At 49.2% G+C, this 140,837-nt stretch overlaps 1 protein-coding gene and 1 pseudogene across 2 annotated transcripts; both read left to right on the top strand.

Moving 5' to 3' along the window:
• Positions 1-7,631: 7,631 nt before the first annotated feature.
• On the top strand, positions 7,632-61,493 carry LOC135918459 (uncharacterized). 2 transcript variants are annotated; one of them, XM_065452099.2, is made up of 3 exons: positions 7,632-7,818; positions 35,014-35,180; positions 61,094-61,493. In XM_065452099.2, exons 2-3 carry the CDS (start codon positions 35,092-35,094, stop codon positions 61,356-61,358), a joined length of 354 nt encoding a protein of 117 aa, XP_065308171.2. In that variant the 5' UTR covers positions 7,632-7,818; positions 35,014-35,091; the 3' UTR covers positions 61,359-61,493. The 2 variants fall into 2 exon arrangements, with proteins under 2 accessions (XP_065308171.2, XP_070388878.1); XM_070532777.1 differs by lacking the exon at positions 7,632-7,818 and adding an exon at positions 8,024-8,183.
• A 23,160-nt stretch (positions 61,494-84,653) lies between these two features.
• On the top strand, positions 84,654-86,350 carry LOC135918439 (uncharacterized; annotated as a pseudogene).
• The last annotated feature ends 54,487 nt before the right edge of the window (positions 86,351-140,837 follow it).

The raw sequence follows: 140,837 nt of genomic DNA on the forward strand, positions 1-140,837 counted from the left end.
TTCACCTTGTCCTCATCACACATGGTGGAGTCGACGCGGGCGCAAATATCCACGACATCCTCTGTGTAGCTGGTGTAAGTCTCGCCGGGCTGTTGAGCGCGCTGGCGTAGGCGCTGTTCAGCACGGAGTTTTCGCAAGGCTGGGCGACCGAGGACTTCCGCGAATACTGTTTTGAAAGCGAACCAGGCTTGCAGTTCTCGTTCATGATCGTAGAACCAGAAGTTCGCTATGTCAGCAAGATAGAATATGACGGTACGTAGCTTCGTTGGGTCATCCCACTTGTTGTGATCACTGACGCGCTCGTAGGTAGAGAGCCAATCTTCCACGTCAGTCTCACCTGATCCGCTAAAAACAGGAGGGTCCCGCTGCGGCTGGACGGCGCGGCACATGATAGGAGCGGCGGATGCTCCAAGCGGATTGTTGGGAGCCTCGTTCATGGTAGCGGTTGGAGCAGTTGTCAAAGTTCAGGCTGTGAAGTTCCAGGGTGAGGTCGGGGAGTCCAGCACCTCCACCAAATGTAATATGAGGATTTATTACGAGACACTAGGCACAGTCTAGTTGCACCGACAGTACACGAACGCTGATCGCGCGCACAGCCTATACAAGAGCCATCTTCTTCGTCCTCCTCTTCACTACAACTGTAATGAGCCTCCTGCACAGCAGCGCAGAGCGTTACTCAATTTTTCTTACGTCCTCAGAATCAATCATCACCGCAGCACATATGCTACATCATCATCATACGATGCAATACACCCTTACACTATACAAATAAACCGAACATGATTAGACCGCTTATCCTGCAGTAGGAGGAACATTGTCTGGATTATGACATCCCTCGCATAGACCTTCAGGTTGCCAAAAAGCCACAACGTTTGCCCCGACAGTACGATTTCACACCGTTATGTGACTGGACATTAACAATTTTAAAGAAAAAAATATACCCCACAGGAGCACATTATACAAGAATTCCGAGCTCTTCAGGATAGGTATCAAAATTACATGAAATTTTACATTGATGGCTTTAAGACAAAAGCACACGCGGGTGTGGGGGCCGTAACGTAAAATTGAGAAAGAAGTATTCGATTACCAAAACATGCCTCTGTTTTCACTGCTGACGTTACCCGCCATGGTTGCTCAGTGGCTATGGTGTTGGGCTGCTTAGTACAAGGTCACGGGATCGAATCCCGGCCACGGCGGCCGCATTCCGATGGGGGCGAAAACACCCCTGTACTTAGAGTTAGGTGCACGTTAAAGAACCCCAGGTGGTCGAAATTTCCTGTATCTTCCACTACGGCGTGCCTCATAATCATAAAGTGGTTTTAGCAATTGAAACCTCATAATTTAATTTTTTAACTGCTGACGTTTATGCGATATGGGCTGTAGCTAAAAAGATTATCACTGACAAACACGAAAATAGTCACATACACTGATTGCGCCAGTACACTATAGGCTGTATGTCTGAGATCTGAGTGTGCGCCCCTGCTAGGCGATATTTTAAACAAGGTGGCGTTTTACAAATACGGGAGATCAGTTCGTTTCTGCTGGGTCCCAAGACATGTTGGGATACCTGCTAATGAAGTAGCTGATAGATGCGCATCAATGGCAACGCCCAAAGACATGACAAGCACAACACTTCCATATAAAGGTAATATATCTTGCAATTCAGAAGGCCTTGAGGTCAAAATGGCAACACGAATGGGACCATTTTATAAGCAACCAGCTACATCTTACTAAACCCGTAATTGGCATGTGGAAGTCATGCAGTCACCAGCAACGATTCTATGAGGTAATCTTATGTCGTTGTCAGATTGGACACACACACCTTACACACAATTTTCTCCTTCGAAAAGAAAACCTGCGAACTTGCGAGGAGTGCCATGAGCCACTTACAGCGATGCACATTCTTGTGACATGTCCACACTTTGAAACACAGAGACGGAACATTTTACACAGCCTGTATAATTTACATATACCTTTACACCCTGCCCTCTTTCTGGCGGACGACCCGCTAGTGCCATTTACTAACCTGTTCGAATTTTTAGAGACAACAGGTGGTTTACACCAACTCTAATGTAACGCGGGTTTACCTGCTCTAACGTTGCGTTTTCTTTTGTCTTGTGACTGGCACAGCATGGCCTTAGTCGCTTTTGTGCCATTAAGCCCAAACTATCAGACCATCAACTTGTTGCTGTCGCGTGTTTGCGTTGAACCGCGACAACATTTGCAATCGTTTTGTTGAGAAGCTCAGTTTACCCATTGGTCTGCGGGTTATACGCAGTTGCCGTACGGTGCGTTCTTCCACTCAGCTGCAGAATATCGCTGACCAATTGCGCGGCGAAAGCCGTACCATGGTCTGTGATGACGACAGTGTGAGCGTCATGTCGAAGGACGATATTTGTGGCACCGAAGTGGGCTAGATTTAGAGCAGTAGCTCGCTGAACGTCTTGGGTTTCGCAGTATCTAGCGAGGTAATCAGTAGCGACAACGATCTAATGGTTATCAGCTGGAGACTTGGGAAGCGGGCTGAGTAAATCCATCCCGACTTGTTCAAACGGTGAGCAAGGAGGTCGTGCAGGCTGATGCGGATCGCTTTGTTTTATTGGTAGAACTTAGCGACGTTGGCAACCTCGACAACTTCTGACGTACAACTTCTAACGTACTGCATTTGTGAGTTTTCGCTAGTAGTAGTTCTGCTTGATCCTTGCCAGAGTAGGCATGAAATCAAGATGCCTGAACGTTGGTTCGTCGTGGCACGGGCGTAAAATGTCGCGGAGAGAAGCAAGAACAAGGAGTAGAAAAACGGTTTCAGTAGGATGAAAGTTCCGCTTGTAAGGATGTCGCCGCGTAGGCAGAAAGAGAACGAGTGACACGCGAACTGCCGCAGGGGTTCTGGGGGCGTCCTTGAATGTATTCGATCAAGGGTTGCAGCTCGGAATACTGGTGTTGCTGTTGAGCTAAGTTTGAAGAGTACAGAGAAAACCACAGTCCTCGTCAGTATCGAGTGGCGCAGGTTCGACGGCGGCGCGGGAGAGACTCTTGGCGTCGGTGCGTTTCTGACCAGACTTATAGACAATTGTCACATCAAATTCCTGCACCCGAGGGTTCTATCTTGCGAGACAGCCTGAAGGTTCTTTGAGCTTCGTCATCTAGCAGAGTGTGGTAGCTGCTAACTATATGGAAGGGGTGTCTGCACAAATATGGACGGAGTTCTGGATAGCCCACACTACTCAGCAGCTGAAAAACTGTTGATAGTTCTTTTTCGACAGCAGACAACGTGAGGGTGGCATAGGCAATAACGCGTTCAACACCAGCTTGAAATTTACGGGTGGCACTCCGAGACCAACGTTGCTACCATCAGCATGCACTTCTGTGTCGGCCTCTGTGTGAAAGTGACCAAGGATCGGTGGTGTCTGTAGACGTTGAACGTCGTGGAAAGCGTCGAATTCTGCCGGGCTCCAAACAAATGTGAGATCGTTCTGGAAAGGTTCGACAATCTCAGAAAAATTGGGCACAAAACGGCGGTAATACGCAAAGCCCTAGAAATCGGCGCACATTGTGCTTTGTCTTGGTAGAGGCGAATACCGGGGCTGCTGACTATATGACCCAGACGTTTAATCTCCTCGCATCCAAAGTGACATTTTACACTCTTATTTATTTATTATTTTTATTTATTAGTACCTCAAAAGCCCCATTGAAGGGGTATTACATGAGGGGGTGGAATTTCAGCAGTACATTTCTTCTATGGATGATCTGAATGACGATGAGTCGATCTGATCAACGATGGCGTTTGGCAGGTCATTCCAGTCCCTTGCTGTATGGACGAAAAATGATGACAGATGCGCAGAAGTACGAGCAGGGGGCGGGTAGACGGCCTTCCCGTGGTTTGTGCGACTTGAAATGCGATGGGCGGGGCTGATAATGGAGTTTAGAGATGGATGATAAAAGAAGTTATGAAACAAACACAATCTGGAAATTTTCCGGCGGTTAGCTAAAGTTGTGAGATGAGCATTACGTTTTAGTTCAGTTACACTTACATGGTAGGAATAGGCGGAGAAAATGAAACGAGCTGAGCGATTTTGTACAGATTCAAGAGTAATGGAAAGGTTATTTTGATGAGGGTCCGAGATCACGCATGCATACTCTAATTTAGGGCGGATAAGTGTTAAGTAAGCAAGGGATTTCACTGATGGGGGTGCTAGTCGCAGGGTTCGTCGAAAGTTACCAAGGACGCGATTTGCCTCGTTAGTAATCTGTGAAATATGAAAAGACCAATTTAGATCAGATGTCAAATGGATGCCTAAATACTTATAAGTTGATACTGAAGCGATTTCTGCATTCCCAATTAGGTATTTTGAAGATGGTTCTGAGTGACGTCGGTGGAATGATAGCAGATATGTTTTTTTTTTCACACATAAGGACATTAGCCATGAATTACACCAGGTTAGTACGTGCTGAATGTCAGACTGAAGAAACAAAATGTCATCGATGTTAGTAATGGGCCGGTAGATAACGCAGTCATCAGCGAATATGCGGATGTTAGAACATATGTTAGCAGGCAAATCATTAATATATATGAGAAAGAGAAGGGGGCCCAAGACGGTGCCCTGAGGTACCCCAGATATAACAGAGGAATAAGAAGATGAACATTTATTAGCAAAGACAAACTGCTGCCGGTTAGTGAGAAAGCTGCATATCCAATTAAAAACACGTTCGTTAAGATTGAGACGAGAAAGTTTTAGGAATAGTCGTTTGTGAGGAACTTTGTCAAAAGCTTTTTCAAAATCGAGGAAGAGGGCGTCAATAGGAATGTTAAGGTCAATGCTAGAGTTAAGGTCGTTAATAAAGAGGGCTAACTGTGTTTCGCAAGACAAACCTTTTAAAAATCCATGCTGGTTAGGGTGGAAGAAGTTGACGGATACTAGAAATTTTATAATTTGAGAGAAAATTATATGTTCCATTAGTTTAGAAGTGATACATGTGATAGATATCGGTCGATAATTATGGCGAGAAGATGAAGGCTCTTTTTTGGGACTGGGATGACCTTGCCTATTTTCCAGTCATGAGGTATAATGGCTGATGAAAGCGATTGCTGAAATATATGAGACAGTATGGTGCTAGTTTGTATTTTTGTTTGTTTGTTTGTGTATTTTTGTTTGTAGTTTCTTTTGCATTTTTCAACACTTTAGTATTAATTTTGTCGACACCAGCTGAGGCGGTTAATTTCAAAGAGTCGATTATTTTGACAATGCCATCAGGTTCGAAGCTGAAGCCCGCCATAGGTGGAAAGTTAAAGGAAGGGAAATCAGGTAATTCGTTATCCGGTTCGTGGGTGAAAACTGAGCTGAATGATAAATTCAAAACTTCCGCAACGTCATGATCTTCAATTGGATTATTATCATCGTCACACAGTGTTATGTTTCTGATGGGATTAGGATTGATGCATTTCCAGAATTGGCGTGGGTTTTTACGAATCATGTCGGGTAGAGTAGAAGAAAAAAATTAGTGTCTAGTCTTGTATGCTTGTAGGTTTTAGGATTTTTCTGCTTCGTAATAATTTTGCCACGTGGTGGGGTTATTGGTTTTTTTGGCGCTTCGGAAAAGTCTTTTCTTTTTGTTATTCATGCGTTTTAGCACGGAATTGAACCAAGGTGATTCATGGCGCTCAGTTACGGTGATGGTACGTATGAATTTTTCAATTAGAGCGTGCATTTTGTTTTTGAACAGTAGCCAATTAGTTTCAGGAGTGCGATCATGAAAATCGGTTAGAAACCAGGTTCGGAATGCATCAAGTTCACTGTTGATGCTTTCATAGTCTCCTTTATCATAAAGTGTGATAGTTTTAGTTATTTTTTTGGGGTGCGGTAAGTGGTTGAAAAACGTAGCGTGTATTACTGAGTGGTCACTGATTCCCGGCAGATTCAAGAGTGATATCAAGTTTTCTGCATGTGATGTTAGTATTAGATCTAATATGTTCGACGATTGAGCATTTTGCCTTCTTGGGCTGGTGACCAGTTGGGTAAGACCAAAAGTGTGGCACATATTCAAGAAATCGCGCGCACAAGAATTAGTCGTGTCAGTTGGGTTCTGCCAATTAATTTCGGGAAAGTTGAAGTCACCCAGGACAAAGAGACAAGCGTGTGGAAGTTCGGAAGTTATCATATGAAGGGCGTTGTGGAAAGAAGGTATAAACGAAGCATCACTGTCTGGGGCACGATAGCAAGCGCAGATTACTGTCGGTGGAAATGAGGCTTTAGAACAGATGAATAATATTTCGATGGGAGAGTCAATCGGCATAACATGAAATTTCAGGCTGTAGTGTGTTGCTATTAGAACGCCACCGCCTCGTTTACCGATGCGGTCGCAGCGGAAGACATCACAGTTGTGGAATGCGGTCTGTACTTCGTTATCCGTTATGTTCTCGTTTAGCCATGTTTCTGTTAGTACGACTACATTGCCTTCTGTGGTGTTGATTAGGCTAGATAGAGCATCGCGTTTAGGCAGGAGGCTTCTAATGTTAGTGTAAAGGACTGATAGCGAGTTCGGAATGTTTTTTGGGGCATGTTTGGCTGATAGCTATAGCGTTCGAGGTAACACTGATTGCGATGTGTGATCGAACGTGTACGTGGTGGTGCCGATAACCATCCTGTCATGTCAAAGGGTGAACTTTTTTTTATGGCTTTTAGCGTAATCTATGAGGTTTTTACGGGCAATACGAGTGTTACGGGAGTAGTCTTCGGATACGCTGTGAATTGTACCCTTAAAGAGTTTTGCGTTAGAAAGAACCAGTTCCTTGGTTTTGAAGTGTGCGAACTTGACAATGATAGGCCTATTCTTTTCAGCATTAAAATTACCAAGCCGGTGGGCCCGTTCAATGTCCATAGGCTGGATTGTGAGTTTTAGTTCAGATTTGCAAATGTCTATTACGAGATTCTCCGATTCGGCCCAGGTTTCGCGGTCAGCGTCCTTCACACCAAAGAATACAAGATTAGAACGACGGGCCCTGTCCTCGCTGTCGTCTAGCCTATGGACAAGGTCTGACAGGTTGCTTGCGTTTTCGTGGGTGAGGCACTGGACGTCGTTAACTTAGGCTTTAATGGGCTCTAGCGAGGAGCATTCTTCTTCAACTTTTGTTAGTCTTGATTTTATCTCCTTAAATGCTTTCTCTTGTTGAGCCAGTCTTGCGTGAATTGATTTCATCTCATTTAGAAGGGTTGTTTGCCCATCTTTTAACTAGCCCAATGCCTCAAGCAATTCTTTGTGCGAGTCTGTATTGCCTGAGCGGGTGTTAGATCCAGGTCCAGGATTTGGTTCAATGTCCCCACATTGCACTAAAAGGCGGGAAATGGCATGTGCGCAGTCACTTGCAATGGCAATACAACAAAGTGGACTCGGCAGCATTATCAAACCAGCGTAATGTGTACGCTTCGCAAAAAGAGGGTAAGCATTGTTTATCTGCACGAAGTAAAGGCGAGTCATTTTAACATGACTTCCTTTGGAAGTGCTGCCGAGTCCACTGAAGGGGGTGTTGATTCCGGGTGGCTTTATACGTGGTGATGGCGGTGTAGATTGGGATGCTGATAGTCCTGGGAGCACGGTAGGCAAGCGGTATGGTGATTCCGGGTGTGGCGCTGCGGGGCAGGAACGTCGGTAGTTCGGTAGATCCTGTGCCGGTGCAGGGCGGTGCGGCTGGCACGGTGCTTCCGCGATGTAGGCAGGATTCCAGGACTGAGAAGTTCCAGCATTCGTGACAGCAGCGCAGCAGGTGTGGGAACCGGGTGACCATGAACAGGCCAGGAAGAGCAGCTGCACGAAGTAAAGGCGAGTCATTTTAACGTGACTTCCTTTGGAAGTGCTGCCGAGTCCACTGAAGGGGGTGTTGATTCCGGGGGGCTTTATACGTGGTGATGGCGGTGTAGATTGGGATGCTGATAGTCCTGGGAGCACGATAGGCAAGCTGTATGGTGATTCCGGGTGTGGCGCTACGGGGCAGGAACGTCGGTAGTTCGGTAGATCCTGTGCCGGTGCAGGGCGGTGCGGCTCGCACGGTGCGGCTCGCACGGTGCTTCCGCGATGTAGGCAGGATTCCAGGACTGAGAAGTTCCAGCATTCGTGACAGCAGCGCAGCAGGTGTGGGAACCGGGTGACCATGAACAGGCCAGGAAGAGCAGCTGCGCGAAGTAAAGGCGAGTCATTTTAACGTGACTTCCTTTGGAAGTGCTGCCGAGTCCACTCGTTCTCTTCAAGACAGGTCGGCGATGCGGATGGCCTGAAGAACCACTTCAAATCGCTCGATGTGTGGCCCAAACGTGCTGGAAAAAGCAACTACATCGTCTAAGTAGACTAAACACGGGTGCCGCTTGGCGTCCGATAAAACTGTGTCCATCACGCGTCCAAATATAGCCGGAGGGGAGCACAATCCAAAAGGAAGGACCTTAAGTTCATCGAGACCGCCAGGTGTTATAAACGACGTTTTTTCGCCGTCCCGTTCATCAACTTCAACCTGCCAGTACCCGCTACGTAGACCCATTCAAGAGAAGTAACTGTTGATAGAGTCGACAGAGAAGACAATACATAGAGTCGTCAATCCGAGGAAGGGGATCCAAGTCTTTTTTCGTGATTTTGTTCATCTTGGGGTGATCAACACAGAATGGTAGTCAAACGTCTTCTTTACTAGTAAGAGAGAAGTCCAAGGACTTGTCGATAGTCCAATGACGTCATCATCCAGCACTTGTTTAACTTGATGACCAATAGCATCCTGGTCTCTCGGCGACACGCGGTAAGCGTGTTGGCGAACAGGTTGGACGGTCGGGTCAGTGATGATTCTGTGTTTGGTTAAAGGAATCGGCTTGATCTTCGACGTGGTGGCGAAACAGTCGCTAAATGATGATAGTAGATTGAGGATCCTCTCCTTTTCGGGTTGTTCCAGCTGTGGATTGGCGTAGATGTGACTGCTCAAGTCCACATCGCTGCGTTCCTGTATAGAGATTGTCGTTACCGAAGCACAGGCGTTGGACTCGTCCAGTGTTTTAAAGTAGGTCATGGTAGTATGCCTTGCTAAGTGCTTTTATTCGCAATTGAAGTTAGTAACTAGGATCATGGTTTGCCTATCATGGAGCTCTAGGAGACCTCGTGCGACGCCGACTTCTAGATCCAGCAAAATAGGGAGGTCACCTTCGGCGATGCCTACATCTAGTTGGTCTTGTGGGCACTCGACGAGGACGAAGACGCTACTTCGAGGCGGTAACGTTACGCAGTCATCCACCACATTATTAGCCCCGAGAACGAACTACAGGGGCGCTGCGAGCGCCGCTCGCGTGACGTCAGGGCAAGGACTCGTGCCTGTCGTCTGCTACAGTTCGGGCGTTGTCCGGGCGCTTTCTGCGGTGTTTTCGTTTGTTCGCCCTCGTTCTCTCTGCTTGCATACTTATGGTGGTCGTCTCAAATATATTTTTACGAAGTCTTCCTTTGCGAACATTTATTCAAAGAGCTAATTTCTTATACAACAATGCAGCTCTCAAAGGCAACGCTACAGTGCTAGCCGAAGAGGCGCAAAAGAGCCCATTGTGCGCTTTTCATGCGCGCATAGACAATCGCAAAAACATAACAAAGAGGAATCCAGTTATGATACAATAATTGCCGCGTTGCAACAAGTATGTCACAGACGCTGGCTATATATGACTTCTACAACAGTTACGTTGATTTTATTCTGCTAAAACAGGTTTGCTCACGGCGAATAGTTCATAGTATAATATCGAATTTTTGCATTTCTTCACAGAAACGCTCGGCAGTAACACGGGGACTTAAGTAATACTGGAGTTTAGATTCTACAAGCACCACTTGCTTCGTTAACTGCTTGTTAACATTAGGCGGTTCTTCCCGTGTTTACTTTAAGAGGCGGAAATTTGAAGTAAAGTTAATGAAGGCTTACAGCTATTCACAGAATACAAATAGGAATGTACCAATATATATTTCCTTTTCCGGGATACACGTTCAACTCGCTTGAGAAATTTACTCGTGCTTGTTGCTTGAGGAATATACATGACGAATCTGTTTGGCGAACTGACACAGGCTGCTCGGCCCTATTTTTTTTAGTGAAGTATGCCTGTTGGACCGCATGGCTGCAGCCAGAAAGAAGTCGAAGCGTCAATCATCAGTAGTATGGGACATGTTGAAGATATCGAAATTCCCCGGTGGCGGGTCAGAAATCAAGTGAAAGTATATGCAAGGCTTGTGGTACTTTCTTTATGAATGTTTGCGATTCGATTGGAGCAAACTTTATTTAGCCTGCAGTTGGGCAAGGTTTTCTTTTATGTACCGACGAAGCGAATAGTTATCCGTTTGTTTAATTAAAGGACGCTGGATCGAGAGATGGTGAGACAGAAGGTGCTTGAATTTTCCTTTTCTAGTCAATCTAAGCTGCGCTGTAGTAGCTCCAGAATACTTTAGCCATTCCAGTTGGCGCTGTAGAAAATGCTTTATGGTTTCAATTCGAAGTTGTAGTGAACTGATGGGTTTCGCGAACATAGCGTGCCTCGCCATACCGACAGTCGATTGCTACCGTTAGGTGATCAGGGATGTGCCATATTGTCGATAAAGGCTACTGAGGGCAACTATGAAACATTTCATCGCCTTCAATTCATTCGCTCTCGATCTTAACAACGAAACTTTTCTCTCAGGTGATTGTTACTATGGTGTTTGTGAATTAACTATGTAAATACTTTACATAACGCGCTGTCGTGTTTGCAGCCATGAGCAATTCGTTTTTGGAAGGCCTGTTTCAGAGGAGGATGAAAGTAGCAGCAAATTCTTCATAAAAAATGCGCGCCTATTTTTTTACTCATTAATGAATGGCCATATTTGAATAGAACAACACACCAGAGTAATAAGAATCATGATGACAGCTTCGCTGGGCAGTGTCTTTCTAACATCGGATAACATGCTGACGCCAATTACCAAGATTTTTCTTCCATGTAAAATGCAATGTCTCTCATAGCTAAATACTAAGGGAATGTTAAATGTTTAGCGAGGCATCATACACAACCTCGCGGGTTGAATTTGCAGACATTCTTTTTACGCAAAATTTCCGGATAGACACGGCGAATATGTGCATTGCAAAACCAGTAGACCCCTTTAACGCTACATAGCTTGCGATATCCAAGCCGCAAAGTTTCTCGACTCACGCGCTTTTGAAGAAGAAACTGTGGTTTAGCCATGGCAACTGAAAGAAGCCGACGTATTCTTCAATACGTACAGTCGCGATCAATTTGAAGGTGATCGCGCGAGTATCGACCGGCGGGCCTTCCAAGCAGCATAGCGGCCGGTTTTGGAACTGCGAAGATAAAAATTGCGCTGCCTTCTTCCCCTATTATGCTCTTCCGGGCTGCAACCATAACCCCCAAGACCAACTAGCCCTCATTTTTGTGTTTGTTTCCCTTTCATGGCAATGATGTGTGTGCGTCGCTTCCTCATGCATATCTTGGCTAACAATGACGCCACTGTGCAAAAGCTCATAACGCAATCAAAATGAATTCGCAGGTTATGCCGTGAACGGTGACGGGAGTGACAGCTTTTCAGAGAACACCAAAAGAGAGAGAGGGGCGCTATCTCATGTTTCCCTCTCGACCGACGGTGATGACGTAACGTGGCGCTGCTCCTAGTTTTGGTCGCCGCTCGAGCGATCACCTTCAAATTGATCGCGACTGTACGGCTCAGGCCACCCATACCCCAAGCATACACGAAGGGAACGAGCGCGCGCGGCAGCCGAGCGAGCCGGAGCGAGCGGCGTCCTGGCCGTGACGTCACTCGCGAGAGGGCGCCACTCCTAAATTATACTGCCTAGTGTATCGTGCCCCCGCTCTTTTCAATGGAGGAGTGTGGCGCCGCCTGCAATGAATGCCCACGGTGGCCGACAGAGGTCGCTGCCACACGGGTGGGTGCAGACTGCGCGTGTCGTCTGCTTCGCATATCATTTTCGCAGCTGTTGCGTCGGTTTCTATGTTGCCGTTTTCAGTGTTATTACAGCGTTGCGTGTTTGTTCTTGGTGTTGTCAAAGAGTGAGTGCGTCGCTGCTGTGTTCGTGTGCCTGTCATTACAAGAACTATGAGGCGGCGGTGAAAAAATGCCGAAGAGACAGTGCAAGGAGAGGACCTGCTTCGTGCCGTTGTGTCGAAGCGGTTACCGCTCGAACAAAGGGCGTGTATCATTGTTCACTCCACCACTGATAGGAAGCGGCAGCAGAATGGGCAAGAATGATCAGGAGAGCGGACAGAAGGCCGGTACCAACTGCTGTGGTTTGTGAAAAACATTTCGAAAACAGCTTAGTCGAACGCGCGTTCTCTATCACCATGAACGGCGTTGTCCACGAGATTCCCCGCGATAAACCACGCCTGAAACCCTGCGCTGAGTATTTCCTGAGTATCCTAAGCGTGCACCTTACTTTTCGTGAGTACCAGGGAAAAAAACAAAAAAATGGAGCAGTAGTGCTTTGATCTACTATACTGTTATGTTGCACAAAAGATCACTGCCCAAATTTCTTGACCACAGTGTGCAGGCTTCCTTTGTGTAAGTAAATAGTGCCGACGCTGCTTCGCTATTGCACTACGCATTTTGACAATGGAGGCCTTGTCTATCTTAGTCGGACCTTGTCAACTGCTATGAAGGCCGTAGAACATGATTTTAGTGTGTTCTTTATTTAGCAAAAACAAGTTACATGTAGCGAGTCTAGCTGATTTTTCAGGTCAGCTGCAGACACTGGCCTTTCCTCAACTAGGGTGCCCAGAGCATGAAAAACCAGCTTTGACAACACTTGTGAAGTTCTATGTTTTCTTGAGGTTTCGTGTTTTTTTTAAAGGCATCAACAATTAGAGAGGGAAGCGCAAAGGCAACGACAGAAGCTCTTTAGACTGCGACACTGCCACTAGATCTATCTTCTTTATGTATGTGTGCATTATCTCATCTAGGCCTGTCTTATATGCCCGCGTTTGACTGTTGTTACGCGAGAATAAAATATTTGTTACGCTTAAATGAAAGATCTGTTTCCCATTTTCGTTCACTTCTATCAGACATAAAAAGAAATCTGCACGTGTGTACCAGGTATTAAACAATGTATAGTAAACAGAACACCGCGTGCAGTCCATTTTACAGGCAATTTTTTTTTACTTATTATCATATCCTTGTGACCCAATGGGCATTATGAGGAGATGGGTACATGGTTTACAAACAATCAAAAACATTCAAACCTATGAGGACAACAATAAGGTAATAGGCAGAAATAGCAGAAAATAAAATAAAAAGAAAGTACAGCGAAAATAAAGTCATTTCGAAAGATGATTGGTTACAGCGGTTTGAAATGGTTATTCATTAATATAACATCAATAGAACAGCAACGTCACCTTAGAATTCGTTTACTTTATTAGAATGAGAAATGTAACCTAAAACTTACCCTTAAAAAAATTACGCTGCCATCATGGCTAGAATAAAAAACAAGTGTCCTTAGCTATCGCCGAACAGACACGATGGCGAACGCCTTGTGAAGCCTACTGTAATTCAACTTAATGCACCCTAATCCTCCTTAATTAACACACCTTAATCCCCCTTAATCCAATCACTATAATCAATAATTAAATTTGCTAATCATTTAGCATCTCTCATACACGGCTGGACATGCTTTGGTTCGTTTCTGGCCTTCCTTGGATCGTGTGATATGTTCTGTACCTCGCAACACGGCCTTGGAACATGGAGATATAAGGCATTTGCCTTAAAAATTACGTATTCTCTTCGCCAGCATAGAAACACATCAAGTTCCCCGCTCGAAGCCGAGCTGAGATAGCACACGCTTTTCACGCAAGCGACAAGCGCTAGAGAAGCCTGTTGTAATCAAAACAAACCCTGATTTATAAATCAGCTGCCCACATTTGAACTGTGCTGCCGCTACAGCTTAATAAAAACAAAAAGCGCAGCAGCCCGCTTGCCGATGCTGTGGAAACACGGCGGGCTACGAAGACCGGATGGTGCCGCGGCATGGATGGATGGATGTTATGAGCGTCCCCTTTGGAACGGGGCGGTGGTTTGCGCCACCAAGCTCTTGCTACTATGCTGCCTGATATCCTACCTAGGTTAACCAATGAAAAAGGAAAAGAAAAAAAAACACTATGAACTTGTGGCGACGCGCGACCACGTAGACCGGTAAAATCGGGCTCTCGCAGGAGAGGAAGAACCAACACTCGATCGCTTAGCGTAGCATTCTTTTAATAATCCTCGGAATGCTAGCCCGTGCGGGAGCGTGCCAGCCGCTCGTGCCTCGTGTAGACGCGAGCGTCTACGTCATGCCTCGTGCAACGCTGATGCTGCTGCCGCTACAGAGGGCTCCCCCCCTAGAGAGGAGGAAAGTTCGACGAACGATGGAAAGTCCACGTGACGCGGCGTGCCTTGGTGGTGGTGAAAAACTTTTATTGATGAGAAGGCCAAAAGTAAAAACAAATTAAAAAATTAAAAAGCAGCGTTGTGGGCGGCCTTCAGGCTGCCGGTTGTGGCGTCCAGGCCATGCCTAGTCGCGACGTCCTCCGCCCATTTCACCAGCCGGAGTTGGATATACGGCTCGGTGCTGGACAAAGCAGCCTCCCACTGCTGCGGATTGCTTAGGCGCCAAGAGGCAGGGGGCAAGTGTGCCGCGCAGGAGAATAGGACGTCATCGTAATCGGCGCGGGAGCCGTCACATAAGCGGCAAGCCGGCGAGTGCGTCCCGGGGTGGAAGAGGGCAAGACGTGCGAGAGTAAGATAGGTATGGGCCTGAAGGTGGCGCCATAAGTGTTGGTGGGGTTGGGAAAGGGATTGGTGCGGAGGGGGCAAGGTGAGACGAGAGAGGCGATAGTGCTGCGTGATATCGCGGTACGTGAGGAGCGCGTCGCGCGTATCCATTCCCGGCGGGGGCGGGCTTGCTCGGTCAGTCGAATCTCGAGCGATGGAATTGGCCGCCTCGTTACCAGGATGGGCCGCGTGAGCGGGCACCCAGATGATTTGGATGGGGCGAGAGGGAACGGTATCGGAACGCAAGATTCCGATGGCCGGGTGTGCCACCCGTCCAACCGCGTAGTTGTAGACCGCAGGTTTGGAGTCGCTGAAGATGTATTTCGCGGAGGTTTGCGTGATGACAAGGGCAACAGCTGCCTCCTCGGCCTCGACAGAGGTAGAAGTGTAGACTGAGGCAGTAAGAGTGGGTCGGAGAGAATTGTCAGTGACGGCAAGGTCATGTGCTGGGTAGCGGCGGTACGGGGCAGCATCTACGTAAGCCACGGCGGCCTTCTGTTCGTACTGACGCCAGAGCACGGAGGCTCGCGCTGCTCTACGGGAGGGGTGGTGTTCGGGATGCCTATCTTTTAGGAGGGGATTAACGGTTAGGAGGGGGAAGACATGGGAAGGGATGGGCAGTGATGTGGGAAGAAGAATAAGAGGGGAGAGATTAAGGGTGGAGAGAAGTGCGCGACCCGAGCGGGTGCGGGAGAGACGGAGGAGCTGGACCGTGCGATGGGCCTCCGTCAGCTCCGTCAGGGAGTTGTGGACGCCCATCGACAGTAACCGAGCCGTCGACGTAGATGTTGGAAGGGACCGGGCTGACTTATATGCGTGGCGAATGAGGCTGTTGACTTTGTCTTCCTCGGTACGAGAAAGGTAGAGATACGGAAGAGAATAAATGAAGCGGCTGAGAACAAAGGCCTGGACCAGGCGGCGGAGGTCGTGTTCGCGCATGCCGTGGTGGCAGTTTGCAATGCGGCGTATGAGGCGGACAGTGTGGTGTACAGTGTTTGTGAGTCGAGTGATGAGGGTGGTGTGCTTGCCATTGGACTGAAGAAAGAGTCTGAGGATGCGGAGGGTAGATAGGAGAGGAATGGGTGTGCCGTCAAGGTAGACGGTGAGTGGAGAAGGCGATAGGGGGGCCATCCGCCCAGGCCGAAGGAGCACAAGCTCCGATTTGGTCGGGGAGCAGCTCAACCCGATGGCCCGGGCGTGAGCTGCTACCGCGTCCACACCTGCCTGTAGAGTGGTCTCCATGTCGCCAAGATTGCCGGTGGTCACCCAGAGGGTGATGTCATCGGCGTAGAAAGCGTGAGACAGAGCTGGGATAGCTCGTAAACCACGTGCCAGCGGGAAGAGGGTGATGTTGAACAGAAGAGGGGACAAGACAGAGCCTTGGGGGGTACCCTTGTTGCCAAGGGAGAAGGAAGGAGAAGAAAGTGGGCCGTATGAGATTTCGGCTGTGCGGTGGGCGAGGAACGCAGTGACGTAAGACGTAAGCATGGACACGGGGTCCGACATGGAGGGAGGAGAGAGCGTCCAGGATGGCGGTGTGGTGTACATTGTCGAATGCTTTAGTAAGGTCCAGCGCCAGGATAGCTCGAGTGCGTTTGTGGTGGGAGGGGTGTAGGACATCCTCGGAAAGTTGGAGCATGACATCCTGGGTGGACAGCTGGGGACGAAAACCGAACATGGAGTCCGGATAAAAGTCATGATCATTCAGATAGGTCTGAAGGCGGGCCAGGATGACATGCTCGAACAGCTTGCCGAGACAGGAGGTGAGAGAGATGGGGCGGAGGTTTTCGAGGGCAATAAGTTTGCCGGGTTTGGGGATGAATGAGACACGTGCATGGGTCCAGGAGGATGAAAGAGTGCCAGCCTGCCAATGTGTATTGAGATCAGTAAGGGCTTCGAGGGAGGGGGTGTCTAGGTTGCGGAGTACCTTGTTGGTGATGCGGTCTGCCCCCGGAGCCGAGGTGGTGCGGAGTGTGAGTAGCGCCGCACGAACCTCGCCCACGGAGATGTCTGCCTCAAGGTCAGGGTTTGGGGAGCCGGAGTAGGTGGGAAGCGGAGTAGGTAGGTCGGTGCAGAGGTAGTGGTCCCGGAGGGCCGCCAGGAAGTCAGTATCAGTGAGTGGGGAGGAATGAAGGAGATGGGAGATATCCTTGCGCTGGGAAGCTTTAGTGTGTGTAGGGTCTAGCAGCACCCTGAGAAGCAACCACGTATCGCGGAGACCCAGGTTGCCTGCCATGCGGTCGCAGGTCTGGCCCCACTGTTGTCTAACGAGAGAGGCGCAGTGCTCCTCCATGTCCAACGCGAGTCGGGCCAAACGGAGGCGCAGGCGGCGATTGTATTTCTGAGCCTGCCACCGGCGGTGGACAGCGTGATAAGCCTCCCAAAGGTGCAGCAGACGGCTGTCTGTCGTAGTGGAGTGTGGTGCTGTAGGGAGCGTGGATGTGGCAGTGTGGACGTCCGCCAAAAGGGTCTCGGTCCAGGCAAAGAGATCGGTGATAGGAGCAGAAGAGGAAGTAGAGAGACGAGTGGAGCGAAAGTGGTCCCAGTCGACTATCTGGGTGAGACGAGTAGAGGCGCGAGCAAGGGAGGGGAGTGGGAAAGTTGTACAGAGGACGTAGTGATCGCTACCGAGGAAGACCCCTGTATTAGTCCATGTCGGATTGCCGACATTTTTGGCGAGGGTAAGGTCCGGATTGGTGTCTGGTTGAACACTAGATCCGATCCTGGTGGGGCAAGCGAAGTCATTAAGGACCGAAAGGCACTCGTTGTGGATGAAAGTCCAGAGTGAGTGGCCTTTGCGAGTGTTCTGGGGGTAGCCCCAGCTGGTATGTGGGGCATTGAAGTCGCCAAGAACGACCAGGGCATTGCGGCCAGCGCAGGAGAGCGCTCGGCGGAGGACGAGGAGGAGAGGAGCTGAAGGGGCTTTGGAAGGGCTGTACACATTGAGAACAAAGAGGCTTGCCTCAGTGCGACGGCGAGGAAGGATTTCAAGGAGGAGATGGGCACAGTCCGAAACGTCCAACTGGTGCTGCACGGCAGCAAGGTTGCGCTGCACCAGTGTGGCAACGTTCGGGCGGACCTCAGAAGAAGGATGGAAGGAGGTGTAGTCGTGCAGTTTCACGGGGGTTAGGGGTTCCTGGAGTGCTAGGACGGAGGGGAGAGTGTCGGGAGGGATGTTCTGGAGGTGGAGCTGCAGGGTGTTCCGCTTGCTGCGGAACCCCCGACAGTTCCACTGCCAGAAATTAAGCCGCGTGGGGTGTCTGGCCATGATGGATGGCGGAGTCCCCCGACAGAGTTGGGGTAAGTGCCGGGGTGAGTGGGGCAGGTGTGCGACGGTGGCCTCAGTCGCGCTTTGGCGGGTCTCTAAGGCCGCGACCCTGGTGTCTAGGGCGGTAAGGTGGGATTCGATGGCGGCCACACAGGTGTCGATACTGGCGACGCGCTCCTCAAGTCGCGCAAAACGGGCCATGACGCGCTTCTCAAACGCCTCCAAGAAAGAGGTTGTCTGGCGAATCACGTCACGCTCGGGCGCGACGGGGTCGGAGGTAGGTGATCGGCGTTTGAGCGGGGGACTGCGGTTGGGGGAGGCGGCGCGCGATGATGCAGCAGAGGATGCCGTATTCATCGGCTGCTCAGCTAGCGACGGCGGCTGTGGAGTTGCGGAAGCTGGGGAAGTAGGAGGAGGAGCGGGGGAGGACAGACGCACTAGCGCGGCCTGCAGCTGGCGCGACAGCTCCTGAATTTGGAGCTGCTGGGCAGCGATAGTGGCCTCGAGGGCCGCGGTTTGGGGGTCCGACGTGTGAGGCTGCGGTTTCCAGTATACCGGTGATGTGGTGGTGGTGGCGAGGGCGGTGGACGCCTCGGACCTAGGCAGAGGCGGGAAGGAGACGGAATGGTGGCGGCTGGCAGACGTGGCACCACGGGAGACAGAGTGGCGGCGGGGACGGGAAGGCCGGAAAGTGTTGAGGATGGGCGCGGTGGGTGGCGCTGGTGTAGGAGGCTGATGCTTGGAGGTGGCCGGGGGCGATGACGGGCCGTTCCGCTCGAACCGGAGCCCACACGAGCGCGAGCCCGTGACGTGGGCTCCCTTGCACAGGATGCAGCAGGGGACGCAGACCGGGGGCTCGACTGGCTTGTGGGCCTGGCCGCAGCGGTGACAGAGGGCGGACTTGGGCTTGGTGCATACATCCGCTCGGTGGCCAGGAGCCCAGCAGTTCGTGCAGGCTTCGGCTCTCGGGCGGAACGGGTGGCAGCGGTAGACCCCGCAGTTGAAGACGATGGTGGAGGGAAGAGTAGAAGTGCCGACGAAGGTGATGAGGATGGATTGGGAGCGCCCCATCTGGCGTGCGTCAGCGATGGCGTAGGGGGTGTTAACGTTCATTGACTGGAGGTCTTGGACGATCTCGTCCTGGGTTTGGGAGTCCACTGCATTGTGTATGATGCCGCGGAGGGCGTTGTCGGGTGCGGCCATGTAGGCACGCAGGGGGTAAGATATGGCACCCAGGCGGAGTTCCGAGACTCGGAGGTAGAGGCGAGCGCGCGGCTCGGATGGGGTGCTGACAGTAAGGGAGTTGTTGTACGGATTTATCCGTACACGGTCGGCGGTGCGTGCGCTGGCGTAGTCGATGGTCGCACGAGTGCAAAGGATTTAGAGCAGGGCTCCGTTAGTGGCTGTGCGGAGGTCAAGCTCTCCTCCCGGTCTGTAGACAATCTTGAAGTCCTCCACTGGGAGGTGAGGTAGGGGAGCGTGACGACGGAGAGTAATAGCGCAGGCAGTCTTGGATGGTGCCGAGGCAGGCGGTGGCGAGACGACGGGCTGTTGGGCCGCGGCTGCACGGTGTGCTTTCACGGCACGGACCCAGCGTGAGTCAGCTTCAAGCTCGGCAGGGCTGATGGAGGTGTCTGCGACTTGATATTCCATGTCGGCGTGTGAGCTGTATCGACGTAGGCGGCGAAATCGGGCGGCGTCGACAGCAGGCGTTGCGCGGAACGCAGCTCCCGCGTAGGGAGAGTCCGCTTCAAAAAGGTGGTCGGTGGGAAACGGCGAGAAGGCCGCTTCCCATCTGACTCCCGACGATAGCAGCCCGGGCAAGGGCGGTCGGTGAAGGTCGCGTCGTCTCGGTGGTTACGGAGCGCGCTGACGACACGTCCGTTCACCTCGGCTGTCTCGGAAAAACTCTCGCGTGCCTTGGCGTTGGTCTTCGGTGTCACGTGCACTGGCGGCGGCGAAGGATGCAGCAGGGTCGCGTCGCATACTGATGGAGTTAGAAGGCGCGGGTGCTTCGATGTAAGCGGGTTTGAGACGTTCCAGGGCAATTGTGTCTGATCGGCCGTTGACATTCACAACAAACGTCGCCGGACGACGCTCTAGAACACAATATGGCCCGGAGTAGTGTGGTTGCAAAGGCTTCCGCACGGCACAGTTACGCACGAAAACGTGGGTAGCAGAGCTGAGTGCGGGAGAAACGTACGGATACCTTGCTTCTTGTGAACGTGTAGGCACGGGGCACATCTGGCTGAAGAAAGCTTGCAGTTCGGCAACGTAGTCGGCAGGTGATGGCATACGCGTTTGGGGGGTGGCGACAAAGAAATCGCATGGAAGGCGTAGGTGGGTGCCGTAGACTAGCTGAGCACAGGAGCAACCTAGGTCACTCTTGAGCCCTTGACGTGGCGGAACGTTGTTGTAAACTCGGAGATGTAGGAAAGGTGTCGAATCTCGCGGGGCGAGTAACAGGACGCCGAACGATTCGTTGCGTGCACAAGGGGCTTGTCGTCAGTCAAGACAGTGAATGCACGGCCTTCGAGGAAATGGCGAAAATGCTTGATAGCCAGGTAAACAGCGAGTAATTCACGGCCGAACACGCTGTAGCGGGACTGCGCAGGCTTCAGTTTCTTGGAGAAAAAAGCGAGTGGATGCCACTCATTGTCGATGAATTGCTGCAGAACGGCACCAACGGCGGTGTTTGAAGCGTCTGTCAGGATGGCAGGGGGTGCGTCTGGCTTTGGGTGCCTAAGCAGCGTGGCGTCGGCGAGGGCAGACTTGGCTCTTGTGAAAGCGTCGGTGGCCTCTTCAGTCTACTGAAGCACTTGTTAGCGTTTGTTTACCAGGAGAGCGTCTAGCGGAGCCATAAGTCGTGCGCACTCGGGAATGAATCGGCGGTAGAAATTCACAAATCCAAGAAATTGGTGAAGCTTGGTGAGTGTGGTCGGTCGGGGAAGGTTTTCGATGATGCGAATCTTGGACGGCAGTGGTCGAATGCCGTTAGCGTCGACGATATGACCGAGGAACTCGAGTTCGGGTTGACCGAATTCACTCTTGGCGGCGTTGATGACAATTCCTTTACTGGCAAGGCGTGAAAACAACAACCGCAAGTGGTGAAGATGTTCTTCTGCCGTAGAGCTTGCGACGAGAAGGTCGTCAATGTATGCAAAAACGAAAGGCAAACCTCGGGTGACGGAATCGATGAAACGCTGAAAGGATTGGCCCGCGTTCCGTAAACCGAAAGGCATGCGGAGAAATTCGAAAAGACCGAAGGGTGTGGTGATGGCGGTCTTGGAAATGTCTTCCTCAGCGACCGGTAGTTGATGGTAGGCGCGAACGAGATCGATCATAGAAAAGATCGTCGCACCGTGCAACGCTACCGTGAAGTCCTGAATGTTCGGTAGAAGATAGCGATCAGGAACTGTGACGTTGTTTAGTGCCCGGTAATCGCCGCATGGGCGCCAGTCTCCCGTCTTCTTCGGCACCATGTGAAGTGGTGATGCCCAGTTACTGGAGGAAGGGCGGATGATGCCAAGTTGCAGCATGTGTTCGAACTCCGCGCGAGCAATCTTGAGTTTCTCCGGGGACAAACGCCGGGGTCGGAAGTAGACCGGTGGGCCGGAGGTGACGATGTGATGGCACACGTCATGTTGTACCGGTTGCGTCCAGTCCGCCAGGCGCGTCAAAGTGGGAAACTCGCGTAGGAGCGCGGCGAAAGGTTCGTCCAACATGGCAGAAATAGGCGCTATGGGCGATGTGCCTGATGATGGGACGCCGGAAACGGATAGCTGGGTTACGGAGTCGAGACGGCGTCGTTGGATGTCCACAATGAGTCCGAAGTTATGCAAGAAGTCTGCTCCAATGACTGCATGACGGACGTCTGCAACCAGGAAGATCCAGCGGAACGCTCGTCCAAGGCCAAGGTTTAGCATGACGGAGCGTGAAGAGAAAACTGGAATCCTGGTGCCGTTGACGGCTTGCAAAAACGAGACAGGTGTCGCTTTTCGGTCGGAGTGCTGCGCGGGTAGAATGCTGACGTCAGCACCTGTGTCGACTAAGAATCGTTGTCCCGTAACTCTGTCCGTCACGTAGAAAAGGCGACTTGTGTGCTGGGCCGGACCACTCGTCGCCGTTAGGGGTCGGCGGGCCTGTTTCCCTGCCAAGCGCAGGGACGCCGACAGTGACGAGCGTCGTTTCGAAAACGGCGGTGGTAGTAGCAAACGCCAGGCGCTGTAGTTGAGGTTTCATTTTGGGTGCCCGTGCGTCTTGATCTGCTGGAACTACGGCTGCGTGGGCGACGAGACGCGCGGCGATGTTCCGCTCCACAGTTGATGCGTTCCAGGCGCTCACACAAGGAGTCGAGCGGAGATTGCACTGCGGAAGAGCAGGGAAGAGTTTGCAGAGCGGTTATATTGTCACCCGGAGACGGGGACGTGGCTGCGATGGTTGGGGTGGCTACTTCCATGACTTTGTCGGCCAAAGCGGCAAGTCCGGTAAGATCCATGGTAGAGGCTGTCGCCAGGACCATCTGCACGTTAGCCGGGAGTCCTTGCAAAAGCAGTTCGCGCAACAGCGTGTCGTCGACGGATCTCGCGTTGTTTCCGAGCAGCTGGCTCATTCGGCGAAGAAGTTGACTAGGGCATCGGTCGCCGAGTTCGTCAGCGGACAGAAGCTGCTGGATGCGAGAACGCTGTGAAGCTGCTGTGCACTGTAGCAGTGCTGCCTTGAGATCGTCATAGGCGGCGGCAGACAATGGGGAGTTCAACAAATCTGCTACCGCGTCAATGGCGGCGAGCGAGAGCGCTGCGACGGCGTAATGGAACTTCGAGGCTTGAGAGCGGATACCAGCGAGTTGAAATTGCGCTTCTGCCTGAAGAAACCACGCCGAAGGATGCTGGTCCCAGTACTGTGGGAGGCGAACAGCGATGGCGGAACAGGAGGGCTCACCGCGTTCCTCGGAAGGGTTCTGGCCTTGAGCTCTCGTAGCGTTGGTCTGGTCAATGGTCGTCTCTATCACAGGAGCGTATGGCAGTATCACGTCCGGGTCACCAAACTGTGGCGACGCGCGACCACGTAGACCGGTAAAATCGGGCTCTCGCAGGAGAGGAAGAACCAACACTCGATCGCTTAGCGTAGCATTCTTTTAATAATCCTCGGAACGCTAGCCCGTGCCGGAGCGTGCCAGCCGCTCGTGCCTCGTGTAGACGCGAGCGTCTACATCATGCCTCGTGCGACGCTGATGCTGCTGCCGCTACAAACTAACACGTCCAATTTTTCTGATCCCCTATTGCGAACTGTGTTTTTGTACGTCTCCGTCTTCTGCCGTTTCCCTACTTTTCTTCCACCAATCCTCCAATCGCCTCTTACTAATGTCTATTGCGGGCCTGTTTGCTTTACCACTGCTCCGCTGAACCCAAGGGCTTCAAGGAGGCCAGTGGTGCCTAAATCGACCGCTGGGTAGACGTCTTCACATTCTAATAAAATATGCTCCGTCGTTTCCCTAGCTTTACCGCAGCAAGCACATGCTTCTTCTTCCTTCTTATATCTCGCTTTATAGGTGCGTGTTCTAAGGCATCCCGATGTCCCTTCGAAAAGCAATGAGCTTCCCTTTGAGTTATCATAAATTGTTTCTTCCCTGATTTCGTTTTTTTCTCTTAAATGGATACTCATGACAGGTTTCTTTTCCATTGTCGCCACCCATGAGATTAATTCAGCCTCTCTAACTTTCCGCTTGACCTTCTTTGTTGCTGTGTTGCCCACCCCACAGGCCGCATACTTGCTGGTAAGCTTCCTAGTTCTTTTCCTCCACTGTGAATCAATGTTTTGCCTGTACAGATACCTGAACACTCTCCCAGCCCATTTACTTTCGTCCATATTCCTCAGCCGTTCTTCATACTCAATTTTACTGCGAGCTTCCCTCACTTCAAAACTAGTCCAGCCCATATCCCCCTGCACAGCTTCATTTGTAGTCTTCCCGTGAGCGCCCAATGCGAGGAGACCCACTGACCTTTGGTTCCCGTCGAGCCCTGATTTAAAGCAAACAGCCGCATTTCGAAAAGTAAGTCCTGGAGCCATTACCCCTTTCCACATACCTCGTAGGACCTCGTACCTATTGTATCCCCATAGAGCTCTGTGCTTCATTATGGCTGCATTTCTCTTCCCCTTGATTGTTATGGTTTTTTCCTGTGCTTCCTTATATCCGTTGCCTTCGTTTATTCATATACCAAGGTATATATATTCTGTAACCCGAGGTATTTCTTGGCCCTGTATCTCCACTGTCTGTTCACTGTTTTCATTGAATACCATAACACCTGATTTTCTAACACTAGATTTCAAACCTGAATTGTTGCCTTCCTGTCCACAGATATTAGCCAGACGTTGCAAATCACTTTGTTTGTTAGCGAGCAACACAATGTCGTCCGCATAAAATAAACCTAGGAGTTGCTGCTCTATTACTGTACCTGCCTGTTTGTATGAGAGATTAAACCCGATATTACTTCGTTCTAGCTCCCTCTCCATCCTCACCATGTGCATCATAAACAGCAGCAGGGATAAAGGGCACCCCTGCCTCAGTCCCTTGTTGATTTAAACTATCTCCGCGCTTCTCATCCCTTCCCATTCAACGCAAACGGTATTTTCTAGGTAAATCTCTCTCAAAAGCTGTAGACAATCGTTACCTAAGCCTTCCCCTTCCAGGATATCCCACAAAATGTTGCGGTCTACGTTGTCGTATGCTCCTGTAATGTCCAAAAAGGCCACAAACAATGGTCGGCTTTCTGCTTTTGATATTTCGATACACTGAGTAAGAACAAACAAGTTATCATCCAAACGCCTACCTATTCTAAAGCCATTCTGAAGCTCTCCCAAAATGCCATTATTCTCTGCCCATGCTTGAAGCTTTAATCTGATTTCCTGCATTGCTAGCCTGTACATTACCGATGTAATGGTCAACGGTCTATACTAGTGAATTCTGTCTTTCTCCCCCTTACCTTTATAAATTAAATTCATTCTACTTTGTCGCCAACTTTCTGGTATTCGTCTATCTCTTAAAATTTTTTCCACTGCTTTCACCAGAGCTTCCTTACTTCTTGGTCCCAGTTCGTTTATCAGCCTAACGGGAACTTCGTCTAGCCCTGTGGCTGTGCGCTTAGGAATTTTCTCTTCCGCTTTCTTCCAGTTTAAATTTGTCAGCACCAGCTGCTTTTCCACTTGGGTCTCTTTCATGCTGTTTTTTTCCTCAAGTACAACCTCGTCATTGCCTTGGAAAGATTCGGCTGTTGCGTTTCGGATGTAATTTATTGCCGCTTCTCCTTCCAGTCTGTTTTCATCTTCGTCTAAGATATGTTGTTGTATTGTTGCTGACTTCCTGCCTAATAATTTTATGTGATTCCAAAATATTCTAGGTGCGGCCTTCTTTTTCTCACATATTTCTGACAACCAACGCTCACTTTCACCTTTTAATTTTGCTTGCACCAGTATTTGAACCATAGACTTTTTCTCCCGGTATATTTCCCATTTACTGGTTACTTCATCCTGTGGCAACTGCGCCGTCTTTGCCTGCCTGTGCGCTCGAGATGCTTTCTGTCGTTCGGCGATCGCTTCTCGTATCTCCTTGTTCCACCAGCTTTTCGGTTTCTTTTTTCCTTTCCAACGAACATGTTGTTTCTCTTTCCGTATTTCTGTCGTTATTACACTTAGAAGCTCACCATATTCCCACTCCTTACTTGGCCACTTGCCAAGTTCTTCTTCAACTCTAGTGACTATATTTGCTATTTGTTCAGCGTTCAAATTTGGACTGGCCATTGTGCTTTCCTTGCTCTCTTTCCCAGCTACATATCCCATTTTCAAAATGATGCGTTTATGATCACTCCCTATGCTGCTATGCCCCTCGTCATTAATGACCATTTCTCTCAGTTTATCACGCATTCCTTCTTTCATCAGACAGTAATCAATGGTCGATTGCCGGTTTCCCACTTCCCACGTGATCTGTCCTTCGCACTTAGGCCCTGTATTCACGATCACGAGGTTATGTTGCTCGCAAAGGTCTAGCATTGACTTCCCGTTATTGTCGGTATAGCCATCTAAATCCTGTATATGAGCATTCATGTCACCTAATAAGACAATCTCAGCACCATTCCCGAAACCCTTAATATCAGCGCTTATGCATTCCACTAACTCTTTATTCTTCTCTGTGCAATTTTTCCGGTCCACAAATACGTAACTCCCAGCCAAGTTTCTTTCCCACTCATTGTACCTGATAGCCAAAGATACTCTTGACATTGTGAATTTACTCTTTTCCATTTGGCTCCCTGATGGATGAGCATTCCGAGACTCCCCCTCCCTTTCTTTCCGACTTAGTTCTGTTGCGCCCTTCCCATACATAATTCTCAATAACTGGCGGCTCTTTTGAGTCTCTAAGGTGCGTTTCTGTAACCGCATACACCCCTATTCGTTCTCTATGTAACTGCTCCTCAATCTCTGCCCACTTTTCCTTTCTTCTGCCGCCCTGCATGTTTATGTAGCCTATTGCATGGCGAGCTCTTGTTCTTGCTTTCCTCCTTTTTCTGTTATCGACGGCGATGCTCTGCTGATGTTCCCCTAGGGGACCTTCTTCATTACTACCTACTCTGACTTCCTGAGCGCCCGCGGGCCCCCTAAAAAAGCAACAGCGCGACCCCCAAGTCGCCAGCCCACTTCTCGTGCTAGCCTGTAATTGAAGTCGATCCCATCTCGTTTAAAACCACCACACCTTCTGACTTCCCTGTTTACTTCGACAACCTCGAAGCCCTTCTCTCGGCTCATTTTCCATATTTCCTCATTGGCAGCCATTACGGCTCTTCGTACGTGACTGTCACGCACAGGCACCTCCGGCACCGTACACACCATGATCTGCACTTGAGGGGATAGCTCGCGCAAGTCGTCCACCCCCTTCGCCAAGCGCTGGGCTAGTCCTGGCCCTTTCCTGTTTAGGACGTCATTTAGCCCACCTGCTACTACGACAAGGTTGCATACGTGGGCATTTTCCGTGAGCTTTTCTTTTGCTCGCTCCATGACAGCACTCAGTGTCCGCCCTGGAAATGTGCCCACCGCCACTCTTTTGTCGCCTTTCACCCTCTCCACAATTGCTTTTGAGCACCCAGCCATGTTTGAGTCACCAGCGATAATCAGCCTTTCACTCTCTCCTACCTCTCCCTGCTTCCCTGTGTCCTTTTCCGCGTGATTCTGACTCGACAAAGGGCATTGTCCCCTGGGCTGCTGCTTTTTCCGCGTGGCCTCAAGGTAGGTGCCGCTCTTTCTAGCTTCCTGTGGCTGCAGCGTCGCCTCACTCGGGGCGTGTTGCGCTGCTTCACTATAGCTACTCCGATTCACCGGCGGCGAGCTGGCGACCGCTTGCTTTGGCTCCCTGCCTCCCACTTCGTCTGTAGGGTCTACCCTGCTTTCAGATCTTCGAACTTGGCTGTCCAATTTCCTTCCAGTTTTTGGACTGCTTCCCTGACCCCTTCGCACAGCCTGCACGTAAAGCTAGACTCCTCCGCGTCTGCTAAGCTCTGGAAACTGGTCTCGTCGAGGGAGCACCAGCGCAGGCACTCGTCGCACTGCACTTGATCCGCGTCCCCCGCGGCCTTCCCTTTCTTCGGTTTCATCGCTAGGCCTACGTCCTTAGGCTCAACGAGCACGTCCGCCAAATCACTCACGCAAAGCCGACCTCGACCACTATCCCAAACAAAGCTAAAGAATTATCACTCCCTACTCCATGTAAGCATCCGAAGAGCTAGCTGAAAGAATTAAATAAGGCTATCAAATAGGCCCCTCCTACCTAAAGCCCCTCAATTTTCCAAAAGTAGCGCCATTCTTAGATCTTTCCGCCACCCCGCTCACCCAGGCGCTTCCTCCTCCACTCCTCCTGTCGCCCCAGCCTCCTCCGCTCCCCCATTGGCCAATCTGTGTCACGTGAAAGCGGGCCCCGCGCTTTTGTATATTTTTTTCTTTCCGGCGCAGAGCAGGCGCCGCGCTTTTGTATATCTTTTCTTTCCAGCGCGCTGCGACCCCCAATCTTGGGCCTGCGACCCCCATTTTTGGGCCTCCGCGACGAAGTACGGCAGGCGGTTTGAAGGAGCGCGGTAGTTTTATACAATGTGTTAGGGCCGAGTGCTTAATTGCGATGCCGTGCTGCTCCGCCTACGGTTGCCACAACAGACCCAGTGACGGCAAAAAGCATTTTGTTTTACCATCCGCCGGGCGCAACGCAAAACGAAGAAAAGTGTGGATTCACAAGATCGGGCGGGCTGACTTCGAGCAAGTGGCAAAGAACGCGCGTCTTTGTTAAGTGACACGGCTCCTCCAACCTCTTCTTTTGACGCCCGTGTCAAAACGGGCCCGTGTCCAGTGCATTGGGGGTGCGTTAAAGAACCCCAGCTGCAAAAAAAAATTAATCCAGAGCCCCCATTATGGCGTGCCTTATGAGATCGTGGTGTTGGGATGTAAAACCCAAGAATCAACTTTTCTTCTGTCTTGTGTGCCTTGACTGTTCCAGTTAACGCAACACTGCTTCCTTGTGAAAACTTACAACGCAAAAGAATACAGACGCACGTAGTATACAGAGATAAAATTAGCACTTCAACAAAAGTGTTGCTGGTGCCAATGAGGGAGGGGGATAATTATTTTCTGAACCTCTTTCCAGTTGTCCCATCAAGTTCCTTCTTTCTTTTCTATCAAATTCTAACCATTTGCACTGTAATAAATAAATAACGATTTCATATGCTGGTAAGTTGTTAAAATTATCTATACCGCCTATGTGTGAAAACGTTGCTCATGGCCACCACAACCTGTGCATGAGCTACGTACATCTGTAAAAGGCGCGGAACAGAAACGGCCCTGCTGCCAGGCATTGCTGACCGCAGACAGTCGGAATCTCTCACGCGCCGGCCGAACAAAAGCATCCTGCAGGTACGTAAATTAACCTACGAAACCACGTGCACATACTTTCGCGCTGTCAAAACCTGAAACTCTGGTAATTACTCGCGTGTCTGAGCACACCGCGTGCTTGTGTCGTGTTTCAGCAACACGAACTTGCAATGTGCGCGCGCTTTACGCCTTAAATACGCCTTGAATAATGGTGCTTTTCTCTATTTCTTCCGCAAATCCGACACGACATTCTTAAGGCCAGTTACCGACTGACAAAGCAAGATCTAGATTGAAAAAACTGCTCCGCAGGACTCGAACGAACTTTTCCGCAGATTTCCTCCCGTAGCGTGTTAGCCGTCGTCTGCTACGGCAGGCCCACTGCCGGCGGCGCCACCGTCGAGGCCGCGCCGAGCGGAGGAGGAGAAAAGTGAATGGCGCTACTTTGGGAGATTGAGGGGCTTTACTCCTACCACCTAGGCCTAACGGGGGAGCCGCCAGACCTAGACAAAGCCGGTACGTTTACTCACGCGTTTACTACTCCTACCAAGAATTCAAAATTTGCGCCCCTACTCCATGCAAAAGAAAACACTTCAAAACACTAGCTAATAAAGATAAAAGAGTACTTAGCTACGAACGAAGTCGCTGAAGCCTCGTGCACAGGAGCGTCCGCGAGCCAGTTCCGCCACGTCCGGCTGCCGACGGCCGCCTGCACCCACCTGCACTGCAGCGCTCCTAGCGGCAGTCGCTGGCATTCATTGCATCCGGTGCCACCCAGGAGGCCGCGCACGGCACACTAGCCTGTATATTCTAGGCACTATAACCACATGTAAAGCCGCGCGATGATGTTCTTCCTTTACATAAAAATGCGAAAACAGACATTCTCAGAAAAAGTCACGAAAAAGTCATGCAGGCAAGGGATCGCCCCATTATGCTGAGGGAAATCCATGCCCAAGACAACCAACCGAGAAAAATTGAGCAGCACAAGGAAAGACACTACGAAGGTCGAAGTACAAATTGCAAATATTGTGGTGCATCGTCCAATGGGTGACACGAAGTGCCCTCCAGCCGCGATAAGATGTCGGCCGTTCTACGCTGTCAGTACCTTGCGCAGCCGAGTGACCAGTGAGGCCCTCATTTCTTTTGGCGGTTTGGAAGGAAGGCGTCAGGGGTACGTTGCAAGGGGGGAGGGGGCTGCGTCAGCGGAGGATATGTGAGGGTTCGCATGACAACGGCCTCAGCCCCGAAAGTTGCCGTTTTCAGTTTGCCCGGCGCGGGCTTCCGCCGTTGACTCTAGTCGAATCAAAGGCAGGTCGAGCACGGTTTGGTGACGCGTGCCAACGACGTGCCAGCGACCGCGACTGTCCTCGCTGCGGGACAAGAGGAAGACGGTTGCTTTCCAGGTAGTCCTATATTTCGTGTGGGCGTTCACCATACGCGGGCAACGGGCGTCCGGGTGGTATCCCAGAAGACCAATCTGTCGGTACTTGCAGTCACGATAGAAGTGCCCAGCCTCCCCACAGTGGTAGCGCAACGGAGTGTTGTCGGGAGCGCGCCATGCCGTGGACTTGCGCGGACCAGGATGAAAGGCTGCTTGCGGAGTCATGCGGTGGATTGGACTCGGGAAGCGTCGAGGGAACCCAGCAAAGGGCTGCGAGAAACGGGCCGTCGAAGGCGTAAAAACCCGAAGAGCATCCGTGTAGGGAGCGTTGGAGGTTAGGTTCGCGTTAGTGGCGAGGGATGAACGGCCTGCCCGATTTCCTCCCGAATGACTCGGAGGTTCCGGAGCCGATGCATAATACTTCTGGAATTCTCGAACCTGCCATATTAGTTCGGTAAGATACTCCATTTCATCATTCTCAGGTACAAGCGAACATGCAGCAGTTATGGTGGTCTGGCGTTCATAGTACGAGAGCCGTTGCCAAATCATGTGTTCCATGACTCTTGCCTGACGAACGAATTGATACAGTAGTCTAGGAGGATTGCGCGCGAAGCCCGCGAAAAGCTGTTCTTTTACGCCTCGCAATAACGGGCGCACTTTTTTGTCCTCTGGCATTAGTGGGTCGGCCCGACGGAACAATCGCATCATGTCTTCAACGAACATGACGACGGTTTCGTTCGGGATTTGGAACTTGGAAAATAATGCCTGTTCGGCTCTCTATTTCCTTTCGGGGGTGGTGAAGGCGTCGCGAAGCAGTCGGTACAACTTGTGCCAGCTGTTACATGAAGCTTCGTGTTTCTCGTACCACACTCTTGCCGCGTCTAAAAGGGAAAATAGACGTTCTTGAATTTATCGCGATCATCCCAGTCATTAAAGGCGGGGATCCGGCCGAAATAGCCTAACCAGCCTTCGACGTCCGCAAAGGCGTCGCTGCGGAACGGGCTTATGCGCCCAAGGCTTGTTCGTAGACAATGCATGGTACGGCAGCATTTGTAACCCCCTCTGTATGGCTTGTGGCTATTGATGACACCTTCCTCGCAGAGCTTTCCACGGGAACTCTATTGCGGTGGAAGACCTTGGAGCCGACGGCTGCTTTGATGGATTTCTGCTATACTGGCGACGTACTTGCGTCGGTAATTTCTGGTTTTAGGACCAGCAGGCATAGGATCCACATGTCCACAGAAATATTGACACCGCGCAGTCTTAATCACGCTGTCATCCCCAGTCCATCGTCTTCGTGCCGTCGTTGTTATCGTATCGTCTTTGTACAGTCGTTGTCATCCAATTGCCGCTCATGCGTCATCTTCATGCCATCGTTGCAACGTCGTCGTCAAACTGTCGTTGTCCCGTCGCCGTGCCCATTCCATAGTCGTGATTTCAATGTCGTAATCGCATTGCCGTCACTCCTTCATCTTCGTTATTCAATTTTCGTCATGCGTGGATTGGTACGTTCGAACGCCAAGTTTTTGAGCTTGAGCGTAGTGCTTTCCCATTAAAATGCACCCGACCTAGTAGCCTGTACTGCCAAAATGATGACTATGCAAAGCAACAATTTTTTAAATCACTAATGAAACCTCCCCTAAACCGAATCCAACATCACTTGAAATCCGCGTATCCTTAGTTACCTATTTGTTACCTATTCGTTACCTATGGCACGATGAAATCGCCATCGGGAAGCCTAATCAGAAAAGCCAGAATTTCTACCCCACTTTGAGATGAAGAGGCTCACCCGCAATTTCAAGAAGCATGCCACCTGCATTCAAAGCGCACGCAGGTGCACATCCACAGCACACGCAGTACTATCAAGGCCCCCACACGATATTAATGAATATTATTTATTGGCATCCCCTTTGAAACAGGGCGGTGACAAGTAGTAACCTAGCCTGCTTGAGCTAATCAGGTATACTATACATGCTTTTCATTGCAGCACTTTTGAATATATCACCTTAATCTCGATCCCCGGCGGCGTAACCGAGATAATGAGCACGGCTGCGAAAGACGAAAGAACGAACGCGGAGCGGCAGATGAAAGACGCGAGCAGCGAACGGCGAATACCAATGAGAGCGCTCCCTTCGGTGACGTGCGCACTGGAAACTGGTGTCATGCGGACCCGCCTGACGGCTCGATGCGTTCTCGTATGCGGTGTCAGCCGAACCATTCGTTTCGTACCATCCTCTGCTCGTGTCAGCTCTTGCTCGCACTTCTTTGCTTGGTTTGGTCTCGTTCGCGCTTGTTTCGATTGTCATGGTTTGCGATTGTTTTGCAATCTCACTGTATGCGCTAAGCGAATAGTGTAGTACTTTCTGGAAGTCAACAGGCACCAGCGAATACACTGTAATCTTCCGATCAGATTTTCGACGATTTCGAAATCCGCCACATGTATTTCTCAAATTCTTTTCAATATATCGCGAAATGAACACACGTGTACAGATGCTCTGAAATTTTGCCTTAGGGACTATCGTAATTGTCAGTGATTGTTTTTCTCTTCCTTAAAACTTCTTCGTCACCTTGTGCCCCTGCCTATGTCTGTAGCGGATCGGGCCGTATCATTCTTTTCGCTGTTCCTTTTTCAACAATACTCTAAAAGTCTCTTGCTTATGTCGACTGCTGACGGGCTGATGCTTTTATTCACTTTATATCTAAGCTTTTCTGGAAGGTGTATTCTACCTACAGGTCTCACAAAGTGAATCTCTTTGAATTCCATTACGATGCGCTGAACGATGATCTAGGAATTTTTGCTGCAGCATACGCATGGCTCATCTTGTTGCGAGAATTTGGTTCGATATGCCTTATGTAGCCAGCTCGGGCCTCAATTAGCAAGGCACTGCCCTTTGTGTTATCCTACAGATCTTGCCTTCTAATTTCTTTCTTCCCATTCTTGTAAATCTCCATGCTATTTTTGTTTCCCTTCTTTGCATCTAACTCGCTGTCTCTGTTCGTCCATCTTACTGTTTTTATTTATTTCATGCTACAGATGATGTTGCAGATCCACGAAGATCAAATACGTAAATTAATAACATGAAGTCAAAAGTAGCAAGTGCCAAGAAATGAGTCCTGGTTGTCAGTTTAGACTTTCAATTACCCTGTACTTGGTTACTAGGTTCCTTGACTGCTAAAAAGCGGGACTGTGCCCGCCTGACTAGGCCCCTGGCGCCACGAGCACAGCAGACAACAGTGCAAAAAAAGTGTATACATATAAACACATAATACACACATATACATACTTATACATACCTGTATATATACGAATGACACAATTATACATACAATAAATCAATGCAACACAATAAGTATAAATAATGCAAATGAAAAAATAAAGTACGTACAGAAAGTTACAGGAAGGCCAAAGGCCAAATGGGAACAAAAAGTCTTGCAACGCATGAAATTGTACATGAGTCGAAAAACAGAAAATCAATTACAAAAAATAGGCGTCAATTGTTGGAAAAATACAGTTATGATTTCTTTCTGATTATTGAAATGGTTGAGGAATCTTATATGATATCAAATAAAGCATGCTCACCATTAAATAAATTAGGAATCTGCCACTGTAAAAGCTGATTGCCGTAGTCTCTTCTAGTTTTTATCTTAATAAAATTCCTAGCTATTAGGTTGTAATCAGTTGTGGTATTAGTATATATAGAAAAAAATTTCTCACGATTACTTATTCTAAAAACTTTTGTTTAATATACTAGTGACACTCAAAGTACGGTCCTGGTGAAAGTACTCCGAGGTATGTTCGTACATCGATAGGTGATGAATAATACGAACACACTTTTTCTGCATTTGGAATAGAGTTTCCAAGTTAGCTTTAGAAGTCACGCCCCAGATAAGTAGACAATAGTGGAATCTAGAATGAATAGTAGAAAAGTATAACTGACGTTTAAGTTTTAAACGTAACAGCGTGCGATGCTTATTGAGCATACCAATAATTGTGCTATGCTACCTTTAATATAACTTACGTGATGCGTCCACCGTAGATTTCCATGGAAGAGTACACCCAAGTACTTGTACTGGGAAACCCTTTCAAGTGGTTGCGATTGAAATATTAAAGAAGATGCGAACTTAACTGGCTTGTTAATAGGATTAAAAACAATATACTTTGTTTTTTAACATTTAGGCTCAACTGATTAGCCGATAACCACACTGAAAGGGAATTTAACCAGTTGTTAATAAGAGGAATTAGAATAGAGATGTTATTAGAGGAGAAAAAAACGTTTGTATCATCGGCATATAATACAATATCCGGTGTTTCTGGTATTCCCACGATATCATTGATGTAAAGCAGAAAAATCGTAGGGCCTATAATAGAAACCTGCGGGACAGGTACAGATAGAGATACTGAAAACACTTGCGCTGTGAGAACCGTCATCTAATAGAAAGCAGAATCTTCAGGACGAATTAGCGAGCCGTCCGCGAGGCAGCCTCTGTTTGTTTTGCGTTTACTCTTGGCGCTTTTTAGTGCATCCTTTACGAAGCTCGCAGACAGGACGGGCGCCATTTGCAGGCGCAAGTGCCGCTAGAGGAGCGTGCCGCATTGCACCGGTGCATTGTAGCGTCTATCCCAGTGACATACGCACCCAATGGATACATTTTTCACGCACAGGTGGTGTTTCTGGACCAGACTTTACTGTACCACGCTTTGACAAGACTGTACGACAAGCCTCCTCAAGGGGAATTTTACATGGGCCGTGAGATCGCCATGAACTTGACCATGGGCATGTGGGTCAATAGGGGCCTCCCCGTTATCCTACGCAAGACACTTCACCAGCGGTAATCCTAATTTTTTTTTACATTTGCATGACGACGCTCGATTGTGCATGGGATATTTATGCCAGTTTGTGCGTGGGAGGTTTACACCATGACACATTTTGCAAGGTGCGAGTATGTGCACGGAACTGTAGTTTCTCGTCGCAATTTAAATCTGTATATTTCTATCTAGCGGAGCCAGCAGTGTGCGTTCTTTATAGAAAGTCAGAAATTGGCAGAATTGAATAAATGTATCATCTAGCAATGATGGCGCTTTTGCACAATACCTGAGCCTGTTCTACAAAAATGAACAGGTTCAGAAACACGTTGCAGTGAGCACGTATACTAAAGGGCCTCGGATACTGTGCGTCATCAGACCGTTCACCGTCAAGGGCGTCCACGTCTCCCTTTCCAACAACAGCGATGCATGCCCACGCTTCCCGAGGCTTCCCGCAACATTATAATCAGCCTGTTTTATGTCCACTACAGCACGAAGGCCTCTCCCAGCAATCTCCAATAAACTCTTTCTTGCGCTAGCTGATTTCAAGTTATGTCTGAAAGTTGCCTCTTCACACTGTCAGAGTTGTCGGACGATCTCGCCGCTGCCACCATGTGAAGGAGTTGAAGGTCGTAGAGAGGAACTCGGTGAACAGGATTTATTTACATTATTTACATCTAAGACAAGACATACATCGACAGTCTAGCGTGGCTCCCATATGGAGCCCGCAAGACTAACATACAGCAAACAGCTTACGAGCACGCAGCTCACGAGTACATTTCTAGCACGACAACGCGCACTCAGCTCTCTAGTACATCTCGAGCACGACAACGAGCACACTCTAGCAGCCGACAAGCGCTGCTTATAAGCTCTCCGCTCGACGTCATAGTTCGATGTCATTTAAGATGACCCACCCTTTTGAAGGAGGATGAGGGCTGTCGACTTGGAGGAGGATGAGGGCTTACATACACGTGCCGCACACACACACAAGTGCAATGGTCCGGAGCCGACATCAGAGGGGCTTCGTAGAACTCTGAGCCGTCCCTGGTGACGCGGCCGGGTAGAACATTGTCTGGTGTCTCGAAAAGCTCATGGGGTGGTTCCGCCAATTACCTCGCCTCGAGTACTCCCCTGAGCTGACCCCGCGCCACATGGCTGCTGGTTATCCGCAGTTCTCTGAAGTGCGCCCCGTCCGGTTGGATTGGAACACGTGCAGCTGGCTGAAATAGCTGCAGGCTGATCCTAACAACACCAGCTAATTCTCTGCCTTCATCGACTGCGCTTCCCTTCCCTTTGCACCTATTCTGTAACTGTAAAAGATCGCCGGTTATCTGCCCTACATATTACATAAGGCAATGCACATGGCCTTGCTACATGTACATAAACCGGAGAAACTGACAAACCGAGCTTGTCGGATACACCAAAGTGCCACTAAAGCAAGCATAGTATGTGGACGCGGGTGTAAGTGACCACCTTGGTAGCACCGTTATTCCTGGACTGCGAACGCGATCTAGCCGTTCCTTCCACAGAGAATAAATTCGCTCAGTCGCAACAGGGGATATAGATATTTCTCAATTACTGTGTTAATTATCCCAATCAACAAGGCCCGGAAAGCTACCCTTAGCCTTTTCAGTCGACACTCCTTTTTACTGATTCTCAGAAAGAATGTCGACAAATGAAGCTCCACAAGTAGCACAATGACACGACGAACTTCCCGAACAGACGATGCACTTAGACATCGATGTTATATAGACTTCAAGTCATGTGAGAATTTATGCAAATAAAAGAAATAATGCTTCTGCCCGAGACTGATTCGTCTGGGCGCTAAATACTCCAATTGCGCGCGGTCCTTTGAATCCAATTGAAAGCATACTAAAGCAGCTAAGGCTGCTGCTGTAATGTTTGAACATACCACTATAATCGGCATGCGCGTGAATAATCAAAGGAAGATCAGTATTGAAGCAGTGTCCATTGCCATAACTGGCGCTGTTAGCAAACCTTCCAACGCTTCCTTGCAAAAAAAGTTGTATTTGGAATGCAGGGCAAGCGATGCGTAAACTTAAGGGGACTCTTTGATGCACAGTCACGGAGCTGACGAGTCGTTCATTTCAGGGATCGCCAGCCGTTTGTGCGCAGGCGCGAGTAAGAGCGGGCGTGAGAGAGAAAATCTGGGGGCTTTTGCTCCTTGAATATAAGAATCTGCCTAGGCACTACGGGGGAGCTTCTTTAGCACGTCTTGTATGCGCTTGTCCCCTAGACATCGGCGCTGGCTGCCGGCGCGGTAGAATAGCTGAAGCAGCGGGCACTGACGCCGGATTTGGCGACCGCTGTGTCGGACAGACCGTCTCGCACCTGCGGCACTCGTGCTATATCAGTCGTGGCGGATCATAGCTTTCTCGTGTTTTACGGCAATGTACCTTGTACATAACATCACAGTTGTTTCTGTGGGCGCAGTAGCGACCGCAGTAGAGCCCGGGCCGCATATATTGAAAATGTAGAAGGCAGAGCGCCTTAGCAACCACGGTTGAACGCAACTGGCTTAAAGGTCGACGGTGACGATGACTGACTCAGCACCAGCGCCGCAGCCGCGAGAAAGTTGGCACAGACGCCTCATTTAGGGATCACTGTGTCTGAAGGGGCAAGTTTCTGACTGGTGTTGTACATGTCGCGGGTCGCTTTTCTCGTCGCGACGATAGATTGGATGTTTTACAGGCACTTCTCCATGAGAGCACCTGAGATTATAATAACGCAGTCGGTGCAAGATCTCCCGGGCAGTGGCGTAGCTAGGTTGTCTGGTACCCGGGGCCCATAGGTCTTCTGTCACCCCCCAGGTGTAGTCGAGGAAGGCGAGGATATCGACAATTTCCGGGTTTCAGCACCAGTACAGCCGCCTTGGACACCGCGCACGTCCCACGGGTCCCACTCTCCTTCACTTTCTTTCCCAGAGGTCGCGAATGCGGCAGGTATTGGCGGCTAGGAGTTACGGAGTCGCCATCTATCGGAAGCGCCTCGCAGGCGTAGTGTGAGGGATCACGCGGCGCGCACCTCATAGGTTTTGCTGTCAGCGCTCACTGAAAACACCACCCGGATGCTCTCCCAGAAATTTCTGTAAGTACTTTCGAAACGAGAGAAGTTTTTTACTGTCTAACTAATAATCTTGGGCAAACTGAAAGCACAGAATCCCTTACAGACGCTATCTCTTTACCGAATACGTACAGTGAACGCCACTGTGCGCGGTCGCCTCCATTTAGTCTCCCGAACCGGCTTCTTGCGTGAAAGGTAGGCAAACGGCGGGACCGTACTATGTGAAATATGTTCTTATAGTGCTTGTATATCTAAATGGAGCGTAGTAGAATGAAGCCTCAATGCAGCGATCGAACAGCTTCGCAGCGACCGAGTGCGCGTCTGCATGCTTGTCCGCGCACTGTTTCGCTTTCGCCGCGTGCGTTTTCGCACCGTGCCATGAGCTTTAGGCTGCAGAATATGAGCATTTGACAGTATACAAGCAACCAATGTTGCGCGGGCGCTATCAGAGCTGTTCAAAAATAATTTCATTGTAAAGACTTCGACGCCTACGTGGACTGATGTGCCGGACGTCGCGACGTTTCAATCTTTTTTTTTCTTAATTCTTGGACGTTTCAATATTATTTCTCGACTTGCGTCGCACTATATGTTTATCGGTGTTCTCAGCGTGCGATTTCCCGCTGCTTCTTTTTTTTTTGTAATCCAGTGCATTAATTCATAACACAAACATGACCATATGCCATGCGTTTTTTTTTGTGCTTCTTACCGCTCCCTATCCACTCCAGTGAACTTGCCAGTATCTATAGCATCGACAAGTTCATAGACCAAACCGTCATGACATTAGTCGGGCAGCGGACTCGGGCGAGCGTCTCAGTGCGCGTTTTTCGAACATTGCAGAACCGGCGCCGAAGGAGAAATCTTCCTCGCGTCTGTGCTTGCTTCATACCCGAGTTGTAGCCGATGACTGTCTGTCGGTTTTATATTTCGCGATCATGGTTATATTGCGCTCAGTTTTACACAGACGATATTATAGCGCAATATAACCATGAACGTTCACCAACTAGCCCCCTTCATTGCTTTACTATATATTTCGCGAGCCAAGCTTCACGCAGCTTCTTGTCCTGCCGCTACGTATGAATAAGGCTGACACCGGGCTCCGTTGCGTACGTCCGGCACTGCGGCACCGAGCAGTAGCCTACCATGTTGCGCATCTTTAAAGGCAGCCACTACCTATTCTAGTGCTTTCAATCATTGTAAAGGAGGCACTCGAAGCGGGAAAACCCCGCCAATAAATGAGGACCGCAGCGTACGAGGGAACTTAAACTTTCCTTTTCAGCTCGCTTCCGCGCCCTCGAAGCAGCCGACGCGGCCGCTATTCCACGTGATCCCTAATAGCACGTCACGCCGACGGTGGCGCCAGCTTCTCCAGTGGTGGAGCTCGAGACCAATACACGCTGTCTTTATGCGAAGCATACTAGCCGCACAACCGCGCTCTTCCTTGCTGCGCCGCCGACGGCCGCGTAGCTACCATATGACGTCATAACAGCTGCAAAACGCCTCCTCGGCACGCCAATGGGCGCGCGTCTCCAGCAGAAGCGTGGTGCGTTGTCAGGAACGCCTTCCCGCGCTCCCATTCGGAGGCTCAACTCGTGCGCTCGCTTGCGGCCGCGTAGCTACATAGCCGGGTCTCAGATCGTGCGCTCGCCTGCATGAGTTGTTTCTTCGTCAAGCCGAACCAAGTATAGCTAAGCAACAGCAGTTCGCCAGGCTAAACAGTGGTTCAAGAACTAAAATAAAGGCTAGTATGCTTCGCATCCTGGGCTTAACCTTAGCTAAGCCACAGCCATTCTTTTTTTCTGCGCCAAATAACACAGTTGCTGCACTGATAACTTGTGATAAGTGCATGTGCACATCTTCTGTCAGATTGTAAGGCTTGGCAACCAAAACGAATGCGGCATCGTGGCAAATACAGCCCACGTCACAAGTAAAAAAAAATTATAAAGTTTTAATTACCAATTTTAGCGGCAAAATTGCATTTGCAAAATTGAATGCCGACATTCATATTTTGCCCAACAACAACTTCACAAAAATCGTCGTAGGTACTATAGCCCGCAGTATTTTGGCTGTGGGCAGCCCTGAACGAAAACGAAAATTGTGTCTCAGTGACGCTGATCTCCCCACCATATTAGAAAAACGGAAAACGCCACCTGCCTCCCTGCTGCGCGGGCGCCGATGTTATTACGATTACGACTTCTCTTTATTGTGATCAATAAAGCCTTGTTTTTATTTGCTGCTATACGGACGAACGTGATTATCCTAGCTGCGGTACCACCAAAAGATTGGGAACAGAATAGAGCACGCTTCGAGTCGATTCTTGGCGTCACCGTAAAAAAAAAAGGACCTCGATGAAGTCCGTGCCAGCGAAACCTGTTGGTCTGCACTCGCAATGGAGAGGGTTGAAGGATCAACCTCACTAGTCCACTATTGCATATTTCTTTCGCTACTGCCATGCTGGGCGCCGCCCGCAGTGCCAAAGTACTGTAGGTTGTAGCACCCAAAACGATATTGTTTTGGGTGCTAGTTTTTGTTGAGTTAATAATATGACTTTGAATCCTCAATTCTGGAATTGAAGTGCTTCCTCTATAAGTACTAATTTGGGGATTATTAAGGATACGGTTATTACTTACCTGCCATATTTTTCACGCTACCGAGTTCCTAGTAATCACAGATACATAACTTCATAGAATATCCGGAAATATCCTTACAAAATTCACGTTTTTTTTTTAATTCTGTGCAGCTGACACAGACACTGTACTTATGACATGGAGTCACACAATAACAACACTTTTTTGAAACTTTCGAGGGTAAGAAGGAAAGCGTGAAACATAACGGCAGGTTTCGCAGCGGCTTCTCGGAGCGAGCGGGAGAGAAGTAAAAGCGAGCACATAGTTTAGCGACAATTTTAGGAATTAAATTTTTCTAGCCCGCACATTCGTGCAATTATTTCATGGGGTGTTGACATAGCTGCAGCCGACAATTCTGCGGCGCAACGCATCGGGTACATGAGCTCGGGCTACTGGATAGCGGAGCATTCTTTGCCGTTTGCGCCCAGTCAAGCCGGCGGAAAAAGGGGTGTCTTCAGGCGTATGACACCCCCCCCTCCCTCTGGCCCCTTGCACCCAGGGCCCACGGCCCCCCGGCCCCCCCCCCCTATTGCTACGCCACTGCTCCTGGGCACCCAAGGGGTAGCGGGGGTGATCAAAGCTGGAAGCAGGCGGCCCGTGGGCCCGTGTGTCTGGGGCTACGAAGGCCGAAGCATGCCAGCGTGCCAGGGGGTGTTCGCATAAAAAAAATGCTGTCCCCGATAGCGGACATCCCATTTTATACAACCCAGACACACGCAGGCCTCGGCGAGCCCCAACCCACGGATCAGTCGGGTTAATACGCGTCCGGGTTCTAGCGTTGTTGTCCTGAACGCGCCCCCAACAATGCGAAAGAATGACACGTTGTTACAATTAGTAAAACACACAATTGAATAAACATAATTACGTCCAGCCGCCAACTCGTGACGCTAAGTTCAACGCTACCGCGCCCCGCGAATTCTGCAACACCAGTCAGAACATTGCCTCTGAAGGTCCGTCAGACAGATGTTCTCGTGCCTACGGCGCTGGTGCTGAGTCAGTCATAGTCACCGGCGCCTTTCAGCCACTTGCGCTCAACTGACTTAGCACGAGGGCCGCAGGTGCGAGAAAGTCTGTCCGACACAGTGGTCGTCAAATCGGGCGTGCAGTGCCCGCTGCTTCACCTGTTTTACCGCACCGGCAGCGGGAGTCCGAGAGTAAACAAACTCCACCCCACTCCGCAATGCCGGCACGCCTAGGGACAAACGCCTACAACACGCGCTAAGAAACCTCCTCCGTAGTGGCTAGGCAGAGTCATATTGCTACACCCGTGTGATATTTGATTGTTTCAACGAGGCGCTTGGGCGCCATCACTCGAGAAAAAAAGCAGGAAGAACGAACTGGGCTCGCGCTGTGAATCTAACCGGTCAGCGCTGAAACCGCTGTTGTAAATATAACCTGTAAATAGTTGCTCGCCTTACTGACTCGTCTTTCGCATAACATTGTGGTGGAGGGTGCCGTTCCCCGTCTTCGCCACGGAGCTCCGCAGCGGCAGCGCCGTCCTGTTTACCGCCATGGCTCCTGGTGACGGCCCCTCGTCTCCTTCTACTCCTGCGACCCCAACAACAACGTACGTTACGGTTACCAATCCCCGCGATCCTGGCATATTATCTGGCCAAGGTAATGTCGACGTTGAGGATTGGCTCAACCTGTATGAGCGTGTTAGCCAAAACAACCGCTAGGACCCTACCATTATGCTAGCCAATGTCCTCTTCTACTTGGGCGGAAATCCTCGTGTCTGGTTCCGAACACACGAGCACGAGGTCTCTAACTGGGATGTTTTCAAGGAGTAACTCGTCAACCTCTTTGGAAATCCCACCGGTCGGCAGCTGGCTGCTAGAAAAGCGCTTTCTACCCGACTTCAGTCTTATACTGAATCGTATATCTCGTACATACAAGACGCCTGCTCGCTCTTTGCCGTAAAGTCGACGGTAAAATGGCCGAGGTTGGCAAAGTCAGCTACGTACTTAAAGGGATAGCGGACGACGCCTTCAACTTGTTGGTCTTCAACGATGGGTCCACCATCAACGTCATTGTCAAAGAGTGCCGCCGCTTTGATCTCGCCAAAAGCCGCCGCGTCATTACACAGTTCTGCCGGCTCCCTAACACGGCGCGACGTCGTCTTGCGTTGACCTTGCCGCTTCACCACCTTTTAATGAGCACGTCACACGTATTGTTCGCCGCGAACTTGAGGCTACAAGTCCTGCGCCGTTACATTCACGTCCACTTGAACCCACCATTGACCGACCAAGCCCAGCGATCTCCCTCAATCAGGCAGTTGTACGGCAAGAATTTGCAACCCTAGGTTTTCCTGCTGCTTGTTCCGTCTCCCGACCTAACGCCCAACCGATGCCGACTGCTCCGCCTCACGGCGACCTGTATTCTCATCCCAGGTACCGCACCTCTGCCGAGTGGAGAACTCCGGACGACAAGCTCATTTGATTCCGTTGCCACCGCATTGGCCACGTCGCTCGCCACAGCCGCACCTCCTGGACGTCGCCATATTCGAGCTCCTTTTCGGCGTCTCCTCTCCCATATGCCGACCCGCGCCGTTACTCGCCTCGCTGTATGCGTCGAACAGACGGGGACGAGCGACGGCTCCTCGCTCCGTCGAGTACGTCTCGCCTGCTGTTTCTCGCGCGCGCTTCCCTTCGCCCTCAACCGCGCTCCTGAGCAGAGCCCTTCTCAGGGCTCGCACGGCGACCGGCATCGTTTGTTGAGCCGCTCCACCTCACCGAGGCCCATACCCTATGTGTAACGATCCGTCAACTATTCCAGGCTTCTGCCTCGAACCTTCGTATGTCCGCAACCGTGGCATCGACCTGCTTACAGCCTCACTGTAAGCAGGTCTCCGCTCTTAGTAGGCTGTAATCCAGATGCGGTAATCCAGCATCTGGATTACAGCCTCGCCTACGATGCGTGTCGCCTCCCGCCTTGCGCAGGACGCGCGGCCTGCACGCACACACCAAACGTCATCCGTCAGCCGCCACGACGCCCTCTAAAGCAGCCGAGGATTACCGCTGCCGCGCGGTCATGTCCGCCCTCGCCAGTGAATGCGACAGCATCCATACCCGCCCCATCTTACCAGGATGCTCCTTTCCGCGAATTCCGCTTCGCGGTGCCGAATCCGTCTGACGACGGACACCTCGCCGCATCCTTCGCTGAAGTGGACCAGTCGGAAAACACCAAGGATGAAGCCTCTACTTCGGCTACCTCTGCCGACGGTTGCCTCAGCTCCCCGTCACCCGCTGGCACCCCCGAGAGCTCCAGCACTTTCTACTTGCCATCCGCAAGTATCGACGGTGCCGACACTTCACTCTCCCGCACGGACGGGACCAACTCGCGTGCGACAAGGCCTCTCCGACCGGATCACCGCTCGTTTTCATCGCCGGCGGCCTGCTCGTCGACCCGCTCAACAACTCCACCACCCACCGCGCCCGCGCTCGATGGCGGTGGCTGCTCCCGTCGGAGATGAAGATCCTGCCGACGGCCCCTCGTGCCATGATAACCGGCCGAGTACGCCCGCCCCTGCCCCAGTCGCTAAGGGGACAGAGGAGCACACCCCGAGCAACTCGCCCTCTCCGCTTTCGCCTACGACCGGCGAAGACGCGCAATCCTGCCAGCCCACAGCGGTGCAGCCCAAGAACGCCGGAAAAAGGAGACCGCGTCCGTTTCTCACGGTTAGTGTACTTCCCACCACAAACTCCATCCGTAGACGGCCGTGCCGCTCACGATCCCGCCGTCACGGTGCTGTACCTGCCCATCGGGCGAAACGCCACCTTCCTGGCCCTCTCGAGAGACACCATCGCCGCCCAGCTGTCCTCCATATTAGGCGTGAGACGCGTTCGCGTCAATTTCCGCCAAAATGTGGTGGTTGTGGATGTGGTGCGCGGCGCCGACTTGGCACCTTTCCTCGAAGTGTGCGTCATCGGCAACGTAGCTGTGCCGTCGAAAGCCCTACACAACAACTCCTGTGTAGGCATCATCTATGGTGTCGTCCCCTCCTACGATGCCCACACAGTCAGTGAAAACAAAGAAGCCCCCGTCATGGTGCTTTCTTGCTCGTAAAGTGGCGCAAACGTCACCGTTATTTTTGCCGGGAGCGTCGTGCCTCCTAACGTGCGGCCCTTCAAGCAACTGCGCCCCGTTCGTGCTCGACGGCCCGGCCACTCCAATGCGACCGCTGCGGCCTTTACGGCCACACCGGCGCCCCCTGCTTCCGCGACGCGCGCTGCCTCCGCTGTGGTGAGTCGCATGCAACGAAAGACTGCCCTGCAGAGATACCACGCTGCATTAACTGCGGCGGCCGTCACTCGTCGACTGAGCCGCACTGTCCCGAGTGGCATCTCGATAGAAAGGCGACCGTGCTGTTGTCGTCCTCGGAGCGGCCCCTTTCGCGCAAGAAGGCGCTTGAGCTGGCCGGAGCCTGAGCCGCATCGAACGAGCCGCACACAGCCGCTCCTACTCCGTCTGGGGGCACCCCTCAGGGCCGGTCTTACAGCGACGCCCTGCGTGCCCATAACGCCCAAACAGCTGCAGCTGAGCCGTCTCACGGCCCCTCAGTCGTTCCGAGCAGCGAGCCAAAAAACGCGCGCACCGCCGCACTCGCTGCATTACTGTGTTCCCTGCTGGACCACTGCCCAAGCATTGACGGCAATGTACGTCTAATGTGTGTCGCGGCTCTCGGCGCACAAGCAGCCCTGCTTAAACGCGAATAGGCTCGACTTAGCGCCACATACGCAGAGGCCATCGCCTACGCAGATCGCCGAAAGCCAAGCTACTTTCCGCTTCGGAGGCGTCTTGCTGCTGTTGATGCTGTTGACTCCTTCCTTTCATTTCCCCTCCCTTTTGTGCAGCGCTGTTGAGGTGTCCTATACTGAGAGACCAGTTACTGCGCTGCACTTTACCCCAATTTTTCCTCCACAAGAATCTCCTTTCGCTGTATGCCTCCTGCCTCTGACGTATCCGTCGATGTCAGTCGTCCTGCTCACTCACCGTCACCTCAACACTGTCGCTCCTCGTCTTCCTAGCCATGCCGCTATGCGTCGCCGCCCAATTATTGACCATTCCGGATGGAAAACTAGGCCAAGGAGCTCTTGGAGGTAGCGCTGCATCACGTTCGTCCTATCCAAATCCTCAATTGACGCTCCTCACCAACACCAACTTCATTGAAGTAGACGCAGATGGCGTTCAGTAGACGGCATTATTTGATGCTGGAGCCCAAGTGTCCATAATGAGCACTAATCTATGTCGTCGTCTCAAAAAAAGTTCTTACGAGTGCCATCACTCGAGCCGTACGCGTCGCCAATGGCGCCACTGTTGCCGTCAGGGGTATGTGCACTGCTCGCAAAGAAATTGCTCGCCGCCAAGTTCCAGTCCTGTTCACCGTGCTGACCAGTTAGCCTCATGACCCAATCTTCGGGCTCAACTTTCTGACAACGCACTCTGCCCTCTTATACTGTTCCACCATTACGCTGTGCCTCGAGCTTCCTCTTCTTTCAGACGTTCGCACCGAACAAGCGAACACCTTCTGCACTACAGCGTTTGTTCGCTTAGCTCCAAAAGTCCTAACCTTCGTCTAATTGTCCTCAACAGAAACCGTACCCGATGGCGACTATGTCCCCGCACCTATTCGTGAGGTCCTCCTGGCGCGCGACATCTCTGTGCCACACTCCGTCTTAACCCTTGCCGCTAATAGGATGTGTCTCCCCGTTATCAATTTTGGCCTGACGAAGCAAGTGTTACCTGAAGGCCTAGCGGTAGCCACGCTTCGGTCATGACAGACGACCACGTCACTGCTTTTGCAGCCGACGCGTCTCCAAATCCTCCTGATTACCCGCAGGATGCCTTGAACCTCGACGGCCCACTACGTCCCATGGTCATTCCGGACCTCGCATCTGACCAAGCAGCCGCCCTATATCGCCTTTTGCTTTCCTACCACGACATATTTGACACTGACAATCGACCACTTAGGCAGACGTCTCTTGTTAAGCATAGGATAGACACTGGTGATGCTGTTCCCGTTCACCGCCGACCGTACCGCGTGTCCACGGCAGAGCGGTAAGTTATTCAGCAGGAAGTCAACAAGATGCTCGCCAGAGGTATTGTTGAGCCCTCGTCGAGATCGTGGGCGTCGCCGGTTGTGCTCGTCAAAAAGAAAGATGGCATGTGGCATTTCTGCGTTTATTACCGCCACCTCAACCGAATTACTAAGATGGAGGTTTACCCTTTACCACGAATAGACGACGCTCTTAATTGGCTTCACGATGCCAAATACTTTTCGTCCATTGACCTTCAATCTGGCTATTGGCAGATTTCCGTCGATGAGCAAGACCAAGAAAAGAACGCTTTCGTCACTCCATGGCGTCTAGCAATTCAAGGTTATGCCGTTCGGTTTATGCAATCCGCCCGCCACGTTCGAACGAATGATCGACTCTTTGCTTCAAGGTTTCAAGTGGTCAACTTGCCTTTGTTACCTCGACGACGCACTTGTGTTTTCTCCTACATTTCAGACGCACCTTGAGCGCGTCGCAGCTATTCTTGAAGTCGCAAGGCTGGGCTCCAATTAAACTAATCGATGTGCCACTTCGGGCATCGACAGATTACAGTACTAGGCCATCTCGTCGATGCTTCCGGAGTACAACCCGACCTGGAGAAGGTTCTAGCAGTAACGGCGTTTCCTGTACCTCAGTCTGTCAGAGAAGTCCGGAGTTTTGTGGGGTTCTATTCTTATTTCCGACAGTTCGTGAATGATTTTGCAATAATCGATCGACCGCTCACTGAACTTCTGAAGAAATACGTGCCCTTCACGTGGGGTTCCCCTCAGGCTGCCACATTTTCAAGCCTTATCACGATTCTCACCAATCCACCGGTCTTGGCCCACGTTGACCCATCCGCACCTACAGAGCTCCGAACCGATGCCAATGGTTATGGGATCGGCGCCGTCGTATCGCAACACCAACACGGACACGACCGCATTATATCCTACGCTAGCCGACTCCTGACAACTGAAGAGCGCAACTATTCGATTACCGAGAGCGAATGTCTTTCTCTCTTGAGGGCTGTTTCAAAGTTCCGCCCATACTTATATGGCAAGCCCTTCTCACTAATCACAGATCATCATGCGCTCTGTTGGCTTTCGTCGCCCAAAGATCCTACTGGCCGGCTCGGCCGTTGCGCTCTCCGACTACAAGAATATCCCTACACAGTGACTTACAAGTCGGGACGCGAACACCAGGACGCAGATTGCTTCTCTCGCTACCCAGTCGAAGACGCGACCTCTACGTCTGATACTGACGCCGACGCCTGTGTTCTCTCTGCTTTTCCACTACTCCATGTCGCCTACGTGCAGCGCCGTTACCTGTCCTTGCGTATCGTCATTGACTGCCTGGAATCGTCATTTGCCGACTGTCCCCTTCGCTTATTCACACTTCAAGATGGCGTACTCTACTGCCACACTGTTCACCCCGACGGCCCTGCATTACTCCTTGTGATCCCCAAACACCTTCGCTCGGCTGTTCTCCACGAATGCCGGTCACCTGGGTGTGTCACGTTCCAACGACCGGATCAGCCGATGCTTCTTTTGGCTAGAGCTAGCTCACTCCGTTCGAAGATACGTAGCTGCGTATGAGAAGTGCCAGCGATGCAAGACACCATCGACGCTTTCTGCTAGGTACCTTCAACCACTCGACATTCCCCCGGAACCGTTTTTTCTAGTTGGTGCGGACTTTCTTGGCCCTTTTCCTCTTTCTACCTCTGGAAACAGGTGGATAGCTGTGGCCACGGATTACGCCATGCACTACGCCATCACACGAGCGCTTTCTACAAGCAGCGCCACAGATGTCGCCGATTTTCTTCTACGCGACGTGACTTTATTACATGGAGCTCCGCGACAACTTCTCACAAGCCGTGGCCGGACATTCCTATCAAAATTTATCGCGGACATCCTGCAGTCCTGTGTCACGAGGCACAAGCTATCCACATCATACCATCCGCAAACAAATGGCCTCCCCGAGCGTCTCAATCGTACTCTCGCAGACATGCTCGCAAAACATGTCTCATCAGACTACACTGACTGGGACCTCGCTCTACCGTTTGTCACATTTGCTTATAATTCCTCGCGCCACGGCACAGCGGGTTATTCCCCATTTTGCCTTCTGTTCGGCCGGGAACCAGCACTGCCCCTCGACACAACCCTCCTTGTTCACGCGGCACCGCCCAGTGAATATGCACTTAACGCCATCGCCTGCTGTGCCCACGCAAGGTAAATTGTCCGTGGCCGCCTTCTAAAATCCCAAGAGAGTCAAAGGTGTTTGTACGACCAGCGACACCGAATCGTACACTTCCCACCTGATTTTTTGCTGCTTCTATGGTCTCCGTCGCGTCAGGTCGGCTTGTCGGAAAACCTGCAGTCTCGTTACACAGAATCTACAGAATTGAATGCATTATAACACTTGTTTGTATATGTTGTATTCCTACCCCTTATGCAATACCGCTACTACGGGGTCTTCAAGGAAATAAAATTAAAATAAATGAAACAGGCTAATACCGAGTGCTTCATGCCGTCACCCCTAGGAGCCCGCCTCTTACGCCACATCTGCTTCCCAGTCCAGTGATATTGTGCACGTTACACGACTGAAGCAGTATCACCCTCCCTATGAGGACATTTAGACGCTCCGGGGCGTCGCTTCTGCCGCCGGCCGATTATGCTACACGCTTGTGACATTTGATTGTTTGAACGAGGCGCATGGGTGCCATCACTCGAGAGAAGAAGAGAAAGAACGAACTGGGCTCGCGCTGTGAATCTAACGGCCCAGCGCTGCGACCGCTGTTGTCAATATAACCTGTAAATAGTTACTCGTCTTACTGACTCGTCCTTCGCGTAACACTATATTCAAGGAGCAAAAGCCCCCAGATTTTCTCTCTCGCGCCCACTCTTACTCGCGCTTGCTCACAAATGGCTGGCGATCCCTCAAATGAATGTTTCGTACGGAGCTGTTATCAGGATTTGTTGTTCTTTTTCTCTTTCAATGCAATACATAGAATGCCAAAGTCCAAAAAATGTATGCGTGTGAAGTGTTGGAAGCTGGTTTAGTGCGAGGGGTAGGCAGGGGCTTTTATGTATGTATGTATGTATGTATGTATGTATGTATGTATGTATGTATGTATGTATGTATGTATGTATGTATGTATGTATGTATGTATGTATGTATGTATGTATGTATGTATGTATGTATGTATGTATGTATGTATGTATGTATGTATGTATGTATCAGTGACGTAGCCAGACATTTCGTTCGGGGGGGGGGCTTGCATTGCAGCTCGGCCTCCTCCTTATAAAATTTGTCAAGGGATCAAATACATGAATGATAACGGCATTGCCATCACGAAAGATGCTGCAAACGAATTCTTCAACGCTGCGCAATGTCAAGACAAGCAAAATTTTTCATAATTTTTGGGACATACAAGTGTATTCTGTCGTTCCCGAAAGAGCTTATATCAATGCTTCCGTTTTTTTTTGTCTATTTAATAAGCAAAGAAAATATCACACGATCTTTAGAACTATATCAGTTAGAAACCAGCAAAGCAGTGCATGCCGCTGATATGAGAAACGTAAAGGCCGTGATATGAACACGTTGGGGACAAATATTTTAATGAAACTTTCTCAGTCAAGAACCTTGTTAACATTTTTCTACCAACACAACGGCTAGGGAAAAATCCTAATGACGCTGTCCTTTGTTCCAATGTATTGCTCAGGAGCAGCTGTCACCAGTCGCGTATTGTGAGCAATTGCACCGAAATTATAGTCGTAACAGAGAGCACATATAAAAAGAAGAAGTTCAGCAAACTATACGAGGGCGAGTCAAATGAAAGTGAGCCAATGCGAATATTTGACGAACGGAGCACATTCATTAAAAGTAGCCTCCATGAGTATTTAGACATTTGTCCCACTGATTAAGGAGTCGCGTGATTCCCGTATCATAAAGCTCCTTGGGTCGCTGCTTCAAGAAGTCTCTAACTGACTCTTTCACCTCATCGTCAGACACAAATCTGGTTCCCTTGAGCTGTTTTTTTTTTCAATTGCCCCAAAATGAGGAAGTTGCAAGGCGACATGTCTGGGCTGCTGTATGGCGGATGTTGCAGCAATTTCCACTTGAACTTTGCAGTTTTGTATTAACCACATCAGCGACGTGGGCACGGCATTGTCGTGGAGCAACATGACCCCATTCGCCAATTTTCCACGTCGTTTGTTCTTCATTGCGACACGCAGCCGATCGACGTTTCACAATATCGGAAATGGTTGATAGACTCTCCAGGTTTAGAAAATTATATCAGTAATTGCCCCTGACGACCGAAACTAAAGTAAACAATACCTTTCCGGCGTAAATGACGACCTTTGCTTTATTTGGGGGGGGGGGGGGCGTTAATTTGAATGTTTCCACTGTAGGCTTTGCCATCGTGTTTCAGGCTCGTAGTAGTGGCACCATGATTCGTTTCCGGTCACAACTGCAGACAAGAAGTCGTCACCCTCATTGTGATACTGGATGAGATAAGTCAAGGCAGCGCCGAACTTCTCCGTTTTCTGGCGGCGCCTCAAAATCTTGGGCATCCGTTGCGCACACAAGAGCCAATAACCCAGATGGTAATGAATTATGGTGTGACCCGAACCATGTCTGATGTTCACGCACACTGCCAGTTCCTCAATGCTTATTCTCTGTTCTTGTCTAATCAGCTCATCAACCTCTGCAATTGCGTTGGGGGTATTGCATGGTGGCTTTGGCGTGGTCATGGATCATCTTTGCAACTTTCCCGTCCTTCATTCAACCGTTTCCGCCAATGTTTTGCAGTGGCCAATGAAATGCAGTGTTCAACGTACACGGCAGCCACAAGGAGACTAATTTATTTTTGGAAAACACCTTCAGCTGTCAAAAACTTCTCGACACCACGCTGTTCAACTTTTGGAGTGTCCAATACGTCACGCAACCACGTTCAACCCAGTTTATGAGAGCATTCAAGAATCTTTATTCTCACACCAGCGTGTCACTTTTGTAAATGAGAGATGCCTGTTGTCAGAGTTGTCGGACGATCCTCCCGCTGTCAACCAGATGTAGGAGTCGTCAGACTATATCGCCGCTGCCACCATTTGAAGGAGTTGAAGGTCGTAGAGAGGAACTCGGTGAACAGGATTTATTTACTCATTAACATTTTAGGCAAGACATACATCGACAGTCTAGCGTGACTCCCATATGGAGCACGCAAGACGAACATACAGCAAACAGTTTACGAGCACACAGCTCACTACTACATTTAGAGCATGACAACGAGCACTCAGCTCCCGACGACGAGCACGCTCTAGCAGCCGGCAAACACTGCTTATAAGCTCTCCGCTCGACGTCATAGTTCGACGTCATCATTCGACGTCACCGTTCGAAGTCCCCGTGGACGGATTCTCAATGGACGGAAACGTTCGTCCAGTCATTGTAAACTTGCCGCCCCCCCCCCCCCGCAGGACGGCCCACACACACAAAGGCTCACACGTTCGAATGTCCGGAGCCGACGTCAGAGGGCTTCGTGGAACTCTGCTCCGTCCCCGGTGGTGCTGCCGAGTACCGCATTCCTGAGCTGACCGCGCGCCACGTGGCTGCCGGTCATCCGCAGTTCTCTGAAGGGCGCCCCGTCTGGTGGGCTTAGAACACGTGCAGCGGGCTGAAAGCTGGCACGTTGCCACCCCGTACGGCCATTCCAAACAGCTCCTCCATGGCCCGGAAAATCTCGCCTGGCCAGTGCTGGCAACCGCTGCGCAGGAAGAGAATGGCTGGCGAGCAAGATGACGGCTTTGCTCTCTTCAACCCCTGCGTACTTGGAATGCCTTCAACCATCTTACAACAAGTGGCACATAAGAGTCGACCGGCAACACAGTACCGCTCAGCGTTCAAACACCCGGAATTAGCTGCTAACCCACCAGGCCTCCTATCACAATTTCCATGCAAGTCACTCAAGTGGAAATCCCAAATTTTGCCCCAAAATTTTGTGCCGCCAAAGCGAGCGTTCACGTTCCTCCTGATTTCGACCAAACCCGACCGTTGCGCTGCACAAGAGTAAAGGTTTACGCAGAATTAAACCGAAGGCTTTCAAACACCAATACCTAAACATAACTTAAGCAGCTTCACTTCACGAACAGCCTGTTCTTACCCTACCGCAGTGGCGTACTTATTTCATGTACTGCTGCCACTGAACCGTCTGGCCAACTCCACAGGTACGTAAATACAATCGCGCTAGCTTTGTGGTCTCTATTCCAAACGCGTGCTCGCATCATACAAAGTTTTCATTACGCTGACTCACATTTCTTCCTTTAATCCACACAGGACACGTTCCTTAAACAAACAACCACAGTTGCGTAACTTACGCAACACAAAGGAACCTTTAAACAAATGTGTCTTTTACTAACTAGCTCTTCGCACGCGTACTAGAGAAGTCAGAATACGGCTGCCCTCGACACACACGAGCAACCCAGTCATCAACGTTCTGCTTCCTTCCGTCCACGCAGGACACGCGCTAATGGACCTAAGAGCTCTTCTCAGTGCAAATCACGCACTTACTGAAAATCTATGCGCTTAACCTTAGAAAATTCAAAAAACACTTAAAAAGAAAGAAGGTTAAATAACACACACGCGCGTTACGATAGGCCTCTCAACGATAACCTTGACCTTCAGGTTACTCACGCACACAAAAAAGAAAGCCTATATACTTATTAATGAACACCTCGTGATACTGGATGTTTACAAACACCGCGTCTTACAAATCTCGAGCTTCTCGAACGAAAACACAAAGCTCATACTTTTACGTACTGAAAGAAACTTCAATCGCGAGAATTACCAAGTGCTCAAAAATAAAACAAAACACGTTTCACTTCTACGGAAGCTCTCTTGGCTTCCCCCCCGTTTCAAACGGTTACAACTGACTCACTTTTGAGCCGTAACCGAGGTGGTCGCGGTCTGAAAGCTACTCTTGCTACCGAGGAAGAACAAAAGGGCTGACTCACTATCAGCTCCCCCAAGACGTTACAGTCCCCTGCAAATTTGTGTCCTGGCGCCCCGCTTTCAACATGACCTCGACTGACCGCGTCGCTACTCCCCACCTGGTCTCGTCTTGCCACCTTGCGCTTCTTTGTTCTGCACGCTGAGCTTCGAAGGGAACGATGGAACGACGAGGAATTTAACTGCCCCGTGCCCTTTGTCTGCGTCCGTACAGAACATGCTTCTCGGTTCCCCTTTGTTCTGCTCGAACGTGTTTGATGCGTCAACATTGTCCGTGACGACCGCACCTGTCTTTTCTCCGCGCCCTGCCCTTCTGGGGCTCCCGCCGTCTTTGGCGGCGCTACATTAGTCACCGCATTCCGATCTTTTCGGTGCTTCTTTCTGCGGCGCTTTCTCTTTGACTTCTCTTTCATGCCGTCATCTCGCGCCTCGTGCTGGCCGTTACACATATCGTCGGCTCGGATCGGTCTCTTACCCGCACAGTCTGATTGATTTTCATTTAAATCAACATTCTCTCTGCCTCGACTGGCGGACAGCTCAACCGACTCTGGCACAATGCAGCAGGCTTTACTCGAGTTATGCAATTCGCACTCTTGCGAGCTTCCCTCTACTGCACTGCCCAGCTCACGCTGTGCATCGACACACAGCCCGTCAGTCTCGATCGCTGTCTCATGCTCACAGTCCGAATGATTCCTAATTAAATCATCCCTCTCTAGGCTACCTAGACTGGCGGGGAGCCGCACCGATCCCTGGACAATGCAGTTGTTCTCTCGTGAGCTACGGAGCTCGCCATCCCGAGAACTACTCTCAACTGCATCGTCCAGCTGGCACCTCACTTCGGTACGCAGATCTGACTCAACCTGGGTGCTCGCGTCCGTAGAGTCCGTAGCATTCTGTACCTCGCTAACGACCTCGCTACCATGAGATGCGACGCACACGCGCGGTAACTGTGCCAATTTGTTCGCAGCTGGCCTAGCTGTCTCTACAGTCCTCTGTTGGCACAGCACCTCGTCGCTCTCACTCTGGCCTTTAACGGCCTCTGTTGCCACTAAGGCTTCGTTAGCTGCTAGCACTTCGAGTTAACCTATGAACGTGCTGCTACTCTCACAGGTGCTACTACTTTTCTCGGCTTTTGATGAAAATCTGCAATCTACTTCCTCACACTTTTGCTGCGCCCAGCCTACAGATTTCTCAAGCCGCTGTTGACTTCCTGCGTTTAGCTGCTGCAAATCCTGTATCTGTTTCTTTACTGCTGCAATTTCTTTTTCAACCTCCTGCCGTTTCTGCTCACGCTCTTGGCGTTTTCGCTCGCGCTCTTGGCATCCTTGCTTAATTGATTCTTGTTCCTGTCTTTTTCTTAGAATTCGGTTACCTAGTTTTTCGATGAGTTTCAATTCATTGCCACTTTGCAAAATGGTCTTACGAATCTCTGACTCCGTCAAGTCCTCCTCTACGTCTACCTCGATCTCTTCACACAACCACAACAGGTCAGCTCTCGTCAAACACATTAGGACCATGGTCGCTACTTTAAACTTTGGCTCTGCTGTCACACAATACTTGCTGCGATACCTACGCAAATCAAAATACAAGTAAAAGATCCCCAGCGAATCAAATCCAAAAACACAGTGAAATTGAAGCCTGGTAAATCTTACAGCCAAAACCAAACGCTTACCCACTGAAGCAGCACCATATCACCAGTCCTTCCCCGCCGTATCCATTCAGTTGCAAGAGGTGGTCAATCTCAAGTCGCCTCCAACTTGATCAGGATGCCGGTCGATCACCATGTGCCAACGTCCGTCAGCTGCCGTTGCTGTCTCCGAGTCGTAGGCCGATTTACGAGCCGTAGGCCGATCTAGGAGCCGTAGGCTAATCTCACCGCTGCCAACCAGATATTAGGATTTGAGTCGGGCTCGCAGGACGATCGGAGGACGTTGGGGCAGGAACTAGGCGAGCAGGGTTTATTTACTTATTAACATTTTAGGCAAGACATACATCGACACTCTAGCGTGACTCCCATATGGAGCACGCAAGACGAACATACAGCAAACAGTTTACGAGCACACAGCTCACAACTACATTTCGAGCATGACAACGAGCACTCAGCTCCCGACGACGAGCACACTCTAGCAGCCGGCAAACGCTGCTTATAAGCTCTCCGCTCGACGTCATAGTTCGACGTCACCGTTCGAAGTCCCCATGGACGGAGTCCCAGTGGACGCAAACGTTCGTCCAGTCATTGTAAACTTGCCGCCCCCCCCCCCCCGCAGGACGGCCCACACACACAAAGGCTCACACGTTCGAGTGTCCGGAGCCGACGTCAGAGGGCTTCGTGGAACTCTGCTCCGTCCCCGGTGGCGCTGCCGACTACCGCATTCCTGAGCTGACCGCGCGCCACGTGGCAGCCGGTCATCCGCAATTCTCTGAAGGGCGCCCCGTCTGGTGGGCTTGCAACACGTGTAGCGGGCTGAAAGCTGGCACGTTGCCACCCCGTACGGCCATTCCTAACACTGTGTGCTACGCGCATCCGCTTCGCAGATAATGCACAGAACAATTATTGCGCGGGGTTGGTTGGCTTGCTTTCATTTGACTCACCCTCGTACGTTAGAAATGCGAAGATACAATGGAATATACAAATGCGAAGATACTGCTTGATAAAGGGCAAAAGAAGCGTTACTGTAAACAAAGTTCACTGCACCCATACACAAAACCTCGCAATAAGATATCGAAATATCCGTATAGGTCTCCAATAAATCTACGTGTCTAAGAAAAAGTCACGGTATATAATGCCTCAAACAAGGCAAATAAACATGTTGCAAATTCACAGATTCACACATCACAAAATCCTAAGGCCCACCCCTCCTCTCTTCACTCCCCCCAATGCATCGCGCGCCACGGAAGGCAACGCTTCCTGCCCGCTTTTCCCCCTTGCGTACACAAGGCTCAGCCACCATCGTCGACTCACGCATGCCACCCTCGCCCCTTCACTCGCACTACAGCATGCGGCGCGCGATTCCGATGTTATTGCCCGTGCACATAAGGGCGACGGCAGGAATGCGCCTGAAGTGCCGATATAATTGCTATCGCAATAATATGATAACAATATCCGGCAACTGAAGCACCCTGTGGCCCATTAATTTCCGCAAAAGCAGTAACAAAATCGTACTTTCACCATGCGACAATTCGCTGCGCCGCAACGTCTCTTTTATTCTAGGGCGGTATCACCGAAATGAAGAAACTCAAACGAAAACATGTTGGCCACAATCGAATGCCTACTTTGGGCACCTAATGTGGCTACCGGAGGAATATCGAAGAAAATATGAGACTATTGGTCCACAGTGAAGCATGCGCATACTGCTCGGTATCGTACACGGGCGAGACAAGACTTTCCGGAGAGGTTGCGCTCAAGCGAACGCGTTGCAATACGTCGAGTCCCCGCAGTGGTGGCGATGAGCGACCACTGTTTCTTGTTTTCTTCTGCTAGTCCGAAGGCGTCCAAAACGCTGCCAGGCGAAAATCCACTCGGCCAGAGAAAAACTAACGCGCACCGAAGTCCGCCGCATGGTGGTCGGGGCAACACGAGAAGAATGCATGCGCTCTTGCTGGCTCTGGCAGCGCACGAGTAGCAAGAACAAGACTGAAGAGGCTCAATGTACCCTTGCGAATAAAACACAAAGCATAAAAATAAATAAGAACGTAGTTACCTTTGCTGACATTAGTGTCTTCATATGGATGCTTTGGGGCAGGTGAAAAAAACGTTAATATTCTTTTCTGTGACATGACGGCACAAATGAACCACCACAACGCTTCGTCTCATCGGACCTCACTGCGTGCTTTGTCAACTTTTCTGATAGTGTGTTGATTCGGCATGTCTCGTTGTGTGTTCCGATGCACGACTTTAGAAACGTCAATGCACCTTTGGCGCCAAATGTTTATAACATTCAACCCATAACGTTCCGCAACTGAAAATCTAAAGCACGGCTTTATAAATGGCAACTCACCTTTCGTATCAAAAGTTTATGAGATTTTTATACCCATAAGCTTTCGGAATTGAAATCCATGTGCACCGAAGAGCCCGCTCGTCATCAAAACGCCCTTGAAACTTTGTGCTGAGATGGGGCTCCTGGCGTCATACGACTGGGCATTGCAGCGAAATCCAGAATGATTTCCGGCGCCGGGGGGTTGTTTTGGTCGGCGGCGCATGGTGTGGGGTTCTCATCCGTGCTCTTGGGACAAAGGAACGACAACACAGTAGTGCAAACAATCACAAGGGCATTTATTGCACCTTTCATAGAACAATGCCTGTTAGCCGAGTTGCTATCCACAAAACATGCCGATGGGCGCGCGACAAATCTAGGAAGTCCGACTCACCGCGACGGATAACGAACGAATATGTTCGCCCCATGGTGGATCCCAACGGCTGGTCGTTCGCGCGTACAGTCACGCGAACGGTGGCGCGTTCGAAGGAGGCCACGCGAGACGGTCTCGCAGAAGCACGGATCGGCGCACTCGCGGAACGTGCAGCTTGCCGATCCCGGCCCAAGGAGGAAGCGCGCTCTCCTTTATGCGCTCAAGTAACCTGCCGTTAGGCGGCGCTAGCAGAGCCACACTCGCGCCATCTCTCGTGCTGCGCTTCAACCAGACCACGCGGCGAAGCCGGATTACAGGAGACCGGAGCTATGCGGGAAAACAGCATATGAGGAGACGCGTGAGAGTCGCGCATCCCCACAATGGACACTAAGAAAAAATGTCGGTTGGGACTGAAGCACCATAAGCCCCCCCTGGCTACGCCCCTGGTATGTATGTATGTATGTATGTATGTATGTATGTATGTATGTATGTATGTATGTATGTATGTATGTATGTATGTATGTATGTATGTATGTATGTATGTATGTATGTAAGCGCGCGCTCGTGTGTGTGTGTGTGTCTGTGTGTGTGTGTGTGTGTGTGTGTGTGTGTGTGCGTGTGTTTCGCTGTAACATAAAGGTTTAAAAATTGTTCTAAAATATTGTTCACAGAAACTGTTCAGCATGGACATTAATTTCCACCATAGCTAATGTTACGCTTCGCTTGTGTGGCAACTGTTAGCGCTAGCGAAAAGCACAGACATTCAAAATCAGGCATGGGAAGACCAAATATTCATGTTTCGGTTCATATTTTGAAGTTAAGCATTTCGTTTCCGCCGTTTTTTTTGCATTTGCTATAACACGCTTGATGAATTGTGCACTTATTCATGCGCCATGCGCTTTTTGTGTTATCGTGTGCTTTAAACTATGTGCCATATTTATCTCGTTATTTCCGCATTGCTTAGTCTCCTCTTCGTTACTGCTATTATGTGCACAAATTATACTTACCATGTATTTTACTTTTTTCTTTGTCATCTGGTAGTGTATGCACTGTTGGGATTTCTCGCCCCCCTTACACAATGCCCTACGGACCTGTAAGGTACTTCAAATAAAATAAATAAATAAACAAATTCTTGGTCCATCCGCAGCCGTAGATGACACGAATTTTGTACTCCTGGATTCGGAGTGCCCAGCGAGCGGCCAGATCGATCTTTCAACGTGGCCAGCCAAGAAAGCGCGCGGTGATCCGTTACTAGGTCGAATGGGCCGCCGTATAAGTATGGGTGGAACTTTGCGAATGCCCAGACTAGAGACAAGCACTCTTTTTCAGTCACGCTGTAATTGGCATCTGCTTGTGTCAGTGCGCAACTCGCATAGGCGACGACGTAGTCGTACTAATCGGGTTTTCGTGGTGTGATGGCGGCGCCAGGACCGATCCGCCTGACGCCTGTATGTACTTCAGTTGCATCTGCCGGGTCGAAATGACGAAGAATAGGTGGAGTCATTATGCAAGAAAAGGTGAGGCGTGCAGACAGGACACAAGAGAAGTGCACAACAAGGGCAACTGGACAACATGGACAACTCTTGTGCCCTGTGTGCACGCCTCACCTTTTCTTGCATAATGAATCCTTACCAACTAGCTCAGATTTCTGTCGTTCCAATAGGTGGAGAGGTAAGAAGATGTCGCAGCGTAGCAAACGCAATGTTACATGCAGGGGACCAGCAGGAGAGCTCCAATAAAGAACAATAAACTCGACACTGTACTTAATGTCTTGTATAAGCACAACAGGCTGCGAGAGGTGTAACGTGCTGCGCGCTTACCGTCTGAAGCGACAGTCCGTAGAGCGGCGTGGTAGCCTTCTGCAGCGAACGGAAGTTTGGCGGCTACAATAGACACGGTGGCGCCGGTGCCCGCAAGCGCACAAGAAGCAACACGTTGAACGGACATTGCGACAATTGTGATCGGGACAGGAGCGAGGGCAGTTGAAAAATGGCGGAGCCTCTTGGAACGGCGTCGCTTAGTTTTCCCGGTCATAGGGTCGGCGAAGCAGTGGGGAGAGCGACCGCCGACGAGGAAGCGGTGAGCGGCGCGACCGAGATTCCGCTGTGGGGGACCAGGACCGGATTGCGGCATGGGCTGAACCCCGTGCTCGAACAGCCAAGCAGCGTCATTGCAACTCGGAAGGCGACGGCGGCAATAGCAGGCGGTTTGTCCTGGAGTGCAGTAGGCGTAACAAATGAGACGATTGTCAGGTGTTCGCCTAGAATTGCTGACTCACGGCCCGGTCCAAGATGCAGTAGGAGCGGATGCAACAGTAGGATGCAACAATTTGCAACTGCAGATTGTTGGAACAGCTTGAGCAGCTTCGTCGGCATTCAGAGTGCGGAGCATTGGCGGCAGACGAGCGGACGGCTTCTCAATGAAGAGGACGAAGGCAAGTTGACGGGCAACATTCTCACGCACTAAGCGAGCAAGTTTTTCGTGTTCGACCACGTCCTCACGGCGATGGCGAGGCCGACGAGGAAGATGTGCTTCGAGTGGCAATAAAGAAACGAGGAGATGTACACAAAAATACTAGAATGAAAAGCATGTATAGCATACCCGATTAACACAAGCAGGCTAAGCGACTATTTGTCAGCGTCCCGTTTCAATGGGAATGTCAGCAATTCATCTTCATGATCTTTCCATAAAAATTTCAGTTAATTTGTTACTTTTATATTTTGTGATTACGTGAAATCTTGCGACGCACCCATTCTTTTCACACAGTTGTCGAGCGTTGTGGTATAGGATGACAGTAGGAGCGGAAAGAGCCCACAGTCGCGCTGGAGCTTCTTGCGCGCATACTTCCAGCACCCGATGGATCATCGAGTCCGGCCTACCCGAGTGGAATCGACTCAGCATCATCCAGCGGGCCAAGCAGAGGAGCCAGACCGGGACGGCGGGGGCGCAGTCCTTCACCTTCCACACCATCCGCGTGGAGGACGTGAGCGGCCTCTTCTACCTGATGGTCGCCTGCTTCTCCGTCTGCCTGCCGGCGGCCCTGCTGGAGCGCGTGACGTTCGCGCTCGGCGAGCATCGCTGCTGCCGCCGTCGGCGCCGCGTGCGCGCTGCTTGAACGGGCAGCTACGCTCGACTGCAGCGGTAACGCATCACGGCGGTGCACTCGCCTGCTGCTGCAGCACTTCTTGTCGAATACGTAGAAGAGCGCTTAGAAAGGCACACCACCTTCCTTCAAATAAAGATTACCAATAGCGAATCATTATTCATCTCTGAGTGGTCTTGCCTTTTGATTTTTACAGCGAAGCTGTACATCTCTAGCCAATCCGTCCGTCCGTCCGTCTGGCGGTCACCTGTAAACCCAAAGCCCCTCGGCCGCAAACCCATGCGCATGCGCGAAAGAAAAAGATAGGCGTGCGATTAGCAAACAGCACTTAGATATGACAAGGCCTCTGTACTCCGATCGCTGACGTCGCGCTACCTGGCCCGAAGTTTCCATTGAGAATGCTGCCGTGATAAAAGCGGTGCCGTCAAAATCACTGTTGCCTACTCGGGAGCACACCATTAGATTCTATGGCAGTCGGGCGAGGGGTGCTATGCAGGATGCGCCGAGTTTGGCGAAACTCGGGATCTTCATGGGCTCTGGCGACACCCCAAGATGAAAACACAAATGGTAACAAAACACAGTTTATCTTTCGAGAAGCCTCCAGTTTCATTGGTTAATCTAGATTCACTCTGGATGGCTATCATTCCTTGGGCGTTGCCTTCTGGGTGGTCGACAAACTGGGGCTCACGTGATCATACCGTCGGTGCATGGTTGTGCCTTCTTTCACTTGTTTGTCGTTCCACCGAGTGCATTACATGCAGAAGCAAGTTATAAAACAAATGCATTTAGTACAATATAATTAGTTACTTCAACGTGGTTTAGAAGCATTTTAAAGCTTACAAGATGTGCACTGAATGCGTATTAAACTAATGCGTAATTTAGTACGCTTCGAATTATACCACGAGGGAGCGCTGTGGTGGCGTCATCACATCCATTCACCGGGCGAGCATAGCGGCTAAACATCGAAGAGGCCCAGTGTAAACAAACTCGTACAACGAGCTTGCAGTGCGCGACGTAGTGATCAGGCTCGACGATGACCACTATTTCTTGGATGGTTCTGTTCCTCCGTGAGCAATCTTTCCGTGCACCCCGCAAGACTGCGAATAGCTTCGGTGATTTTACAGATCGCAACGCGCACCTACTGTTCACGGCGCAATGCTGAAGAAACAACTTGTCCGGTGCTGTTTCTGCGAGTGCGCTGAGTTACTCCACTCTGCGTGACTGCGAACGTCACGAATATTACAAGTGTGTGCAAAAGGAAGACAGCCTACATAGCTACGATGCAACAAGGAGGTGGCGCCGACAATGGATCTCGCAACCAACACGGTTAAAGTTAAACTTAAACAGTTAAAGAGACATCGACAAACTGCAGATAAGTATATTTCTACTGTTTCATATTTAGCATAATAATAGTGCACGGATTAAGTCACTTTCGTAGTAACGAACTGAATGTCCAGCAGTTTAAAAAAGGCATTGAGAACCAATGAGTGTTCGTGCTTTTACATGCACGTGGGCCCGCGAAAATCTAAAAGTGATCGCGTTTACCCGACCTTCGAAGCCATGCCATGCCACATTCATGTCATCATCAGGTAATTGAAAAATCTGCAGAGCACAAGAAACACTTTACATGGCTTCATTTAGAGCAAAAGGGCATTTGGATGAATTAGATACACATACAATCATAAACCTTGTGTATCATAGAGCACAAGAAGCCCTGGAAAATATCGAGACTATGCAGCTATATTAATTCGTCACTAGCAAAGTGGAATAGCAATGAAAAAAGGGGTCAGGCAAGGAGACAAAATCAACCAGGTGCTATTCACTGCACGGTTAGAAGTATTCGAACTATTACACTTAGGCGGACCTCGAGTGAGCATTAGAAAGTCGAATAATATGGAAAAGATGAAGGCAACCTTCACTAACTTGGTGAGACAACAGAAATTCATGAGTGACATTCAGGCCACAGAATCTATGGAAGAGTGTCTTTATCCACGTGAAATATCAATGGCAGGTACTGATATACACGTACAAAAATTTCATGGGTTGAGCAGCACATGGAAGGCATTACCAAATCGTGATCGCCACGTTACCGATATCCTTGAAAAAAGCTTACTATCATCGCATCCTACCGGTTATGCAATATGGGACATAAACATGGAGGTTGACAAAGAAACTTGAGAAGTCGAGGACTGTGCAGAAAGCGAAGTAACAAAAATTGCAGATAGCATTAGGCAGGAAGACAGTGGCGTTGTAAACCGTGGCAACTGATATGCTAGTTCAGATTAAGAAAAAAATGGAGTTGGTGGGCAGGCCATGCACGTCTTCAATCACTTGTTGCCAATTCATAACAGGTGATTACATAAGCCTGATGGAATGGATGCCAAGGAAACAGAACTGCAGCCGAGGATGGTAGAAAATTGCGTAATGGGACAAAAATATGATTTTTCTAGGCATGGGATGCAATCAGCTCGCATAAAATGAGATTGTAGGGAGAGGCATTTGTTTTGCAGTCAACAAAAATAGGTTTGTGGTGCTGACAGTAGACACGCGTTAAGGTGCGGGGACACCTCAGCTGCTGGCACACTAATCCACATGACAATAGGCTCAGAAAAAGACAACCCCAGTTATGAAAAATAAAGCAACGTTGTCCCGACACAATGTTTTATTATGCATACTGCACTAAAGGCTTCCACAGTTAACGGCGCTTAGTACCAATAGTGCAACGAGCATTTTTCTTAGTAAATAATCGTTTATATGCGGTTGATTCAGTCTAACAATCCACTTTTTTTGCAGCAAAACATTCTGCTGCTGGAGGCACTCAACCGCCTGGTGGCAGTAGGCGAGCGCCGAGCAGGTGCTCTTGAGAGTGTGACAGAGGTCCAGAGGGCTGCTCTGCAACAGCAGTATCGGTGCCCTCACTGCTCTCTAGTCGAGCCCCCAGAAGACACCTTATAAAGGAGCTTGCAGTTTATTATGTTGTTTATTATCAAGAGCATGATTAAAATTATTGCAGTAAGCATTGTGCTGTGCATATTAGGACACTTGTAACACGCACTTGGTGTCTTTTCAAAATGGGTAAAAACGTAAGACAACCTGAGCCACTCTTGGACCATGTAAATGAAAAATACACTAATGCAGCATACACGTCATTGTGCTGTTTGTTCTTTCTATGTGCAAGAATACAGAGCGTGTTGATTAGCCACAAGATGAACGGTGTGTGTAATTCACAATGAAAGACAGGAAACACAGCAGGAGTTTAATAATGCTATCACCTGTAGACTGTGCATATGAATGCAACACTCCCCTATTCAAACGTGCTATTAAATGCATGTTCGATACCACATATTCTTTAACAATGTCATATATTTGCATGCACTCATTTTCACACAGCTTAAGCCCTTGCATAGCTCATTTGTGATGTATCCGTTTCGTAGGCCAAATAACTGTACACTTTGTCTGTGTTGTACAAAAAGCGGCATCCTCTACAGCCGGATACAACTTAAGAAGACAGGAAATGCCCCTACCAGATGACCAAAGTGCAGCAGCCGATTGCCTCGACGTCTAAAGAAATAGTCCGTCTCCAACGAGTGGGTTTAGTGCGTCCTGCGGCACGACGTCAGTCTAGAGTGTGTGCCCATTGGTGCAGGCTTGTGTTCACCTGCCTTTGAAGTGAAGATTCCACGGCCTCCTAAAGTTGTATCCTACTATAGAATCACGTAATGCATTGCATCGGTTGCATAGACTTTAGCAACTTGGTAGCGCACAATGATCAGGAACAGAAATCTATAAAGGCATCCAAGGAAAGCTGGCTGGTTACTCTTCCATTGTGAGGGGCTGTAAAAAGGTCTCGCCAAGTATTCCCATGAGTTCGATGAAAAAGAGGTGGTGTTTGGCACTTCTTTAGAATCAAAACAGATTACAGTGAATGTTGTGTACCACGTCGAAACAAACTGAACTTGGTTATCTACACAGCATGTAATGGAAGCTTGTGCTTCACATAGGAAACAAACTGCTCTGTCCAGTACAATTGTTGAGTCCGGTGTGGCGCCTATTATGTCAACAGTATCAATGTACAAATTACATTTTTCAAAGGCCATTCATTTCACCAATATTTTTGTATGAAGGTTCTTTCAATCAGTGCTTGTATTACATGAGCAGGGGGATTTGAAAGCAAAGCTTTGTTTGCAAACCATCAGACTTCCATAATTGTGTGGCAAGACACTGGTATGTTGTCGAATAGCTCACACTTCCTCGGTCCTGAACCAAAGAATCTCAATGCTCTATTTGAAGTTGGATCGTGTAACAATTCGACGGCACACAAAAAGTAACACACACAGCAGAGCGTTCTGCTGAGTGTATTTCTCTTCTTTGTGTGCCGTCGATTTGTTGTGCAATTCAACTTCAAGCTTCTATACCAATACACCCTGTCTTCAACCTCACCAATGCTCTAGTTATTAGGCCACGATGGCGCACATCTTTGAAATGTCTCAAAACAAATTAGCTCTCCAAGAAATCACCATAAGCGTTACATTTTGCAGCACAGGCACATGCCATATTCTTTACCGCTAAACTCACAGGAATCAAAGGGGCAATCATTCACCAGCCTTACTGCTGCCATAACCATTATCATCATGACACCAATGGAAAGTCTGTGCCACGTTTCAGTAAAGGGAGTGCCGGAGGGAAAGGCGTGACAGCGAGCCTTACAATAAAAATATCAGTTACGAGACATGTTCAATGCCAAAATATGTTGCATGCCACTCATCCTACTTTGGCATAGCGGCAAGCTTTTACACGTTTGAGCATATCACGTTTTGTGTAATCATCGCTCTAAAGCTTTACAAAAGGTCTACTCGCTCTGCAATTTTTATTTTTATCATGGGGGGTTAAAGACCCACTTTTATTATTTATTACACATTTCATTGGCATCTGCACAACACTTCTCCCGATATGTAGTTTTGCCTTGGTGGTTCATGACATCTTCACGCACACCGAGTTCTGCAGAGCATTGGATCTGCATTGTTCTACGGCTTAAGAATTAGAGCCCCATTATGAGACAAAAATATATGATTTGTCCATCCACAACACCGCCCCCCCCCGCCAAAAAAAAGAAATACACTGAACCTTTGGCACATGCATCAATAGTGAACAGAGCAAACACCCTGAAGTACTTCCTTCATGCAAGCCAGCACGCTAAGATTCTCAATGCATTTTCATTTCGCCACAAATGCATAGGCACAACCGGCTTGGCGCAACATCCGCATCTCTCGCGGCAACGAATTGTGCAATGCCTCGCTGTTTCATAGTGCGGCCGATAGGTGACGCATGACCAAAATTCAGCATTATGCATACTAAGTAACTTTACCAATGAAGAACCCCAAGTTCTTTATGAGATTAGCATTCATAGGGTACTTCACACAAATTGTGATATCCATTTATCTATATAAACTTAACCTCTTTCCCAAGAAAGTGAGCCATTTGGAAGGCACCCTGACAGACAAGTAGAACAATAGGCAAAAAGTCAGCAACCAGCGAAAAAGTCAGTATCATAGGCAGCCCCATGTGAGGTGTCGGTAACACAAAATTTAAGTCGTTTGCGCAGAAGTGACAAATTTGGCAATGTGGCATCTCTAGACATTGCTTCAATGCCAATGACAGTAACGCTGACATTGAAGGCGCCTTAATTCCTACGTACGTTCCGTCGACAAACCCGACTACGTTCGTAATGTTCCCGCGAAGTAGGAAGCGTTCTTTTATATATGCCCGCTCAGCCGCAGTGTTCGGGAAAGCCAGCCACCGCTTATGCACTGCCGCATCGATAAACGCGTCAGACACATCTCTGACACTCTGGCTCACAGTAGTTTAATAACGTCCAATGTAAGGCTCGGCGTCGACGCTTCCCTGAACACTCCGAGTCTCGTAAAAACGGAGAGCGCAGAGGACTTGCTCTTCGACGGTGAGCGAGTGAAGCCCGCCACGCTGTCTCAACAGACGAGAGTCTTCGCCTGGCTCATCACACAGCCAGCGCACTGATGCCTTCGACAGGCGAAAATGACGCTGAAACTCCACGTCAGTCATATACGTGAACGGGCCCAGACGGTCATACTGACTCTTGCTGCCGCTGGATGCAATGTCACATGGCTGCTGCTGCCACCGCCATGCTCCCGAGTTGAACTCGGAGGGGGTTTCGCGATGCACGAATTTCGCACAAGTTCGCCTGTCAATCAAAACCAGAGGTCAAGCCCCGCGCGAGGCATGTAACTCTTGTGCGCGCACCAAAAAGGGTTGGGCCATGCCCAACTTATTTTTTGGCAACAGTGACCAACACTATCCAAAACAAAGCGTTGACTGTCGCTGGCTTATGCATATATCTTTCGGGTTGAGATGGCCCCACAACACGGTTTCATTGCCTGCATTGTGGCGACGTAGCGCACTGTAAATAATTATCGGCACGTCACTGTAGCTACTTCCAAGGCGTCGATGCGCTGGTGTGGACGACTATGCTGAGGAGTGCGTATCGCAGCAGTCGTTTGAGATGGCTGCTCTGTCATCGGTGATGTATCGGAGCCACAGCGTCGCCAACACGATCAGCGTCCGAGAATCGCTCGCTTTTCTAGACCCGGTGCAATGGCATTTCTTCATCACAAGCCCTGCGCACTCAACATTTCCGACACCTTCCTCCGTTCGAAAAAGAAGAAGAAGAAGACCGCGTGTGAAGGACGACCTCCGAATGAGCTCCGGCTCTTGGAACACCTCCCAGCTGATCTTTTGTTTCTACAAGGTGCTTACCACCACCAGTCGACGGATCTTCACGGGTGAAATCTTTTGAGACCAAGATCTGCCAGATCCGGTGAGACCTCGGCCCTTGGACATTTCGAGGCGAGCAGGCCTAACGTAGGCGCCGCGATTACGGTGCGACAGTATCGCGTGCCGCACATGCCCACTGCACTGCTACCGTGACGATGGCTGCCCGAGACCCCCTGCCTGCTGCAACATTGGATGAAACCACATCAGTCGCCGCTATGGATCAAGAACCGGCTCAAAACAACGAAGACGGGACTTGGTTTCTCGTGGCCCGAAAGATCAAGAAACAGGTCCAAGCTACGTCGAGCTTACCACCCAACACCGAACCCGCACAGCAGGACCACCCACATCTGACATTGTGCAATAAGAGCTCGCAGCTGCCCCCGCTACCGATCGACGACTTGAAAGTGGTCTTCCGACCGAGAGATGGACTGAATCTTGGTGAGTGGCCGCAGCACTCTATAGCCAGAGCTATAGGCACAGCGGCTCAATTAAACGAGAGCACGCTCCACCAGCTAACCATCCGCATACGCCGAGAGCAGAATGTCGCAGTGGTCAGCACACCGGACGAGGAACTAGCGGCAAGACTGCAGCTGATCAAGTCTATATGCCTGGAAAACAAGCAGTACGAGGTTCAGGCCTATGTGGCTGCTCCGGATGCTTCCTGCAAAGGAGTCATCTCCGGCATAGAAAAGAACACAACCCCGGCAACGCTGATGACAAATATCCGATCACCGATGGCTCAGGTCCTGCATGCAAGAATGATGGGAAATTCAGCCACGGCCATCATCACGTTCTCTGGCATTCGGGTTCCCCGGTACATCTACTATTACGGAGCAGAATACCGGTGCTACATTCATAAACCCCGACAGCAGCTGTGCAGCGTGTGCCTCTCCACGGGTCATCGAGCAGATATTTGCCCAACCCCGGATAAACCCCGGTGTGCTGCGTGCGGAACTTCCAACCCCTCCGAAGGACATGATTGCACGCTGAAGTGTTTTCATTGTGGTGGTGAGCACCCCGCCACTGACTCTCGATGTCCTGTAAGGCAACGCAAACCCTTTAACAAGAGCCACGTGTTCCGAGAGCAGCAGAAAATGGCGGAGCAACAACTCCAGCAAGACAAGAAGTCCAGCAAGGTAACGACATTCAATGGTGCGGCACCTGCGACTACTGATGCAACACGTGGTCGTCCTCACTACCGATCCCGGGGACACAGCCAATCCCAAAGTCGCAGTAGGTCCAGGGTCCGCAGGCCGTCCAAGGACCAGGAACAACCACGTCGTCGAAGCCGATCTGGGAGCCGCAGCCTGACGCAGCAGAAACAGCCACCGAAGGAACCTCAGGCCGCGTGGACGAAAACGCCCGACCATCTCACCAGGAAGGTGACAGCGGTGAGTTGGTCAGCGCAGTTTCCCCCTCTTTCCTTCTCCCTTCCTTCACCTCCGTCCGCACAGCAAACAAACAAACAAAACAAACTGTCTCCCACAGCGACGCTTTCACTCACCCAGACTCACACACTCGCACCTGAGAAACCCCCTCACAATTCCTGCACCAAACAAGAAGTGTGCGAAATGATAGAGGAAATGGCGACTGTTTTAAGAGCGGAGATGCAAAAAATGAAGGAAGAGATCATGGCTGATGTCAAGCACATGCTACAACAGGTCATACAACAAGCCATGACTGACATGAAAGTATTCATCAGTGCAACTTTTAGCTCAACTTTCAGCCATCAAAACGACTCCCTTCCGCATGACACTAACGCCACTAGAGAACCAAGAAGGTCACACCCTTATACCCGTCCGGCTCGTACAACAACACCTGCCCTCACCAGCGAGGCGGTATCAACCAATCATGGCCAGCAAACCTAAGAGGCGCACTACCACCACCTTCCGGGTGTGACAATGGAATAGTAGAGGGTACCGAAGGAAGAAGGGTTCCCTCACACAGTTCCTAGCCACACGTCCTCACCCACCAGACGTTATAGCACTTCAAGAAGTACATTGCACTCCCACACTCATTGGATACAATGCATACACCGACAAGCATGACACCACCAAACAACCACTAGCTGCCACCCTTGTGTCCAAACAAATCACAGTGATCGAGCACACGCTCGACAGCTCCCACATTCCGCATGTGCTCTTAGAAATTGTACCTCGGAACCGATATGAAACCAGCTTCTTTCTGCTTATTATCTCCAGTGCACCCAAATCGCGACGAGACGACTTCGGACAGCTTTTTTCGGCCGCCAGTAAACAAGCAAAAAAATTGATTATTCTGGGAGATTTCAATGCGTCCCATCCAGCCTGGGGGTACCAAACAGAAACTCCTAAAGGCCGCCGTTTAGCCCACGCCATGAACCTTCATCAGTTCACTCTGCTGACAGAACCTGACAAACCAACTCGAACGGGTAACAGTGTAAGCAGGGATACCTGCCCTGACCTAACAATGGTCAAGGGGTTGACTAAATGCTCCTGGAACAACCTAATGGAGAATCTGGGCAGTGACCACAGCATTCTAGCCTCAGACGTCCAACTGGCGGCCATACGCACCCCAGAACGTTCAATTAAAATAACGAACTGGGACACTTTCCGGCGCAACAGAACCAAATCTGAACAACACGACCCGCCATCTCTACGCGAGTGGACACAACAGGTACAAGCAGATTTTAAAGCAGCCACTAAGCAAATTACTGCAACAACGGAGACAACGGATGTGGACAGACATCTTCTCCATCTCTGGGATGCTCGAAGAGGCCTGACGAAACGATGGAAGAGGCAGAGGCACAACCGTAGGCTGAAACAAAGAATCGCCCGGATCACAGCAGAAGCTGAAGAATACGCCACCAGCCTCACTAATAGCAATTGGCACAACCTCTGCGACCGCCTTAATGGCACACTAAGTAGTTCAAAAACGTGGTCTCTCCTCAGAGCACTACTCGACCCAACGCACACAAAAACGCACACAACGAACACAGTCCGCACTATCATCCACAAAGAACAAATGAATGATGACGCGCTCCTCCAAACACTGCAACAAAGGTACATTGCTACAGGCCACCGACCGGAGTACAAAGAGTATCCACACGAGGAAGAAACACAATTGGACGGCGACATTACAGAGACAGAAGTGAGGGCAGCCCTACACGGCATAAGACGAAACACGGCGCCCGGAGCAGACGGCATTCACTATGCACTGCTACGCAACCTCGACGACCAGTCCATACGGCAACTCACTGCATACTACAACGACAATTGGCAAAACGGAACGCTTCCACAGGAATGGCGACACGCCGATATCACCTTAATTCCGAAACCCGGGAAACCACTGTCCCTCCAAAATCTCAGACCCATTTCCTTGACTTCGTGTATCGGCAAACTCTTCGAGCACGTAGTTCTAAATCGCCTCCAGCCTCACCTCGAAGCGAACCAATTCTTTCCCAATACCTTATTCGGCTATCGACCAGATCTGTCTGCGCAGGACATACTCCTACAACTTAAGGAGGATGTTGTGGATGGTCCAAGTAAAGCTCAAACAAGAGCCATTCTGGCGTTGGACCTCAAAGGAGCCTTCGATAACGTCTCACATGGCCTCATTCTAAACAACCTTGCATTGGCCCGATGCGGAAAGCGCATCTATGATTATGTCCCAGCCTTTTTATCTGACCGAACAGCCACCATCGGCCTAGGTGATATTCGGTCGGATATCATAAAACTTTCCGGCAGAGGGACTCCCCAGGGTTCGGTTCTCTCACCCACACTGTTCAACGTGGCGATGGCAAAGCTACCACCGCTCCTCGACAAACTTCCGAACATGCAGCACGCCCTGTACGCCGATGATATTACAATCTGGGTGACCACAGGGTCAGACGGCGCCATTCAAGACGCACTACAGGAAGCCGTAAATATAGTTCAAGATTATGCAACAGCCGGAGGACTCACATGCGCAGCTGAGAAGTCGGAGCTCCTGCTTGTACTAAAAAAACGGAAGAAGGCCGATATTCCACCAGCCATCACATTGCATCTCAATGGCAACGTTATTCCAAGGGTAGACAGACTACGTGTACTAGGACTTCACATACAACACAACGGGAAGGCCACACATACCCTACACGTGCTCCGCCAACAAGTTACCCAAATAACGCACATGATAAAGCGCATTACAAACCGCCGACAAGGACTGAAAGAAAAAGACGTACTCCGAATCATGCAAGCCCTCATAATTAGCCGATTAACCTACCACCTCCCCTATCATAATCTGACTCAGACTGAGATGCACCAGATGGACACCCTCCTCCGTACGGCACTAAAGGCAGCGCTGGGACTACCCCAACATGCGTCTACGCAGCTCCTACTACGGCTGGGTGTGCACAACACCATCCGCGAACTAGTTGAAAGTCATTTTAACAGCCAATTAACGTCTGCAACGAACAATGCAAGGGTGCCACATTCTATCCCGGCTAGGATACCGAATACCAAGAACACCACAACAGGAAAACCGCACACTTCTTCCGCTTAGCATTCGCAGCAAAATTCACGTGGCCCCAATTCCCCGGAATATGCACCCTGGCCGTCATAAAGGTCGACGAAAGGCAAGAGCACAAGCCCTGGCTCGCCTATTTGGCGATGACAAATCAAACACTCCAGTCCTATACACCGACGTGGCCCGCTACCGACAGAAACGCGCCCTATGTCTGGTCGTACTAGATAGTGCAGACATTCTGAGAGCTTCGGCCACGCTCAACACTGTGGACAGTGGCACGGCGGAAGAGGCTGCTATTGCCCTAGCCATCGTACACGCTTCAACCATGCCGGCGCCGGTAGGACCTATCACAGTGGTCACTGATTCTCAGACCGCCTGCAGGACTTTGGCACAAGGGAAGGTGACACCCTACACACACCGCATCCTTACATCATTACACCCCACAGCGTTACACAGGGTGCGTATCGTCTGGACACCTGGGCACGCCTCTCTCCATGGTAATGAACGCGCTAATGCAGTAGCCCGAGAGCTCGCTATCCGGGCGCCATTGGAAGAGCTGTCCAACTCAGACGACGCACCGACAGAACCAATGAACTACACTGAAACTCTACAATATTACAGAGACACCAGGATACACTTCCCTCCACCACACAATTCCCTTAATCGAGAAGATGCCGTCGCGTGTCGACAGCTTCAAACTAATTCATTTCCCTGCCTTTTTTATCTTCACCTGTTCCACCCCACACACTATCCCTCATACTGTCCCTATTGTGGAGCAAACCCCACAGTATATCATTGCACCTGGGAGTGCCCACACCCTCCGGGCTACTCCCCCATTCCTTCACCTTCCTCTTCCTCCTGGGAGACTGCGCTGACCAGCTCAGACCCGCAAGAGCAGCGACGGCTGATCCGGCGGGCACGCGTAGTGGCACGAGCCAATGGGGCCCTGAACTAAGGGCTCCACCCTGCGAGGAAGTCGCCCAAACTGATGATAAATAAATGTTTTCTCTCTCTCTCTCTCTCATTTCATAACTGCACACAAGAGCCCTGTCACATATAAGAGGGAAGAGAAAATGAAATGGTAGACGAAGAAAGGTTTCAAGAAGACGACGAGGATGGCGTTAAGAATGACGTGGATGAACCGAAGACGAAAGAAGATAAAGAAGAAGTTCTCAGCGAGGTGACAAGAGGTGATTGGTGGAGAAGTATCCGGTGAGATGGAAAGCGATGATTGGTGGAGAAGAGAAGAAGACGAAGAGAAGGATTACGTGGACTAACAGTTTACTTTTTGTGTTAGTTATTTATTAACCAAATTCTTTTATTCATTCAATCATATGACCACCCGATTCGTGGCCTATCCCCCATAGTGGGTTTGTGCCATTTGTTGAGGATTTATCATCATCATCATCATCAAGAAGGCTATAAAAGGGCGAGGAAGGGCGAGACACGAGGTGGAAGAAGAAAAGCAGCGGAGACTCGGCGGGTCTTTTTTTTTCTCCTCTACGTAGCATGACAATCTACTGAACCATTTCGATTTTCCCTCGCCTAAATTCATGTAACAAAATTTTAGATTTTTACCTCCTTTTCTGAACACATAAGCAAAGTCTGCCCGACTCTTGGCCAATCCCCGCGAGTGGGTAAGCGCCAAACTCATCCAGGACATCATCATCATCATCATCATCGGCGGGTCAGGGACAGTTCGACCGGAAGAGAGCGACGCCGGCTACTGCTCCGGTGAGCTCACGTTCTACGGCTTTGCACCGCAGACTTCCTGCCGTTCCTGAGCCCGTTCCGGGGAGTCCACGGAGGACGCTACCACCTGCTACGGCCAGGGGTGTCTCTACCGCTGCTGCCACCCTTTCGGGTGGTGCCCCAACGCCAACATCATCGGCCACACCTCCACGGGCGCTTGGACCGGGAGCGTGTACGAAGCAACCAACGACGCCTCCAGCGACGCCAGCCCTAGAACGTCCAACGCCACTCCGACGCCGGCTACGGAACCCACACCACGCCACATCCGCACCGAACCAGACGTGAGCACGAACGCCAACCACTCTCAATAGAACGCTAGTGGCAGTGTTACCAGTTCGTGTGTACTGATAGTTTTTGTATCTTGTGTGTTAGTTTGGTTAGGTTTGTGTGCTGCTGTTCGTGTCACGTGGGTTGTATTAAATGTGCATCTGTGTGGGTACGCCTGTCGCCTAGTCCATTCTTTCGGCCAGAGTGTTCTCCGGAGGAGATCCGTGACAAGCCCTCACCTGCCAATATGCGATTGCTGCGGTGTCGTTACGATATCTATCTGCGATCGCTGCTGGCTCCAGCAGAAGTAATCCGCAAGCACCTTGGAGTGCACAACACACTCAAATACTGCGTACATTAGCTCAGACGCGCCTTCACAGGGCAAGCGATGACAAGCGATGAATTGTGTCGCTGGGAAGCACGCACTTCTTCGCAATGTATCGCGGAGGCTTCGCGCGCAAAGATAAACTGGTACATTTTCACTGTACTGCGTCACTAAGGACCCTAAAATAACGTGTCTCCGTATTGTAGCGACAACCGTTGCTCCCGTACCTATGACTAGTGTGTAGTTTTCAGTTGGTAAAGCGGAGGCCTTAATAGCCTAGTGAAGCGCCTGCGATGAACAGCCGTACCCCGGCACTGCGTTTCCATTCCTCTAATAGAGAAAGAATGGTCATGACTGACTTTATTGAGACTACCACTGCAGCGTCCCTATAGGCGACTGCTCACCGTATGAACTCGCTCGTTCTTGCGACCCTCTTCAACACGGCTCTTCAATCTATCCGCTTCTAAGCTTTCGCCTCACTGTCGCCATTCGCGGCAAGTGCAAAATTTAATAACTAGCTCGATCTCCGTTTGTCATCAGAAATTTCTAGCATTCAAAACGAAAAACAGATACTTAAATAACAAATATGTTTGCTATTTTATTTGTTGTATTTTAACGATTCGATTGAGCGAAAGTGTAGATGCAAGAATGCGCCGCATGTACCCTGTTCGCATTCGACTGAGGATAGAAAGATAGTGCCCGAAAGAGGAGGTGCGCCCATGACGCGCCCGAGAAAGGCGTGGCAAGTGGCTCACGGCAAGTGTGCAGATATACAGTGGAACAGTCACAGTATTGCTAAGTTACGATAATCCGTTGGTGAGGATACGCGGTGCTTGCGCGGTTTCGTTGTGCAGCCTTCTGCACTTGAAACGTGGAAGCGGCGTGCCGCGCAGGGTGCGCTCATGTTTTCATACGCGGCTTTTTGTCCACATTTTTTCCCTGTAGCTTTTGCGCGTTCCACGCTATCTCCGTTCACTGACTGCTGTCCAGCAAACTCGGGTAAAACTCGGGTGAACGAGAAACTCGGCGCATCCTGCATAGCACCCCAGTTAACATGACATCGTGGATCGGAGGGAAAAGGCCTTGTGCTATCTAGGTGGTGTTGGATTAGCTGCGCCAGTAGTAACGTTGTTGCTCTCCGTCGCAGCCGGGCGCGCGCGCAGCAGTTTTTCTCCGGCTCCGAACTGCGTAGGCCACGCGTCATTCGCACGCCTGAGGAGCAGGCGGCTTTCAATCAGCAACGCCACGAGCAGAACGAGGAATGACCTCGTTTACACCGTGCCGATGCTGCAGCTCAGGCGAAAGAACAGGCTCGTGCAGCCGAGCGCAAGCAGCAACTGCTATTGAGGATCCGGCAGCCTACCAAACCGTCGTTTAATGAGCCGTCGGGATTAACCCAGGGATAATCACCGGGGCCGCACGTTTCAGCTTCTCGGGTTAACTACCGGTACGGAGTGCTTGGGCGGTGATATTTTTCTACACCCACCTGGCAGTTCTCCTGCAACACTTAGGCTATTAGATCACTGTGACAATTAAATGGTCTATTCGTTCCCTCATACAATCGTGTATATGTTTATAACGTCTAGGAAGTGAACCTGCAGCTACCCCCTCCAATCTCTCAGCAGCTGTGCCTTTTGTCGGTGCCTACTGGAGGGAGAGAATCCTGATGAAAACCATTTCATCCTACGTGGAGCTTCATGTGGCAAGCAGTGATACTGTCAACGTTTTCACGGAGAAGTAGCTTAAGAGTGCGGCTACGCATTAAAATACATATAACTCTGTTTGCTTCTCTTACAAAGATAATTCTTGATGATAAGAGCAAAGATGCCCGATGGAGTGATGCCGGCCTATAAGTTTCCCATAAGCCAGCGTTCCTGACGACTTAATACGAAGAACATAATTTCAATACCGTCAAAATAAGCAAATCAAATATTTCTGTGTGACCAAAGATGTGTGGCTGCATTCTGGCCATCAGACTAGTCACGTGGAATTTTTCTAAACTAAGCTATACACACGGCTTTCTAAATTATGTAACACGCCTTGCTTACATTTTGCAGAAACAAGGGGTATGGCTTGAGCATTTTGTAGGCAAACTTCAAGGTTTATGGGCTCATTGCGGCCTTTGCAGTAAGATACGCATGAAGGTGCTGCCGCGCGTTACGAGTGCACTCTGCGTGCGGTGAAACACTGAGCGCGCTGTCCTGGCAGAACCACAAATACCGCCAAGAACAAACGAATAGGTGCGGATCGCTATACCAAATCTGTGTTCCAATTTGAATGCCCGCAGATCAAGACAGCGCTTGCGAAACATTCCTTAAGCAAGTGTTAGAATGTGTCACGCGGTTGTCGTCAGCTACGTTTACCAATGTCCCGAGAGAGCTCAGCATTATATCAAATTTATATTCAATTTAAATGGGGGCTATTCATAGGCGCAATTTGCCGTGAAATATTAACGTTTCTGGCTCGATTAGCAGTCTTCCAAATATTTACTGAATACTTGTTTTTTTCTTCACTTGTTCTGTGCCTTATATGAGCGTATTCCAGTTATCCTTGGTGCTGTAAACGAGGTGCCATGATTTAAGTAAGGCGAATGTAAGGAACGGATAACGGGTGATGAGCCGGAATTTAAAGTGTTTTGATTAATTTTGTCCTTCGCAATAAATTACCTGTGCAAGCGCTCCGGAGCGCTACGAGTGTGTCTTACGACCGGTGTAGAATTTGGCACGTTGTCCTGGAAGTTCGACAAATGCCACCAAGATCAAGTTTAGCAGAAATTCGGGAAATGATACTGCAAATCTGTGTGCGGAAATTCTTGCGCTTGGATCAACAGCAGCCTTTGCAAAAAGAAAAAAAGAAACTAAATTCACATTCAGTGTTCGTAAGTGTCATGCAGTCGTTTTAAGCTATGGATGCGAATGTCCCGAAATTAATCCACGTTACACCAACCTTATGGTAATACCCAGAATTTAATTTGTTTTCGTATTTTGTGGAAATGGAGGTGATGTTGTGTAGCAAACGTTTAGCATTCCTGACTGTTACGACTCTGCAGCCGTGGTTGGCTGCCGAAGATTTACTAAACTCAAGAAAACAGGTACATGGTGGTTCAGACATAGGAGCCAGCACTGGCGTTGGTTCTGTGAGGCGCGCTCGTGCCATAAGCGCCAGTTCATTCGCACGTGCGCCTCACCGTTGTCTTCTGGCGACATGCCACTGCCTTAACGAAGTCTCCGCAGTGGTCTGGAGCCCGCCTAACCTCTGGTGGCCGCAGTTGCCGCGTCGTTCCTGCTCGGGACGTCGAGGTCGATGGTTGAGTGTTGTCCTTCGTATCGAGTGAGTCAGGCACGACAGGAACAGCAGAACTTGTTTATTTTGACAATGCGTCTGATAATACGTCTGATATGCTCCAATCCGCTGACGCTTGGGTTCGTTGCCTAGTCTGGCTCGTATTTTGATGTAGTTGAGGTGACGCCGAACCTTTCTGAGGACGCTTGTTATAAGCCAGGATCGTGGTCGGACGCTGCGCAGCATTTTACCTCAAATCCAGTCTGGCTCTTTAAAAACTGACGGATGAGCACTTTTTCCCCTACCGAGAAGCGACGCGATTGCTTCAGTGTCTTCTAGTACCGCTGAAGCTGTGTTTCCGTCTCCAGCTTCAGTAGGTCGAGGGGACACAAAAGTTATATTCCAAACATCGCTGTCACCGGTGTAATTCCTGTAACTAAGTGAACTGTCGTGTGCTGCCGACACAGGAACCTAGCAAGTCGACACTGTCTGGACCACTTCGTATCCATCAGGAGCGATCTCTTCAGTTCTGCCACATAGCGTTCTCCTGACCGTTTGTCGCAGGGTGATACACTAATGATGTGACGGCCCGTATGTCTTTTGACGCATAGAGCTGCTTTATGTCACTAGAAATAAAGGCTCTTAAGTAGTCGGGGAAGACTTTTGGGGGGATGCCGAAAGTAGAAAAGAAACTTCGGAGTACATCGATGAGAAGAGCAGATGTTGGTTACGTCACGTGACGGACTTCCCCCCACCTTGTGACCGCGTCCACGGCAACTAAATAGGTGTGCCCGTGTAGTGGCGCCGGAAATCAACGTGTACTCTGTTCCACGGTGTCTGGGGGCCGTCCAAGATGGGAATAATAGGAACTTTGGGTCGACTCTTCTGCGCTTACTGGCATTCACGGCACTGTCATACCATTTCTTCAATAACCTTGTCGATTCCGGGCCACCATACGTAGCTTCTTGCGCACTTCATGGCTACCATTCTCGGTGACCAGCATAAAGAAGTTCGAGAACGTGAGACTGTGCTGAGCTTCGTATAATCACTCGTGACCCATTGTGAGGCAGTCACGATGAACTGCTTTGCAGTCGCTCTTTGTCGGTAAGGAGTAAAGTCATCTACAGGGAGCTTCTACACTGCACCACCCTGCACTGATTTGTACAGCCTTTGCAGCATATTGTATGCTGTGTCAGACGTGCTATATCTGTGGCTCTAAACGGCGGTCTCGACAAACGGCGGCTTCAAATAATAGTCCATCACCTGGTAGCCATGGTTCATCCGTGCGTTTTGGTAATGGCAATCGGCTCAACGCGTCTGCGTTTTGATGGCTCTCGCCGTGCTTGTAGGCAATGTTGTAGTCATACGCAGATAACTTGATGCACCACCTGGTACTTCGTGGTGAAAGTACTTGAGCTGCTGGTTTCTCCGGGCCCAGTGAGCCGACCAGCGGCTAATGGTCAGCGACGAAAGTTACCTTTCTTCCCGCAGTACATATATGAAACTTAACGCTGCAAACAATACAGCAAGGCCTTCTCTGTCCAACTGTGCATAGTTTCGTTCCGCCGGCCCAATAGTCCTAGATGCAAATGGGATCAGTGCTTCACTATCCTGGTCATGACGATGAGACAGAACAGCTCCTATACCGTATGGTGAAGCGTCGCATGAGACACGAGGCTCCTTCTGTTCGTCGTAGTGTGCCAGTACCGTCTGACTGAACAGCAATCACTTAATTCGTCAAAGGCTTCTTGATGCTGAGTTTCCCATCTCCACGTTGCGTCCTGCAGAAGGAGCTGGTAGAGGTAGCTGGGCAGCTGTTGCCCTGTTCTTCAAGAATCTGTCGTAGAAAGCCAGCATTCCGAGAAATCACTGCAGCGCTTGCTTGCAGTCTGGTGCTGGAGCCTCAGTATAGCTAGAACTATATCTTCGCTGGTGTGAACTCCTGTTTCGTCGATTCGGAGTCCTACAAAAGAAACTTGTCTTACTGCAAAACGGCACTTGTCTTTTCAGAGGCACAGATTGTACTTGTGCAGCCTCTTGAGCACTTCTTCCAATCTGACAGCGTCTTCTGCGGTGTCCTTTCCACTGATGATCACGTCATCTAATTACTCACAAAAGCCTGTGATGCCAGACAGCATAGTGTCCATGAGCCGTTGAAAAATGGCTGGTGCTGAAGAGACCCCAAGAGGCAACCGTTTGACCTTGTAGAGTAGAGGAGACCTTTCAGCGTGTTGAGGGTCAATATCTCTGCTGCCTGCGGTGCCACGTGAAGTTGCTGGTAAGCTTGTGCTAAATCCAGGGTGCTGAAGACATTGCCGCCCCTCAAGTGGCTCAGGACTTTATCTGTTGTGGGAAGTGGGTAATCTGCCTTCTACGATCCCTAATTAACTGTACAACTGTAGTCGGTGCATATTCGTAACGAACCGTTCTTTCGAACGATTACGAAACGCGTTGCCCCGACAGAATGCTGCGCAGGCTCGATTATGCCTTCATCTTGCAGTCGATCCAGTTCAGCCTCTGCAGCCGGCCGCAGCACGAAAGGAACCAGCCGTGCTTTTAGAAACGTTGGCGTTGCTCCTTCCACAAGTTCGATTTGTAGCGCAGGACCAGCGGGCCCTGAGGTGTCATCGTCGTACACTGACTGGTACTTGGAGGCAAGTTCGTCGTCTGATACGTCATTGATGCCTGTTACCTGTATGCTCAGATGAGGAAACATATTTCGTCCGAGAAGGTTACACCCTGCTCCCTTGATAGCGACAAGTCGTAATGTAAACGTCTTGTTTCTGTACGCTTTTTCCACCGTTGCACAACCAAGAATTCGAAGGGACTGACTTGACCATGTGCGTAGGAGAATGTTGTTCGTTTGAAGCCGTGGTGGGTAATGTGTCCGCGTAGCTTTTAACGTGGATTCACCAATGAGAGGGCAGGTGCCCCTCAGTCGACCTCAAAGTCCAAGGACTTTCTATGTATGCGTAGCCGCATCATGACCGTGTGTGTGCTGGTCGCGTCCCCTAAGGCGCTTGTAAAGCGCCACGCCTGGTGTTGAGCACTGGCGAGGCGTTCGTTCCGTGAGGCACGCTCGCGCCGCAAAACCGCCAGTGCCTTCGCACGCGCGCTTCACCGTTGTTGTCTTCTGGCGACATTTCATTGGCCTAGTTGAAAGCGCCGGTCCAAGACGGAACAAAAGAAAGACACGGAAGCACCGATATTCGAATTTTAGGCAGGAGTGGCAATGCTTTGGCCAGAAAAATCACTGAGAAAGCAAGAAGGTACCTGTATCCTGTATTCCCGATACGTCGGTTGTTTTGCATAGCAAATAAAATCAGTTTTTAGAAATGATGCTGTAAACCACATGCTTCTGGATATGCCACATTGGTTGGGTTGTTGGACGTAGCGTTTGCCCGTCCCTATATATATATATATATATATATATATATGCGGACGCGCTTTCCAAGAGCCAGCTGCTCTGGGATTCATGAAAAGCCCGAGAGTCCTTGTGAAGGCACATATATATAGATATATATATATATATATATATATATATATATATATATATATATATATATATATATATATATATATATATATATATATATACACACACAAAGCTGTGGCACCGCGGGACGGCATGCGCAACGGCCAGCGCCATGGAAGACGACGAAGCGTGTACGCTTCACGCTCTTCTTCTGGGCCCGCCATTAAAGGGCAGCGTATATTTTGTAAGCCTCGTCTTCAATCTACGTTACATTTTTCTGGTGGAGATGCTGGGTACATGCTACCACGCCCAGATCGAACGCCGTCTACAAGCCCAGTACGAAGTCCGGTCGAGCTGACTCCGGTTCACGTACGGACAAGCCATCGACTTCAGGGACTGCCACCTGAGCACGAGCCTCTACCCAATCGAGTCAGAAAGATGAGTACATCAGTTCCTTCTTCTTCCGCAACCACACCGACCGAGGTCGTCCTTAACCAGCCGCGAATCCCCACATCTTTCCATGGGGACACTTTTGAGGATGTTGAGGACTGGCTCGATCACTTTGAGCGTGTCGCAGAATTCAAAGGCTGGACTCCAGAGCGCAAGCTACGCAACGCCTACTTTGCCCTCGAGGACTACGCGCGGACATGGTTTAAGAACCGTGAGGCGACGCCAGCCAATCAGCACATACGCCAGCCTCGATCGGAAGTAGCGAGCTGAATCTGCAACAAGTCTTACAAAATGTACGCTTCTATTTAATGGCGGGCCCAGAAGAAGAGCGTGAAGCGTATGTGCTTCGTCGTCTTCCATGGCGCCGGCCGTTGCGCGCCGTCCCGCGGTGCGGGAGCCCCACAGCATTGTGTCAATTGCCCCCCATGCGAAAACTGACCGTCTCGGTCACGTGAAAAAGTTCTTTCAGCGACGACAACAAATGGAGCTCCTCAGGTGCATCTCGGCGTTCACGTACGCGCATAGTAGGGTTTCATGTGCACTACATGAACAACTTCAGCGCGAGGACGACGACGGGGCGAACCGGGATCAGAACTGGAGGGGACGACTTCGTAGGTAACGTCACTGAGGCGGCGTGAAACATTGTAGGGACCAAAATACCGGCGGAGTAACTTTTCCCAGAGTCCACGGCGACGGACAGGCGTCCAGACCCACACGAAGGCGCCGGTATTGTAGTGGACGTCGCGTCGACCCTGATTGTACCGAAGGGTGTTGGCATGCTGTTGGCTCCGGACACGATGCCGAGCAAGCTGGCGGGCTTCTTCAGCTATTTGTACGAACTCTTCTACGTGTTTTCTGGTCGGGCTATTATCAGCCAAAGTTAGCATGGCTTCAAGTGTGGACGTGACGTGACGGCCGTATACAAGCTCGAACGGCTTATACTGCGTAGTCTCCTGTACAACAGTGTTATACGCGAAGGTCACGTAGGGTAAAATCTCGTCCCACGTCTTGTGCTCTACGTCGATATACATGGAGAGCATATCAGCCAGCGTTCTGTTCAGATGTTCCGTTAATCCATTGGTCTGAGGATGATACGCAGTGCTCTTGCGGTGAGAGCAATGCGCCAGCTGGAGAACGTGCTGGATACGTTCAGCTGTAAATGCTGTACCGCGGTCGGTGATGACAACAGACGGTGCACCATGTCGTAGGACGATGTGGTGTACAAAAAACTTGGCCATTTATTACGAGTTTTCTTGCGGAATAGCTTCGGTTTCGGCGTACAGAGTTAAGTAGTAGGTAGCGACGACTATCCATTTGTTGAGCGAAGAGGTCACTGGGAATGGCCCAAGTAAATCCATTCCTATTTGTTGGAACGGTGCTTGAGGATGGTCCACAGGGAGGAGAAAGCCAGCCGGTTTAACTGGTGGTTTCTTGCGGCGCTGACAATCGCGGCAGGTTTTCACGTACCGTTTCACAGAAGAATAAAGCCGGGGCCAGAAATACTTCTGTCATATCCTTGCTAATGTTTTAGCAAATCCCACGTGTCGCGCGCATGGCTCATCATGGCAGGCTTGCAAAATGTCTTGGCGCAGCGCCGACGGCCCCACAAGGAGGTAGGTACAGGGACCGCTTCCGCAGTTTTTCCTGTAAAGGACGTTGTTGTGCAAGCGGTACGATGATAAGCCGTGCATGAGTGAGCGGGGTAAGACACCTTCAATTCCTTGAAGCTGTTCGATCAGCGGCAGCAGCTCAGGGTCAGCGCACTGGTGGTCAGCCGTCTTCATGCCGTCGATAACGCCGACAAATGGCAAGTCATGGTCAGGGTCTGAGGACGTCGTAAGGAGTGGTGCGCGTGACAAACAGTCAGAGTCGCTGTACTTCCTTCCAGACCGGTAGACAACTGTAATGTCGTACTCTTGTAAGCGCAGGCTCCAACGGGCTAGTCTGCCTGAAAGGTCCTTGAGGTTGGCAAGCCAGCACAGGGCGTGGTGATCGCTGACAGCCTTAAAGGGTCTACCGTACAAGTAGTGTCGGAATTTAACAATTGCCCACATAACCGCTAAGCATTCTTTTTCAGTGCTTGAATAGCTTTTCTCAGCCTTGGTTGACGAAGAAGAAGCGACGAAGAAGAAGCGTTCGTCCCTAGTCAGAGATCGGCTTCGTGATTGCTAGCCAGTTACGCAGTGCTAATTACCTCGAACCAAAGTTTTGCTTGTACCAATGTGTCCGTGAAGGCGAGCGGCATCGACCGATACCAGCTGACCCCAGAGGTGCGTTTTTCTTTGCCACATTTCGTGACTACTTCTACTGCCACCGTGCGAAGGATTGCTAGGCTTAGGCGTGTTCCGCGGACACTCGGCCCAACACCGTCACACCGACAGCGGCCTGCCGTACATCCCGGCGGCTGCCGCTCGTCAGCTCCGAGATGGAGGCGCCCTCTCAAACAACAATGATCGTGGACAACCACATGTGCGTTCAAGTTCAAGGAAAAGAGATATCACCCGAGGAATACCACAGCGACGCCGGATGGACGCTCTCGGGGGAACGCATGTCGAGGCTGCGCCAGCGGACCCCCGCCAGCGGCAAGCCCGACGGACCCGGCGGGAGTCAAACAAGCACGAGGTTGAAGTTCTACAAGAACGTCAGAGCCTCGGCCATCAAGGCAGCACGCATGCCAGCCATGCCACTAGAAGAAAGCAAGATAGTTGTTAGACCCAGAGGGGGACTGGACATCCAAGACCGGCAACACCACTATCGCTGCGGCCATACTCGCTGCGGCCAAGATCACGAGCGAGGAAAGCGCCGCGGACACCATCTGCCCCAACACACAACAGAACATCATGGTCGTAATACACCGAACGAAGACAACGCGGCAAGGCACGCTAAAATCCAGGAATTATCTATTCAAGGCAAATCCTACGAGGTCAGCGCATATCGCACGGCACCTCACGACACCGTAAAGGGCGTCATCAGAGGCATCCCCATCGACGCGAGCGCCGAAGAGCTCGATAGAAACATCGTCAACGAGGGGAACCCGCTAGCAGTGGCCGCAAAAAGGATTGGAAGCACAACCACTGTGATTGTGTTGTTCCAGAGGCCCAAGGTACCGAACTTCATCCGACACGGAGTCACCCTGATACCGTGCCACCTCTACAAGAAACAGATCGACGTCTGCCAGCAGTGCGGCCGAGTGGGACACCGCAAGGACGTGTGCCCGACCCCCACAATCAAGACGTGCGTGGCCTGCGGACCCGCGAACTCTACAGAAGACCATCGCTGTACCCCAAAATGTCAGTTGTGCGGAGACGAACACCCGACCGGAGACCGAACGTGCAAGGCGTAATACAAGATCCCCTACGTAGTGCGCAAGCGACAATGAGAGCGCCAACAGGCCGAACGCCAGCTGCTGTCGGAGAGCGATTTCCCGCCACTCTACAAGCTGGCAGATGCGCGAAAGTCAAGGACCCATCGGAAAACCGCGCGCCCAAATCTAGAGACAGCAGCTGCTGCAAGAGAGGTCTCAGCAGGAAAACATCACCATCACGTGAGCGAGTGAGCTGGGCCGACGCAGCGAAAGGAAACAATATAAGGAACGCTCAGAAAATCACCGAAACCACGAAGAAAGAAGATATGAATAAGGTGCGGGAGGCAAATGAGATACTAAGACAAGAAAACACGGCGTTGCGAGCGACCATCAACAACCTCATGAAAGAGATCGCCGAGATCCGTCAGTTGCTGCTATGCAACAACGAGCCTCTACAGAGACCCACGCCAAGCACAAGCAAGACCGAGGAAACGACAACGAACATCCAGGAGAAAGCCATAGAGGAACCGGCACCGAAGAAGCGAGGCGTCGAGGCCACGCGCACGCGAACAGAAAACGATCGCATCGACATCCTCGAAGCGAAATTCGAAGCGACATTCAGCAAGCTCGAACAGCTAATCACGACAAACATCGCAGCAGTGACAGCACTGAAGCAAACAATAAAAACCTACCAAGCCGAGAACAGGAACAGAGTCGCCTGCATCGAAAGGACCCTACAGCCGATGGTAAGCCACGCGACGTTCGCGCCCCTCTTAACGCAACATCCACCCAACCAGGGAGCCCCGTACACGCCAACGCAATCATGGCCGCCAACGCACCACCAGCAGCGCCAGGTGTAACCGCGTGGCAGTGGAACTGTCGCGGCTTCGGAAGGAAGAAGGCAGTCATCAAACAGCACATCGTACATGCCGCGCGCAAGCCAGACGTTATACTACTACAAGAAACACTAACCGACGCACCGTCCCTCCCCGGCTACAGAGTGCACAAGGGACCGCCCGACGGCAGAGGCCTGTGCACCCTTGGTCAGGAAGGGACTCACGTTCGTCGAACATGAGCTGCAAAGCAATATCAAGATCGAACACACACTCACCGAAATCATCCCGGGCAAGAAGAGAAAAGCAAGCATATTTCTGCTCAACGCCTACAGCAACGCATCTCAGAGAATAATAATAATAATATATGGGGTTTTACGTGCCAAAACCACTTTCTGATTATGAGGCACGCCGTAGTGGGGGACTCCAGAAATTTTGACCACCTGGGGTTCTTTAACGTGCACCTAAGTCTAAGTACACGGGTGTTTTCGCATTTCGCCCCCATCGAAATGCGGCCGCCGTGGCCAGGATTCGATCCCGCGACCTCGTGCTCAGCAGCCTAACACCATAGCCACTGAGCAACCACGGCGGGTGCATCTCAGAGAAAACAGAGATTCAAGACATTACTGCACAGAGCCAGCACCGCAGCGGGCCACAGCGGGCCGCAACACGCTGATCGCGTGCGGAGACTTCAACGCGATGAACCCTGCCTGGGGCTACAACAAGTACACAGCAAAGGGCCGCGACCTGTACCAAGACGCCACGGAACTCGACTTCACCCTCATCACGAACCCGACACATCCGACGAGAATTGGTAACTCCGTGTCCCGGGACACCACTCCGGACCTCTCGTTCGTCAAGAACGACATCCGGGGCCCGACACCTGGAGAAACACGGGGATCGACCTTGGCAGCGACCACACCATCGTGGAAATCGGCATACCGGAACACAACGACACCAGCATCAAAACACACAGATGGATAGACTGGGACGCCTTTCGAGACGCCAGAAGCCAGAAGAGCGACGGTGACGACGAGATCGAAGACATCGACTCGTGGACGGCTGAAATCACCAAGAGCGTACGCAACGCGACCAAAAAGATTGAAACGAGCACGAATATCGACAAAGTAGACAGCCGGCTTGCGCATCTTATCGAGGCCAAACAGTCGATACTCAATCGCTGGAAGAAACAACGGCTTAACCGCAGACTGAGAAAGAAGGTGGCGGAGCTGAACCGAGCGATCGAAGATCACTGCCGCGCTCTCTGCACGCAACAGTGGAACGAGATCTGCAACGCGGCAGACGGGCAGATGCATAGCGGAAAGATGTGGAACCTACTGCGGCACCTGCTCGACGAAACCAAGACCAAGTCGCACCACAGGGACAGACTCGCCAGGCTCATACATCGGCCGGTCTCAGCACACGGCGTCGATGAAGTCACCAGGCGCATTAACGACAAATACCTGCCGACTATACCTACCGAACAACACGTGCCGTAAGCAAATTTTTGCGCTATGTATCCCAGTCTGAATGCCGTAAAGCGGCCTGCCTAACGCGAAGCTCGATCGTGACATCGACGTCGGGGAGGTACGCGCGGCCCTGCACGACCTCAACAGCCGGTCGGCAGCCGGCCCGGACCTCGTCACGAACAAGGCGCTCAAGAACCTCGATGACGGCTCCATTGATAAGCTCGCAAAATACTACAACAAGTGCTGGAGAGCGGGCGCGCTGCCAAAGCTGTGGAAGGCAGCCAAGACCATCCTGATCCCCAAGCCGGGGAAGCCGCCGGACACGGATAACCTCCAGCCCATCTCGCTCACGTCCTGCGTGGGCAAGGTGCTGGAGCACGTCCTGCTCAACAGGTGGCAAGACTACCTGGAATGAGAAGGGCTGTACCCGGCCACTTTGATCGGCTTCAGACAGCACCTCAGCACGCAGGACGCGATGCTGCAGTTCAATCACCAAATCATCGATGATGGCGGCAGCGCCCGCGACAACAAAGCAATCCTAGGGCTCGACCTGCAGAGCGCCTTCGATAAGGTTAAACACGCGGCGATTCTGTCCCAAGTCTCCAAGCTCAACATGGAAGAAAGATCCTACAACTACATCAAGGACTTCCTCACGGACAGGACCATCGAGCTACGAGCAGGCGACCTACAGACGCAAGAGAAGAAGCTCGGGAGCACCGGCACACCGCAGGGATCGGTCATTTCGCCGATGCTGTTCAACCTGGTAATGATCGGAGTGGTCGAAAAGCTCGGGCACATCGAAGACGTCAGGCACATCATCTACGCGGACGATATCACGATATGGGTGACTGGTGGCAGCGACGCCCACATCGAGGGCGCGCTACAAGCCGCCGTCGACGCAATAGAAGACCAGCTGGAAGGCACCGGACTGAGATGTTCGCCGAGCAAATTGGAGCTTCTCATACTCCCACCTACCAAAAACAGCAGAGGCAAGACCAGACAACGCGAAAACGAAAAAATCAGAATCGTCACCAAATCCGGCAACGAGATCCCCGAGGTCGGCAAAATTAGGATCCTAGGCATGGTCATCGAAAAGCACGGAAGAAATGGCGACAACCATCACCCAAGGAATACCATCATCACGCCAACCATCACCCGTCTCAAGGCAAAAGCAGCCAAGGCGATTCGACTCCTCAAACGAGTCCCCTCCCGAAAGTCTGGCATGTTTCGTCATCAGCCACGTCGCGTACGTTGCAGCCTACCACAGATGGCTGCAAGACGAACGAAACAAAATCAACGTGCTCATCAGAAGAGCGTACAAGACGGCGCTGGGCCTGTTCGAGTCCACAAGCACGACCCCCTTGTTAAAACTCGGGCTACACAATAGGCTCGAAGAAATAGCCGAAGCGCAACGGACCTCTCAACTGGAGCGGCTGTCCATGACCAAAGCCGGGAGGAAAATACTGGACCATCTGGGAATTAGACGCTCGAACGAGGTGGAGATGAAGCTCCCCGTCCCCGAAGAGGTCCGACGCCAGACCAGAATCGACCCCATACCGAAGAACATGAATGCCGAGTTCAACAAGGGAAGAAGAGCGGTCAGGGCCAAGGCTCTCATCGACCAGCATGCCAACGACGAACACGAGTGGTACGTGGACGCGGCCGAATACCAACGGAACGCCTTCGCAGCGGTCGTCATAGAGGCGTGAGAAGCATGAGAAGACGGCAGCGAGCGTGAGAAGCGCCGGAGCGGAACAAGCGGAGGAGGTAGCCATCGCCCTGGCCATCGCCGACGCAAACTGCCACACGGTGCTGAGTGACTCAAGACAGGCAGTGCGAAACTTCGCCAAAGGACAAATCTGCAGGGAGGCTGAGCGCGTATTGCGAGCGGTAAAACTAGAAGAACGAAAAGTACGACTCAAGTGGTTCCCGGCGCACGCGGGCGACGCGTCGGAACGCAGTGAGAACCATAATGATACGGCACACGCAGCGGCGCGAGCGCTAACCAACCGCGCCCCGGCGACAGACCGTCCGACGTGGTTCGGAACCAAGGACCGCATGACGGATTACAATGAAATCACGAAGGCCTACCGCCTGGCTCGCAGGACTCTCCCACCCCCGCACCCGAGACTGAGTCGAGCGGAGGCGGTAGTACTGAGACAGCTCCAGACCGGATCGCTACCGAGCCCGAAACTGATGAATCGCATGTACCCCGAGACATATCTGACAGATATGTGCAGAGTCTGCCGAGGGAGACCGCAGATTACACGCACATCTTGTGCGACTGCATTAAATATCCAGAAGACGCTCAATCAAGAACACTCCCACCGCGGCTCGAGGCAGCCGCGAAGAGCTACGACCGACACGATCAGCTCTGGGCCGTCCAGCAGGCCCTCGAGGCGCTCGAAAGGCACGGACCCAGCGAGCCGGCAGCAGCGAGCGGAGAACCGCGCCGAGTAACGGCAACTTCGAGGATGACGTAGGCCCTCGTCGGGGCGCGCGAGCGCCCAACTGCAGGCATAAAGTTGCTCCAATCCAATCCAATCAGCCTTGGAGAGACTGCGGCTTGCATAAGCAATGGGGCGTTCCGCACCAGCTTGCCACTGCACAAGAACTGCGCCGAGACCCGTATTGCTGGCGTCAGTATGAATTTCAGTGTCACCGTCTCCGCTGAAATGAGCAAGTATTGGGGCCGTTTGCAAACGCTTGCGCAATTCATTGAACGACTGCTGCTGCTCACCCACCCAAATGAAAGGCACATCGTTGCGTGTGAGGCGTGTAAGAGGCTCAGCAATTTTCGAGAATCTCTCGACGAAGCGCCTACAATATGCGTACAAACCAAGGAATCATTGGACAGCCTTCTTGTCTGTGGGTGGCGAAAACTCGGCTACGGCAGCTAACTTGTCTGTGTCTGATCGGGCGCCTTTAGGACCAACGACGTCGCCAAGAAATTTGAGCTCTTGGAACCTGAAGTAGCATTTTCAGGCTTGATGGTGAGGCCGGCAGTATGGATCGCAGCGAAGACACTCTCGAGTCGTGCGAGATGTTTCTCAAACGTGCTCGAGAACACGACGACGTCGTCCAAGTATACGAGGCAGGTTTGCCATTTGAGTTCAGCAAGCACGGTATCCATCATCCGCTGAAAGGTGGCAGGTGTGGAACAGAGACCAAAGGGGAGAACTTTGAACTCATAAAGCCCGTCAGGTGTCACAAACGCTGTTTTTCACGATCCTGTTCATCAACTTCGATTTGCCAATACTCTGATTTAAGATCCAACGAATAAAGAAACTGGGTATGTTGTAGACGATCCAATGCGTCGTCGATGCGTGGCAATGACTAAACATTGCGCTTGGTGACAGGGTTCAACCTTCTATAATCTACACAGAAGCGTAGTGTGTTGTCTTCCTTTCTGATTAAGACTACAGGGGAGGCCCACGGGCTTGTGGATGGCTGGATCACGTCGTCTTGGAGCATCTCTTTCACCTGATGCTTTCCACTGGAGACACTCTGTAAGGATGCTGACGAACAGGACGTGCGGACTCGTCCGTAATAATGCGGTGCTTTGTGATGGACGTGCGCCGTACGTAGGAAGACGTTGAAACACAGTGCGCAAATTCACTCACGAGACTCAGTAGAAGGTCTTTCTGATGGTCTTGCAGAGCAGCGTTAACGTGAATCCGTTCCTTTAGGCTTGGTAAGTCAGGTTGCTGAGACGATGCGATTTCCAATGTGGCAATGTCAGTAACATCGGTGATTTCGCGAAGAATGGCGATTGTGGTTCCTCGCGGTACATGCCGATATTCGTTGCTAAAGTTTGTTAGCCAGACGGTTGAGCATTTGTTTCGCACCTGAAGAAGCCCTCTGGCTGTGCAAATGTGGCGCTCAAGCAGCAGGGGAATGTTTGACTCAGCAATTCCTTCGGCGTCGTCCTCCATGTCGCATCGGACAAGAGTAAGCACGCTGTTCTTGGGTGGCAACGTGACGTGAGCGTCAGCTACGCGAAGCGCGATGTTACGGTCATTGTCATTGCTGTTCGCTAAGGCTTGCGTAGTAGCGAAGCTGACTCTAGACCTTGCAGGTGTATGATGGCACCATTCGCCTGAAGAAAATCCATGCCGAGTGTAAGGTCCTTTGAACATTCAGGAACAATGACGAAGTCGCCGGTGTACCTGAAGCCCCGAATGTTGACTCGTGCCGTGCACCGGCCCATTGGAGTCATGAGGTGCCCTCCTGCAGTACGAGTCTGAGTCCCGGTCCATTGCGTCGAAACTTTGTTCAGTATACACTCGAGATTCTGGCTCATAACAGACGTGTCCGCACACGTGTCGTAACGCCGTGACTTCGTAGTCATCTATGGTAACTGGTACGTCGCAAGATACTGACACCGAACTACACTGATTTCTATACGTCTCAATTACGTCGTATCATGGTCATCTTAGTGGAGGATCTTCAGCGTTCCCAACGTCAGTGATATCCCCTCCGCAAGTCGCTGGACGCAGTTTTCCCGGGAGGCAGTGCTGGGTGAGCGACGCCTTGTTGCACTCGGCGTGAAGACGGCGCTGGAAGACCTGTTTCGGGCGGGTGACCGTGACCGGGGGACACGGAGTCGTAGGGCAAACGAGGTCCTGGCGTCCGCGAGGTAGGCTTTAATCTCCAGGAACGTTCACCATTACTCGGGCACGGCGCATTCAGTGAAAATCCACGGAGCCCAGCTCGGCGGTAAGGACACGCCCTGTAGAGGTGATGGCTTCACCGCAATGAAAACACAAGGGCCTCTGGTCTTCAGTGCGCCATAGGTCGCTCTTGCGGGGTGGTCGCGTTTCAGCCATGAATGGCGTGCGGCAAATCCTGAAGTCGCCAGTTGCTTGTTCAACGGTGCTTACACCATGAAAGTCCTGGACGTAGCGCGCATCCTATAAAGTCGGCTACAACGAACTTCGCGCAGCTTCCACATACGACATGCGAGGCTGTGGCTGCCGTATCTCATGCTGCGGTGCCTCGCTTCCCTCCGGGAGTTGCACTGCCTGCCTGATTTCCTCCCGGACGACCTCAGCCAGAATGAGTCGCGGTACCGATAGCGGAGCCTCCTGAAGCGTTTGAAGCTGTGGAATGCCGTGTCTGCCGAAGGACGAATCCCAACATAAAAACGTAACGCTTCTTTATTCGACTAACGATGGCAGCGGACGGGCATACCAACGCTACGTTCGTCCCAGTAGCGGAAGGTAGAAGGCGGCCTTTCTCAGCCAGGCAGCCTGTCTTTATAGCCACCGTCGGTGACGGATACCTCGGGTGACGTGGCGGTGGCGCTATGTTTTATCGACTATGCAGTCCAGCGTGCAGCTGTGTTATGCTGGGCCAGATGATAAGAAGACGGAGGGTGCGCAGAAATATGCGCGGAGTGTGTCGCCACAAAGCTCTTCTCGGACAACAAGCCTAATGAGCTACCGCAAGGCGTCGGTATTGTCCAAGGGTATAGCGAGAGGGTCACGCGATATGGTCGACACGTCGCGGTTGTACTGCCGTGTCCGCTGCTGCAGTGCTTTTTCCATTGATATGGCTTCCGCGAGAAAGTCTGCAACGGTCTTTGGTGGGTTGCGTATTAGGCCACCGAATAACTCTTGCTTGACACCGCACATCAAGTTCCTGAGCTTCTTTTCTTCCGGCAAGGATGGATCGGCGCGTCGGAAACGTCGGCACGTATCCTCGACAAACATTGCGACGCGTTCCTTCGGCCGCTGTATTCTCGCCTGAATCGCAGATCCAGCTCGCTCCTTGCGATCGAGGCTGGGGTATGTGCTGAGTAGCTGTCGTCGGAATTCGTCCCATGTGGATAGGGCCGCCTCGCGGTTCTCAAACCATGTCCACGCATAGTCCTCGAGGGCAAAGTAGGCGTTGCGTAGCTTGCGCTCTGGAGTCCAGGCATTGAAGTCTGCGACATGCTCAAAGTGATCGAGCCAGTCCTCAACATCCTCGAAGGTGTCCCCATGAAAGGAGTTGGGGATTCGCGGCTGGTTAAGGACGACTTCGGTCGGTGCCATTGAGGAAGAAAACGGAACTGGTGTACTCATCCTTCTGACTGGATCGGGTAGGCTCGTGCTCAGGTGGCAGTCCTTGAAGTCGACGGCTTATCGGTACGTGAACTGGAGTCAGCTCGACCGGACTTCGTGCTGGGCTTGTAGGTGGTGTTCGGTCTGGGAGTGGTAGCATGTGCCCAGAACCTCCACCAGAAAAATTTAACGTAGATTGAAGACGGAGTTTTACAAAATAGACGGTTCTCTTTAATGGCGGGCCAGAAGAAGAACGTGCAGCTCACGCGCTTCATCATCTTTCATGGCGCCGGCTGTAGCGCGCGCCGTCCCGCGGTGCGGGAGCCCCACATCATTGTGTCAATATCACACACCTTCGGAAACAATAAAGGAAAAATTCAATTTAGAGCTATGGCACTCACCGCGTAGATGTGGGAGCCTTGCACCAGTGGTGACAGTTACCACTGCATTTACAAATTTGAAGCATCCATGCAGACAAGAATGCTTCTTAATATTTTTGGCTACCACTTTAAATGCCTCCGCCAAGTGTTAACAATGCTGCACACAGTCATACCAAGGATCTCGTAGCAACAGCTGCAGGTAAAAAGTAAAAGCAGTAAAGTACTGGTGCATTCTGGACGCTGTCGTTGAAAACTTTTAAGCAAAAACAATGCAAGAAGCAAGCAAAAGAACTGCCATTTATTATCATAATTTCCCATTTCCCCATTCGCGCTTAGACAATGCGTAGACCAAGCCGCAGCAGCTCCCTTATGCAGACTCTGCACGCCAAGACCCCATGGAGGCACATGCAAGTAAGTGGCAAGAAGCAATGCCACAGTTAATGACATTTATCTAATTTCATTCTTTTTCTTACCTTTAGGCTGCCAGCACCCCTTGAATAGCCAACTTGACTGCGGGTGTGTCAGTCAAGTCGCCAAGGCAGCATTTCAGGGAAAGCGACATGCAATTAAAATGGCCACTTCGCCACGTAAACGATACTCTTTCTCTCAGATGACTCCTACACCTCGCCCACCTGTGCAGACTCCACCAACAAAGATGTCGCAGAGGCTTGTGCAGGTCAGAGGCAAGAATCAATGACACTGGTGTTGACATTCATCCAATTTCTTTCTTTTCCTTACGCTGAGGCAGCCATCACATCTCAAACAGCCACCTTGACTGCGGGTGTGTCAGCAGATTCCTGTTGTACATATGCTCATAATAAACTTGAACTTGATAATAAACTTGAAGGCAAATGGGACATGGATGCATTATTTTTTTAACATTCAGTGTACACATACGTGTTATACTTTGCAGCACTACAGAGCATGTTTTGAAGCTTTCCTCTATGTTTTTACCTTTAATTATGGATGTGTTGTGTGGCCCTCAATGCTGCAGTTCATGTTGTAGCAGCTGCTTTGTGTATTGCACACTGGATTAAGTTTGTGATATGCACATGTGCAAAAGGCGTATGTTTCTCTGACAAATACAAAGTGAGGTTTTACGTACAGTTCTCAGTGTTACAATAAAAAAGTGAACAATCCCATCTTGGAATTATTACGGTAATGCCTATGACAGTGATTTTTGATTGACAACTTGAACTGGTCAATCCGTCATGGGAAGGGATGTGCATACATATAGAAAAAAATGTGGGGGGGGGGAGGAGATAGGATTAGACTCGGTACGAACAAATGTACCTATAACGTACTCTAGACCCATTCCTTTAAGGTACCGTAACAAAGCGTATTGTGCATACAGTTCATACAACCAACTATGCTATTACTACATACGCCAGGCAACGCTAGCTATATATGCCATCACTGGCATTCGCGACTGCGCCGGATGCCCTCCATATTCTTCTGGTTAATCGTGTTCATTGCACCGAGACAAGAAAGATCATGGGTGCCTTTAAAGTATCTCGACCTTGCAAGACACCGCTGCGCGTGCGAGGGGAGCTGTCCGTGCGAACCCTCCCTGGCACGCACCGGCCCCGGCGGCCCCAACCTACGGTCCACCCTGGTTCGAGCTTTGATGCTCCCAATGCCCCTTGGGCGCCCTGGAGATCCTGCGCCGTCTGTTTTATTACAATCTCAGGTGCTCTCCTGAGACCTGCATTTGTGGGTGATATGTGCCCTCCTGCTGGATCAGTACTTGTTAAAAAACAATCTATCCTCGCGACAAGAAAAGCACCCCGCGACGAAAAAAGCGCCCCACGGCTTCTTCAACATACCCTGCCCGTGCAAGGAAAATTACGGAACGCGAACGAGGAATCTGCGCATCAGAGCTTCTAGCTCTTACTCATAACCTCGTCGAGTGACACTTGCAACAGCAAACAGTACGGGACTGCTGAAAACCGCATATTGCCAGAAACTTTAACAGGATCATCCTTCGGTTGCATAACTGACACCTGCACGGCCAACATCCACGCCAACATCGACCACACCTACACCAGGCACGTACCCAGTATTTTTTTTTCGGGGGAACCCAACCGAAGGTAACTTTTCTATGCAAATGACGGGGAGGGGGGGTACCTTTACTATAGTACAAATGTGAAGAACGCCCGCCATTGGCCATAATGACGCGAAAACCCGCAAAAGAGAAATGAAATAAAGTGCATCCCACAGGTTTGCCTCTGAGACACACCTCTCCTTCACTAGGAAAACAAGCGACCAAATCAAATGGAATCGAGCAGGAAAGAAGCACAGGAAGAACATTGCCAAGAACAATTAAAAATGCGGAAGTGTAAAATAAAGATTTCTATGGTAGCATACAACCTTAAAAAAAACTGCATTTGACAACCAAGGCACACGGACCACGCGGGGTTGTGTTACTTCGCCGGCCAATCACAGAAGCAAACAAAATCGTCGCCATGCGGCCTTTTTAAAATGGCGTCGTATTTGATACCTCCGGAGCGTCTCCTGTTCTTGTAGAATCTTTTCGTCGACGGAAGTAATGAGGTGTGCAACAGACATGGACAAAGTTTATGGAGTCGGAGAATTTCACTCTTCAAATGTCTACCTGCCATGGTTGCTCAGTGACTATAATGTTGGGCTGCGAAGCACGAGGTCACGGGATCGAATCCCGATCACGGCTACGGCGGCCGCATTTTCGATGGCGGCGAAATGCGGAAACACCCGGAAACACACTTAGGTGCACGTTAAAGAACACCAGATGGTCCAAATTGCCAGAGTCCCCCATTACGGCATGCCTCATGGTTTTCAATTTCAATTCAATTTTTATTTTTCCAGAAATAATAGGTCCTGGAAAGGGTCAAGAGCTAAAAGCTGTCTCGACAGCTTGACTAGGCCCATGACCCCCTCTACAAGGCAGTGTTGATGTACAGCAACAGGTAGTGTCCATGACATCAAGAAATGCGAAGAACAATGAATTATACAGCAGCATAAGGGTAATTAATTAATAAATCTACAGCATATGATTTCAAAATGTGTGCAATAACTTTATAGTTGTGAACATATGACAATACAAACAAAAAGAAGTTTAAAACACCAGAGTATAAAGAAAATAGAATACATACATGTTCATGTGAAAGAGTACTTGCAAAACAAAAGGCAAACATACATAGCCATTCATTCTTTAGATACAAAATACATTCTCAGTCCTTTTACGCCGTAACTGGTCACACATTTATGCTCATTTAGAATAAATGGAAGATTATGCTGTAATGACTGAACTTTATAATTATTTCGAAATTTCGGTTGAAGCCAAACGTCATCATTACGTGTGGATAGTGTAATATGTCTTTTCCTTAGCGACGCTAGATTCATTAGAAAATCTTTGGAAGCTACAGTGGAAATGTAAAAGGAGCGGAGCAAGCGATACGGATACATATATTCCGCCCTAATTATATTGTAGCTTATAAAAGCACTTCGCGTGGGAGACTGGTGATCAAGGTTTGCAATATGTCGCACGATCCTCTTTTGAAGTGCACCTATCTTTGCAACGTTTCCTTTTGTCGTTGTAGCCCATACAAGACCACAGTAGTTAATATATGAAGCAAACCGTGCATGATAAATTTGGATTTTAGCCTGTGTTGGAAGAAGATGTCGGCAACGAGATAAGATCCCTGTCACTGCGGCTAGTTTACTACAAACATCTTCTATGTGTTTATCCCAACTTAAGTTTGAAGAAAACGTAACCCCGATAATTTTGTGTTCGTTCACTACTTTAACTTCTTGGCCTTGGCATTTGACAGCATGGCAACGTATTGACTATCTTATTTTTAGCTCTAAATATTACTACTTTCGTCTTCTTTGAATTTATTCTAATGCAATTCAAATTGGATCAGAGCTGTAATTTGTCAAGTATTTGATTACATTTGATAATTAGATCGTCTGCATTAGGACCCGAAATTAATATGCTGCTGTCGTCCGCATATATGGTAAATTTTACGGTTGAATCAATGCTCACAATATCATTAATATATATATTAAAAAGCAAAGGCCCTAACACGCTGCCTTGTGGTACACCGTTTTGCACTGGTAAAAAAAAGATTGTTGATTGTCTAGATATACTGCCTGCTTCCTGTTTTCTAAGTAAGACTTTATTAGAGCCAGAGGTGTTCCGCAGATTCCACTAAGTGAAAGCTTGTAAATTAAAATATTCTGTTTGAGACAGTCAAACGCCTTGCTAAAATTGATAAACAGGCCGAGAGTGAAAAGGTTGTCTCGAATATTTTGCACGATGATTTCTTTAATGGTTAGCAGGGCACTTTCGGTTGATCGCCCTTTCCGGAAGCCGAATTGGGCGTCACATATAATATTCTTACAATGGAAAAATGTAGATAAACGAGTGAATATCACCTTTTCTAATCCTTTCGAAAAGATAGGAATGACAGAGACTGGCCTATAATTGCTTGTGTCGTTTCTGTCACCGCCCTTGAATAAGACGGTCACCCTCCTTTCTTCATTTCAACAGGATAGACGCCAGTTTCTAGAATCAGGTTAAAAATATGAGCAATCACAGGAGCTATGAATTCTATGACATACTTAACTGGTTTTATTTGAAGGTTATCTATGTCTAAGGCCTTGCTATTGTTTAAGTTCATGAATGTCCTGTAAACCTCTACTTCGTCGGTAGGCTCAAGGAAAACGCTGTCGGTGCATGTGTTCGTCGGCGTTTCTGAATTCGGTATCTGATTTACTGGTATTCCAATGTTCGTGAAGTGACTATTGAAATGGTCAGCAAGTGTTTTCCCCGATAGCTCACTTCCTTTATGGTTTATTCTTCCTACTGACGCGTTTTTTCTGGCGCGGCCCATAACGTCATTTATCAATTTCCAAACTACACTGGGCTGTTTCCTTTCAAGTTCAGAAAATATTTGCTGATAGTATGTTCGCTTGGCGTGTCTAAGCTCACCGTTTAGTTTGTTTCGTGTTTGTTTCGTACGTAAAACTCCATAATTAATTAATTAAATCTTCAAAAGTCTGCGGTACAGTTCATTTTACTGCTGAGCGCGTTTTATACCCCTGTCACACGGACGCGGCTAAAGTCCTTTTAACCCCCTTCAACCAAGGACGTCTTTATCTCGAGGGAGGTGCACGCCGTGTCACACGGCAGTCCTTTAGCAAAGGAAGTTTAAGGAAGTTCCTGGCTAAACGAGATGGAAGATCTCCCTTGCAGACTGAAGGGAGTGCTCTTGTTCCCAGCGTGCTTGAGTTTCGAGTCACGAAATTCACCCTCCTTTTTATTTATTTCACTTTTACCAGCAATTATAAGGGTTTTTATTGCATATAATATAGGATTTGAGCACTGACAAAGATATTTGAGTTGAGCAGCTACATTCGACTCTCGAACCGGGCGTTCTCGGAATGGCTGCTGCGTTTGCCCTGACTGCGCCATTTTTTGTTGTTTTGGTCAACGCGATCGCACGTCTTGCCCATGCGGAATGAGTGATTCACGTCTTTCCCAAGACTTTTTAGCAATATATAATGTTTTTCTTTCATGACTGCGAACGAGTTGAGCAGCGCCTAATGGGCCCCCAGTGGCAGCTTTGAAAAGCTCGCTTATAGGCCGTGTGACACGGAGCTAACTCCTTTGAGGTGAAACTCCCTTGCGGTCCTTTAAGGGAAGGAAGTTTGAAGGAGATCCGAGTTGCCCGTGTGACACGGGTATTACTCAAGAAACGTCACTGCCAACAGAAGTGCAACTTGGCAATATGCTGTATATTGCAGTGAAGCAAACATTTCATTTCAATTCAAAAAATAATTAGGCATCCGCTATTCCACTATAATAGGCGAGTGAAAACGTATAAATTTACGCACTAATAATTTTATTTATGTGGCTACGCCTGATTTGGGTAACAGGAAAAGTTTGAAGAACGAATTATTTGCAGCCTCGCGGAGGTACAGTGGCTGGCGGTTATGAGGGAGTGGACGGGTCTTCACTGCAGACTTGAGTTGTATCCGACTATAGTAGCGTTTTTTTTAATTAGCTCTGGAAGAATTAGAGAGGAATATATGTTTGCGGAACAATCACAGTTCTTTCAGTCTCTCGTTTACTGCTCTACCAAGCTAAGTGCCGCAACCGACTCGTATGGTCATTTGAGAAATTGCTTAACGATCCGTGGCCGCCAGTCCTGTACAACCGGGTAGAGCGCAGGACGCTGCGGTTCTAGGCGTACGGCGCCCACCGCGGAAAGTTAGAAAAACGCCTATACATAAGCGCAGCAGAGAAGTGGCTCCGTCATGCGGCTGGACTGATAACTGTAAAAGCATCATTCAAAACACATGGAATTGTTCTCCACTTCCGGCGGCGTTTTCTCTACTTCCTCTTAAATAAAAAGATGTGGATCCATAAATATTTTCGTAAACAACGGTTAAATTTGTTAATATTCGCTTTTACTTCGTGTTAGGCTGTTGCCTTGGCTCTCTCCCTTAGTATATCGCTTAATTTCTCAACTGCTTACGACTCTTGTTTCCAGTTGACAATTTTGCAAGGAAAGTGCTCTACAATTAGGGAAAAAACCAGACAAGGTAACGGGTTACAGTCATATTACTTCTGGGTTAAAGAGGAAGTTTTAGCTCGGGTGCTCCTATCTAAATACATATGAAAGGAGAATTCGCTTTTCTCGGCAGCCACTACACCACATTTGACGAGGTTTGTTGCATTTAAAAGAGAAACTTAAAATCTAGTGACTGTTGGTTTCCAATATCTTATTTCAATTGTCAATATTTTATTAAAAATTGGCAAAAATCTAACAATTTCAGAAAACGAAACTACCAAGTTTACAACTCTAACTCAGCAAATAAAAATAATTTCACAATTCTGTGAATTGCATCTGATATTACATCTAAAGGGGACAAAATTTACATGTTAAACATGAATCTAAAAAGATCAGTAATGTAGAAATACAGCTTTTGCATAACCCTTGTACACAACGTAACAAATTCACGTAAGATATAAATTGACATATCGAATTTGTCCACTTTGAATGATCTAATGGATACCGTTTACAGAACCGCGGTATCTGCTTTTAATGCAGAGCTATCAATTTATAAACATTGTGCGTCTATATTTTTTTGAGCTTACGAATTTCTGAAAATATTTTTTCAGAAAATTCAAGCCACAAATCGAAATTCCACTTGCAATAGTCATTAGAATTTAACTTTATCTCTCAAATGCAACCAATTTCATTAAAATTGGTCAAGGGGTTATCTCAGCAAAGCGTTTTTGCCTTTTACATGTGCTTGAATAGGCTGCGTCGGAGTTGGACCCGAGCTTATCTTATCTAACCCACAACGCGGCCATATGGTTCTGCCACCATCGCGGCGAGCCGTCACTCGAGGAAAGAATGAAGCAAAAGGACAAGTTAAATGCAACTGGAGTTTTGTCCGGCCGCAACTCGTTTCTCGTGCATACAGACCAGCTGACTACAAACCGAATCCCTTTCCTGGTCCCTGGATCAGTCTAAACAAAGAAGGTTGAACTGAAGAAGCAACAGTAATGCTCGTGACCGTTGAATAGGTGGTGACAATTGAACGCATCTCGAGTTAATCGCGCGGGCACCGAATCTATGAGAAAACTGGCCTTCACACCCCAGGAAATGCCGATAACCGCCGCCATCCAAAAGGAGTGAAAAAGGCAGCATGATGCTGACCGCCAAATAGCTGTCAAATTTCAACATTGATTTGGCGGCGTTTTAGGAATGTGTGTGAGGAGTGGTGGCGTGGGCGGGGAGGGGTATGCCGCTTAATTTCTGGGGGAGCCCGAGACCCCCCCCCCCCTTCTGGGTACGTCCCTGACCCACACCATAGAATAAAGCCATAGAATCAAGAACGAACTTATAGATCACCTATTACTTATTGGTGGAATTACTTATTATCTCCCACACGGCTGCACGCACACCACATCCCATCACTAACATCACTACAAGCGAGACACCATGCTGCTACAGTTGCCAGATTAAAACTGACCACTGTCGCCAAGCCTAGCAAGCATGTTAGGGGCTGGCAACCTCAGCGGTAGCAAGAGCGCTGCACTCTTGCAGTTTCCGATTTCAATGCATGGGCCCTATGGGTAGCTTGTCCTCTACAGTTGGTATAGTAACACCATGCTCGAACCACCCGAGCCGCCTCGGCCCGATCCCAAACCAAAAGTTCCCGTCTCCAGATGTCGCTAGCGGCGCACTGTGCGACTCGTGGCACTCGCCAGAACCAGTGCGCGAGAACTCCTGCCGTTCCCTTTTTCGCCGAACCGCATACGGCCACCGCCTTCCCAAGGCAGGCGTTCTCAGGAAGCGGTGCGAGGCAACATCACAGCACTGCAAAGCAACACATACGCAGAGAAAACCCCTGAGAAGACAAGCGAGCGCACACTTTAACTAATCAAGAAGAATGCATACATGAGTTAACCAAGGCGAACATTCACAACGACCTTACAAAACTGCTCCGCGGAAATGGTCAATGGTGGTGCTGGTTAGTGTGCTAGCTGCATCTGGCCGCACGCCGTTCAAGCGCAGTCTGCAGCTGTCGCGGCGAGACAAGCAGCAATCCTCGCTGCGCTACGTTATACCTTATGCACGCCAAACCGCTATCTCGAAAAACAAAAACGTTGCCTCGGCGGCTGAACCCCAAGGGTGAATCTGCGCATGGCTTCCATTGGCTCTTTTTGGGCAGACGCTCTTTCGACGCACGCGCCAAGGTCCCCTTCGGTTACGGCCCTAGCGTGAGAGCGACTTTGGCTAAATGGCGGCGCACACAATTGTTTCCGTTGTCATGGCAACAGAAACAGAGCGGGAGGCCTCTCTTCACCCTAGCGCTCATTGTTTTTGGGTTTTTTTTGTTTTTTTTATTGTGACGACACGCTCCGCTTCCTTTCCACCCGTCCCCAAGCCCCGCGAGCCTCTTGCTTTCTTTTGCCTGTCCGCGGGGTGTATTCTTTTTTTGTGTGTATTGCGCGCGTGCGCTACCCCAGGCACTGTTTGTGAACTGGAGTGTGGTGCGCCCTCGGTTCTTTAAGCGTGAGCACGCACGCACGCAGTCTTGTCCATACTTTGAGTATGCCAGCATATGCCAGAACCTATATAAATTCCACTGCCAACACAACAGTTCTTTGGCCTCGTTTTATTTACTTCCGTTTCCGAAAACAAATATTTTCCCATAACTTGGTATGATACACGCTCAAAAAATAGACAAAGGTGAAAAATGCATGACGTGTACATGATTACTAAACAGCACAAAAGTTCTCAGACAGTGAAATAACAAAAAATATAGAACTCCAGAAAACGCGAAGGCCGTACGTTTCATGTACACACATAGCTGTGTGCTTGTGCTCCGCGATGTTTCACCCGTTTCACGACTCGCAGCGCTCGTGCATCGTGCAGTGGTGCACGAATACGTCAAAAACAAGCCCTGCAAGGTTGTCCCGGCTGCCTAAAGACAACAGGTGAGCGCGCAGACCCAAGGACATCAGAAGGCGCATGCACACGAACACAGCCCTGTCCATTTGTGTGCTCCATGAGTCTCCGGACGTCGTTGCGCCTCGATTGCGCTTCACTTGCCTCTCACCGGTAGAGAAAGCTGACAAGTAGATGTTCCTCCTCATTGTCACCTGGTCTATGACTTGTGTTTTTCTGTGCCAAGTCTAATTCTGCAACTTCAGTAACTTGCCCAGCTTTCCATTCCGACCTCAGTGCCTTTTCTGTGTGTCATGTTCTACAAACGTACTAACAGCTGAAAAATTACTGTTCGTGTTTCTGTATTACCTCATTAATCACCGACGCACAAACCGTGCGAACAACCTTCATGTGTAGGCATGATGCGTTTTTTTTTTCTCCTGGAAAGTATGAGCATTGCGAGTGTCCTAACTGCAGATTTTTGCAATTCGTGTTTATTGCACAAAGGAGTGCCCAGTAGGTAGGACTTAGTGCCTTAAGTGACGTAATTTTACTGCTAAGCATTACATTCGGGGTGAAAGAAAAGTCGTGTTGTTGGCTTATTTTACCAGTTCCTTAATTGAGGAATAGCGCTTTCTGCGAATGTTTTTTATGTGCTGCTGCAAAATCTGACTACCTTCTGTTCCCCCTTGGCACGGTTACTCTAGTTGTGGCCAAGTGCAAAATAATGTGATAATGTGTATTTCAGTTTTAGTACAATGTTATTTTTGTTCCGCCTTGTTCTTTTTTTTGTTCAGTAGTAATGAACATCTCACGCATTTCATATACTTTTGCGCAAGTTTATCAATGAGCTCTTGTTTTTTTTTTGCTATGGCTGTCAATCAAACAATCTTAGCATTTTATTCTATTCTTTAGGTATCTTATGTTTCATTGTTTTTGCCATTACCAGTGAATTTTCCCTTTCTTTAGTTGTCATGGCTATGTCATACACGTCATCCAGTTATGTGCAATATCTCAGTGAGTATATCAGAAGCTCTTCTACCTTGGTCTGGCATTATATAAAAATCTTATATATTGTTACGGAAGGTTGAAAGAAGACAGAGGAAGGAGAAGATCTCGAGAAGCTGGCTGATGCATGTTGTTGGTGGTCAGCCATCTTGTCTACGCTGGCTCATCCTGTATATATATTGTAAATACAGTCTTTATTTACTCCTAACATTCCCGTAACATATTGGTAGGAGGTGCGGGGTACCACGGCTAGAAAGGGAGCTCCGTAGAGGACGTCGTATCACCGTCCGCACCACGAATGACGGTGAGCACGCGGGATCAACGTCGTTGCCACCTCCAACGTCACCGTCGCCACCTCCGTCGCTGTCGCCTTCGGTTGTGGTTGTGCAACCCAAGGATCCTGGAACTTTCTGCGGGTACCGTTGGCGCCGACGTTGAAGAGTGGGTGGTTATGTATGAACGCGTGAGTGGAATCAACAGATGGGACCTTAAGTTTATGCTAGCCAACCTGTTGTTCTATCAACGAGGCACGGCAAAAGTGTGGTACGAAAACCACGAAGAGGAGCTCACCCGCTGGGACCAATGCAAAGAGAAGTTGACAAAGTTGTTTGGCAAACCAGCCAGCCGTAAACTTGCCGTAAAGCAAGAACTGGCCTCCCGTGTCCAATCTCCCACGGAGTCCTATGTCTCGTACATCCAGGATGTGCTGGCACTTTGTCGTAAAGCCGATCGCGACATGGCAGACGCTGAAAAGGTCGGTCACGTGGACAAGGGAATTGCTGACGACGCCTTTAATCTGCTCATGTGCAAAACCTGCTCTACAGTTGATGCCATCATTAAAGAGTGCCGACATTTGAGGACGTGGTGCGAATCGTTCGACGAGAACTGGATGCGATGGCACCCGCAGCCTTCTGTTTGCGTAGCCCTGATGCTGCCACTTTTTCGGCTCCCCTCGTACAAGCCATCTTTCGCCAGGAACTTGAAAACATTGGATTACGTTCTGTGTGTGCTGTCGCCAATCACAGAGCTAACGAACGCCCTTCTACTATTTTCGCTCCATCCCGACGCTTCTCTCCGCGTTATCGCAACCCGACTGAGTGGAGAACTGCGGACGACGAACCGATATGTTTCACCTACCGCCGCATTGGTCATGTTGCCCGATACTGTCGCAACTCGTGGCCCTGAACACCTCGCACGCCGACCAACCTGAGCCGTTTTAATGGAAATGCCCGCAATGTTTCGCCCAACGCCGAGTCTAACAGCGCTGACAACTCTGCTAGGAACACGTAGTATAGTCACTCACCATCGCCGCGCGGACGCCGGTCTCATTCACCGCAAGCACATCGCCCGTCTTCCCGTTCGGCGCAGCCACGTCACCTTTCGTCCCCTGTGGCTTTTGGCCGCACCCTTTCGGAAAACTAAGAAATGAAGCCCCCGGAGGTGGTGCTGCTTTGCCCACTACTGCAGCAAATCCTCTGTCTGTGCCCACAACGAGAAGTGTAATAGACGTTAAAATAGAAGGCCTACCTGTCCAAGCACTCGTCGACACTGGAGACCACGTTTCTGTGATGAGTGCTAGCCTACGTAGACGTTTAAAGAAAGTCGTCACCCCAGCAGCTGCCCGAGTGCTTCGTGTGGCCGACGGCGGCGTGCTGGTTGGTCTTGGAATGTGTATTGTGCGTTTAAGTATAGCTGGCCGCCCTACTTCTTTGCTCTCTTTGCTGTGATCGACAACTGCCCTCACGACGTTATCCTTGGATTGGACTTTTATCCACTCATTCTGCTCTCATCGACTGCGCGACCGGCGTTCTTCAGTTGGAACTGCCTCAACTCGCCGATGCTCCGAGCACCGCCCCACAGCACTTGTGCTCGCTTCACGATGTGCGTCTGGCACCCGAGGCAGTTATACTTACGTCACTTTGACCGCTCAGCCACAGGTTCCTCACGGTGATATATGTCGACGTGCTTTCGAACTGGAACGTTGCTGTTCCGCATACGCTGGTCACGGTTACTAATAACGACGTCGTTCTACCGCTTCTGAATTTCAGCCTGTGCCCTCAAGTGATCCTGGCCGGCATTACTTGGTCAGCGTTTCTGGCGGTTCCGAATTTGACATTGAAAGCCTGAATGCCGAGAGTGGTTTCTTGGCGCCAATTGCAGCCCCAGCTCTGGTTCCTTAACGGATGACCTCGAGAAAATTATTGCACCTGACCTCACCTCGGCACAGGCCACGGACATACGTCTCCTACTTGAATCGTACAGTGACATCTTTGATTTCGGCGACAGACCTTTAGGCCAAACATCTGTTGTTCACCATCGTATAAACACTGGAGACACGAGTCCTATTCGTCGGCATCCCTATCGCGTATCGCATGCTGAACGTCGAGTCACCCAATGAGAAGTGGACAATCAGAAGTGCTCTGGAAAGGGGCCATCGAGCCATCAGCCAGCCGTTGGGCTTCGCCTGTCGTCCTTGTGAAAAAGAAAGATGGTACCTGGCGTTCTTGCGTCGACTATCGCCACTTAAAGAAGACCACGCGAAAAGATGTCTACCCACTACCACGCATCGATGACGCGTTGGATTGCTTGCACGGAGCTCAATACTTCTCGTCCATCGATCTTCGATCCGGCTACTGGCAGATTTCAGTTGATGAAATGGACTGCGAGAAGACGGCCTTCATCACGCCGGATGGCTTATAACAGTTCAATGTCATGCCCTTTGGCCTATGCAATGCTCCTGCGACATTTGAACGTATGATGGACTCTCTTCTGCGAGGCTACAAATGAACCACCTGTCTTTGTTACCTTGACGACGTTATTGTTTTCTCTCCCACGTTCGGCAGCCATATTACCCGACTCACTGCCATTCTTGCGTTCTTCCGTGTTCTGCTCGTTTGGGCACCAGCTCACCAGGGACTTAGAGGGAACAAGGAGGCTCATTCGGTCGCCCGAGGTCTCACTTACCGGTCGACCCCCGGAAGCTCCCAAACCACTGAAACTATAAACAGAAGAGAGGATATGCTCGAATACCAGGAAATCAGCACACTACAGACTAAATCGACAAATTTACCCGGGAGTGGACAGAACGCTCAGTAAAAAAGATGAGGTTATGTGGAGGAAATTACAGACGGGGGTTTTTCCAAACCCCGTACTCCACAGCAAGTGGCATCCAGGAGTATTCAGGTCAAAGTGCAAATTCTGTGATGAGGCGGCAAATCTGGTTCACATGGTGTGGACATGTCCGGCTAAGCATGATAGCTCGCGCACACTAGAATCCCGGGAGGCTTTGCTCCGCAGCCCAGACCGCAACGTCCAGCAGGACATCATCGGTCAAGCCCTTGCTGCTGCTGTGTCTCAAGGTATTCCGGCCGATGTCTAGGGGCGAAGGGGGAGAAGCATTTCTCTCCTGACGTTCATTGACTGGTGTTTTTAATAAAGTTCTTCCTCCTCCTCCGAAAAACCGGCCTCCAACTGAACTCTACGAAGTGTCAATGCGGGCGCCGTCAGATTACCGTGTTGGGACACCTGGTTGACGCATCCAGTGTTCAACCAGACCCGGAAAAAGTTCGCGCACTACGCAGTTTGCCTGTGTCACGTTCTACTTCTGACGTGCGCTGCTTCGTCGGTCTGTGTTCTTACCATAGAGAAAGGGATAGAACAAGAGCGGACACTCGGCGAAAATTGGAAACAGGGAACACGTCACGCTATATTATTAACATCGACGAATTGGGGCCGCGAGCGTTGAAAAAAAGAAGAATGTCATCATCATCATCATCAGCCTGGTTACGCCCACTGCAGGGCAAAGGCCTCTCCCATACTTCTCCAACCACCCCAGTCATGTACTAATTGTGGCCATGCCGTCCCTGCAAACTTCTTAATCTCATCCGCCCACCTAACTTTCTGCCGCCCCCTGCTGCGCTTCCCTTCCCTTGGGATCCAGTCCGTAACCCTTAATGACCATCGGTTATCCTCCCTCCTCATTACATGTCCTGCCCATGCCCATTTCTTTTTCTTGATTTCAACTAAGATGTCATTAACTCGCGTTTGTTCCGTCAACCAATCTGCTCTTTTCTTATCCCTTAACGTTACACTTATCATTCTTCTTTCCATAGCTCGTTGCGTCGTCCTCAATTTGAGTAGAACCCTTTTCGTAAGCCGCCAGGTTTGTGCCCCGTAGGTGAGTACTGGTAAGACGCAGCTATTATACACTTTCCTCTTGAGGGATAATGGCAACCTGCTGTTCATGATCTGAGAATGCCTGCCAAACGCACCCCAGCCCATTCTTATTCTTCTGATTATTTCTGTCTCATGATCCGGATCTGCCGTCACTACCTGCCCTAAGTAGATGTATTCCCTTACAACTACCTCCTATATGAAAAAAAGAAGAATGTGAAATGAGATTAACAGAAATTGTTTTTGTTTTTATTCTTTCCCGGAACAATAAAAAATATATGCGTATAAAAAAATTAACCTTTGCGGCTTACTTCCGTTGCCTAGCGACAGGCGAACCGGCGAATGACGAGCCAGATGTTTGCGTCATTCGTCAGACACACCGCCGAAGCGAGAGAGACCGGCCGTGCATCTGCGCGTTGGACTGTTCGGGCACCCGTCTGCCTGTTATTCTATTTTGGGATTTAGCCTGGTTTGGTGGCCTCCCGGCGAATTATTGCGTTCATTCGGAACTTCGACATGGCAGCACTGCACTATTGGACTAGGCAAGGAGAGAAACTTTGTTCGACAGTCTGCGACGCACTTCAAGCAATAAGGCTTACTGCCCGGCACCTAGGCTAGACTTATTTATTTATTTCGTGTACCCTCAGGGCCATTGGCATTGGAGAGGGGAGTGGTTACAGGCATACAAAACAAGAAAAAATAGGAAATGTGATACAAGGAAGGGAAGTATTGCAATAAAAGTTAACAAGTGTGTCTACTTATATAATGTTAGCTAATGCGTTCTTGAAAAGCTGCTAATCTTTGATGGTGGCTGTCAGTGCGGGAAGGTGATTCCACTCTGCTGCTGTACGAGGTATAAATGACTGGAAGAAAGCGTTAGTTCTACAAAATGGGACACCGACCTTGTAGGCATGATCTAATCGAGATGATAGGTGACGTGGGGGAGGGATTAATTCACTACGCAGGTGTGGATGATAAAACATCTTATGGAACAGACAGATACGAAACGCTTTGCGACGTGAGGCTAGGGATGGTAGATTAAGGCTTGATTTCATTGAAGATATGCTAGCGGTCCTGTTATAGTTGGAAAGTAGGAAGCGAACCGAGTTATTTTGGACCATTTCTAGTGAATGTATTAGGTTTTCATGATGAGGGTCCCAGATGGATGCGGCGTACTCTAGTTTCGGACGTATTAATGTTTTGTACAACAGCAGTTTGAGGGATGAGGGCGCTTTAGAAAAGTTGCGGCGGATGTAACCAAGCATACGATTAGCATTGTTAATTATGTATGTAATATGTGCACACCAAGTGAGAGTGGAAGTGATGTGTACACCAAGGTACTTGTATGAGCCTAGCGATTCTAAGAGGACATGATCTAAGGAATAAGTGGGGATACTGTTGCAAGTTCTTGATACACGAAGAGATTTACATTTTGTGATGTTAAGTTCCATTAGCCATGTTTTACACCACAATGAAATAGCGTTCAGGTCAGTCTGAAGAGCGGTTACATCGTCACTGCTTGTTATTTCTCTGAAGATTACGCAGTCATCCGCAAATAAATGGATATGAGAGGAAACAGTAGAAGGCAAGTCGTTGATGTAGATTAGAAAAAGAAGAGGCCCGAGGACGGAGCCTTGTGGGACGCCGGAATGGACAGGGTTTGAGTGAGAGTTAAGATTATTAGCTGACACGTATTGTGAACGGTTTTTAAGGAAACACTCAATCCAAGCAAGAAGTTTGTGGTCAATGTTCATGAGCTGTAGTTTGTGAAGTAGCAGTTTGTGAGACACTTTCTCGAAAGCTTTGGAGTAGTCTAGGAAAATGCAATCCGCCATTGAACGAGTATCAAGAATTAGGTGTAGCTTATGTATGAAGGAAGCCAGCTGCGTTTCACAAGAATATGTTTTCCGAAAGCCATGCTGTGAACTTGAAAAAAATGAATTTGACTCAAGAAAGTTAGCAAGCTGTGAATATAGGATATGTTCTAATATTTTGCATGGGATATTGGTTAGTGAAATAGGCCGATAATTTAGAGGAGAATGCTTGTCACCTGATTTATAAAGTGGAATCACCTTACCGACTTTCCAATCAATGGGCAGGTATCCTGTGTCAAGCGACTGTTGAAAAAGTTTTGCTAGTAAAATCGATGAATAAACAACAATGCTGTGCAAAAATTTCACGGAAATTAGGTCATGGCCAGGAGCAGAGGAGAGACGCAACGATTTAATCACGGTTTCAATGCCACAGGGTTCAATTGTAATTGGAAACATAGCCTGGTAATCATAACAAGGTGCAGTGGGTGGGGAAACATTACAGGTTACAGAAAAGTTTTGGATAAATGTTTGATTGAGGACGGATGCGATATGGTCACAGGGTATGGCATTCCCAGAGTTATCTACAAGAGTTATGGTGTCATCATCTTTTTGATTAATAACGCGCCAGAATTTCTTGGTATCATTTGTTAACATGGACGGCAGTGTGTGACATAAAAAATTGTTTCTGGTGTCTCATAGCGCTGACACATATTCGCTTGAAGCCAATCGGTAGGCACTCCAACGAGCTTCACTCGAGGAAAACTTTGCTGACCTGTACAATCGACTCTTTTTATTTAATAACCGTCTTATATGAACATTATACCAGGGAGCGTCTGACTTGCTAGTTACGATGCGAATGGGAATGTACTTGTTGGTTAGGTAACTTTTTCTGTGAATATTGCCCAGTTAGTTTCTACTGTACGGCTGTCGAAATCCTGGAGGAAAACATCAAGGAATGAACATAATTCTCTATTAATGGCGTCAAAGTCTGCTTTGTTGTAATTACGGATGGTTACAGTCCTTTTGGTATGTTTAGATTGTGCGAGATTTAAGTGAAAAAAGATTAATGAGTGGTCGCTCATTCCTGGAACGTGAGTGATGTTGGAAACTAGGTCGGGCTGTGAAGCGAGAACAAGGTCAAGGGTTTTAGCAGCAGAGTCTGTGGTCTGGTCAGTTCAGTTACAAGCTGTTCGAGAGAAAAAACGGAGCACATTTCTAAAAATTCTTTAGCTAGCGTGGAAGGTGGGTGTATCGTGGGGACAGTGTTAGACCAGGTTATGTTTGGCATATTAAAATCACCAAGCAAAAGTAATGGGCAGTTTGGGTAACGGGATGAAACGATGTTAACAACATCGTGTAATTCATTTACGAAGTTCTGTATAGGTAGGGGGCCGATAACAGACCCCAATAATAACTTTCCTATGATTTAGGGCGACGCATGCCCAGACAGTTTCTAAAGGGGTGTTGACGTGGATGCACTGTGAAGGGAAATTTTTCGTGATAGCGAGCAGTAAGCCTCCTCCTTGTCGCCCAATGCGATCGCAGCGATAGATAGAGAAATTATTTGCAATAAGAAAAAGTTCGTGGTCTCGAATTTCAGGACGTAACCAGGTTTCAGTTAATACTATGATATCAGCGCTGCAGGTGTCGATGGTGGAGTTAAGGCAGTCACGTTTGCTGATGGTACTGCGGATGTTAGTAAAAAGAACGGATATCTGCGAAAAAGAGCGTCCACATCCCCTCGCGCGTCCCTACGGACTGCCGTGAGCCGAACTGGCGGGATTATCAGCTGAGGGCGGTTTCTGCGCGTGCTGTTTAACAGAGTTAGTAGGATGACTATCATGTGATGGCGGTTGCTTCGTATGCTCGTTAACGCAATTAGATTCGGGATCGTACATGTAGTATTGCTTATTCATTAGTAATTTGTTATATCGGAGCTGATACGGACCTCCGTCAGATGCACTTTTGGCAAACTCGGTTAATTTCTTTCGAGCGTGACGTGTAGCAGGTGAGTAATCTTCACTAACTGTGACGTTTTTGTCCTTCAGCTTTTTCCGGGCAGAGAGGACTGTCTCTTTTATCTTAAAGTTAGTAAGTTTGACAATGATCGGACGTTGTTTACCTGGCGAATATTGACCTAGGCGATAAGCGCGTTCAATGGCTGTATCCGGAAGGATGTCAAGTGCGTCAGCCAAAACTAATTTAATTTTTTCTTCCGACTCAGCCCACGATTCCCGGTGGTCATCTAATTCATAAAAAAATGAGGTTGCAGCGTCGTGATTGATCTACAAGTTCGGTCTGCCGTGATTGCAAAGAAGCAGAATTGATTGACAGCGACTGTACCGAGGTCTGAATGGTGGCTATTTCGGGATCAATTTGGTCAAGTGAGTCCGTTTTATCTTCTAGGTCATCTAGTCTTTTTTCGATGGCGCCAATTTTGATTTCGATATTTTTTTGACTGGCTTTGATGGCTTTAATGTCAGTGACCATATCGGACTGGCTTTTTGCTGCTTGCACGGATCGAGCCTGAAGATCTTTTAGAATATGAAATATGACTTTCATCTGTTCGCCTGGCTCGTCAGGCAAGGACTGCAGTTCAGCCAAGGACTGAGAACGAGTCGGGGGTCCTGGGTTGGACTCAATATCTCCAGAGCATAGTAATAAAACACCCATTGAAAAACAATCAACAGCAATATCACGGAGCACTCGTGGGCGCGGGAACAATAATAGGAAACGGTCGTCGCTCCTTCTGGCGTACATGGAAAAAACGTTACACACCTGTAATGCGCAAAAGCGCGGAGTGTGAGACATGTTGACAGTGATGGTCCCGCGCCCACTGAAGAAACTGTCGCACAGGCGCCTTCTTATATCGACTGTCGTTGGTGACGTCATCGTAGACTTGGATGATGCGCAGAAGGCGGAGATGACGAGCGGAGCAGTACAGTGGGGGTAGTGCGGTTGATAGCAGAGCGTCGTCAATGGTATGGGGCTGGAAGGGCATTCGGTTTCACCAGGAGGCAAGGCTGTGGTTGACAGCAGGAAAAGCGGCAGGAACACCTGTAATGCGTAAAAGCGCGGAGTGTGAGACATGTTGACAGTGATGGTCCCGCGCCCACTCTGACTTGTGACGCAGTTAACGAAAAACAGCGTGGCCGTCGTGGAGCAGTTAATTTGAATTAAAGAATCGCACTGGGAGATGTTTGCGACGCTTACTATAAGCCCCAATATTGTTGTAACTAATTTCGGTAGTTTTTGGGCACGCTAGTCGCACAGGGTGCTGTGACGCAGTTTCGCGTGTACTGAATTTTACTGTGACAAGTTTTGGCGCTTTCTCTGACTGCCAACATTATTGAAACTAATTTCATAGCTTTTTGGGCTACCTTTCGAGCGCAGTGGGCGCGCCTGGCGCTGTGACTCGGTTAGCGAAAATCAGCTCGGCCGTGGTGTGCGGTTTCGCGCTTTAATGCACTGACAAGTTCATGGCGGTTTTCTTTCTCTGACGCCCAACATTGTTGAAAATTATTTACGATACTTTTATATTATGAGGCCCGCTCGCCGCGCCTGTTGTGATGCAGCGAAAAGCAGCTCGGCCGTGGTGACAGTTATTTTGGCGCGTGCTGAATCTTATTCCGACAAATTTGCCGCAATTTTTATGTCCCCGCAACAATTTAAGCCTTCTTTCGGTACCCACGCTTGTCGAAAACGCGACGAGCAATCGTCAAGAGTGATAACACGGGAGTGCGTTGCTTGCGCTTGCAGAACGCACGAGAGATAAGCCAAGGAGCTCAAACGCCAGGAACTAGTAACTCGAAAATTCTGTCTTCTGAACGGCACCCACGCATTCTGTCTTGAGTGCGAGTAGAAGGAATTCTGCAAGCGTCCAGCATTGAGAGCCTGTGTTGTGGCCACCTCTGTGTATTCGTAGCGTACTATCGCGTCGGTTGTAGCCAAGTTCGCGAAACGCGCCGTTGTCCGCGCATTCGTGCTAATAAAGTGCAGGAAATCAGTATTGGGAAGAGGGGAATGCTTGGAATTAGAATGTGTTTGTGGTATGTACGGTATTGCTTGGGATGAGTCGGGTATTTTCTATGCCGTGTGTGTAAATACGAACTGCTTTTGTTTGTAATGCCGCACACTCACCACTTTCGCACGCTTCGCCTCTACAGGCATTATTCTTACATGTTGATACCAAAATAAGGCTTCTAATTTTTTCAGCTCACGTCGTCTGGTGGAGCTTCCTGCGGAAACTACTGCTGCTTACCTGGTGCCACTACGCTGGATGAATGCAGAAAAAGCCCGCGACGAGCATTTACAAAGAATAATATAAACGTTAATTTTGCCTCATTTCACAAGGTGTCTTGCGTCTTTATGAAATTCTACGTGGCACATATTCAATGGAGCCTTGTGAAGATCGTTCGCAATCAATTTTACTTAATAAAATGATTTGCAAATAAATATTTAATAAATAAAAAATAAATATATAAATATATATTTGCTGCAAAAGCAAAAAAAAAACGGAGCCGGCGTGACGCGCACAAAACCGAATCCGGAAGTGTGCTTCAGGTTTTAACGTCGACGGCTTGGTGCGCTGCAGTCAATTCGGCCGCTGGGCTCTATGGGAGTGTCCGCTCTTGTTGTATTTTTTCATTTTATTTGTGCCCATTTACAAGCAAATGGAGGGGGCCAAGGTAAAAGCTGCTTATTGGCAGCTTGAGTGGTCCCTGGCCGCCTTTACATATTGGCAGAACGGTGGCAAAGAACACTTTCAGAAATGAAAAAAAAATAAAGAACAGTGGGTTACATCAAAATAAATTACATTTCCTTCATTGAATGCATATGGTTTTACGGAATCATGGCGATTTAAATGGTAGTTTTCACCAAACAGATGAGCTCCAATGGTGTCAAGGCATAGATGTCAATGCCGGCTTCTAGGTAAGAATTTATTAGCCGTGGCAAGGTATTTGCGACCATTTGATGGCCGTAATTTGTCCTCGAGAAGGGTATGAGCCATTTTTCATGGCTGCGCGTCTCATATGGTGTATTCTCTTTTAAGTTTGCTATATTTGTAATTAAGTTGCTTCTATTTTTTACCTGCAAGTAATAGGTGCGTAGGAGGGTTTGTTTGTAGAGATGATGACTTTTTGTTATGTTGTACTTGGTAAAAAGATTCTCAGTGTGTGAGTTGTATGGCACATTTGCGATAGCGCGTATTATCTTTTTTTGCATCAATAGTATTTTAGAGTGATTGGAAGCTGATGTCGTGCCCCATACAAGATGGCAATAATTTACATGCGAGGCAAATAGTGCATTATAAATGATCAATTTAACTGACATTGGTAAAAGGTAGCGATTTCGATGTAGTAAACCTGTTACGCGACTCAGTTTCTGCAGTACAAGATCCACGTGAGCGTCCCATTGCAATGTGTCGGTAAAATATACGCCGAGTACTTTTACCGCGTCAACAACCTCTATTTTCTCAGAGTTATAAAATATGTTGTGGGTCAATGGAGTACATGTATCTCTTGTTTTAAAGATGACTGCTTGTGTTTTATTCGAGTTTACTTTTAAAAAGTTGTCCTGGCTCCATTTTGAGAGATGGGTTAGTAGGTTGTTCGCTGCACTAATGAGGCCTGTAAAAGAGTTGTTTGATCACGTTAAAGAACCCCAGGTGGTCGAAATTTCCGGAGTCCTCCACTACGGCGTGCCTCATAATCAGAAAGTGGTTTTGGCACGTAAAACCCCATAATTTAAAAGAGTTGTTTGATAAAAAAACACTCGTATCGTCTGCATAGTTTATGAATTTTGCTTCTCGGTGGATAAGAACTATGTCGTTTATGTAGATGTTAAACAAAAATGGGCTAAGGATACTTCCCTGAGGGACACCTGTTTGTATTTTTTGTGTAGATGATATGCTAGTGTTTATAGCCACATATTGCTGTCGATTTCTAAGGTAGGATGTCAGTAACTGAAGAGGAAGGCCCCTGATGCCATATCTTTCAAGCTTAAGTATTAGGAGGTCATGGTTTATGCAGTCGAATGCTTTTGTGAAATCTATGAATAGACCAATTACAAGTGACTTATTTTCGAGCTTCTGCAGTATATATTCTTTTTGTGCTACTAGTGCTAATTCTGTTGATTTACCTTGTTGAAAACCGTATTGAGCGTCTGTTATTAGTTTATGTTTATTGCTGAAAGATGTTAATTGGGTAAGAATGATTTTTTCAAGACCTTTAGAAAACTGCGGGAGAATAGATATCGGACGGTAATTTTTTAAATCAAGCTTGTCACCTTTCTTATACAACACAATTACTTTTGCAATTTTCATTTTTTCGGGAAAAGTACCTGATGTTATGCATAAGTTATAAATATAAGCTAACACAGGTGCAATGTCACAAATGACGTGTTTGATAGGTCTTAATTGGAGGCCATCAGCATCGCAGCTGTATGAATTTTTCAGTTTGAGAAAAACTGAACAAACCTCGGTAGGTGTTGTCGGTTGGAAAAAAATAGTGTCCATAGTTGCAGGGAATTGAAATGTACATGGTGGACTTAGTGATAAATTGGAATCAGTGTCTGTAAAGTAATCAATAAATGCGTTAACTAAATTATCTCCGGTTAAAATGCATCCGTTTACAGAAACTTTCTTTATAGGTTCAGTGTTCTGTTTACGTCCCATTAGTTCATTTAACTTGTTCCACATCTTCTCTGTATGTCCCTCCCATGAAGAAAAAGTACGTAAATAATAGCGATTTCTTGCATTTCTTAGCTCTTTATTTAATTTATTCCTAAAAACTTTGTAGGATTTTAGATCCTCGCTGTTCCGAGATTTTATGAACCTGGCATAAAGCTTATCTCTTTTCTTTATTTTTTTTAGAAGCTCTTTGGTCATCCAAGGTTTCCGATAAGCTTTCTGGTTTCTTTTCTTATGTATGAAATGTTGCGCATAAACAGCTGAGAATTTCTTTAAGAAGATGTTGTATGCTGGCTCTGCCTCGTTTTGTTGAAAAACCTCCTTCCAAGATACTTGTCTCAAGGCATCCTGAAAGGCAGTTAATGTGTACTCGTTTATTGTCTGAAATCTTTTTTCAGTGTTATCTTTTTCGGTATCGTTTGCTCTTGTGTGGATAAACATGACTATTGGCATGTGGTCACTGAGAGGACAGTTTAAGACTGCACTAGTTACTAAGAAAGGACTATAGTTCGTTATAAAGAGATCAAGAGTGGTTTTCGTAGTTTCTGTTACTCTCGTGAAGGTTTCAACCGCATTTATACATCCGCTTGCCACAAAAATTCTTTGAAATATCGTTTTCCTAGTACCATCGGAACTCATATCAATGTTGAAGTCTCCTCCTAAGACCACTTTATATTTGTTTTCTGACGCAAATTCTAGCATGCGCTCTAAAACAATGAAAAAAGGTTCCAATAAACCATCCGGTGGGCGGTAACATACTGCAAAGAGTACACCCGGTGTTTGTACACACAACATTTCACAATTTTCTGTCATACAAGAATACTCGGCTAACAGTTCACATGTTAGAGAATCATCTATCAGAACAGATACTCCTCCACCGCGACGTGAGGTTCGGTTTTTATAAAATACTTTTTTGCAAGGCAGGCGAAAAACATCATCAGAGCAATACCATGTTTCGCTTAGCATGACTACATTACACTGATTATTTATATCAGAAAAAAAGGTTTCTAATTCTGGTAGCTTGCTGGAGACTGATTGAATGTTCATATGTATGAAAGACAGTCCCTTCTTTTGAGTGGCCAATAATGTTAACCAATCCTGCTTGCCAATACATCCCAGATGATTCATTTCGGCAAAGAGTCAAATAATAGCAACAAGAAATTGGCGTTCATTGCAATAGAGCACGAAGATCATTTTCACCCTTAACGACAACTGCCGATTCACCGTTTGCCCTACGTACGAGAACGTTTCCATTTGAGTGCCACATGAACTAGTATCCCGCCTCCTTTGCCCATTCTTTGGCAGTGGCGAGGAGTTTCCTCGAGCCAGAGGTTAGGTTTCCCTTCTTCATGTTCTTACTTTCGCCGTTGCGTCAAAAACGTCGCCGACGTTGCTGGGCCTTTGTATGGGTCGCAGACGACGGCTTCTGTGCTTCAATAACTAGGATGCGTGTCCCCGGGAAATGGAATGAGCCATCGTATGTTGGCGCCAACGCGCTTGTTTTCTTGCTTGAGACAACATGGGGCTCTTGCATTGCCCAGGGGGCGCTGCGAAGGATGGATGGATGGATGTTATGAGCGCCCCCTTCGGAACGGGGCGGTGGGTTGCGCCACCAAGCTCTTGCTACCATACTGCCTAATATTCTACCTAGGTTAAACAATGAAAAAAGACAAAAAAAATACACTATGAACTACCACGCCCAAATTTTCTGATCCCCTATTGTGACTTGTGCTGTTGTACGTCTCCGTCTTTTGTCGTTTCCCTACTTTTCTTCCACCAATCCTCCAGTCGCCTCTTACTAATGTCTATTGCGGACATGTTTGCTTTACCACTGCTCCCTCTGAACCCAAGGGCGTCAAGGAGGCCAGTGGTGCCTAAATCGACCGCTGGGTAGACGTCTTCACATTCTAATAAAACATGCTCCGTAGTTTCCCTAGCTTTACCACAGCAAGCAAGGTGATAAAAAGCGCCCTCTTTCCTAAAATAGGTCGTACCAAGCTCGGTCGTCTGCTTCAGAAAGCACGTTTACAATATGGACCCGCAACTTTCGGTTGTGTTGTATCACGGCCTGCAGCAAATATCGGGCGCCGAAGATTTTTTCAGGGGTGGCACGCTGCGTAAAGGCAAGAAATTATGCAGTGCCGAATACATGTATGCCGTTCAAGAATTAAGCGGCGAAGTTTTCGCGTGGTGCCAATCGCAAGTGAAGCGACTCGCGTATGAAGTGGAACTTCAGATAAGGTTTGAACGCTGCTAGATTCAGGCGCACAAACGCGAGGAAATGCTTGCTATAAATAAATCCACAGCAGCGGTAAGCAGACATCATGTATACGGAACTGCTCGAGCACACGACGGTACGCGCCGCGATGTACGAACTGCTCGAGCGCACTATCGTACGCGCACGCACGAGGAGGAGGATCTTCCTCCGGCAGGACCGATTCCGTCAGTTATCCTGTCTACCGGGGCCCCCGGCTCAGAACAGGCCCCGCACCTGACCAATTTAAATTCCAGCACTCAACATGGCGGGACACCCTAAATCCCTCCGAGTGTCACAACGCAACTCGAATACTGCTGAAATTCTGCAGTGGAATTGTCGAGGCTTCAAGGCGCGCACCAAGCGAGCTGACCTTAGACTCTTCATTACAACCCTCCCTCAACTTCCTGCTGTAGTAGCCCTCCAAGAGCCGGGAGAGGGCGTCACTTTCACGAACTACATAAGCTATCAGCAGGACGCACAGAGCTGTATCTGTGTCCATAAAAATTATACGGCCTCTCCAGTGGACCTGGACTGTAATGTAGCTTTTTCGTATGCGATGGTCACCCTTCTTCCGCTTCAAAAAAACAATCCCCCGCTTCACATTCTAAATGTGTATAGCTCACCAAAACTACCAAACGTCACTTTTGCTGATCTCTTCAGCAGGGCACTAAAGGTGGCAAATAGGGAACCCCTCATAATTGTTGGGGACTTCAACGCCCCCAGTCGATTATGGGGCTACCACCGCGAAGAGAAACGCGGACGCAAGCTGGCGGAGCTTGCGTCTACGCTGGGCCTCACTCTTCACACGGACCCTGCCAAACCCACTCGGATTGGGAACTCCGTGACTCGGGATACCTGCCCGGACCTAACATTTACTAAAAACATAAGATACGCAGATTGGCACAATACTGAGGAAACCCTCGGTAGCGACCACTGCATTCTCACGACCACAATTCGCACTTCACCCCTCACTCGTCCTCACCACAAGGCAACCCTTCCAGATTGGCCAAAATTTCGTTCCAACTACAACAACCCACAACCTATAGTGGAACAGGGGTACACCACCTGGTCACAACAGCTAATCACGCAACTCACAGACACTGAACAGCAGGTTCAGCTCTCTGAGGCGAATCCGGCGGTGGACAACCACCTCCTTCACCTCTGGGAGGCCCGGCACAGCCTTGTCCGCCGATGGCGCCGGCAAAAACACAACCGTAAACTCAAAATTCGCATCGCCGAACTCACCCAGGAGGCGGCAGAGTACGCGGCCCAGCTCGCCGACTCCAACTGGGTAGACCGATGCAATACGGCCGCTCGACAAATGTCGAACCGGAGTACATGGCGTCTTTTCCGCGCCCTAATTGATCCTACGAAAACCCGGACAGAAACCCATAAACACCTCCAGCGAGCGATCCACAACTTTAACGGAGACACAGCCGCACTGGCTATCTCCCTCAAAGAGAAATATCTCTCCACACACCAGGATGCCCGAGGTCACGCGTACTCATATGCAGGCTCTGAGAACGCCGAGCTGGATCGACCGTTCCAGCTTCATGACCTCAAAGCGGCACTTGCCAAAATGAAACGAGGAACAGCTCCGGGCAGGGATAAGGTAACGGTAAAGCTTCTAGCCAACCTCCCCGACCCAGCCTATGAGCAGCTCCTCACTTACTTTAATGAAATCTGGCAAGGTGACACCCCTCTTCCCATTGACTGGAAAACGGCGTTGGTCACCTTCATCCCTAAACCAGGAAAAGCCATAAACACAGACAATCTCCGGCCCATCTCCCTCACCTCTTGTGTGGGAAAGCTGATGGAGTCTATGGTACGGGATAGATTGTCCACCCATCTAGAGACCCAACACATCTTTGCAGACACCATGTACGGCTTCCGCCCACACAGGTCCGCGCAGGATGTCTTGCTCCAACTTCATATGGAGATTCTCGAGCCAGTCGAACACCCTAGTGACGGTAAGGTAGTCCTTGCGCTAGACCTAAAGGGTGCCTTCGATAACGTCTCGCACGAAATCATCCTAACCCACTTATCCCAGGTAGACTGTGGATTCAACACCTTCAACTACATTAAACAATTCCTCACAGACCGCCAAACCTTTATCCGGATACAAGACACGGAACATGGCCCGTACCAGCTCGGTACACGAGGTACCCCGCAGGGAGCGGTACTCTCACCACTCCTTTTCAATCTGGCCATGATGAAGCTCCCTGCCCTACTGGGTGAGGTCCCAGGCGTGCAGCATGCTCTGTACGCGGATGACATCACATTGTGGGCTACTCACGGATCGGTTGGAGCAATCGAGGCCAACCTGCAGCATGCGGCGGCTATTGTGGACGAATATGCCCGTCGATGCGGCCTGGAATGCTCCCCGACCAAATCGGAATTTGTGCATTTGCGACCCAACCCGAAGTGCACCACTAAACTCCACCTATCCCTATGTACAGGCCCCATCCTGGAACGCGACGAGATCCGAGTTTTGGGCCTTTGCATACATAGGAACCGCAAAGTTGATACCACTCTTCAAAAGCTTCGTAAGGTGGGGGACCAAGTGGGTCGTATGATCCGTAGGGTATCGAATAAAAAGGGGGGCTTGCGATGCAAAGACGCTTTGCGGCTAGCGAACGCATTCGTAACCAGCCGAATACTCTACTCGGCGCCCTATCTCCACCTACGCAAATGCGATGAAAACGCCCTTGAGGTGATTTTACGCAAAATCTATAAGAGAGCCCTCGATCTTCCCATAACTACGTCCAACAAACGTCTCCTCGAATTGGGGATGACGAATAGTTTTGGGGAACTACGCGAGGCTCATCTTAACAATCAATTCTTGCGGTTGAGCAAAACACCAGCGGGAAGCCGCCTCTTGTCCCGCTTGCACATCCGATATATAGCCCACACGGAACCCAGAGTCTCCCTACCAGACGCATGGCGTCACACCTTACAGGTAAACCCTCTCCCTCACAACGTAACACGAGATACTCACGAGGGCCGCCGCCAGGCGCGCGCTACAAGGATCACCAGAACATGTGGAGATCGCCCGGGAGTATTCTATGCGGACGCTGCCGGCCCTCACCACGGGGGTTGGTTTACGGCGGCAGTCGTCCATCAAAACACACCCGTTAATGGTCTCACTTTCCGGGCCCCCAATATTACTTACGCGGAGGAGGTGGCCATCGCGCTTGCTGCCGCAGATCCAGCGTCTCGGGTCATCATCACTGATTCGAGGGGTGCTTGCCGCAATATAGAACAAGGCCAAATTCCATATCGTGCCTTCCAAATCCTTAAGAAATGTGAGAACCAGGGATTCCAACCCCGGCGCTCCATTATTTGGGCCCCAGCTCATCAGGGAATAGAGGGGAACGAAGTAGCCGACGCTACAGCCCGCGCGCTTCATTTCCGGGCGTCGCCTCTATCACCCGTCGACGAGGTCCCTGAATTTAAACCGGCAGTCACCTTTAAAGAAATCGTACAGCTGTATCAGCTTAATCACGGCCGATACTACCCCCCTTGCAAAGGCCTCAATAAGACGGAGGAGCGCTGGCTTCTCCGTCTCTACACAAATACAGTACTGTGCCCGGCGGTGCTGAAACACTTCAACCCGGCATTTTCGGGCGAGTGCCCGCACTGTGGGGAGGTGTTTGCGGACACATACCACATGGTGTGGGCATGCCCTTCCAACCCTGCTTTCCCCCCAAACCCCCACCCTACCCGAGAGGACTGGGAGGCCACCCTGCTCGGCTGCTCAACTCTCCAGGAACAACGTGCCCTGGTGGCCCGAGCCAAAGCCGCTGCAGAAGCCACGGGGGTCCCGGACTAGGGACCGCCCCCTAGACTTTGTAAGGGCTGGGCCCTTAGGGCTCAGCTCACAGCTCTCTTGTAAATAGAAGAAATAAAGTTTGTAACCACCACCACCACCGCGACGGCAGCGGTCTTTCGGCATGCCGCCAAACGGCGGGCCTCCTGCAATCTTTGTTGACTGCATGCAGCTAAACAAGTAGTTATGCCTGCGTTGTAGTAGCGGCCATCTGTCCCTTTCAGTAACTGGTAATAACTGATGCAATGCATATGAGCTCGCACGTACGTGCGAATCGCGCTGCAGCGCGCAGCGCAAGCTCGTGCGCAGCTCGCTTGACGCTTTTAATGACAGCGCTCGAACATCGATCTGCTGTAATCAATACTACCTGGCTGCGCTGCCTCAATATGCTGGCTTGAGGTCAAGTATGAGCACATTTACCTCTCTAACCTGTGCTGCTCGTAGTGGAGTAGTGAATTGTCACCCTATCAGCCCGGCCATTTGTGGTCATTTGTACACACCTGGTCACTTCACCACTTCGCATTGGTCGAATAGTTAATTAATCGCTGTGGCCGGGTCTCGAATCGTGAATTACCAGCCATGCCTGCTGCTATGTCGGTCTGCTGTCGGGACTGCAGGTGCAAAAGACCGAAATTTAGAACGCAGATAATCAAGCAAGCTTCAAGACAGGCGAAGCAGTCAGCATGGCGCGAAGTTTCTCTTACTCAGCGCGATGAACTGCAGCTATGCAGCGCGCCCGTAGCTCCACTTCGTGAGGCCTTGAAGCAAAATGGTAGAATCTGATGTTGGGATTCAGGCCTTCTTTGTCATGGCAGCCCACGACGCAGAAGTAATGATGGTGACGCCTTTTCGATGCTGGGCTAGGTCTCTCCGGATCGGCGTCACCGATTCCTTCTGCTCCGAGCATTACGGCACATGGAGAGGCCGTTTTCGTTAAACTATAGGCTGCGGCGAGCTCGCACCGTGGTCGGCATGGTCTGTGAGAAGTGACGAGCCTTTTCGCACTCGCAACATGGCAGAAATAGATGCGAATCGAAGCAAAGCTCGGCCTAGAAACGTGCTTCGCCACAGCCAGGGCTTAATACGACCCAAGCTGGTACGACCCAGATGTCGTTTCCTGCGCCGCCACCAGGCGCCGCTACTATACCTCAAACTCCAGCGCAAGTCACCCATACGCGACCTGCCAGTGGTGATGCGCGCACGTTCTAGGCCATGTTATCGCTATCTCGTGAAATGCAAGTGACTCAGCCCGACTCGGTTGGCTGAGAAACGGCCGAATATCACCGATAGTGTTGCGCGCGCCAGAGATAGCCACTAGCGCGACGCAAGCGCCGGCGCGGCCATCTCTTGTTCATTTCGCTTGTTACTCGCACCGCGGGAGGAAACTTCAAGGCGCCGCCTTGCGTACATTTCTTCTTATAAATTAGAAAGACGCCGTTGTCATAACTTTTGACTGTGCGAAAAGGCTTTAATCTTGATTACAATACAAATGCAGCAGTGAAAAAAGGACAATATTGCCGAAAGTTTGCTATCTACAACCAATATTATTTCGTATAAACGCGTTCCTTTAAACAATGATGGCCCCAAACACAAATGCCAACACCACCCGAGAGTGATGCAAATACTATGAGCACGCGTTATGAACAAAATATTTTCGTGGTGCCAAACGACGGGGAAAATGTGGCGATACGCATTCCTCTCGACTGCCATTGCATATGGCTGCTCATTAGTATAATTCGCGCGGCTCGTCGCACCACAAATTATGGCGGGAAATCTCAGCAATAGCGGCCCTGCGCAAGGTCACGCATCGTCAAAATGACGCTTACGAAACAGCCCTTCCTGTGACGCTCCTCACGGGAGATTCCTTCCGCCAATCAGCAAGCTGGCATGACGCGTATCTTGGATCGCCACCACATATTCGCGAAATTGCAGATGCATTGCACTGGCTTCAGTACGCTACGTTCATATTCTTATTGAAGCGCTAACGTCACAATATAGCTGCCAAGGACAAAAAAAATTATTAGTCCATAAAATTTGCATCTCTACGTCACGTTTCGTTTTCTTGATGAAAACACAAAATTGCATTTAGCAAACCTTCCAATCCGCGGCACAAATTTCAAACCACGTGACCTCTCGACAGCCAATCAGAAAGTAAACATGGCGGATAATGGCGACCGTACAGCTGCCATGCTTGTCATGAATAGCGCCCCAAAACAGCCGCACGAATTATGCTAATGAGCAGCCATATGCAATGGCGACCGAGAGGAATGCGTAGCGCCACATTTTCTCCGTCGTTTCGCGCCATCCAAATCCTTTCTTCATAACGCGTGCTCATCGTATTTGCGTCGCTCTCGGGTGGTGTTGGCATTTGTGTTTTGGGCCATCATTTTTATAAAGAACGCGTATATACAAAATAATATTGGTTGAACATAGCAAGCTTTCTGCAACGTTGTCAACTTTTCCCTGCTCCGTTTGTATTGTAATAGAGATTGTCTACAGCTTTTGAGACAGATTTACCTAGAAAATACCGTTTGCGTTGAGTGGGTAGGGATGAGGAGCACGAAGAAAGTTCATATCAACAAGGGACTGAGGCAGGGGTGCCCTTTATCTCCGCTGCTGTTTATGATGTACATGGTGAGGATGGAGAGGGCGCTAGAATAAAGTAATATCGGCTTCAATCTCTCATACAAACAGGTGGGAACAGTAGTAGAGCAGCAGCTCCCAGGTTTATTTTATGCGGACGACATTGTGTTGCTAGCTAACAAAAAAAAGTGATTTTCAACGTCTGGCTGATATCTGTGGACAGGAAGGCAACAATTTAGGTTTGAAATTTAGTGTTAGAAAATCAGGTGTTATGGTATTCAATGAAAACAGTGAACAGACACTGGGGATACAGGGCCAAGAAATACCTGGGGTAACAGAATATAAATACCTTGGTATATGGATAAACGAAGGCAATATATATATGGAAACAGGAAAAAAACCATAGCAATAAAGGGGAAGAGAAACGCAGCGATAATGATGCACAGAGCGTTATGGGGTTACAATAGGTACGAGGTCCTCCGAGTTATGTGGCAAGGTGTAATGGTTCCATGACTTACTTTTGAAAATGCGGTTGTTTGCTTTAAATCAGAGGTAAAATCAGCACTCGACGGGAACCAAAGGTCAGTGGGTTGCCTCGCATTGGGCGCTCACGGGAAGACTACAAATGAAGCTGTGCAGGGTGATTGGTCTGGACTAGTTTTGAAGTGAGGGAAGCTCGCAGTAAAATTGAGTATGAATAACGGCTCAGGAATATGGAAGAAAGTGAATGGGCTGGGAGAGTGTTCAGGTATCTGTACAGGAAAAACATTGATTCACAGAGGAGGAAAATAACTACGAAGCTTACCAGCAAGTATGCGGCCTGTATACGGTGGGCAACACAGCAACAAAGAATGTCAAGCGGAAAGTCAGAGAGGCTGAAATAATTTCATGTGTGGCGGCAATGGAAAAGAAACCTGCCATGAGTAACTACTTAAGAGTAAAAAACGAAATTAGAAAAGAAATAATTGATCATAACACAAAGGGAAGCTCATTACTTTTCGAAGCGATATCGGGATGCCTTAGAACACGCACCTATAAAGCGAGATATAAGATGGAAGAAGAAGGAGGAAGCAAGCATGTGCTTGCTGCGGTAAAGCTAGGGAAACTATGGAGCATGTTTTATTAGAACGTGAAAACGTCTACCGAGCGGTCGATTTTGGTACCACTGGCCTCCTAAAAGCCCTTGGGTTCAGCGGGAGCAGTGGTAAAGCAAACATGTCCGCAATAGACATTAGTAAGAGGCGATTGGAGGATTGGTGGAAGAAAAGTAGGAAAAAGACAAAAGACGGAGACGTACAAAAGCACAGTTCGCAATAGGGGATCAGAAAATTTTGGCGTGGTAGTTCATAGTACTTTTTTTCTTTTTTCATTGTTTAACCTAGTTAGGACATTAGGCAGTGTAATAGAAAGAGCTCGGTGGCACAACCCACCGCCCCGTTCCAAAGGGGATGCTCACAACATCCATCCATCCATGTACGGAACGGACGGTTAAGCGCCAGCGCTGCTTGTTGATATGTTGATAATCATTTTTGTCGCAGTCAAATAGACGTGCAAATGCTCGGCGGATATTATTATGCATCCCCGAAACTCACTTCATATAAGAGATGAATTATATGTGCACTCCTAGCCCATCTCAACGCCCATTAGACGGCTTTATTTACCTGACATCAAAGGTTTTTCAGACACCGAAGTAGTGGCGTAAAGCCGTTAAATTTGTTTTGAGCCACGCTGCCACGTAACCAGAAATTATTCGGGCGGAAAACTCGGCTGGAAATAACGTCGTATTAAAGGATATCGAATTGATTTGAACCACCTCGGATTACAAGTGCACACATTTTCTTTTGCGGTTCGTATTCATAAAAAAGCGGCCGCGGCATCCGCGACCCAATGTCAAGCGCTTAGTTCATCAGCTGCTGTTGTAGAAGAGAAGGCAAAGCAACATGTACATGCATAGCCCAAAGCCAAAGAGGTTCTCTGCTTGGCATTCACCTTTTTTCGCGATAAACACTTGTCCCTCGTTCTTTCATTCTGTTTCGCGAACCCCCGCAACTACATTTGCACAGTTTATTCGTGAATTTTTTTTATTTACATCATGAAGTGCTCCCGAACGTCAGGCTCATGTGCGAGTATGAGACACACCGACGTCCTACATTTCTATGAAAGGAATAAAACAGGTAGGAAAGACGCCAAGTAAACGTAATTTCCGCAAAACTGCACACCATATGCCAAAACACAGAAAAACAGTACGAGTACATTGAATCCCAAGCAATGGATGCCTACAGCGGAATTAATATGCGAAAATAAATTCCTTAATTCATTTCTTCATTATATTCGCAAAATTAGCTTTCTGTATGGTCCAGAAAAAGTTCTGCATTCAGATAAAAAAGACAAGGGGTCAGCATACATATATTGCACCAGCCTGCTAAGAACAGTATAGCTAACTTTAAAGTGCAATTTCTTTTTTCGTCGTGCTTCTCTTCACTAATTAAGACCTTTAACGTAAATGTGCAACCTTGTTAGGACATGAAAACGCGCAACTGCTGATGTGAAATCACCAGCATGTAATTTGGAGCCTAGGGCATAGCCAAATTTAAAGCTTTCACTAGCATCATGACATCCACTATGCTGTCGCTGCAAAGCTCCCCTTTGCTGAAGAAGGTTGTAAATATATTCCCTCAAGTTTCTTTAGTGCTTGAAAAAGCAACTTGGAGGTATACGGTAATTCCCCCCTGACACAAATTTCGTGAATTTTGAGACTGCTACTGACACTAGAGTTCTGCAAAAGAAGTGCGGCAGTCCTTACATTTGTTGCAACTAAAAAATTTCTGCGCGCCATACCCTGCCATATATATTGGATGAGGCGGTCATCGCTCCTTTCCTCCACATAAGCCCCGTGCTCTGCCGGAGTACTGTTTAGCCTTTGCTCTACCAGCGTCAGATTTCCAGCTTCCTCTAGTGGCGCAACGTCCCCTTTCTTGTCAGAATTATCAGGTGAGTGAAGTAGCGATACCAAATCTTTATACTGACCTCTATGTTCCCTGTTTGCATTGCCTTCGCCAAGTTATAAAAAGACAGGCAATTCACAACAATCAAAAATTGAGACGGCGTTGGGTGATCGTTGCATCCGCACGACTATATCACAAGTTCTCCAACTTATGTTGGCTCAGTCTAGATGTCAATAGGTGTTTAAAACGCTCTCCTTCCAAGTATTCTAACAGAGCCAAAGTGCTGCACAATGTCACACGGAGCACATCTGCCGTCGACTGGCTCAAGAAGCCGCAAAGACCTTTTGCATGTGACTTTCAACGAGGCAGAAACTCGAGGAATTCTTTCGGGGTCCTTCAGAGCAAGCACGCTGCAACCGGCTGCAACACACGGAGAACGCGTCCGTGCAGCCCGTGCGATTGCAGCGCCGCCGCATACATCCGGGACCTGTGTACGTTCCCGCTTCAAAGCAGTGCGTGGCGCGCTCCGCCGTCTGAACTGCCCCTCATAGAGTTTCTCACTATAACACCTAGATGGAAATCTGCCGCCACCGTCTATGGGAATTTCTTAAAGGGAAGCTGAAACGGTTTTCAATTTCCATGAATTGCTGGAATTGGGAAGAACAGACCTAATAATTTATGGTTCCGAATTTTTTTTCTTCGTTTTGTTAATATAAGGGGCGGAAATCGCTTTCTAAATCACCCCCGCGGACACGCCCCCATCGCTTCCCGGAGCGCCGGGTGAGGTGGTTGCCAGAGGAGAGAACCGGCGAGAGTGACGTCACCGGCGGGGACCGAGCTGCCGGACCGGCGTGCTGGCATGCGCTGGCATGCCTCTTTCCGTCCTGCGCTTTACTGAACGACGCTACGAGAGATTTGCCGCCGCCGCCGCTCACGTTTGTTTTGCGATTTTCGTAAACTGTTCTTTCCTTCTGTGCTGTGTGAGTGCCTACAGCCAAGGGCGCCCAACATGCCCTCGTTCTGTGCAGCATTCGGCTGCGCGAACACACGCGGGCGAGACGATGTGGTGTTTCACAGGTTCCCGAAGGACAAGAAGCTTGCAGCGCAGTGCGGTGAGGAGAGATAAGTTCGTGCCACCGAAATCAACTGTGCTGTGCTCGGACCATTTCCGCGATATCCGGATAGCCTTACGACAAATGCGGAAACGCGTTGTTGCTAGCGTTGCTATACTCCGTTTCATACATCAGGTGCAACGCTGTGGAGGCTTGAGATACTTCTTGCAGTGGCTGCGTTCGCACTTAGAAAAAGTTCGGTGTTTCTTGACCCGATGTTTTAGTAAACGTTTCATATATAAGCTCAGTTCTGCATGAAAAAAAAAAGATTTTACCCATAGAAACAATCCGTGTACTTATACGGCTGCTAACACGTTCTTTTATATCAATTTTCTTTTCGGCATTCTTTAATTGCAGCCCGTCGCGGCAGCTTCACGTGCATGCTCGCGCGAGCAAACGCCACTGGCACGCTGCGAACCATAGACGGAAAAGCGCGCAGTAATAAATTTTGGTAACGGGACTTCGTGCGTAGCTTCCACAGCGTTGCACCTGAGGTATGAAATGGAGTATAGGCTTGCCTAGTGACATTCGACGTGTGGTTGCAGTTATCATTTTTACCACACGGCGGTGCTAAAACTGCCTAATATCTTTATGTCAACACTAGCATGGAGCGCGCATACCGATTCTTGATCGAGCCACAATCGCAAAGTCGTCGAACCACATTCTGAATATTGCACATATAATCCCCCTGACCATCTCGATCTGGATGGGTAGATAAGCAACTTCCATGACTGTACCTCGCAGCACTGCATGTGCGCGCTTTGAAACGCGGCACTTATGTTCACGATCGTGTATCAACGCTCAGAAAACCACGGGACTTCAGACAAGCAGCGGCAAGGTGCTTGACATCGCGGAATTGTACCCGTGTTTACAATCTAATGAGAAGTTAGTGCTTCGGCATTCTTCCAGCAGCAAGTTCCCAGTGACACTTTACCGCATTTTTTCTCCCGTCATTGGAACGTGCAGCTACATGAAAAAAAAAGCATACGTAACAGCTAAGATTTCCAACGCGCGAGAAGGTGCACACATCGCTCTTGCTTTTGGCACACTCAACATCGTCGTTGCCGCCGTTGCCGCCATCGTTTTCCGTATCGGCTGTCGGTTCGAACATGTACGGCGAAAATATAAGCTGTCCGAGACAGCGAGAACGTTCCATAATGCTTACAACTCAGCTGTGAAGCCAGAACAGAGCAGCGTGCTGCGCTCTGAAACGGCGGCGCCGACCGGCGACTGCCGCCATTGACGTCACAGCGGCTCCGACCAATCACGGGCAACAGCGGCGTTCTCGCGATACCCTGAGGCGCTGGTGCGCGTTTTCATGAAAAAACAGCCGCTTGCGCTTGTTTCCGCCGTTTTTGAACGAGATATTCGTGTTCAGAGGACTCAAAACTGTAGAATGCCGCAGAGAACTCATTTTTTTCAAAAAGTGTTTCGGCTTCCCTTTAAGGGGCGCCGTGCCCTCTAACCACCATAGTGCCATCAATGGAATGACGGTATATGTATAGTGCCTAGAATATACAAGCTAGCGTACCGTACACCTGTTCTTTTCAATGGAGGAGCGTGGTGCCGCCTGAAATGAATGTCCACGGTGGCCGACAGAGGTCGCTGCCATACGGGTGGGTGCATGGGAAACTAGAGAAACGACGGAGCATGTTTTATTAGAATGTGAAGACCTCTACCCAGTGGTCGATTTAGGCACCACTGGCCTCCTTGAAGTCCTTGGGTTCAGCGGGAGCAGTGGAAAACATGTCCGCAAGAGGCATTAGTAAGTGGCGATTGGAGGATTCGTGGAAGAAAAGTAGGGAAACGACAAAAGACGGAGCCGTACAAAGGCACAGTTCGCAATAGGGGATCAGAAAATTTGAGCATGGTAGTTCATGGTGTTTTATTTTTCTTTTTTCACTGTTTAACCTAGGTAGGACATTAGGCAGTACAACAGCAACGGCTTGGTGGCGCAACCCACCATCCCGTTCCATAGGGGACGCTCATAACATCCATCCATCTATCCGTGCAGACTGCGCGTGTCGTCTGCTTCGCACATCGCAGCTGTTGCATCGGTTTCCATAAAATCCCTTGATAAATTGAAAGTAGCGACACTCTTTGAACTCTGTCGCCACCGCACGACCTCCTAGCCCCTTGCGCGTTTCCCCGTGGCAACCAGTTTTGCCCCCGTTTTTCTGCAGGACGATTGGTCTCGCTGCCGTTGCCCTGGGAAACGCGCGGTTCTTGAGTTTTGCTTCTGTTTTTCTTTTTCGTTCGCGCCATTTTCCTCCTGAGCACGGCTGGCTCGGCACTTTAGCGCGGCTTAGCGAACGTTGTACGCTGTGTTTCCTGCTCCAAGTGCTAGCGCTATGCCGGGCTGTTGCGCATAAAACTGCAGCAAGAAGCCTGAAGATGGTTATGCCGTTTTTATGATGCGACTTGCGCAGGAAGCAGCGGCTGCATGACATTGGCCGTAGGAACTTTGTTCCGACAAAGAGCAGCGTTGTTTGCAAACTGAGGCGTCTTATAGCTCGTAGCAAAGCATCCCCTAATGCTGCATTCCTTTTTTTTCATTCTTCCGGTCTGCTTACGAGCGTTTTTGTTGCGGTTGTCCTCAGTACGTTTAATATTCTGGGGCGGCTCCATCACCTCGCACGTCGCCAACTGTTGTTATTCAGTCGTAAGTGCAACATTATAGATTCTGCTTTGTGCCACGAAAAAATTTGTGGCAAGTATACCCGTGGTATTGCAGGTGATGAGCGTTAGCTAGTCAACATTGAGTTCTTTTTTAAGTTTTAAGTGAAAGCCTTTAGATCTCTGTTTCAAGGTGGCGCTGTAAACTGGGAGTATCACGTGACCCAAGGAAGGCCAGAGGTGACCAAATGCATGTCCACCCCTGTATAAGAGAATGATTAATCAAATTATTTAATTAATCATTAGTGATAGACATAAGGTGGATTAGGGAGGATTAAGGTTGATTAGAGTATATTAAAGAAGATTAAGGTGGATTAGAGTGCATTAGGAAGGATTAAGATGCATGAATGAAGATTACGGTGGGTAGAGGAGGATTAAGGAGGATTATGGTGGATTAAGGTGAAGGGTTGATGAAAGGGTATTAAGACCGATTAGGGTGGATTAGGGTGCATGAACAAGGACTAGGGAGGATTAAGGTGGGAAAATGAAGTCTAAGGTCGAATAATGTGGATTGAGGTGAATTAGGGTGGATAAGGGAAGATTAAGACAGATTAGGATGGATTAGGGTAGATTTGGATGGATTATGGACCATGGAGCTGCATTAGGTTTGATAGAAGTGGATTAGGGTGTATTAAGGTAGATTGGAACTATTAAGCAGGAGTAAGTTGGATTAAGGTGCATGAATACTGAATAATGCGGATTATCGCAGATTAGGGTTGATAAAGGAGGATTAAGACCTATAGGGTAGGCTAAAGTGCATTAGGGGTGATGTAGGCTGATTAGGTTGCGGTGGATTGGGAGTATTAAGGTGGATGAAGGAGCATTAGGTGGATTAGGGTGAACTAAGGTGAATTAGAGTTCGTTAAGTATTAAGACCGATTAGTCTACCATAATCCTCCTAATGTACATTAATCCAACGAATCCACATTCATCGACCTTAATCCTCCTTCATTCACTTTAATCAACCATAATCCACGAAAGTCGTCCTTAATGCACCCTAATCCACCTTCATCGACCTTAATCTACTCTAACCCTCCTTAATGCACTTTAATCCTCCTTAATCAACCCTAATGCTTCCTCATTCACTTTAATCCACCCTAATCCACTATAATCGTCCTTAATTCACCTTAATCCATCGGAATCCACATTCATCGACCTTAATCCTCCTTCATTCACTTTAATTCACGCAAGCCCACCATAATCCTTCTTAATCCACCCTTATCCTTCTTCATGCGTTTTAGTTCACCCTAATCCAGTATAAATGTTCTTAATGCACCTCAACGCACATTCATCCACCTTCATCGACCTTAATCCAACCTAGTCCTCCTTTATGCACCTTAATCTACATTCATTCGCCCTAATGCACCTTCACTGACTTTAATTCACCTTAATCCTCCTTAATACACCCGAATTGATCTTAATCCCATCAGTAATCAATCATTGCTTTGCTAATCATTAATCATCTCTTATACGCAGCTGCACATGCTTTGGTTCGCTTCCCGCCTTCCTTCGGTGACGTGATATTTTCTGTCCCTCACAACGGTACCTTGAAACAGAGGTCTAAGGCTTTCGCTTAATAAGCCACACACAAAGGGATGTGTCACACGCAATACTAGATCAGACGCACGAAGTAAAGCATCTGATCGTGTGGCAGAAAAATGTCTGGAGTATAGAACTCGCCTCAAAGCTCCCTTTACATCAGTATACCCCTTTCATACGGCTTTAAGAGAAAACCAACCTCCTCATAAACGTTGCCTCCAGCATTATCGATGCTATTATTAGCATTTCTCAAAATTTTCAACCCCCACTGGGGCGCGCAACTGGCCCAAAATAACACACCTCCATAGAATCCTGCGGCCCGTCCGCGGGAGCCCATGAGGAAAAGCGCGCCGTGAGGAGCAGAGTGTCGCTACTTTCAAATTATCAAGGGGTTTTAGGTTTCCATGTTTGCGTTCTCAGTGTTATTACAGTGTTGCATGTTTGTTCTTGGTGTTGTCAAAGAGTGGGTGCATGGCTGCTGTGTTCGTGTGCCCGTCATTACAAGAACTACATGGCAGTGGTGAAAAAATGCCAAAGCTAAAGAGACGGTGCAAGGAGAGGACCTGCTTTTTGCCCTTGTGTAAAAGCGGCTACCGCTCGAACACAGAGCGTGTATCCTTGTTCACTGCACCATCTGATGCGAAGCTGCTAGCAGAATGTGCAAGAATGATCAAGACAACGGACAGAAGACTGACATCAACTGCTGTGGTTTGCGAAAAACATTTCGAAAGCAGTTTAATCGAGCGCGCGTCCTCTGTCACCGTGAACGGCGTTGTCCACGAGATACCCCGCGATAAACCGCGCCTGAAACCCGACGCCGTACCCACGATATTTCCTGAGTATCCTAAGCACATTGTGTCTAAAGTGCCAGAAAAAAGAAAAAAAGAAACCTGTGCGAGCAAGATCTAAAGCTTCCATCAAAGCGGCGCAAGCGCGGCGAGTCAGTTGCCTCTGAGCTGTGCTCAGCCATTGAGAGAGTGGAAAGTCTCGAAGGTGTCCACCAGAATGCCGCTGTACCTGAAGAGTGCATGGCACGCAGTAGCTTTGAAGCAGCAAGCGTGCAAAATGGTGGAGCTCAGTGCCTGCAAAACACTACTGAAAGTCGCCACCCGTTCAGCGACCTCTCTATTCCTGTCGCGTGGATGAAAGTGCCATCTCTGCCAGCAGAATCACTAGCTTACGCTTATTGTGAAGCCGAAATAACTTCGCCACCCTTTTCATTGAGAAAATGGTATTGTTCGAAAACCCTTTGCCTGACCGACAGTCAGTAGCAGCCACGATTTCCTTGAGAGGAAGAGAGAAATCAAAACAAGTCCTCACAACTCGTGATGAGACCGAATCCCTGATCAAGTGTACGTTTCCTTGACAGTTCTTTGTGGTGGATGCGGCTCAAAGCCTGCTTCAAAGAAGCACACCTCCTACAGAGACATGTATTTTGCGGAAAAATGCTTGTTATCTACGAAGTCTGAGGGGGAGTTCTGCCTTTTCTGCAAGTACCAAAGAGTTCTAGCTCAAAACTAAGCCTGCAGGAGAAAGAAAAGGGAAACGGCAAGCGCAGGGAAGCATAGCGAAAACAAACACTGTAAGAACATTTTGCGAAATTTGTCGAGTACCAAGAAACGACTCGCCACTGCAAAAGAACAGGTGGCACACATGAAAAAGCAAAATGAGGCTGTTAGCGAACGGGCATTTGAAAATAAAATTACATCTCTTCCTCCCGAACAGCAGCTCGCTGTCAAGAGCTGTTTCCTCGCTGCAATACGGAAGTCACATAAAGGCATGCGATACAATGATGAGTGGATCGTAGAATGCATGATGATGAAGATGCGATGCTCGAAGTTGTACGAACATCTCTGCAGAGAAACCATTATGGTACTGCCTGCAAAGTTATATGCAACGCTTCAAGGGTGGCTTTGGCCTCAGTGCCAATATTTTCGATGCCTTGACTGAAAAGACGAAGTCCATGGATGTTTACAGTCGACACGGTGGTCTCGTCATCAATGAGTTGAAGCATTCAGAGCACCTAAATGCAAAATCAGCAGGTGAGTAAAGCATAATTGCATATTCTTCGAAACTCTTGCGTACATGAAGAAAATTGAGTGTTCTGCTAATCGCCATGATTTTCCTCAAACGAAATGTATTACGATGAAACGCCCATATGACTAAGGTGTTTTGCAATTTGTTGCTTTTTATTGCGATATTAATTATATGAACATGTACTCCAGGTAAATTTTCGCTGCCTCCGTAATGCTCTGTGTAAAGTTAAAGTGCGGTAAGATCCATTCACACCCTGAGCGCCGTGTGGTGTGCGTGCAACGGTGCGCCAAAAATTATGATGGCTTGATGCACACCTGCTTCCCGTGCGCTCAATGTTTGAGCTAATTTTCCAGCGCGAGCTAGGGGGCAGCAGGCTCCTCTGGCCCGGCCGTGGCTGCGCATGGCACCTTTGCGACGGGGCGCGTAGGGCGAGCCGAGATGGCTACGCGCGCCTTGAGCCTCCCCGCTGCGCGTGCGCTCTCCGCCAGAGGGAAGTGCCGGCGCGCACGCGACACCGTTCTTGTGAATTCAATTAGCGAATCTTTACTGTGACGACTGATACAACTACGAACCTTAATATTTAGTGTAGTTTAATGCTTTGCCATCGCTATAAATTCCTCGCCTTTCATGTGAAACTGACGTGTTTACATTGTTTTACTAAAGACTGATATGTTCCAACCTTTCTTGAGATGTCAAAGTAAAACTGGATGTTCCTCCTGTGCTTCTTTTTTACAATTAACGTCACATTGAAGGCTTTCTCGACCTCGGGGATCATACACCTGTTGACCAGAAGAATGTGTTGGCAGACCATGGCATGGCAGTGCTGTTTCAGCCGTTTACTGGTTAGCTGATTTGCTTTTCTTTTTTGCTTTGCAAATGTATAATATGTAAGACGTATGCTCTCAAAAAATACTTATACCTTTATGCAGGAAACTGGACACATATTCTTGGCGTTTTTGCCTCCAAGGGTTATGTGAAATCCGCGACACCTGCGGAAATTATTCTGGTAACACCCATTCTTGCGGAAGCAGCTGGTCTGTTTGTGGACTGCATAACACGCGACGGCGCCAGCTGGAATAGGAGCATGTGGCGGCTGTTTGGAATACACGGTGAGATATCTCATTTGAGTACAATATGCTAAGTTGTTCTTGCAACGTTGCGCTAGTACTGCAACACACGCTTTATGATTTTTTTAACTTGTGATGAATTAATCACCAACCGTGGTGGAGCAGTGGCTTTGTCGTAGAGCGCACTGCAAAGCCCGAGAGTGCGGGGTCAAATCCTTGCTGCAGCGGCCGCATTTCGACGGGGGCGAAATGCAAAAACGCCCATGTACCACGCATTGGGTGGACGTTTAAGCACCCCATGTGGTGAAAATTAATTCGTAGTCCAGTCATCCACCCCGGTGTGCCTCATAATCTTATTTGGGTTTTGGCATGTAAAACCCCACAATTTTTTTTTAAGTTAGATGATGACTGCTTCTCCTTCCCATGTTTTCTTTATTTTTTACAAGGTTCTGCAAGCCACGTTCGGAGTAGCACCAAGCACCCAGTCGATCCGATGAGGCAGCTGTTCTTTGTGCCCGATTTTCCACACTTAATGAAGAACATGAGAAATGGATTTGTTGCAAAAGGGTACCTGACACCAACTGGACGTGTCCACAGTGGTATTGTTCAAGCAGCTTTCGAAGCAGACCGGGAAAGTGTTACACTGAAAGTGATACCGAGCATTACAACTTGCACACACTAAGCCGAACTGTTTCGAAAAAATGAAGGTGGACATCGCGTTTCAGCTCTTGAGCGATCAGGTCATGAAAGGGCCATTTGTGTACAGGGAGCGCATTGAGTCTTCGTGTAAGACTGTGCAGCCGACTGTAGATTTTGTGAAAGAAATGAATCACCTGATTCGTGTCATGACATCACGGACGAGCGGAAAGGCGCTCAAGCCTGGAAGGCCAAACATTTTGAAAGGGTTTCTTGAATATTTGCGAGAGTGAAAGTAGCATGCAAAACCGGCTGGTGGTGGTTTTTTTAGAGAAAGCACAGCTTCTGGACTAAGGGTTACCATGACAATTATCCTTAATCTGTTGTCCTATACCTGTCATCTAACGTGGGCTTCAAGTATCCTTTAACGTCCCGCTTAAGCCATGATATGTTAGAAACTCTTTTTGGAATAATTAGGCAATCATCAGAGTGCAACGACCATCCAACAGTGTCGCAGTTTCTCGTGACTGTCAACTTACTGGCATTTTGTAATCTAGCCAAGCCACCCAGAGGAGGAAACTGCCCACCAGATGTGGTCAGAGCACTGCTGAATCCAAATGAGTTGTGTGCAACAACAGGCCTACTGGAGAGGACAGACGGTCTTCTTGAGCGCGGAAGTGTCGATGAAGCTGAGGATGTCATTCAATCTCTTGCGTCCAGTGCGGAGCATGAATCTTACACAGAAAAAAGGAACAATAGCGCTTTGATATACTATCCTGCAGGTTCTGTTGCACGAAAAATAATTGCCAAGAATTCTTGTCCCCAGTGTGCAGGCTGCCTTTCCGTAAGTAAAACTGAAGCTAGTGTCGACACTGCTCCATATTTCACGACCCATTTTGACAATGGAGGCCTTGTCTATCGTAGTCAAACCTTGTAAACAGCTGTGAAGGCTATGGAAGATGCTTTTACTGTGTTCTTTAGTAAAAACAAGTTGCATGTAGCGAGTCTAACTGATTTTTCAAGTCAGCTGCAAACACTGGCCTTTCCACAACTATGTGTGCCCAGAGCATGAAAAGGCAACTTTGACCGCAGTTATACAGTTCTATGTTCGTTTGAGGTTTCCTTTTTTTTTGTAAAAGGCGTCAAGAAAGAGAGGGAAGCGCAAAGGGAACGGCAGGAGCTCCTTAACCTGCGTCACTGCCACTAGATCTATCTTCATGTATGTGTGCATTATCTCATCTAGTGCAGTCTTGTGCCTCCGTTTGACTGTTGTTACGCTTGAATAAAATCTTTGTTGCGCTTAAGTAAAAGCTATGGTTCCTATTTTTGTTCATGTATATCAGACATATAGGAGGTGCAGTGGAAGTCGGTGGTAACTCCGTTAGGCAGGATACCAGTAAACTATCACAGGAGACGAAAGATCTAATCAAGAAACTCCAATGTATGAAAGCCTCTAACCCTACAGCTAGAATAGAACTGGCAGAACTTTCGAAGTTAATCAACAAGCGTAAGACAGCTGACATCAGGAAGTATAATATGGATAGAATTGAACATGCTCTCAGGAACGGAGGAAGCCTAAAAACAGTGAAGAAGAAACTAGGAATTGGCAAGAATCAGATGTATGCGTTAAGAGACAAAGCCGGCAATATCATAACTAATATGGATGAGATAGTTCAAGTGGCTGAGGAGTTCTATAGAGATTTATACAGTACCAGTGGCACCCACGACGATAATGGAAGAGAAAATAGTCTAGAGGAATTCGAAATACCAAAGGTAACGCCGGAAGAAGTAAAGAAAGCCTGATGAGATATGCAAAGGGGGAAGGCAGCTGGGGAGGATCAGGTAACAGCAGATTTGTTGAAGGATGGTGGGCAGATTGTTCTAGAGAAACTGGCCACCCTGTATACGCAATGCCTCATGACTTCGAGCGTACCGGAATCTTGGAAGAACGCTAACATAATCCTAATCCATAAGAAAGAGGACGCCAAAGACTTCAAAAATTATAGACCGATCAGCTTACTGTCCGTTGCCTACAAACTATTCACTAAGGTAATCGCAAATAGAATCAGGAACACCTTAGACTTCTGTCAAGCAAAGGACCAGGCAGGATTCCGTAAAGGCTACTCAACAATAGATCATATTCACACTATTAATCAGGTGACAGAGAAATGTGCGGAATATAACCAACCCTTATATATAGCTTTTATTGATTACGAGAAAGCGTTTGACTCTGTCGAAACCTCAGCAGTCATGGAGGCATTACGGAATAAGGGTGTAGACGAGCCGTATGTAAAAATACTGAAAGATATCTATAGCGGCTCCACAGCCACCGTAGTCCTCCATAAAGAAAGCAACAAAATCCCAATAAAGAAAGGCGTCAGACTGGGAGATACGATCTCTCCAATGCTATTCACAGCGTGTTTACAGAAGGTATTCAGAGACTTGGATTGGGAAGAATTGGGGATAAAAGTTAATGGAGAATACCTTAGTAACTTGCGATTCGCGGATGATATTGCCTTGCTTAGTAACTCAGGGGACCAATTGCAATGCATGCTCACTGACCTGGAGAGGCAAAGCAGAAGAGTGGGTTTAAAAATTAATCTGCAGAAAACTAAAGTAATGTTTAACAGTCTCGGAAGAGAACAGCAATTTACAATAGGCAGCGAGGCACTGGAAGTAGTAAGGGAATACATCTACTTAGGGCAGGTAGTGACGGCAGATCCGGATCATGAGACAGAAATAATTAGAAGAATAAGAATGGGCTGGGGTGCGTTTGGCAGGCATTCTCAGATCATGAACAGC

This window comes from Dermacentor albipictus, chromosome 2 (genome assembly GCF_038994185.2).
Source record: "Dermacentor albipictus isolate Rhodes 1998 colony chromosome 2, USDA_Dalb.pri_finalv2, whole genome shotgun sequence".
In the NCBI taxonomy this organism is placed as follows: Eukaryota; Metazoa; Arthropoda; class Arachnida; order Ixodida; family Ixodidae; genus Dermacentor; species Dermacentor albipictus.

Bases quoted from the DNA above. Each gene is read 5' to 3' on its own strand.
- LOC135918459 (XM_065452099.2), top strand. From the start codon at position 35,092: ATGGGCCGTGAGATCGCCATGAACTTGACCATGGGCATGTGGGTCAAT. The intron at 35,181-61,093 runs GTAATCCTAATT...GCATACTTCCAG, and splicing joins CGCAAGACACTTCACCAGCG to CACCCGATGGATCATCGAGT.